The sequence below is a fragment of the Pelodiscus sinensis genome, chromosome 25 (assembly GCF_049634645.1).
Source record: "Pelodiscus sinensis isolate JC-2024 chromosome 25, ASM4963464v1, whole genome shotgun sequence".
In the NCBI taxonomy this organism is placed as follows: domain Eukaryota; kingdom Metazoa; phylum Chordata; order Testudines; family Trionychidae; genus Pelodiscus; species Pelodiscus sinensis.
In genome coordinates, this window is record NC_134735.1 from 19,442,409 (window position 1) to 19,582,867 (window position 140,459).

The 140,459-nt window shown below is 49.6% G+C and overlaps 2 protein-coding genes, 2 long non-coding RNA genes and 11 other non-coding genes across 15 annotated transcripts; 11 read left to right on the top strand and 4 right to left on the bottom strand.

The window, feature by feature from the left end:
* The first annotated feature begins 44,313 nt into the window (after positions 1-44,313).
* LOC142819873 (uncharacterized) lies at positions 44,314-45,750 on the top strand. The gene is made up of 3 exons (XR_012897554.1): positions 44,314-44,435; positions 44,697-44,819; positions 45,603-45,750. It is a non-coding gene; the product is annotated as an uncharacterized LOC142819873 (long non-coding RNA).
* Positions 45,751-47,873: 2,123 nt separating this feature from the next.
* Positions 47,874-59,327, top strand: LOC142819940 (maestro heat-like repeat-containing protein family member 2B). The gene is made up of 7 exons (XM_075908920.1): positions 47,874-48,037; positions 48,497-48,632; positions 48,802-48,897; positions 49,747-49,851; positions 55,006-55,129; positions 56,537-56,646; positions 59,053-59,327. The coding sequence occupies exons 1-7, from the start codon at positions 48,015-48,017 to the stop codon at positions 59,212-59,214; spliced, it is 756 nt and encodes a 251-aa protein (XP_075765035.1). The 5' UTR covers positions 47,874-48,014; the 3' UTR covers positions 59,215-59,327.
* Positions 59,328-60,398: 1,071 nt separating this feature from the next.
* On the top strand, positions 60,399-62,821 carry LOC142819971 (uncharacterized). The gene is made up of 3 exons (XR_012897670.1): positions 60,399-60,545; positions 62,028-62,190; positions 62,634-62,821. It is a non-coding gene; the product is annotated as an uncharacterized LOC142819971 (long non-coding RNA).
* Positions 62,822-67,262: 4,441 nt separating this feature from the next.
* LOC142819924 (protein maestro-like) lies at positions 67,263-81,702 on the top strand. Its single transcript, XM_075908837.1, has 8 exons — positions 67,263-67,354; positions 72,256-72,402; positions 73,405-73,587; positions 74,472-74,627; positions 75,660-75,794; positions 78,013-78,115; positions 79,088-79,153; positions 81,248-81,702. Exons 2-8 carry the CDS (start codon positions 72,259-72,261, stop codon positions 81,319-81,321), a joined length of 861 nt encoding a protein of 286 aa, XP_075764952.1. The 5' UTR covers positions 67,263-67,354; positions 72,256-72,258; the 3' UTR covers positions 81,322-81,702.
* Positions 81,703-121,374: 39,672 nt separating this feature from the next.
* Positions 121,375-121,448, top strand: TRNAN-GUU (transfer RNA asparagine (anticodon GUU)). The gene has a single exon. It is a non-coding gene; the product is annotated as a tRNA-Asn (tRNA).
* Positions 121,449-122,822: 1,374 nt separating this feature from the next.
* Positions 122,823-122,894, bottom strand: TRNAM-CAU (transfer RNA methionine (anticodon CAU)). Its single transcript has one exon. It is a non-coding gene; the product is annotated as a tRNA-Met (tRNA).
* A 105-nt stretch (positions 122,895-122,999) lies between these two features.
* TRNAN-GUU (transfer RNA asparagine (anticodon GUU)) lies at positions 123,000-123,073 on the top strand. Its single transcript has one exon. It is a non-coding gene; the product is annotated as a tRNA-Asn (tRNA).
* Positions 123,074-124,447: 1,374 nt separating this feature from the next.
* On the bottom strand, positions 124,448-124,519 carry TRNAM-CAU (transfer RNA methionine (anticodon CAU)). Its single transcript has one exon. It is a non-coding gene; the product is annotated as a tRNA-Met (tRNA).
* Positions 124,520-124,624: 105 nt separating this feature from the next.
* TRNAN-GUU (transfer RNA asparagine (anticodon GUU)) lies at positions 124,625-124,698 on the top strand. The gene has a single exon. It is a non-coding gene; the product is annotated as a tRNA-Asn (tRNA).
* Positions 124,699-126,081: 1,383 nt separating this feature from the next.
* Positions 126,082-126,153, bottom strand: TRNAM-CAU (transfer RNA methionine (anticodon CAU)). Its single transcript has one exon. It is a non-coding gene; the product is annotated as a tRNA-Met (tRNA).
* Positions 126,154-126,258: 105 nt separating this feature from the next.
* TRNAN-GUU (transfer RNA asparagine (anticodon GUU)) lies at positions 126,259-126,332 on the top strand. Its single transcript has one exon. It is a non-coding gene; the product is annotated as a tRNA-Asn (tRNA).
* Positions 126,333-127,693: 1,361 nt separating this feature from the next.
* Positions 127,694-127,765, bottom strand: TRNAM-CAU (transfer RNA methionine (anticodon CAU)). The gene has a single exon. It is a non-coding gene; the product is annotated as a tRNA-Met (tRNA).
* A 1,739-nt stretch (positions 127,766-129,504) lies between these two features.
* TRNAN-GUU (transfer RNA asparagine (anticodon GUU)) lies at positions 129,505-129,578 on the top strand. Its single transcript has one exon. It is a non-coding gene; the product is annotated as a tRNA-Asn (tRNA).
* Positions 129,579-131,129: 1,551 nt separating this feature from the next.
* Positions 131,130-131,203, top strand: TRNAN-GUU (transfer RNA asparagine (anticodon GUU)). The gene has a single exon. It is a non-coding gene; the product is annotated as a tRNA-Asn (tRNA).
* A 3,181-nt stretch (positions 131,204-134,384) lies between these two features.
* Positions 134,385-134,458, top strand: TRNAN-GUU (transfer RNA asparagine (anticodon GUU)). Its single transcript has one exon. It is a non-coding gene; the product is annotated as a tRNA-Asn (tRNA).
* Positions 134,459-140,459: the final 6,001 nt, after the last annotated feature.

Below are 140,459 nucleotides of genomic sequence, written 5' to 3' on the forward strand. Positions count from 1 at the left end.
TGCTTAAGGCATTTTGGGTTGCATACTGGTATATCCATTTCCAATATTCCAATCTCCAAACAGGCTTTCCTATTTCCCAGTTATTATTCTTCCAATTAGTTATCCACTGGATGGCTCCAGCCCATACAGCATAGGAGTTAGTGTAGATGGTACTGGCCCCTGCCTCACAAGCTAATTGATTGCTGCCAGCTCTGCAAGCTGAGCTGTTTCTTCTATGTTTGTGGTCAGGGGTGCAGTGGATGTGTCTGCTGAAACAGCAACAGCCTTCCCTGTCCACTTTCCTTTGAAATAGCCAGGCAGCCTGTATTTACATATAATGTTGAATTTAAAAGCAAGCCAAAAGTGTTATCAACTCAGCCTTGAAAAGAGACAGTGAAGTTTCAAAGCTTGAATTTCTAAACTAATAATTTGGTTTCTAGAAAGTTAAATGTCCTAAAAAGTTGAATGCCCAACAGAAGCACTAACCAATTTGTGCCTTGTCTGGTCGCAATTTTAAGCAAGAGGACATTATCCAAAACAAAATAAAACTAGTTCATTTGGAACCCACAAAATAGAGTTACAATATATAGAGCTCATTCCTTATGCAGTTAGCCAATTAAGTTTTAGTAGAATCCTTAATTTTCCTTTGCAGATTTAACAAAGGGATCCACAGACAAAATGTTTACATTTGATTGTTTCTTTGCCTACATGGTTTGCACAATGCTTAAGGAAGAGGCTGCAAAGAAACAAGGTGTCATTTTAAAACAAGATTTCCCTTTACATATTACAACCACCACTTAGTTCCTTCCACACTCCCATGGAGTCCACCTTTATCTTCACATTCCCTCAAATCACTTGCTTTGTCCTTTCAAAGAAAATGTTTCTCATTCCTAGTAACTTTCTAATGTTTGCTTTACTTTCCTTATTTCTTTAACTATGCCCATAGGGCTCCAAACTTTTTGCCTTCCCCTTTTTACATGCTTTTTCCTTCTTATGGTCCATCCTAATTCCTGCTAAATGACTTTTTCCAATGACACATGTTTGTTTACTATTAATTTGGTAAGGAGGGTGAGCTTGTTCACTAAGCCTCATACCTCCTGGTCTTTTTCTTAAACATATTCCTGAAGGAAGGAAAACAAAAAATAAATCTGAGAGTTGCTTTAACTCTCAGCACCCATCCTTAAGGGAATCTAGCTTTGTCTGGGTACTGAGGGACATGCATTTCTACCTTTCTATGTCTGCAGCAGAGGTATCAGCCAATTTTGAAGAACACCTTTTTACAGGTTTTTCACAGAAGACAAAAGCTGCAGCTGTTTCCCTCTCCTTTGAAGTTGAGGGTTTACATATACACAAGTAGTTAGCCAATTTGTCTTTTAGGTCTGAAATTGTATGGACAAGCAGTTAACACTTGATCAGACCAAGGGCTATGCCCGAACCTTTGCAAGATTTTGTTCAAAAGGGGTAACATCTTTTACAAATGCCAATTGTCTCAGTCTTCTCTCTGCCTTCTTAAAAGACTGCTTACATTTAAACCTTTCTAGTATACCCAACCTGCTATTGGGACTAAAATAGCAATACCAATACCTTATTTTTCTTTCTTTCTGGAGGGCTACAATTTGAACTTTCTGGTCTCAGGTAGTTTGCTAATCAAACTTAGCTATTACCTGCAAAGCTTCTTTGTGCTGCCAGCTAGGGCATTTGCACCACAAAGGAAATCACAACTGGTGTGGCTCCTGGAGCTTTCACAGCATTTTAGTCTGTTTGCAGTTTTTACTCATTCTATAGTTTACAGGAAAATGTGCAATCTTTGTTTACAACACTACTTAGCCACATTCAACGTTGCATATAGTGTAACTCTTTCTTTATGCTTACAGTTTTCCTGTTCCTTCATTAAACAACTTGGACTACAATGGTCTTAACAAACCACTTTGTTTTAAACCTACAAACAAGATTACTGGACCTTGAAAACTTCATATTATTTACACTATATATATATATATATATATATCTACACACAGATACACATACATTCTCTCTGAACCTTTCTTACACTATTTCTACATAGCTATACAACAATTACATTCCCTTTTTATTCATTGGGGTAGTTCAGTTCCAATAGAACCCCCTCCCTTTAGAGTTCTTTTAGCAGTTTCTCTAATCAAATGTTCAGATTTGAGTCAAATTTGCCTGGGTTATTTACAGACATTCCTTTGGAAAAAGGGCCCATTTTTCCTTCAGAATGACTGTAAAGAAACCACAATTTTCTATCTATACCATTTTAGCATTTGCACAACTGCTCAATTCTCTCCATTCTCTGCAGAATTTAAATTCTCTGTGTTTTTTTTTAAAAAACACTTTCTTATCTCTAAAATAAAAACTGGCCTTGTTTCAGATATTACTCTTGTAAGTATGCTTAAGGATTTAGATTTCCAGTACTTACTGCCTTTTTCTCAGTTCTACCACAAGGCTTTCAATCTTATCTGTTACCTGCCTGCTTGTCTGGGCCTGATCCTGTTTTCCATTTCTGCCTGCTTGTCTGGGCCTGATCCTGTTTTCCCTGCTAAATGGAAAGTGGCTCCTTTCCACAGACTCAGGCTTTGTCCCATTCTTTAGCTTGCAGGCAGTTCTATCCTTACAGAACTGCACCCACAAATCCTCAGGATTTCCCCAATCCTTTCCTAACATTTCTCTATCCCATTTTGGGTTGCCCCAGCCTTCCTGGGCAAACCCTTTCTCTATACCACTAAACTCCATGTCTATCATGACAGGCTTCATGTTGCTGTATGTGAACCAGTAGCACAATCCTGCCGACTACGCCAATTCTGTCAGCCGACGGTCAGGGCAGTGTGTGTGTGTATGTTTCCGAGAAAAGGTTTAACGTCCGTGTCTTTACTGCTAGGACCGGGGTCCCATCGCAGAGGGTGGCCAGCAGGCCAACAGACGCCCCGAGTTTATAGGAAGAGCTTATTACGCTTCAGATTTTAGCTGCTAGAATTTCATAATTCCTTCGCAGCGGGCAGCCTCGGGGAGACTGAGAAGCGCCCCAACTGAATTTTGCCACCTGGGTGTGACACAAATCCAAACGCCCAAGCTCTTCCTATAACTGTCCCTTTATGACCGGCTGAAGTTCTTTTAAATTGTGCTTGGTTCTGTTACAGCAACTGAAGGAGTCAGGTTAAAGCTTAAACAGTTACAGGTTTATTAAAGAAGCTTATAAATCATATGGTTACAATGGCTATTGCTCTATTTCTTAACTATTAGCAAAATATAGGTCTTAAAAATGGTTACAAAGAAGATAAAGATAGAAAAATAGAAATAATGGTACCAAGTAACAGCTTACTCTTTCTATGTGTACACTTAAGACAGAGGACCACATCCAGGTACCATTTTTACCCCCTTCTGTGCCTCTCGACTCCAGCATGTCAGGCCAGGGCCGGTCCCTCAATTCCTAGGAAAGACGAAAATACGAGGTGGGCGTCCCCATAGAACCTCGGGAGTGTCATTCTACCCTCTACCTGCTGGTCAGGTTAGGTGTTTGACCTCCCGAGGTTCTATGGGGACGCCCACCTCGTATTTTCGTCTTTCCTAGGAATTGAGGGACCGGCCCTGGCCTGACATGCTGGAGTCGAGAGGCACAGAAGGGGGTAAAAATGGTACCTGGATGTGGTCCTCTGTCTTAAGTGTACACATAGAAAGAGTAAGCTGTTACTTGGTACCATTATTTCTATTTTTCTATCTTTATCTTCTTTGTAACCATTTTTAAGACCTATATTTTGCTAATAGTTAAGAAATAGAGCAATAGCCATTGTAACCATATGATTTATAAGCTTCTTTAATAAACCTGTAACTGTTTAAGCTTTAACCTGACTCCTTCAGTTGCTGTAACAGAACCAAGCACAATTTAAAAGAACTTCAGCCGGTCATAAAGGGACAGTTATAGGAAGAGCTTGGGCGTTTGGATTTGTGTCACACCCAGGTGGCAAAATTCAGTTGGGGCGCTTCTCAGTCTCCCCGAGGCTGCCCGCTGCGAAGGAATTATGAAATTCTAGCAGCTAAAATCTGAAGCGTAATAAGCTCTTCCTATAAACTCGGGGCGTCTGTTGGCCTGCTGGCCACCCTCTGCGATGGGACCCCGGTCCTAGCAGTAAAGACACGGACGTTAAACCTTTTCTCGGAAACATACACACACACACTGCCCTGACCGTCGGCTGACAGAGGGGTAAGTGGAAGGAGGTGAGGGAGGAATGGGGTACGAGCCCCCGATGGGGAGGACTGGGCTGGCTCTGCGGACTTCTGGGGGTGGAAGCTCTCCTGCAGCCCCCCAATTGCTCCCTCTCCCCAGATGGCAGCCTGCGGCAAGTGCAGCCAGTCTGATGGCCGAGTGGTGTGATGTGCCCAGTGTGGGCACTCCGGGCACTCCAAGCCAGGACTGGTTTTCAAGCAGGGCACCCGTGAGAACTGTCTGTCCGGGGTGGGGGTCGGGTCCCTTTAAGCGCAGCCCTCGGCTAGCCTGAGACAGCAGCTCCACGCTCTAAGTCCTCCTCTGATGCCCTGCCGGCACTGCTTCCGGCCATCCTGAAGCCCTGTTCAGGGCCCACTCAATATGGACATGCTAGTTCGAATTAGCAAAACGCTAATTCGAACTAGTTTTTAGGTCTAGATGCGTTAGTTCGAATTAGCGCTGTAGTGTAGACGGACCCTCACTCCCTCACTCCCACCTAATTCTCCACTTGAGTCATTTTCTCCTGTTTTTTGTCTTGTTGCTGAAACTTTCAATTTTCTCTTTTTTTAAAAAAAAATATTGTTCTGAGTTTGCCCTGCCACTCTTTTGTGCTACTGTTCTGTCAGCTGACGTGGCTGCCATTGCATTGAGTCAGCTTAGGGTTCTCATCTTTCCTGACCAGAGGGATGGGACACCATCGCTGTGAATGGCGTCCAGTCCATCCAGTTGGGAACAATGGTGAGCGTAATTGTCAGCTCTTCCTAGTCTTGCCTGTTTACAAGAGATGCTTCATTAAATGATGCAACACAGGAGGCAGTTTGTATTGGCCCATGCGAGCTGTCCAGGCCCCACAGTGGATGCCTCAACCATCTGATGGATGGGACCCATGGTGCCCAGGGAATTATCTGGGGAAATCTAGCACAGGGCGGTCAGAGGGGGTCATGCCCCTAAGCACACACCACAGTGGTGGGAACTGGAACAACCAACAGCCTACTGTGCTCCACCATCTCCCAGCTGGGTTGCTCTACTTCACTATGGTGGTGGCCGGGAAGCAGAGTGTCCTGGCCCTAGTCTCAGTACCCAGTGGGGTGAAGCAGGAGTGGGATTTGGGGGAAGGGATAGAGAGGGCTTGGGGCTCTCAAGTTTTCCAATAAGGGCTGCTGCTAATGCAGCAGCAGCAGCCAGAGCCCAAGACCCTATAAATTGCTGCTGGAGCACCACACACTTTGGGTAGCTCGGAGGCAGGGAGCGCCACACCCCTTATGTGCATATTGGACTGCTCTGTGTAACAGAGCAGCATTCACCTCTCTTGAGTACCCCTTCTGGCTAAGCACACGTGCCTGCACTCTCTTGTCTGACTTCGGTGACACAGTCTCTGGCCGAGTCTCACTCATTGTGTGTGCTCATCAAAACCCCTTCCAGGGTACACATCTAATCGGCGCCTATCTTGGTTAGCTCTCTTATGTCCTTTCAAGTTTGTTCCCCACTCAAAGAGAGTGGTGTCCCCAGAGATACCCCACCAAAATACAGCATTTTTGCCCTTACCTCAGGGCTTTCTTTCAAAGTCCCATCACAGTCCAGCACTCGCCAATAGCTCTTCACAAGGAGCTGTCTGCAGTGCTGCCACTCTCTCAGGCATCCTGTCTCCTGGTTCTGCATACCTTGTGGCCTCCAGAGACACTGACTGATACTGGTCTTTCAGCTGCTTTTATAGGACTTTCCTGGCCGTGATTGGTTGCTTCTCCCACAGCCACTCCAGTCTGCCTGGAGGACTTTTCTATTGTCTCTCTAGGCAGGGTATGGTCGGACCATAGGGCCTCCGGGAGGGGATCCCAAGGTCAGGTCAATTGCATCACGTTCCCTTTGTCTGTAAAAATGTTTATGGATGAAGGGACCTTGAGAGGTCATCGAATCCAGGCCCCTACCCTCATGGAAAGACCAAATACTGTCTAGACCATCCCTGATAGACATTCATTTAACCTACTCTTATATATCTCCAGAGATGGGGATTCCACAACCTCCCTGGGCAATTTCTTCCAGGCTGTGTCTAGACTGCATCCTTTTTCCGTAAAAGGGATGCAAATTAGACACATCGCAATTGCAAATGAAGCGGGGATTTAAATCCCCCCTGCTTCATTTGCATAAACATGGCTGCCGCTTTTTTCTGGCTCGGAGCTTTGCCGGAAAAAGCGCCAGTCTAGACGGGGATCTTTCGGAAAATAAAGCCTTTTCCGAAAGATCCCTTATTCCTTTTTTTAAGAGGTATAACGGATCTTTTGGAAAAGGCTTTATTTTCCGAAAGATCCGCATCTAGACTGGCACTTTTTTCCGGCAAAGCTCCGAGCCGGAAAAAAGCGGCAGCCATGTTTATGCAAATGAAGTGGGGGGGATTTAAATCCCCACTTCATTTGCAATTGTGATGTGTCTAATTTGCATCCCTTTTACGGAAAAAGGATGCATTCTAGACACAGCCCTAGTGTTTGACTACCCTGATAGTTAGGAACTTTTTCCTAATGTCCAACCTAAATCTCCCTTGCTGCAGTTTAAGCCCATTGCTTAATCATTCTTGTTGCTCTTCTCTGGACCCTCTCCAGTTTCTCCACATCTTTCTTGAAATATGGTGCCCAGAACTGGACACAATACTCCAACTGAGGCCTAACCAGCGCAGAGTAGAGCGGAAGAATGACTTCTCATGTCTTGCTGACAACAAGCAGTATAAGAACCTCTATAGAGTAGTGAAGGAAAAAAGAGCCTCTTCCCAGGATTATCCCTGTCCCTGTCCCTGTCCCTACAGATAGAATCATAGAATCATGCGGAGTATAATTTGATGTATTTCTACAACAGGGAATATAAATAACAAAAGTTATGCAAACCCACACCACTAGGTGGAGGCAGATATTTTGAGGAGTTTGTGAGAAAACTTTCAAAAAAGAGAAGTAATATTGGAATTCTGCTTTAAGTCATTTGGCTCACATCTCAGTAGAGTGATCTGTACAGTGCTGGATCTTTAATTTTTTTCCATGAAAGAACCTGGTTAAAATCTTTTAAATAAATCATGTTATTTCCACTCTCCTATTTGTCTGTGCTCTAATAGGGATAGGAAAAATATAATTATTTGCTAATAATGGCTTATATTTGAATCAGAGAGTTAGTAAAATTATTTAAAAAAGAAAATCTCTCTAGAAATGCATATTGTTGTTGCATCAAATTCTGCCGTCCTTGCTCAGATCCTCCCAGGTATTGAGATTCCTGGCTCCCATTGGTTTCAATGGAAATTAGTCTAAATACCTTTGAGGATCTGGGCCTCATACCCTACTCTGACAAAACTTAGGTTGAATTAGAGTCAGTCAAACACTGAGCGGGATTAAGGTGTGCATCTTGCTGCACATTGTACAAAAGCTTCTTGCTATCAGTCTATTTTTTGCAGTACAGCTGCTCCCCGAGTTGCGAATGGTCGAGTTACGACCGTTCGCACTTACGACCAAAGCTCCCATGGAGCAGTCGTAAAGGCGGTCCCTGAGTTACGAATGTGACCCGCGCTTACAAACAGCGCGGTCACGTGTAACTCAATGGGGTCCAAGTTACAAACTGATCGAGTTACAGCCAAGTGTTTGGTCTGTAACTCGGAGAGAGGCTGTAATGTTTTTTCTGTATTCACCAGTTTTGTTTTCTTGCCTCCTTGGACATGTTGGACTTTGTACATAATGGTGAATAAATGGTATATTTATCATCCTCTCTGATTGTAATGTGTTTTGAGTGATGGCAAATTGTCAAGCCATATTCAGTACAGGCTGATCAATTGCTACTCATTAGTGAGATAAGCCTGTGAATTGTAAGCCCAGGACTTGCTAAGGGCAGGATCCCACTACTAATTGCTGCAGGACAGTGTGCGTTGCTGCAGAACTCTTAGTTGTGTATGTGCACATGACTTGTTTTTGTAAAAATCTGGCCCTGGGGCAAATAAACTAACATTCAACCAAAGATTCAGCTTTTTATCTTGTAAAATACAACCAACTGATAAGTAAAATACAACCAATTAATAAGGAAAGTTTCCTTTTGAGGATATACTATTGCACCAAGATCTGAATTAAGGTTATATGCTAACTTATGAGCTCCCTGACGTCTGCACAGTGTTTGTGATGACTTTGCCACACACATTGGTGTCCTTAATCTGTTCTGTGGTCCTGGGGTTCTTTGTCACATGCACAAACATTATTCCTATTGCTGATCCACCCATAGTGGACTGATATTGGATGCCTTGCCCTCATGTGAACAGATACAACGAACAAGCATTGTTACAGTTACCTGTACATGATGCTGTGTTTTTGAAAGGCCTGAACTTATGGAGCAGGTGTAGACAGCGAGGGATGCGTAAAACTAGCAGAGACAGGAAGTCTCTCTGTGCTGACCATGCCCTTAGCTTCTTGAGGAAGTGGCCTCCTGTGCATGTATTAAATATGGAGTACTCTTGAACTGTACTGCTGTACACTTTCTATCTAGCGCAGTTGTATAAGACCCCAGTTTGCACAATGGTATGGAACTGGGGCTTAGCCACAACAGACCCTGAATCAGGGAGAAAGTTTCCTAAATATGTAGTATTATTACACTAGTTTCATGTTGGTACCTGGTCAAAGTAGGCTTATCTTCTTGCTTAATTATCTTCTCTGTTGTGCTGTGAATAAATATTACTTAATGACAGTTAAGGACCATCTTATTCTGAGTTTGTACAGGTGGTAAGGCAATGAGATTCTGGCCTATGACTGGGACTATGAGGCAGTACCGCAATGCAAATAATCACATGCTGATCTACAGAAATATTTTTCTGCCTTGGACATCCCCACTAACTTGAGAGATCCAGATGGATCAGTTACTGAAAATGGAAGCATGTGAACTTGACAGCTTCAGTTTGAGTCTCCTTGTTTCCTGCACTGAGTGTTTTTTCTGCTCTTTACACTAAATGGTAAGCATGTCCACACAATAGTGTGATGAAGATGGATGGATGGGAGGTTTTGACTTCCTCAGTCATGGCATACTGTTGCAGGAAGGAGGTTTGCTGGGAAGAGATGGGGTGGATCTGACCACAAAAGGGAAGGACATCTTAATGCAGTGACTCACCAATCTTATTAGAAGGGCTTTAAACTAAGTTGAGTAGGGGCAGGTGACAAAAGGCAACTAGGTTCAAAAGGTATCTTTAATAGAGGACTAGTTCTTTGGGGAGAATCAGATATGGAAAATTAGAGTAGAATTACAGGAGCAACAAGAGGGAAATCCCTGGGGGGAATTTGATCAATACCTTAGATCAGTGTTTCTCAAAGTGGTCCGTGAAACCACTTTGAGAAAGTTGCTAACCGGCCGCGCCGGTGTGTTTATTTACCAGCACTGAGGCCACGGAGCCTTGCAGGTCCCTTTGACTCTGGTTAGCCAGTCATAGCAAAAGGAGCTGTGGCTGCTGCTTCCCATGGCTCCCTTTGGCTGCAAACAGCAAATCGGATCCAATGGGAGCCACGAGGCTTTGTGGCTGCGGCACCAGTAAATAAACACACCAGTGTAGCCAGTTAGCAGTTTTCTCAAAGTGGCTTCATGGACCATTTTGAGTATCACTGCTTTAGACGTCTACTCACAAATTCAAGGACTAACAGGCCTAGGCAGTCAGAATTGGGAGTACTAATAGACAAGTCATAACTGAGCTTAAGTGGCATCTCAGATACTTGATGGGATAAATCTCATAAGTGCAGTATTGGCATAGAGGGGTACATCTTGTTCAGGAAGAGCATGTAGGAATAAAAGGGAGGTGGTGTTGTATTGTACACTTGTTCTGAGTTCCAGAAAGAGGCAAGAGGCAGACCAGTTGAAAGTCTCTGGGTAAAGACGAAGTGGGGAAAACACATCCAAACCAGGAGGAGGAGGGAGATGAGGCATTTCTAGAACAAATAAAGCAAATATCCAGAACACAGGCCCTAATAGTAATGAGGGACTTTACCTACCTAGACATCAGTGGGAAAAGTAATATGGGAAAACACAAAATATCCAATAAGTTCTTGGAATGTCATGGGGACAATGCTTTGTTTCAGAAACTGAAGGAAGTAACCCAGGGCATAGGCATTTAAGAATTGATTCTGACCAACAGGGAGGAGATGGTTGTGAACCTGTAGGTAGAGGCCTATTTGGGTGAAAGTGATTATGAATAAGGCTGTGAATCATTCATGGAGGTCACAGAAATCATGAAACAAAAACCAGGACTATGTAGCACTTTAAAGACTAACAAGATGGTCTATTAGGTGATGAGCTTCCGTGGGCCAGACCCACTTCCTCAGATCAAAGAGTGGAAGAAAATTGACACAACCATATATACCAAAGGATACAATCAAAAAAATGTACACATATGAAAAGGACAAATCAAATTTCATGTGTTCATTTTTTTGATTGTATCCTTTGGTATATATGGTTGTGCCAATTTTCTTCCACTATTTGATCTGAGGAAGTGGGTCTGGCCCAAGAAAGCTCATCATCTAGTAAACCACCTTGTTAGTCTTTAAAGTTCTACATAGTCCTGGTTTTTGTTTCAGCTACACGAGACTAACACGGCTACATTTCTGTCACAGAAATCATGGATTCTGGGACTTTCTGGGACCTTTGTGATTTCCACAGTAGTTGGCGTGGTACATCTCAGGGCATCCCTGGGGCCAGATGCTGTGCTGGAGCATTGGTTGGAGAGCAGTCAGGGTATCCTGGGCAGTTCCCCCACCTGGAGTGGAAGTAGTAGTGGCACCCCAGCCTGCTCTCAGAGCAGTGGAGTCTGCTGGAGCGCTGCCTATCCCCAGCACCTAAAATTTATTTAGGGCCATTTTTAGTAAAAGTCATGGACAGGTGACAGGTCATCTTAACCATAGTTCTCTCCAGCACAGTGACAGAGTCCCTGTGTGCCTACCTGGTCATCAACAGTTTATGGAATTTGCTTTGGTCACAAGGATGTCACAATAGTGCTTGTGTAATTTCAACTGGAAGTTCTGGTTGACAGACTGAGAGGCCATCTATCTCTCAGTACTGGAGCTAGTTGGAGAAAGGATTGAGAGAAGGTGTTGAGGAAAGACTAAACCATGAATACATTTGTGAGTGAACAGGAGGTAATTGATAGAGGTAAGGGTCACTATTGTATTTTTTATATCCAACCTGTATCCACACATACACATTCAAGAGCATGGGTGCATAGAAACGTGTAATATTCTCCATTTCTATGACCAGATCATTAGCTGCTGTAAATCCAGTGAGCCTCTGCTGACTTCCCTTTTAATTGACTTGAGTTGAAGGACTGGCCTACAGCCTCTGAACCTGGAAACTTTCCTGACAATCTGTGTCACTCTTGGATGTTATGGGGAAGGTCTTCTTTCCTTTCTCCAGTTGTTTTATGTTTAATATGGGTCCTTATTTTATGGCTTCTGCATCCTTGGAGCCAAAATCTAGTGGTGCAAAGCATCAGAGATGGGAGAAATTAGAAGAGAAAACACAGAAGGACTTCTCTTCTAGCTGACTGTGTCTAGACTACAAAGTTCGATCACTTTTCTTCTGAAAGAGGCTTTTCTGACAGTTGGCCCATCTACACTGGGCCAAATGTCAGAAAAAAAGCCTCTTTCAGAACATCCCTTCTTCCTCGTAGAACGAGGTTTACAAAGATGCTGAAAAAACATGTCTGCTTTTCCAATATTTTTTTGGAAAAGCAGACGCATTCCTTGGACGTGGCAGAGCTTTTCTGGGATATCTCTGGTATCCTGGACAAACTCTGCAGTCTAGATGTACCTGCTGTCTACTTAAGATATTAAGTGGATAGCTAGCATATTAAATGGAGGATAACCAAGCGTTTCTTAGCAACACTAGTGCTCTTAATCCTACACCATTACTATTGCAACTGTATGGGCAATGTAAGTTACAGTTCTGATTCCATCTGCATCTGGGTGTTGGAATCGAAGGGTAAGGATGGGTAATCGCCTAATCTTGAGCAATCTTTCATGGGAAGGGTAAATTCTGATCAATTCCTCCTCCATGCCTTGGAATGCTGTTACAATGGAGACAGATAAATATGGCATTTCAGATTTCTTGTTAAATATTAAGTCTCCAGGAGAATTTCTGCTGAGACACACATAGGAGATAAAATCCTGATTTTATTAATACATCAACTATTTCACAGTTTCATAGAGTTTAAGGGTGGTAGGTCATTAGATCATGTACTTTAATCTTCTGTATGTCACAAACCATTACGTTTCACCTAGCAACCCTATGCTGAAACCAAAACTTGTCTTGGACTAAAAATTGTCACTCTTGAAGGGTATGTCAACACAGCAGACAGGATACTGGGCTAGATGGACCTTTGGTCTGACCCAGTACGGCCGTTCTTATGTTCTTATGTTGTGCATTGGGGGAAAATCTTTTAGGGTCTCTAGAGGCAACTGGACAAATACCTAGTCCGTGTGTCTTCTCTGCAAGTATTTAAATTACCATAAAATAAAACTGAAGCCTTTTTTTCAAAACAGAGTGCATAAAGTTTGACTTCTAAATTCATACAGTGGGGTCTTTAAAAAGTGGCTTGATTTTCAAGAGATACTGAACCCCTAGAAGTTCTTTGCACTATCCATAGGTAATTCTGGGTGCTCAGCACTTTTGGAAATGACACCCTGGCTTAGCAAAACACTTCAGCATGCACGTGTTTAACTTTAGATTTATTTGTTGGCATAGAGTTAGGCATGTGATTAAGTTGCTGAATCAGGATGTAGGCGTGTTAATATGGATTTAGGAGTTTTAGTTTAGGCACCCAGCTTTAAAAATCTTGGCTATAAATTATTCTGTGTGCTAGCAAAATGCCTAAATTAATAGTAAAGGTGGAAAAGATGATTTTATGTGGGGATCTTATTTAAAAGGAGCAGCTTTTCCTTATTATAATCCGTCCCCCCACAATAGTTCTGCAAACAGACATGGTCACCATGAGGGAAGAAAAGGATTTGCATGACTCCCAGGTCCACTTATCACCATGTCTGGTCTCCTACAGAGTCTTTACTAGATAGTGAATTAAAGACACAAGCACCGAATCCCAATATCAATGATAACCAGCAGAATCCTTTCCTTTAATTTCAGTTGTTTACAGCGAGGTTGTTTTACTCCTGGACCACATGGACGATCAAGATAAGGCCACTATTGCCCTTCAGATTGTCAAGATTGCTGAGACCAAACTGGCTGTCGTTGTGACTGTTCTGCTAGAAAAACTTCAGCAGGATGAGGTAGGGCAGTTTCATCAAATCACATCTGTTTTCCATGTTTCCACTCCAAATTCTGTTTGACTTCATGGAAGTAATTCAATACAGAACTTGGCTCAGCCCACCTTCAGTGTAATCAGTATTTACCCTTCTGTCTTCATGCAAAACTCATCATGCAAAATTCTGTTACAGGTCAGGATGATATAATAAAGAGACACTCAGAGGAGCACTGTCCTTTTGTACACACTGGAGTACATGGGCTGTATATTATAAAAGTGCACTGTAGGGGTATCTATAATCTCTTATAGCAGTATTTTGTCCTCCTTTAGCATCTTCATCCAAAAACCTCAAAGCACTTACCTACTTACTCATGAATTAGGTTTTACAGCACCTTTGGGAGAGTGATAAACTTCCCTATTTACTGATGGGCTGTGTCATGGGGAATTAAATAACTTGCTCAACACCACATAGTGAGTTAGTAGAAGAATGGTGAATAAAACCCATGTGAACTGACTCTCTGCTCTAAATCCAAGACAACACTTCTTAATTATAATGACATATGATTGGGCTATAGCTTTGAAGGGTTCTTAAATAATCCAAACCCCTTTTTCTTTTATTAATACTCGCATCCAGCAAAGTCCATTTCTCTATTAAGGGTCAACACAGAAGGCATTTTAGTTTCAAGTACCAGGAAGCCAAGACAAGCAGTTCATTTCTGACTCGCTTGAATAGTGTGGGGCTCATGTATTCATAAGTTATCAATTATGATTTTCAATTGAAAATCCTCCTTACATTTAAAAATGAATGGAAAGAGGCAGAGCCTCTCCCCACTAGAGCAGTGATAGCAGTTTGCAGCTGCATCCTTTAAAAGCACAACCACTGGAATGTGTAGCCAATCCTTGGCTTTGAACATTCCAAAGTGCTTTATGACCTTAGCAGGCAGTTCACCCCTTCAGCTGCCTGAATTCAGAGTTATAGACTCACAGGAGACAGATGTGAAAGGCTTGTTGGATCATCCAATTTCCCAGCAGTGCCTTTTTCATTTTTTGGGGCCAAACCAATTTTAAAAGCTCCTAGTGACTGGGTTTCCACCACTTTCCAATGAAGACTATGTAATAACCTGATAGATGTCTTATAGCTGGGGCATTTTTCCTGATGTTAAAGTCTAAATTTTATGTCTCTGATACTGCTCTCTGCTGTGCAATGTACGTGCTGCAGGGTAGGAAACACTGACTCCTAAGCATCCTCACTCCACAGTGCATGCTATGCAGCAAGGAGGTGGTGGCTGGCTGGAGTAGGCAGTCATGGTTGTGCTGACTCTGTGGAGGAGAGCTGACCTGATCTGAGCCGAGCCCACGGGAGTCCAGTTGTTTTCCCAGTGTGATGTGATTCGATTTATTTTAGATCCAAGAGAAACCGGGACACTCCAGGGGTACTTAACCACTTTCTTATTTATTGCAAGCTTTAAGCAGTTATTACAGTTGTTTAAGTTTTACAAGCCTTAAAAACAATTACTACACAATTTAAACCTTAAATGCCATACATTCTAAAGCAATAATATAGTGCAAAGCAATGCAAAAGCAATTAATAAAAGAGCTACTATAATACAATAAGAAAGACTAGTTCACTTACACTTCACCCGTATGCTACCTACAGTAGCAGGCAGGAGGTCAGGGTTCCTTTTCTTCCCATGCATTGGAACACCATGCACTGGCTCACCGGTGTGAAGGGCCTATTTACTTCTAGTTACATCGAGCAGTACCTGTGGGTCAATCCTGCTCATTCCCTCCCACTGATTGTTCTTACTAAGCCCATTTTATAGCAAAGCGAGACTTGGTTGTTCTAATAATATTTACCAATTGATTACGTATTGTGTAGGATATGGAACATGCCCAATACCCTATCTGGAGTACATCCTGTCACTCAGGATGTTGCTGCTATGTGCATAGTTGACAGTTGTATGGCTGCATCTGTAATTTGTGGTTATCAGAAACAGAAGTACCTGTACAAGATTGCTTGCCATGTGTTCTTGACATGGTCTCAGGTACCACGCTTCATCTGCATTGTTATGCAAAACATTCCTTCCTCTCACAGCTTCTCCCATGACCTTGCCTGCATGTTTATGTGCACCAGACTTGAGACAGGCCTGGGTTTTGCTTGTTAGAGATCCGCACGTGTTAAAGGGAGACGTGGCCATTTACTGTCAAGGCAGGCTCCCCTACACCCACCCAACCTCACCCTGATGCATGAGGTCAGATCCCATAGAGGTTGCAGGTCTCTATTTAAAAGTCAGTTCTGCTGGCCTCCCTGCACTTTTTAAAATTTTCTCCTGAATTACTTCCAAGCTGTTGATCTTTTCTGGGGAATGTGGTGCCAAAAAAGTGAAATAAGCCAGAAGCAGTCACACCTCAGATGAACAATGAGAAACTTCCTGCTTTATGACAAGATTCCTGTATGTAACAAACCCAGCCCAGATGGCTGTCTTTTTTTTTCACTGTCACTCCAGGTCACTTGTTGTTTCCCACTTTTCTCCCTCTCATTATGTCAGTTATATTGACCCCCTCTCTAGGTGCGCTAGTTTGCAGTTCTCTGAAATCAGTCTTGTTCTGCTCAGGTTTCTAATTTCTCTGTGCCCCTCTTTATTATTTCTCTGTCACAACTCATACCTACAACTCCTCCATATTTAGTATCATCTGTGAATTTCAACTTTGATGGACCCCATAAAAGAGACCTTCAAGTGTGCTACTGTCAATGTAGAGGTAACTCCTGAGCTAATTTTCCCTAAAAGCTGCAGAAGATTTACTGCAGGAGTTGGGTATTTTATAATTGTATTTACAAATTCTGCCTGGAGTGGATAAAAAAGGGCAAGATGCTAATAATAATAACAACAACAACAATAACAATAATAATAATAATAACAACAATAATAAACAAAATTAGATAAGGGGGCAGTGCAGGGCCCTTATTCTGATTAAAAAATTTGTGAATTGCTCAGCTTCTTCTGAAGTGCTGCTAGCTGGGGTGATTGTGGAGGGCATAGCAAGTTTTACACAAATGAAGACAAGGGGTTACTTGAGTGAGTATGCAGGCTGTGGAATCAGTGTGGTCTAGTGGAGAGGACTCCAGATAGTGAATCAGAAGACCTGAATTATTTTCCTGGCTATTGATCTGCTCTTTTAGCCTGGGCTAGTTGTTTCATGTTTAGATTGTAAACTCTTTTGGGCAGAAGCTTATTAGCGTAAGTGTTACTATATTGCGTTACTATATTAGCTTATAGCATTACTATATTGTCATCAAGGAAACATTTTCCCCAATTGTTCTTTTATGTTTTGTCCCCAGAAAAACAGAGTAGACATTTACTGTATCCTGGAGAAAGTATTACAGCAGGATGCCCAGGTCCTAGAGAGAAGGCTACTGAGCAAAATAATAACACTTGCCTCAAACCACATGAGAGAGACTCAGGTAAGTTAGACTAACGGAAGTATTGGAGCATAACCTTTTGTGGTCAAAGACCCACTTTACTGCTTTTGCAGATTCAGACTAACACGGCTACCCCTCTGATACTCAGGTAAGTTAGTTTTCCCTATATGCTAATGACAGGAATGAAAGCTTAAACTAATTAAAACATTTTTTGTAAACTATATACTGAAACTCCAGGATTAATGACTGCTAGGGGCCCATAGATCCCCACACCGTCCTCCAGAAATCCCAGGTCCTAAGCAGCATGTGACTAGTTTCATCTTGTTCAAGTTACACATGTGCTTAAGTGCTTTGTAAGGTCAGGATATTGTGACATATATCAGATGCAGAGAGGCCTACCGTTTCTTAACAAGCAAGTATTTTGTGAAGTCTGCTAGGGATTTCATTATTGATACTGATTTTCTGTGGAAGGTGCTCTGATACTATGGTGTTAAGCAGCAGGATGAAACCTTAAAACAGAATCTGAGCTATTTCCAAAAGAAGCAGTATTTGGATTTAGGGGATAGTTTCTTCAGGAAAATTCTCTGAATATCTTGAAGCTGCCCACCTCCTCTGAGGGAAAAATATCATGTCACTATGATAGCCAATCATCCACCACAAATAGCTAATAGCGAATAGTCTAAGCAGCTTGCAAACAACTGAAAGGCTGACAAACGATTCAATGATTATTTATGACTAATGATTCTGTTCACAGAAAGTTGGGTGGAAAACAGAAATAAAAACTTGATTCATTTGAGCAGCATTGGCTGGTATAGTTGGCTTTAATCACTTCAGTCTCTCTCTTTTTGTATTTTTTAAGGAAGCAACAAATGAACTAAAAGTGGCAGCGAGCAACACATTAGTGGCTCTGGCACGCTGCTATTTCAATGAGGTGATGTATGAGCTTCAATGTCATCTGAAACCACTGGAGCTGTCTGACGAGTTCACTTTGATTACACTGGGCAACCTATCATCAGCCTATAGTATGTCAACTTCCATCTTTTGTTTCAAAGTTATTGTCTTCCATTTAAGGACAGAGGTTCACGCTCTGTACAGCTACACAGAGTGCTATTTGGGGGGCATGAGATGAACTGCTGTGGCTGGTTCTAGTTGCTAGACCATGAGCTATCCACACCAAGGTGCAAGCTCTTATGCCCCATTTGAAGTTCTTAAAGGACAGGATTGAGGAAAATCAGGTCTAGTGGAGCTCTTCTCCATTCCATTTCTCATCCCTCCCCAGTGCTCTCTCTCCTACTCTGGGAGAGGATTGGGCATCCGGCACAGCTGCACATTGGTGGAGAATGCTCCTCCTCAGGGTAAATCCCCCACTGATTTTTTACTGCTGCCTTATCATTTGTGTACGCAGCACAAAATGACCTAGGAGCCCATAGCATCCGACCCAGCGGTGTTTCTAAATGCGATAGTAAGAAGGCAGATAACAGTCAATTGTCTGTCTTCCTTTTCTTCTGGTCCTTCTTTTCAGCACTCAAGTGCATTCCTTTTGTGGGAATGACCCTGTACGGCATGAGCTCCATGCGGATGTTAGTCGGCGAGAGCAGGCTGAGGCAAGCATTTTGTGGTGGTAAGTGCCAGCACTTATTGTAGATGTCCAAAATGGATATTTAGGGGCCTTGGTACAGAGTTAAGTGACTGATCGTTTACAAACAGGCTCTGAACTGGATTGTACCAGGGGCTGAGTCCTCATGCTCCTGTGGCACTCAGTGGAGTTGAGAGTGCTCCTTACTTTGCTGGAGGTGCTGAGCATTTGTAAGTTCAGGCACTTTATGACTTGTGGATATTTTAAAAATAAACAAAAGCTGATGCTGCCCATGTGCCAGGAAACTCCTGGGGGAGAATGTGCAGGCAACAGATTGAATTACATTTAAAAATTTCCCGTTTTCCACCTCTCCACCCATTCCTCCTCTTTAGTTTCTTAATTATCATCTCCTTTCACCCTCTTTCTCTGTCCTCTGGTCTTCTCCACTTCTCTCTTCCTTTGCTTTTTAGTTGATGCTCAAGTAAGGCCACGTCTACACTATGCAGAAGATCAATGCTGCTGCAGTTGATCACCAGGGTCCAAATAAGCAGGTCTAGTGAAGACCCACTAATTCGAACTGAGTGGGTGCTCCCGTTGGCACCGGGAGTCCTGCTTCTCATGAGGAATAACACTCCTGTCAACCTTCCACTGTGTGGACAGTCTGAAAACACGATTTAAGATACGTCAACTCCAGCTACATAATTAACATAGCTGGAGTTGCGTAGCTTAAGTCAACTTTCCCCTTTAGTGTAGATCAGGCCTAAGGGCCTAATCCTGCACCTTTGAGATAAATGGGAATTTTGCCATCAGCGTCATAGAACATGGGATTGAGCCTTAATTTTCCTTTCAAGGGCAGGGGGTGCATCTAATTTTAGGGCAAAATGCTGTCAAATCTCAGTATAGCTAATAGGAGTTAGGGGCACTGAACATCTTTCAGACAAACTGTAACCCAATAGGAAATCATACAGTTTTAGGGCTAAATAAGCAATAACTGCAGAGGACATGAATCATTCAGAAAACAGCTGGTCAAAATATTTTGGTTTTTTTATTATATGTTTCATATTTGTTTCCAATTTGATGGAATATTAAACTGAAAAATGTCAATGACAGTTTTAATCAGGATGTGTTCAGTGTTTTTGTGCAGCTAAAAAGGTGGCTGAAATTTGTTGATTTTTGAAACATGTGAATGATCTTTGTAATTTGAAATTTTGAAAAAAACAAGAGTAAACACTTTTAATTTAATTTAAACTACCTTTTCAATCAGCTCTAATTAAGAGGTAACAAGGGAGAAAAAATATGTTTTCAAATGATGGGAATTAAAAAGAGATGGAGAGAGGCAAAAGAGAAGAAAGCCTTTTGAGAAACAAGAAATGGAAAGGAGGGAAGAGAAATAATTCAAAACTGTTATTGGATTTCATCAGCTGTTCCTGAATTGGGCATGGAATTGTAATAAACTACAAGCCTGGGTGTCTTCACTGATGAAGCAACGTATCCTTATTACTATTGCATCCTTTTCATATTGCCTGTCTTTTTTCCTTCCATGCAGTTCTGGAAAAATGGTCAAGGGCAGTAAGTGTATATTTTAGTAACTGGGAAAAGTGCCCATTTCCCAGAATGGGTAAATCTCAATTCTGTGATCAAATTCTTCCCCTCTATCGTCATGTGACAAGCAAATGGACCACATGTAAAGATTTGGAGGTGAGAATTGTAGGTTTTCTAAACCTTTATGAGAAATTGTATTGTTAAATTCTCTGTGTATGGCATTCTTTGTGATGATGGAGTTCAATGGCAGGTTCTTTGGGATAGAACAGAGTATGATGTAAAACATTTAAAAAAGATTATAATGTCACAAGCTCATGGAAATTCTGTCTGTACATAGTGTACATAGATTCCAGTTTTGTCACCTGACATGCAGATGAATACAGGAGAATGGGCTAAATTCATTCCTGGCAGATGTCTATTCAGTTCCAGTAGAGTTACAGCAGGAATGAGTTGGTTTAGTGTGCATACTAATCTGGGGAAATATCCCACTTGGGAAAGTTGTGAGGTGCACTAGAATATAATTCTGAAACCAACATCATAGCTGTGTCTAGACTAGAAAAACTTGCCAGCTGTGTACACTGGCTGCTTGAATTTCCGGAAAAGCACTGACGATCTCATGTAAGATCGTCAGTGGTTTTCCGGAAAGATTATGCTGCTCCCGTTCAGGCAAAAGTCCTTTTCCGAAAGACTTTTGCGCAAAAGGGCCAGTGTAGACAGCACAGTAGTGTTTTCCCCCCAAAAAATGGCGAAAATGGCGATTGGGGCTTTTTTGCGGAAAAGCGTGTCTAGATTGGCCACGGACGCTTTTCCGCAAAAAGTGCTTTTGCGGAAAAGCATCCTGCCAATCTAGACGTGCTTTTCCGAAAATGCTTTTAACAGAAAACTTTTCCGTTAAAAGCATTTTCGGAAAATCATGCCAGTGTAGACGTAGCCCATGAGTCTTAATTCTTTACCAGGAAATATTGAGATAGGGCTGTTTCAACAGTGGAAAAGGGAAATTGCACTCATCAGACGTAGAAAAGATGGGCCCATTGCATGATATTGAATGAATTTGTAGGAACATAAATTCTGTGTCTCTTTGTAGCTCAAGCAGGCCATCATCAAAGCCCTTGGTCCCATGATGAGCCTCCTCCTGCATAAAGAAGAGTATCAAGATCAGGTGTTCGAACAGATCCCATGGCTCCTTGAGCAATATAAAGAGGATGTTAATGTTTTTCATGCCACCAAGGTGAGATACTTATTAAAATAACTATCAATGTGTGCGCATAGGTGAACTGCACTAGCTGCTACCAGTGGCGTTTCCTGGTCTACATAGTGACTTGTTAGATAATAGATAAACACACAAGTCTTGATTTTATAGACATGGTGACCCAGGTGACAAGTTTTGTAGGTAAAAGCCTCTCATGAAAAATATCTTCTGTTTCCTGGAGATGCTAAGGAGGTAAGAAACAAAACACCTGCCCCTCCCCCCCATAAGATACTCCCTCCTTGTGATTTACTGGTACATCCTATCAACTCTGTGTCTCTCTTTTAGATTATAAATAAACTCCTCAGAGCAGGGGCTGCTGTGTGTTGTCTCTGGGCAGTATTAAGTAAACGGCCAGTAGCTGAAAATTAATACTAAGAAGGCCTGAAGTGCATTGCTTTAGATTCTATAACTAGATAGATATAAAATCACTGTCTATTTCATCTACCGTTGTGTACAGGGCTGTTGTAGCTGTGTTGGTTCAAGGATATTAGAGAGACAAGGTGGGTGAGATAATATAATTAAAGATATTTTTTCACCCACCTTGTCTCTCTTATTTCATCTACCCTCAGTATCACATGACCAAGGTAACTCTTGTCTGCTGATAGTGAGAGGATGGAGTGAGGGGAGTTGGCTTCAGTAGTATGATTTAGCATGCTCAGTCTATGTGAGCTGGCTCAGTACAAGCCAAGCAGCAAATCCAGGGCCACAACCCTGCTGCCCTTCCCCCCTCCCCACTTCCCCCATGGTTTACTCCCAATCTATGTTGGCTTTCTGGTCCAGAATATGTGGTTGCTTTTGGGATTGGAATACCCATGACTTTGAGGGAATCAATGCCTCATAGACTTGACTAAAAGTATCAGAGGACTACACAAGAGCCTAAATGTAGTAAAATATGTAGATTTCATCAGAGATATCCTGAAAGCTTCAAGCAGCAAAGAAGAAAAGTGTGTAGGTACAGGAAGGAGTTAGACTGTCATCTCATTATCAATAGCCTGGAAGAGAACATAAAATCATCATTGATAAAATTGGCAGATGAAATAAAAATTGGGGAGTGGTAAATAATGGAAAGGACAACTCACTGATTCAGAGTGATATAGATCATTTGGTAAACTGGATGCTAACAATAAATGTGCATTTAAATATGGCTGAATGTAAATATATGCATCTAGGTGATACATACATGTTGAGGGATGCTTCCTGAGAAGCAGTAACTCTGAAAAATATTTTGGGAAACTTGGTGAATACTCAGCTGAACATGACCTACAAATGCGATGCTGTGGCCAAAAAAGCTGAAGTGATACTGGGATGCATACATGGGGAAATCTCAAGGAGGAATACAGTGGGAAATGCAAAGTTCATTTCCACACTAGAACTGACCAACAGATATTGGTAGATACCCCTGATACCGGCTTCCTGTGAGAAGAGTGCCTTCCACACCCTGCTTGGCTTATAGCAATTCAGCAGGATGCCATTTGGGCTGCACAGAGCCTCAGCCACTTTTCAGCAGCTCATGAACCAAATATTGCAAACGTATATGCAATATACAGCCGTGTGCATTAAGAATATTGTCATCCACAGCACCAGCTGGGGGGAACACCTCTGACATCTTAGCAAGGTATTGTAAGCCCCAATAGATGCAGGACTCACTGTGAATCCAGCCAAGTGCCATCTTAGTGAACACAGTAGGAAGGGGAAAACTATAGCTCCTTGATAAATAAGGTCTAAGGCTTGTGTGACTGCCCCACGTCCATGACAAAGAAACAGGTGCCACAATACTTCAGACACAGTGGCTGCTTAGTACCCAACTTCATCACACTGGGCACCCTATTATTGGACCTGATGAAGAACACCCAATCACGGAAAGTCCAGTAATCAGAAGACTGTGAGGAAGCCTTCCAGGCCCTGTGAAAGCAGCTGAACCAAGAGCTGGTCCTATCCCATCCAACTTCACAAAGCCTTCTATCCTTCAAATGGAGGTCTCGGAGGTAGGACCAGGAGTGGTACTATCTCAAGAAGTAGGTGGGAAGGAGCACCAGATCCTTTATCTCAGCTGCAAGCTGTTCTCCTGAGAGACCTGCCGCCCTACTATAGCAAGGGAGGCCCTGGCCATCAAGTGGGTGATCTACACCCTGGGGGTATGTCTACACTACAAAGTTAATTCGAACTAACGGATGTTAGTTCGAATTAACTTTGATAGGCGCTACACTAGTGCTCCGCTAGTTCGAACTTAATTCGAACTAGCGGCGCACTTAGTTCGAACTAGGTAAACCTCATTGTACGAGGACTAAGCCTAGTTCGAATTTACTAGTTCGAATTAAGGGGTGTGTAGCCCCTTAATTCGAACTAGTGGGAGGCTAGCCCTCTCCAGCTTTCCCTGGTGGCCACTCTGGCCAACACCAGGGAAACTCGTCTGCCCCCCTCCCGGCCTCGGACCCCTGAAAGGGGAACGGGCTGGCTACGGTGCCCGTGCCAGGTGCAAGCCTGCCAGCACCCAGCTAGCAGACCCTGCACCTGGCATGGCTCGAGCCAGCCACCCGCTGCCACCCAGCCCTCTCCCTCTTCCCAGGCTGGCGGCTCTCGGGAGCCTGCCCAGGACCGCAAGAGGCGGGCACCCGCCTGGTTTAGTGCGGACATCGTGGACCTCGTCCACGACCTCCGCACTAGGCACAGGAAAGTGGCCGTCTAGGGCACGAGAGCTGCCAGCCTGGCCACCCAGGAGCAGGTGTGCATGAAAATGAAGGTGGTCCACTGAGACCCCCGACCCTGACCCTGAGCTTACAATGGCCATACTGGGTCATACCAAAGGTCCATCTAGCCCAGTAGCCTGTCTGCCAACAGCGGCCAACCCTAGGGACCCTGGAGGGGATGGACCGAAGACAGTGACCAAGCCATTTGTCTCGTGCCATCCCTCTCCAGCCTTCCACAAACCTTGGGCAGGGACACCACTCCTACCCCCTGGCTAATAGCACTCCATGGACCCAACCTCCATCACTTGTTCCAAACCTCTGATCATTGTAGTTGCCCTCCCCTCTCCCACCCTCTCTCTTCCCCTCTCCCACCCCCTTTTCCCAGTCTCCCCGAGTTTTGTTCAATAAAGAGAGATTCTATTTTTGACCACAAGTACATCAGGAAGGGGGGCTAGGGAAGGGTAAGTGGAAGGAGGTGAGGGAGGAATGGGGTACGAGCCCCCGATGGGGAGGACTGGGCTGGCTCTGCGGGCTTCTGGGGGTGGAAGCTCTCCTGCAGCCCCCCAATTGCTCCCTCTCCCCAGATGGCAGCCTGCGGCAAGTACAGCCGGGCTGATGGCCGAGTGGTGTGATGTGCCCAGTGTGGGCACTCAGGGCTCTCCAAGCCAGGACTGCTTTGCAAGCGGGGCACCCCTGAGAACTGTCTGTCCGGGGTGGGGGTTGGGTCCCTTTAAGCACAGCCCTCAGCTTGCCTGAGGCAGCAGCTCCACGCTCTAAGTCCTCATCTGATGCCCTTCCGGCACTGCTTCCGGCCATCCTTAACCCCCGTTCAGGGTCCACTTAATGTGGACATGCTAGTTCGAATTAGCAAAACGCTAATTCGAACTAGTTTTTTAGTCTGGGATATTCTGTACTGGGGAAGCCCTTTCAACTGGTCACCAACCACGCACCCCTCAGATGGATTAATAACATGAAGGACACCAGTGCCTGAATCATGAGGTAGTACTTCCCGCTCCAACCCTATGACTTCTGTATGTTACACTGGGCCAGGGAAGGCTTATGCAAACACAGACTTCTCCCAAGTGGAAGGAGACGATGAAGAGGAAGGTCCACCAATGGACACCCTCTTAAGGGGGAGTGTTTGTGACAGAGGATACCCACCATGCATGGTTCAGCGGGAGCTAATCATGATCTGTGGGCTATGCCCCTTCATACTTGCTGGGAATGCTCCAACTGGAACCAGGAAACCAGGATATAAAAGGGAGCAGCTCAGTTCTGTCTAGGCTGACAGCTGAAGGGAGCAGAGGTGCTTTGCAGGCTTTTGTGGAGGGACTGACAGTGCCCTAGGATGCAGAAACCAGCCAGCCTGTGGTTCCAGTTGACCCCCCTCCCTTCCCCACAACCATCCAATGCCACAGATGGAGGAGAGACCACGGAGTTACTGAGATGACCTGCTGCAGAAGAATGGTGGGAAGTAATCTATGTGAACTAAGCATTATTGAGTTGAGGTATTAGACTTTGACTCTGCATGTTTTGGAAGAAACCCCATTGAGCTGCAAGACAAGGCCCTAGGCTGGGACCCTGTGGAGTAGGTAGAGCCTGGTGGAGAAGGGCTGGCCACTAGGCAACACTGGTTTGCCCCAAAGAGTAGTTGAGCACTAGGTTGAACGGTCGTACCTAGAAGGGCTTGGGTCGTTGAGCTGAAGAGCCTCATCAAAGGGCTGCTGCACTGACCCTGACTATTAGGCAATGCTGCTCTAAGAACCAGGCCTGCTATGGTGGTTGGGGAGACTAGGCCACTTGGGCTGCCTTAGTTCTTGAACTCCTCCACAACCTGATACCATCCAAACAGGGTGGACCTACCCTGTGACAGGTGACTTAATTACAGTCTATAATATCTGCATGGGGAAATATATGTAATGACCTAGCAGAGAAAGGCATGACATGATCCAGTGGCTACAAACTGAAACAGGATACATTCAGATGGGAAATAAGGTCTACCTTTTCAGTGGTGGGATATTAGCCATTCAAACCATTTTCCAAGAGTCAAGGGGATCATTTTAAAATCAAGATTGGATTTTTTTCTGAAAGTTCTGCTTTAGGAATTATTTTGGCAATTTCTAAGGCCTGTGTCATACAGAAGGCCTGACTAGTTGATGACAATCATCCCTTTTGGCCTTGGAATCTATGAATTCCATGAACCTGCTTCAGTCATTGAATATTGCTCCTTTGTATGCCCACCTTCTAACTTTCACCCTCTGTTGTAGAGTCTGAGGCAGCTCTTGGAAGTCTCTGGTGAATATAAGATCCTTCTACCTAAAGGGAAATTTCAAGCCATCTGCAGTGCTCTGCACAACCGGGTGAGGGGAACTTCTTCTTGTATCACTTGAGCTTAAGCACAGCAGATCTGAAGCATATTAACAATAAACATCTTTTGAATGCTAGTGAAGAGCTCGGAGACCTTCTTATGCCTTATTGGTTTCTGCTGGCTTAAGAATAAGCAGATAGTGGTCTCATTTTATTAGCTAAAATCCAGCTCAGTTTGTAAAGCAATTTTAGCATAAGCCAGTTATTAGAGGGAGTTAGAGTTATATAGTAAAAACTGATCCCATCCAAATGGGGAGGACCTATCCTGTGACAGGGTGACTTAATTGCAGTCTATAATATCTATGTGGGGAAACATATGTAATAATCTAGCAGAGAAAGGCATAACGTGAGCCAATAACTAGAAAATGAAGCTGGACAAATTCAGACTGGAAATAAGGCCTACATTTTTATGGTGGAATAATTAACCATTTGAACCAGTTACCAAGGATCAAGTCTTGATTCAATTAGCTCTGCTGCTAAAAACACTTTGAAAGCAGGAACTTCTGTTATCCAATGTATCGGTCATTGTTTCTGATTCTTGTTGTGCAGTCAGTACCATTTATTTTGGGTTCAGAGCCCTATTTGGAAAGGTAGGAAGTGAGTGCTTAGAAATTAATTGAGCATCTTCTTTTCAGTTGCTTGTTCTGATTAGTTTTCCTTTGATCACTTCTCTTCTTCCCACAGATCTGTTCTCCAACTCAGCAGCTCATCATGGAAAATCAAATGGAGCTGTGCTATTGTATCCTACTGCTAGGTAGGGGAAGAGACTCCAAATTACACAGTAGTTTCCTTGTAACATCCTTCTTTTGTAGATGTGGTAAGAATGAGCTTTCAGTTGTTAGTGAGGATGTGATTTCTTCCTTTGCAGCCCGTTCTTCTCCTGATGACCTCATAGCTTTTCTGCACTCGCAGCTGAAGATTAAGAATGAGACTGTTCGTGTGGCATCCCTGAATCTGCTCACAGCTATTATTGGTGCTGACTGTAAGTAACACAGGAGTAACTGTGACTGCTGCGATCATCGCCATCGTGCTGGGGGTTGAGTTGGGGACATCCAGAGCTAAAAGCATGAGCTGCTATAGGTTGATCTAAAGAACCAAGGCTTTGCAGGCATGGTAGGGCTATAACATACTCATGATCTCTGCAAATGGGGCACAGAGGATCTGTAACACAGGGGCGGATATAGGGCAGGGCGAGCGGGGTGGCCGCCCCGGGTCCCGCGCTTCAAAAAGCCCCGCGCACGCGCCGTGGTGCCACCGCGCATGCACATGACGTCACTGTGCATGCGCCGTGGCAAAGGGGGGGCCCCGCGGCATTATGCTGCCCGGAGCCCCGCAAAATGGTCATCTGCTCCTGCTGTAACACACAGAGTCATATAGTCATAGATTATTAGAACTGGAAGGGACCTTGAGAGGTCATCAAGTCCAGTCCCCTGCCCTTAAGGCAGGACCAAGCACTGTCTAGATCACCCCTGATAGGTGTCTATCCAATCTGCTCTTAAATACTCCAGTGGTGGAGATTCCACAACTTCCCTGGGCAATTTTTCACAGTGTTTAACCAACCTAACAGTTGGGACGTTTTTCCTAATGTCCAACCTAAACCTCCCTTGCTGCAATTTAAGCCCATTGTTTCTTGTCCTATCATCAGAGGCCAAAGAGAACAATTTTTCTCCCTTCTCCTTGCGACACCCTTTTAGCTGCATGCTCACCAGAGGGTTGGAAATTCACTAAAGGGACCCAGTGCTGCTCTAAGTTACTCCCATGTGGTCACACAGAAATCAACAGGGTTAATTAAGTGCTGAATGTAGCCTAAGATATTTTCAAGGTTCAAATACAAATGTAATCTTGTGGCGGATGCATGTTAATAATAATGAGATAAAAACAAAATAGTACTCCTGACTGAATAAGTATTAGACACTCTAGAATAGATTCCGAATTCTGCTATACTGGTGGTAAACACAGACTAACTTCACTGACCTCCATTTGTCTAACTCTCTTACAATATTTCCATCAGGATAGGATGATGGTGCTATTTACAGAAGTGGAAATACTTCAGACTTAGACTGGTGTAACTGAGATCAGAGCCTGGCCCTATATTTTCCCCGCTGATTCTGTATATGAATGAAGCTTGGTAGTACTCTTAAATAGGGCCCAGGACACATTCTAATGTGGAGCATGAGTGTTTGGAACAAAGATATACTATACTGCACACTTCTCCTTATCTTTCAGTGCCTGAGACAAGAGTTAGAAAGTTTCTGATTGTGAAGGCAGTGCAATCTGCTCTCAGTGATCAGAGTGCTAAGGTAAGATTGTGTGTGGAATAGTGGTATTGCTGTTAATATCTGGGAAGTATTTCACTCAGTGGAGAGTCTGGCAACGAGACACATTTTTAGGCTGAGATTATTAATAGGGTTTCAATTAATCACAGTTAACTAAAAATTAATGGGATTAAAAATTGAAATTTATTACATATTTTTGTGGTTTTTTACATTTTCAAATATATTGATTTCAATTACAACACAATGACAAGTGTGTACTATGCACTTTATATTATTTTTATAACAAACATTTGCATTGTAAAATTGACAAAAGAAATACTATTTTTCAATTCATCTCATACAAGTGATGTAGAGCAATCTCTTTAGCGTGAAAATGCAACTTACAAATGTAGATATTTTTTGTTAACTGTAACAAAACAATGTAAAACTTTAGAGTCTACAAGTCCATTCAGACCTACTTCTTGTTCAGCCAGACACTAAGACAAACAAGTTTGTTTACATTTATAGGAGAAAATGCTGCCTTTTTCCTAATTACAGTGTCACCTGAAAGTGAAAACTGGCATTTGCATGGTACTTCTGTAGCCAGTGTTGCAAGGAATTTACATAACGGATGTGTTAATCATTTGTACTTCAGCCACCATTCCAAAGAGATAAAAGCAAAAGCAAAAGGACTCTCATATCCTGTCTCATATTGCATGCAGAAGGGATAATAATAACTCGTGCATAATCTCTACCCTTGCAGGTGAAGATGGCAGCTCTCCATTTTGTCCTGAAGCTGCTCAGTTCAGGAAGTGTGGAGAATTGTGCAGCAGGGGATATGGTTGCATACGTTTTCAGAGAGTTCGATGTGTCCACCAGAAATCTGGTAAGGAGAGTTCTTAACACTTAGGACTCAGTTCTGCCATTCTGGCATGCTGATTGTTCCCCTTGACTTCAGTGGGAGCTTTGGATGCTCAAGGATGCAGCTGGACTGAAGGATTAGAGCTAGAATCTGATCAGTGATATTCGTGTAAAGCCAGGGTAATGCCCCTGACTTCAGTGGCATTATTTTGGATTTACACAAGTCTAACAGAGACCAGAATCTGATTCTGGATATTTATATCTGACAGTGCGACCTACATTCCTTAGACCTCGGGCAAGTCAGTGAAAATTCTGACAACACAATCTTTCAGTGAAATGCTCTTGTATAAGGAAGCACATCTTTTTTATAAATAGACTCTCCAAAGAACACACTGGTGCCCAATCCTGTGGCTGCTGAAGCATACATAAACTATTAGCAAAACACTGAAGTTATGCAGCCTACATCAAGATGTCTAGAACCTGGAAAAGTTTGCTGCACACTTCATACTCTGTTCTATGTGTACTAGTTCAAAATCTTTTCAATGGGTATTTCCAGCTATGGGCAGAGTCATGGACTCCAGACACAGAGTTCCATGATGGGATCCATGATATACATTAACTTTACAGTAAGTTGTTGAGGATCTTAGCTCTGCCTGGCCCTTTAGCTACGAAGTGGGAGCTTATGGCAGTACTCACCAACTGCCTCTTTTTCATGCTACCCATCTCAAAGAAAGTAGGAGGCAACTCTTTCTCATCAGGCCACATTTGCTCTTATTTAAACTGAAATCAGTAGAGCTGATCAATATTTAGTTTGGTGTAAGGAAGAACAGAATTTAGCCTATAGATAGACTCACATTCACTATGCACAGAATGATCAAGCTGCTTGGGGCATCAGAACAAACAGAATGGCTCCCTCTAGGTTCTGCATATTTATGTCCACTGGGCAGAGTCTGAGTGGCTCTCCTCAGAGATAAAAAGAAGAAATGTTCTTTTTTGAAAATTTTTCAAAAAATGAATACTGTTCAGGGAACTCTTTTATAGAATCATAGAACGATAGGGCTTGAAGAGAATTCAGGAAGTCATCGAGTCCAACCCCCTGCTAAAAGCAGAACCAATTCCAACTAAATCATCTCAGCCAGGGCTTTGTCAAGCTGGGACTGAAAAACCTCTAGGGATGGAGATCTCACCACCTCCCTCAGTAACCCATTCCGGTGCTTCACCACCCTCCTCGTGAAATCGTTTTTCCTAAGATCCACCCCCCACACACAACTTGAGACCACTGCTTCTTGTTCTGTCATCTGTCACTACTGAGAACAGCCTCTCTCCATCTTCTTTGTGTCCCCTTGTGCTGGGGTTTTCCTAAGCCTGGGTTCTGACCCACCAGTTAGGTGTTTCTGTTATTCTCTTCCCTTAAGAATCTCCATCATTCGAGGTTTTTAATGCCAGGCTTGGCAAAGCCATGGCTGGAATAATTTAGTTGGGGCTGGCCCTGCTTTGAGCAGGGGGTTGGACTATATGACCTGCTGAGGTCCCTTCCATCCTTAATCCATGATTTTATGATTTGTGCACTCCTAATGCAATGGAAAAGCTCTCATAGGTCAATATTCAGAAAGGCTTTGTAAGAAATAGACACCGCTTCTACAGCCAGTGTTTTCCCACTAGCTAGTAAATTCTATGTATCTATCTCATAGCAGGGGACAAAACTTCCCTCCCAGGATGTTCAGGAAGAAAGCACTATCCAAACTATGTGCATTCACATCCTGCAAGGCCTGGACATATCAGTCACTGGAATGACCCAAGTAAGTGACATGTTGCTACTGCTTCGTGAAATAAAGACATTCTTCCGTATATCTACTGTACCTCTCCATAAGGAAGCTTCTTGCCAGTCAGGATAATGGAGGTACAGCATGTCAAGTTCATGTCAGAGATGATGGGACCTCTGTATCATGGAGGAAGCGATTCACAGTACAGACAAAATAAAAAGGAACTTCACTGGAAGGAACCATAATGCAGTGGTCTTCTGTTAATTACCACGATTGCCTGAGTGCAACGTCTCCTTAGATTCCCCATGAATCCCTTGGAAATGTAGACTTGGTGATCCTGTATTTAAACAGTTATTGGGGCCGTGATTGTGCCTTCTGTATGTCTGAAAAGTGCAGGATGAATTTATGGTGCTGTCTAAGTAGCTTTATAATGCAGGGAAAGATGATTCATCTCCGGATGAGAACCAGATTGCTAATGCTCTCCAAACAAGGCAGTGTACTTAAAATGTAGAGAGAGGGATCACTGGGACAGGTAGAGTGAGATGATGGCGGAGGGGAGGAGAAAGTGAGATCGAGATAAGGTAACGAGATAGGGAAGGGTCAGTGATGACTAAATGGAGAAGGTGCATGACAGAAGGATTCAGCCAGTAGGAGGTGGGGGAATGAAAATAGCCAAGTGTTGAACTGTCTTGCTCTTCTGTGCAGGTGTTATGGCCAAGGCTTCTAATGTATGTGGTGCCAACTCAGTACACTGGCACTTTGAAGCCTCTCTGCAGATGCCTCCAGGAAATGGCTGAGAAAAAGATGCAAGAAGGAGGAGAAGCTGCTTGCCTGGACTACAGTGGACAAGGTTTATAACAGAAACTCTTTCATTTATTCTCACCAGCCACTATGAAATGACCAGATTCAGCCTGTTCCAATTCTCTCATCTTCAGTCAAGAGACTAAAAGGAATGCAGGATGGTCTTGGGATTAAAACATGGCAATGGGAGGGAGCTAGAAATTGGGGGTTCTGGTTCCAGATCACCACCAAAATTCTGATATAACATTGGGGAAATCACTTGCTCTCTCTCAGCTTTCCCACTTGTGAAATTGAGGACTAGTTAACGCCAGTTTCTTAGAGGTGCTATGAGGAGGAATTAACTCATGTTTGTAAAACACTTTTGAGATGCTCCGCCTGAAAACACTATGGAAATGCAAATATTATCAGCTGCATGCAACATTGGTGGGCATATTGGAAATAGCTAGGTGAACAACATCAGCGGGATTCTCCAAAGTCTGGCATAATTAATGATCTTCTATTTCTTTTCCCAGGGAAACTCCCTACACCTCAGGGATTGCTGGCACGACTCCTGGTAAGTAGACCACAGAGAACAGGTTTTCTGAGAAATGTGAAGTGGAACAGTTAAGTATAAAAATCAGTTTTCCAGCTAAATGCTTTAGGCTGAAGAATGTGTATGATTGGGTCTCTCTCCACCCTCCCCGATCAGACAGAGACACACTGTTCTACACCCTCATGCTAGTTAGAATATTTTCTTCTTTAGGAAGTCACTGCAGTAGAAGCAGCAGCTCTACAGTGTGTAGTCTCCACAGTGAGAGAATCTGAAATATTTCCTCCTTCAAGAACAAGCTGGTATCTTGCTGCAGAACTTAGCCTGTGCTTTCTCCCTCGTTGACAGGTTGTAGCCTCATCTCCTTATGAAAGAGAAGGACACGGATATTCTGTCTTGCAGCTGCTAAAAGCCTTGCACCAAAATATCCATGCAGCAGTGGGTGAGATGTGGGGAGTAAAGATTCCAGCTCTGCTGCAGCACCTTGAAGGTAAAGTGCTAGTTGGGAGTGACGTGGTCCATGGAGGATAGAAGAGAAAGCAGAAAATGCAGATTCCTATTGACATGTGTGGTGCCATGCATGTTGCAGTCCGTGGGAATAGTGTGGAATTGAAACTGGGGTTCTAGACACCTCACAAAATTTTTCTACAATTGTGAACCAGTGAGCTAACTCCAGTGTCAAACCGGGGGCCAACCACTTAGGATGGAATCAGGCCAGGAAGGTTTCAGTTGAATGACCATTTTACAGCAGTATCTTCCTGATCTTAGCTAGGTGATAATCTTACATGAGATCATCAGTGTTCTTGCGGAAATTCAAGCGGCCAGTGTAGACAGCTGGCAAGTTTTTCCTCAAGAGCAGATGATTTTGCAGAAAAACTTGCCAGTCTAGACTCAGCCTATGTTTCTTGTCAAGATTAGTTCAATTTAAAAATCCACAGTTTTTCTTTCTGTTAGGAAACTTAATCCATATATTAGCGATAGAATCCATGCCTGTCACAACAAAGCTACGTTGACCAAGTGGGTGCCCTACATATAATGTGTAATCTACGTATTGTAGGCCTGATGTCTTTCACCAATTTTACAGTCGTATGAAACTATTGACATCAGTGGGAAAAAATTTAGCGTTGGTTGTGTCTATACTACGGGGTAATGTCAATATGGTTATAGTGACAAAGCTAGGACAATATAGTCTCTGTACTATGTAACTGTGAGCCAGCAAGCTAAGTTGCACAACTTCAGTTATGTGAATAATGTATCTGAAATCGATACACTTAGATCTACTTACCAGATGCTTTCCTGTCAACTCTACCTACTGTCCTCATTCTGGTGGAATTCTGGAGTTGACAGGAGAGTACTTGGTGGTCAATATATCGCATATATACTAGAGGCAATAAATTGACCCTTTCTGGATCAATCGCTGCCTGTTGATCCAGTGGTTAGTGTAGGTATACCCTAAGTGACGCACAATCCCAATGTGTTTCTGATATATATTGGACCCTACAATTTTCAAGTGGGCTTGCTATTAAAAAAAAAAGAGCTGTATCTTCCCTGGCTGCTGTTTCTGTACAGAGTCCACAGCACTATGTTCTGCAGACATTAAAGAAGGGTAAGTTAGAGCCGGCTGTTCAGAAACAGGGCCAGATTCTTAGTCGATGTAAATCAGTATAATTCCACTGACTTCAGTAAAGCTACACAAGTTTAGGATCAAGTCAGAATCTTGTATTATGCAGGAAAAATGTGCATGCATATTTAAGTCCAGTTTTCTGATGTTCTAAATAGGAATGTAAGTAACTAGTTGACTATCTGATAAGCAAAAGCTTATCGGATACATGACTAGTTCCTTGACCAGTTGCTTCCCCCCCTCTTGCTGCATCTAGCAGCGACAGCAAGTGGGGGGAGCAGGAGCCAGTGCTGGGGAGAGCCGGCTTAAAAGCTGGTTTCCCCCAAGCACCATCTCCGCAGGAGACAGGGTAGTAGCGGGTACTGGATGCGAGCCGGAAATCAGCTTATTCCTGACTTGTGCTCCATCCCAGATGCTGCGACTCTGCTTTTTAAATGTATTAAGAACCTGCCATCTCTTAATACATTAAAAAATCAGAAGCACAGCAGGGGAGAGCTAGCGTGAGCCAGCAGTCAGGTATCCCGGCTCGCGCTTCAGCCTTTTATATGTATTAAGAGCCTGTCAGCTCTTAATACACTTTAAAGGTAGAGCCGCAGCAGGGTTAGCTGCCGGGACTGAGAGCTAACCCTGCTGCGGCTCCCCCGCTTATTGACTAATCAACTAGTCGATGGAAAATTCATCAACTAGTCAATTAGTCGATTAAACTATATTTAATGTCCCTTGTGCTAAATAGTTTGATGAGACGTCCAGTGCCCCCAGCTCCCATTGAAGTCAAAAGTAATTAGGAGCAGGGCTGTCAGGGGTTGTAGGGCTTGGGGCACTCCCCAGGGGCGAGGCTTAGGGCAGCCCACCAGCCCCAGGCCCTACCTTGCCTCTGCTTCACCTTTTCTCCAAACTCTGCCCCTGTTTTGCCCTACCCTATCCCTTCCTGCCCCTGCTCTGCCCTGCTGCTGAAGCCCCCTCTTCTGAGCTGAGGGATTACTGGGGGGTCCTGGTGCAGGATGGCAGTAGGATGGGCTCCTGCCTTCAAAATCACCAAAGCAACAGGAGTGACAATGGCTCGGCAGCCCGCTTCTTTGCCCCACAGCCCTCTCCCAGCATCGCCGTGGCCATGGGAAGCGCATTGCCTTGGAGCCGGGGCACCTTGCTTCCTACTGCCACAGATACAATGCACACAGCAGGCTGGGAGAGGGCAGTGTGGCAGGGTGGGGCAGGGCAGAGCAGGCTGCTGGGTCTCTCTTGGACCCATCCATAGGACAACTGAGGTGGCCACCATGGGCTCTCCCAAAGTAGGAGCTGGGGTGGCAACCCCAAAGTATCCTATGGAGTGTCCAGCATCTCGCTCCTCGTGGGTTGACTGACTCTGAATAAAAATGATACTTGTTCTTAGCCCAGTAGAGAACTTTGGCATCGGTCCTTTTTATCATTGAAATCCCAGGTATGTTACATTGGCATCGGTCCCTTTTAGCATTGAAATCCCAGGTATGTTACATTGGCATCGGTCCCTTTTAGCATTGAAATCCCAGGTATGTTACATTGGCATCGGTCCCTTTTAGCATTGAAAGCTCAGGTAGTTTTAAGAAGATTGACTGCAGAGGGTATATTGGGGACAGCTATTCTTGCTGTTGTAAATTACACTGTTGTTTTGCCTCCTGCTTTATAGGAAACACAGAGAATTCTCTGAACCACGAACAGTGGGAGCACATGCTGCTTCAGGTACAGGATGACTTTCAGATGTATTAGCATACATCCCCGCACCCAAATGTATCAGCTGGGAAAGAATTAATTATAAATTATTCATTATTAGCAGAGTGGGACAAATCATTTTATTTGCAATGTTTGTTTGATGAAATATGGGGGTTTTTTCAAAAACATTTTCATGGAAACTTTTTATTTTGTATTATCTTTCGACCAAAACCAAAACAACCCCAACCCAAACAGAAAATATTTAGGTTTTTTTTAAACGGATGGGGGGGGGAGGGTTTCAGTAGTTTTCCTGTTTATTTCTTTTTTTTATCCTCTTTTCAATCAGAAAATGGAAGAGGGAAAAAAGGGATGGTGATGAGGGGTAAGAAAAGGAGAAAACAAAGAACTGAAAAATGGTTTTAGTTTTTCACTTTTTGTTTGTGGCATTGAAAATCAAGAAAACAAACAAACAAACAAAAAATTCCACCTGTTTTGCGAAACAGACTTACCATTTTTCAGACTGCTCTAATTATAAATAGCTTCATAGTACCACTGGGAATGACACAGAACTTAACCTGAAAACCAGCATGCTAATGATGGTAGTGCATCACTGGGGTACTCGTAAAGGAGTCTTTCTTACTTTTTACATTCAAAAGAAAATCTATGATGTGAAAACCTAAAAAGCAGCAAAGACAAGACAAGGTTTGGTGACTTTCTCATGTATCTTTTTCTAGTTAGAGCTCTTTACAGTCTCGTGTAAATCGAGACAAGGAACATTTTTGTGGCAAGTGCTGAAAACGAAATGAAAGAACTTAGTGACAGATAAGCCTGAGAAGGTCTGGGGAAATTCTGGATTACTCACCAGAATTTTCCATTCTTCTTCAAGTGCTTGCTCCTGTCCATTCCAATACGTGTGTGCATGTTCCATGCACACAATCACTAGGGCTGTGTCTAGACTGGCAGGTTTTTCCGCAAAATCATCTGCTTTTGGGGAAAAACTTGCCAGCTGTCTACACTGGCCGCTTGAATTGCCGCAAAAGCACTGACGATCTCATGTAAGATTGTCAGGTCTTTTGCCGAAATACTGTGCTGCTCCCGTTCGGGCAAAAGTCTTTTTCCGAAAACCTTTTGCTCAAAAGGGCCAGTGTAGACAGCAGGGATTTGTTTTCCGCAAAAAAGCCCCGATCGCGAAAATGGCAATTGGGGCTTTTTTGCGGAAAAGCACGTCTAGATTTGCCACAGACACTTTTCCACAAAAAGTGCTTTTGCGGAAAAGCGTCCGTGCCAATCTAGAAGCTCTTTTCCGAAAATGCTTTTAACGGAAAACTTTTCTGTTAAAAGCATTTCCGGAAAATCATGCCAATATAGACGTAGCTTTTTTACTAGCAGTACTGTTGGATCAGATTTGGAAACTTCTGGAGTGGCGCTTTCAGGGTGAGCAATGTATGTTGATCCCTCCTGAGCTGATCAGCCGTCCAGGTCCTTCCTACCGCCAGTGATGGTCTTTGGAGAATTTGATTTCATGTTTTGCAAGGCATCTCTTGCTGTAGTTATTGTACGTTGTTCTGACTTAATTGTCATTTCAGTGTAATAATTAGCATTTTTAGTAGTCAATAGTAAATTTCCTTGGGGGGGGGGGGGTTCCTCTTTTTGTTTTCCATTCTCCCCATTCATGGGGCATGTAGCAACCCTAGGGATTTAAGCACTGTGACTCCTGAGGCTAGACTAGGTCCAGAGAGGACTTGCATGCTGCTTGCTTCACGTGCTTAGGTGGAGGCCATCTGCTAAATAAGTGCATCATTTGCAAAGGCTTTATGCCCAGAACAAAGGAAGAAAGAGACTGGCACTTGAAACTCCTGCTTATAGAGTCTGCACTTCTACCTCCAGTTCTGGAGCTGGCACCGGATCAGATCACCACAGATTTCTGGATGCTGAGCACAGTAGAAGTGGGATATTCTGTCTAGTTCGTTACCCGCCTACCCTCCCACCCACCTGTCACATCCCTCTTCAGGGACTCTTTAACAAGTAACTCTTTGTCGAGGAGGTGCAATGGCTCCTTACACTGGCGGCGATAGAGGGGGTTCCTCAGGAGTTCAGGGACAGGAGTTTCTACTCCTGATATTTCCTTATCCCCAAGGGCAACAGTGGGCTCAGGTCCATTCTGGACCTTCGAAACATCAACACATTCATAAGAAGGTTCAAGTTTCATATGGCCTCTCTGGCCACCATTATCCCCTACCTAGACCCGGGGGACTGGAATGCCACCCTCGATTTGAAGGATACGTACTTCCATATTTCAATCATCTCCGCACACAGCAAATTCCTGAGATTTGTACTCAACAGCCCTGCATTACCAATTCATTCTGCTCCCATTCAGTCTCTCCATGACCCCACCTCTATTCACAAAGTGCATAGGAGTGCAGTGGCAGCCTTCCTGAACAAAAATTGGGTACAGATCTTCCTGTACTTGGATGACTGACTCATCAATGGCCAAGTTTAGAAACAGGCTCTCGATCCTGGGGTGTTGATGTAAGCCACTTCTAGTGACCTAGGTCTCATTCTGAATGTACCTAAGTCCACACTGGTCCCTCCCGACACAAGAGACAGAGTTCTAGACTCCACGTGGGCAAGAGTCTTCCTGCCCAAATCCCAGTTTCACACCATCATAGACCTCATTGGCAGCCTCCAGTGGTTCACCACCACTGCAGAAAGGAGCTACATGAGGCTTCTTGGGCACATGGAGGCCTGCAAATTTGTCCTATAGCATGCCACGCTGTGGCTTTGCCTTTTAAAGGCCTGGTTCGTGTACAAGCCCAACAAGGATTTGTTGCATAATTTGGTCACCCTTCTCACCTTAGTTCTAATCTAGAATATCTCAACTGGTGGCTTCAACCTCAGGGGTCTGTGAGGGAGTGCCCTTTGCCAATCCCAACTCTCTTTCTCTGGTCCTGGACGCATTGGATACAGGCTGCGGGGACATACCTGGGCAGCTCAGAACTAAGGGCCTGTGGTCACAATCAGAACTACTGCTGCACATTGGTGTCAGAGGGCTCAGGGCAGTTCACCTCGCCTTCCTTCCCCAACTGCAGGGCAGGTGTGTCTCATTACTGACAGACAACACCACAGTGATGCCCTGCATAAACCAACAAGGCGGTGCTTGCTTCTCTCTTCTATGCCTGGAACCCCTTCACCTGTGGGACTTCGGTGTAGATCACCACATCTACCTGTTCGCCACTTACCGTCAGGGATGCAAAAAAACCTACAAGACCATTTCAGCTGCTCAGTCAACACCCGTGAATGGTTCCTCAGGACAGATATTGTCCTTTCTGTCTTCCAAAGTTGGTGTTATCCCTAAATGGGCCTGGTTGCCACAAGGAGCAACAATAAGTGCATCCAGTTCTGTTCCTTCCAGACCCACAGTTGTGGATCGGTAGCAGATGCAATCAAGATATCGTGGTCCAGTCACCTGGTGTACATGTCTCTGCTCTTTCCTCTAGTACACAAGGTTCTCCTCAAGATCTGGCAGGACAAGGCGGAACTCATCCTCATAGCAGCAGTGTAGCTGCAGCAGCATAGGCTCAGCAGCCTGGTGAACCAATTTGTAGACAGACCGATAATCCTTCTGCTCCATAGCCTGATTTCATCACCGAGGACCATCACCAGTTACAGCACCCTCACCTGGGGCACCTCCATTTCATGGTGCAGAAACTCCATGGTTAAACCAGCTCGAGCTACAGTGCTCAGACTCCATTAGAAAGGTTCTGTTGGGCAGGAGGCAACCCTCCCCTTGGGCAACATACCTAACAATCTGGAAGTGATTTTCAGTTTGGTCCCTCCAAAAGTACATCCCCCTACAAGAAACCTCCATCTCCCTTGTGCTTGACTACTTTTTATACCTTAACCAGTGCCAGGGACTGACACTGTCATCCATTAACGGCCACGTAGTGGTTATTTGCCTTCCATCCTGGGGCTGGGGAAAGATCTCCGTTCAGCAATGCTATGCTGGGATGTTTCCTTAAGGGTTTGGAGAGGCTGTATCCCCAGGTCAGACATCCCCATTTCACAGTGGGACCTTAACCTGGTCCTCTCTAGACTTATGGGACTGCTGTCTGAGCTCCTAGCAATCTGCCCTCTAGCTTGCCTCTCTTGGAAGGTGGTCTTTGTGGTGGCTATAACCTTGGCTAGTTAGGTCTCAGAGCTCCGGGCCTTTACCTATGAGTTTCCATACACTGTCATTTGTAAGGACAAAGTGCAGCTCTGTCCGCATCTGGTGTTCCTACCCAAGGTTGTCTCCCTCTTCCATCTAAACCAGGACATTTTCCTCTTGGTTTTCTTCCCAAAACATCATGCCAACCATGTGTCAGACAGACCCTACCCTAGCCTTCTACGCTGAATGCACAAAGCCATTTTGTAAATCACCACAGCTCTTTATTGTCATGGCTGAAGGAATGAAGGGACTTCTCATCTCATCCCAGTATATCTCATTGTGGATATTTCCTGTTATTACTTTGCCAAAATTCCAGCGCCATCAGCTCACTCCACCAGAGCACAGGCATCTTTGGCAGCGTTTCTCCTACAGATTCCCATTGAGGATATTTGCAGGGCAGCAACGTGTTCCTCTGTTTGCACCGTCATGTCACACCACAGCATCACCCAACAGGTAAGGGGTGATGTGATGTTTCAATTAATTCTGGCCCCCTCCTCCATGGGAACTGCTTGGGTGTCATCTATCAGAATAGACATGAGCAAGCCCTCGAAAAAGAAACAAACCAGTTACCTACCTTTTTGTAACTGCTGTTCGAGATGTGTGGTCATGTCCTTTCCAAATCCCACCCCTCCCCACTGTCAGAGTAGGCTGGCCTGAAGGAACTGGATGGACGGTAGGTCAGCAGGGACCTATATATGTCTCCATGAAGGCTCTCTTGTGAGGTTTCCAGTATAACCTGGCTGCTGTTCAAAATTTGGATCTCCTGCTGACTTCAATGGGAGTTGAGGGTATGACTTTGGAAACTGACAGAGGTTGCGGGGTGCATAGAATTGCCAGGATCCTCTAGAGCTGATCTCTACATTTCAGTTCATCAAAGAGTATCATGTAAAGCCTCTGCTGGCCACACTGATCATCATAATCATTGCAAAATGTCTGGATGGATAATATATAAGGCCTTCTGGACAGGCCTTACAAGCTGCGTGTCTGCATGGCCACGCACAACAAATTTTAAGCCCACACACCTCGCCTGCAGAGCCACGCAGCAGCACTCTCCTCTCACTGTCCTGCTGGATCGGAAGGTGAGTGGTGACAGAGGCAGTTTAGCAGGGCCGCATGATGGCAAGCAGGCTGCCCTGCCCCTGTTTGCTCCGGCTGGAGCCAGGGCATGGTGAGGCTTTCGCTGCTCCAGTTCCAGCTGGAGTGGACAGGCCACCACGGCCCCGTTGGTGGGGCCAGGTGGCCAGGGGTAGCTGCTTGGACGGCCGGGGCTCGAGCCGCGTGGCCAGTGGTGGCTGCCAGCAGCGGCTGTTTGGGTGGCTTTGGCCGCCCTCCTAACTTTCCAGTAATAAGCTGAGGCAGGACCGATCACCTTCATCACAAACAAGTAACATCACAAATACCTCAGTCCTCTGCTATCCCTTCAGTGGAGTTTGGATACTGCAGTGGGATCTGGCAAGCATCTTGGGTTTAATTTCCTCATGTTGCGACGTATGGGCTCTGCTGAGCTACTCAAGCTTGGCTCCTGAATTGGCTTGTACTGGATACTTTGGGCACAGAAACCCAGTTTCGTCAGTTCTGTTGGGCCCTGAGGGATTGGCTTCTCTTGGTAGGGATCAAGAGTCCCTCAGGCTCTGTTCCTTCTTTCTGGTTTGATGGCTTTACAGGTCAAATTGAAGACATAAATTACGGTAACCAGCTGCCACTCACTCCTAAGACCAAAGTGAAGTGCCTTTCAGAATAGACTATGACTGATGTCCTCACTATATTACATGCTTTGTATGAGCAACACAATAACCAATGAATACATTTAAATATCATCACTGGGCATCCAACTTAATTCATGATTGACCCAAATAAGGCAATTCATGTGTAGCAGAGCTATTTTTTATGATTTTCTGAAAATACGTGCAGCTATCACCATGTCTCTTAGTTGCACTTGCTTCACATTTTAAAGAGTCTTCACAACTACAGCTCTCTGAAAAAACCTGAATTTTTAAAATGTCAACTGCTTTGGGGGTTTTAAGAGGTTTTTTTTAAATTGTACAAATGTGCTTTTTCAAGTAGGTTAGAATGCACACTATTTTAAGTATCACCATAATGTTTTGCAAACTTTAAAAAGAACAGACATTTCTTTTCTGCACACTTTTTAAAAAGTTATGATTTGAGAGAATATGATGGTAGTCTGAAGAAAGAAAAAGACTGCATATATATATACAGTATATATATGTATGTTAATAACTGGTAGGTGCCACAGCAGCGCACAAGACAAATCTCATTCCGTTCATGGATCGGAAATCTCAGGGTGTGTCTAGACTACAGGGTTTTTTCGAAAAAAGTGGCCTTTTTTTTGAAAAACTTCCTCTGCATATAGACGGCCACTGCATTCTTTTGAAATTAAATTGAAAGAATGCAGCCATTTTTTCGACCGCGGTAAACCTCATTTTAAAAGGAATAAAGCCTTTTTTTGAAAAGAGGTGTTATTGAATGCAAATGGGGCTTTTTCAAAAAAAGGCTTTATTGAATGCAAATGGAGCTTTTTCGAAAGAGAGCATCCAGATTGCCTGGGTGCTCTCTTTCAAAAAAACGGCTCGCTTTTTTGAAATAAGTGGTTGCAGTCTAGATGTTCTCTTTCGAAAGAGGCTTGCAGTCTAGACGTAGCCTTAGAGGGAATACTACTTCTGGATGTATACTGAAAATTTATGCTTTTGAGGTCTATGAGTTGAGGCTGGTCACCAGAAGGTGAAAAGCAACTTTGTCTGGCTGTATGTAGACTGAGTAATTATTCACAATGGATGTTAATTGACTGAGAAAATTCTAATTAAGTGATTGCAAAGTCTCCAGAGGCGACTCTATCCAAGAAAACCAAACAATAGGGGATACCTGTTTACTAGTGAGATGCTTGAAACTATTTTGGGAGGTCCAGAGGTATCCTGTACCAGTTATCCTTCATCTAGGGAATAAGCTGCCAACTTGCTTGACTTAGGAGGATCACATTTGGTCTGGGTGCTTCAAGCTGGGAGAGCTATCCTTTGTGAGACAGAGGAATGTTTGGTTATCTAAGTTTAACCTTTAGGAAGTGTGTGGTGATTTTACTTTTACGTAATCTTTGTTTACATTAATTCTGCTTGCTGCTTCTCAAATTTCCATTCTTTGTGAATGAAACTCTACTTATTTTCACTGTATATGCACCTAAGAGCGGTGTGTTAAATGGATCAGTGATGCTGAGGTGAAAATAGTAAGGTGGTAAGTAGTAAACCTGTGAATTCTGGGAGTGTCCAGTGGAACAGGGGCTGGACCTTCTGGGAATATGTAGAGGGTGTGATGATTGAAACATGCCTATTGCTTATCTGCAGGACAGCAAAGCTGGGTCCGGGTGAGAAGGGTGTGCTTGCATTTCCTGTGTCTGGCAGAGTCAGGAGCTGACACCTGGCAGGCATAGAGAATGCTTCCTCATGCCAAGGGCAGGTGGTAGTGAGATACCTCACAACCCTGCATACCCGCAGAAAGTGTTATGAAGAGTCTGTAGCACTTCAGAGAAGGTGCTTGGCTCTTTGTTAATGATGGCCCATTGATCAAAGTTCACTAGACCTATCCTCTGTCTGCTATAAAATCAATGGTCAGATCTCATTCTCCAATTTGCTGTGCATCTGAGTTTGGGGACTGAGCAGAATCATAAGGCAAAGGTTAAAGAACAACCGGCAGAGGAAGTCTGGGTTGTCAATGCTCATAGTTCTCAATAGGGAAATAATCTTTCTATGACACCTGAATATTGGAATGGTTACAACAGAGAACAAGGAAGGGAAAAAACTCTCAAGCCCCAACCAAAAATTCTTTCAATAAACCAGCTCTTGTTTTACACACAGTTCCTCAGAACATCTCTGGAGCAGATAAATGACAATGCCTGGAGCAGCCAGCTAAGCTCTGAGTTGAGCCAGCAGATGGCCGGCTATGCCAGCCCCTCCAAAGAGAAGGTTTGTTCTCTGTTAAGGTTTAGTTTCTAGTTAATTGCTCTTGGAATTCTTGTTGGAGGGCTGCATGAGACTTCTCTCTGCTTCATTGGGTTTTTTGTGTATAAAATTTGTGTTTGCTTGTTCCCTGCTCTTCCCCTGCTGGCATTTGCTTGGAGCAGCTATTGGTACTGAATTGTTCCCTAACTGGGTGGCGGAAGATGATGGGATGTGTCTGCAGCAGGGGTGCTTGGTCTTGGCTCGGTTGTTTTTTCCTGTGTCAGTGTGTGTTGCTGGGTTGGTTCTATACTGACAAGCATGTGGTGTTCTTGATATCTCAATGCTGGCCTCTTTCTTTCAGTGTTTCCTCTATAAGGCACTAGGAATTTGCTTGGCAGTTTGTCAGGACCCGGTCCATATTAAATCACAGATTCAGAAGTTTCTGAAGACAACAGATTACATGGAAGCCCCTGATAGACTGGTAAGGACCCTGTCCCTCTCCCTACCTTATCATGTACCCTCTGAATGTCCCCTGGGCAACTCAGCTCTCAGTTGTCCTGGGACAGATGCCATTTTGCTTCATGTCCTCTTTGTTGCTATTTCACTCACCCTTTGCTCCCCCCTCCCATAGGTCTCAGGCCTAATTGGCACTTTACACTACTTTGGGTGAAAGGAATTGACTTGTGGGGGTCTATTGGGCACCTGGTCAGATTCACTAACCAATATTTTTCTTGAGTAACAGGGAGTCATTTCCATCCTTTCATTCTCTGCCGAGAGCCACTTGGACCTCATCTTGAACACACTTCAGGAGTTTGGGGCAGCAATGGATAAACTTACGATTTCTGGGTTTATTGGTCACCTGAAGGTAAAGGAGCCAGGGGGTTCTCTCAAACTTCCTCTCCCTCTAAACTAGAGACAGTATCTCCTGCCCCGGTAGAGTCTCATTGGTCAGCTAACACTGTCCCCCAATGGATGTGCTCTGTGTGATGCATAAAAATACAAAAAAGTGTCACAACACACTATTACTGAAAAAATGCTTAATTTCCCATTTTCATATGCCATACCAATTAAAATAAATTAATTTAAATATAAATATGTTCCTTACATTTCAATGTGCAGTATATAGAGCAGTGTAAATAGGTCATTGTGTGTATGAAATTTTAGTTTGTAACTTTGCTAATGCTTTTTAGGTAGCCTGCTCTAAAACTAGGCAAATATCGAAATGATCTGATCTGTCCTCCTCGAAAACTTCTGCGTACCTTTGGTTGAGAACCATTTATCCAGAGGATAAAACAGCATATTAGGTCTCTTGGCCACCATTGCCAGATTTGCTGTTTACTCACTGTGCAGATTTAGGCATATCATTTAGCACCTAATTCTGTGCCTATCAGTGTCAATGACAAATCTCCCATTTATGTCACTGGGGTAGGGTCAAAACTTTGGGCTCTCTGTGTCAGAATTATCCAATCAGTATGTTTGAGACACCAATACCTCTGTGCCTCACGCAGTTATGGTTTGGCTTAAATACATTTTTCAAGTACAAGCTATTATCGCTGCCAAAAGCAATTCCTCAGTCAGCAACAGATCAGAATTTCAAGGCAAAATGAATCAGAAGTAATTGTCTCTTGTGACATTTCCAATTGTCCAGGACTACCATCACGGGAAAAGAGCCAAGACCCGCAGCATGCTGATGCTGACATACAGCAAAGTGGCTATGCATGCTCCAAAAGAGCAACTTCTGTCTCGGGTGGAGGCAGACATCACAGAGAACATCCTACACCATTATAGAACCGGTTGCCAAGTAAGAGTTTTTGCATAAGTGTTGGGGATATTACTCTGAAGTTAGATCAGTGCCTCCACTGGACCTGAGTTTTCTAAGAGAGGGCTTATTTTTCTAAAAATCTCCTTTGAACAACCGTTTGTCATGTGCATCAAATCTAAAACCTTCATGGATGGAGTGTGAGCTGTAACAAATATCTTATTTGTTGCTGTTGTTTGTATTTTCTCTAGTTTTTCTGTGTTCTTCTGAAATTCTCTAGGTCACAGTTACATAGTATTTCGGATGCAGTCACACTCAGGCTGTGCAGTATAACACTCTAAGGCTATGTTTACACTGTGAACCTATTTCAGGGTATCAGAAGTATCCCGAAATAGCTATTCCGCATCTTTTGAGTGCGCCCGTTATTTTGAAATCTAACGGGCTCACTATCCCAACATCCCTGTAAACCTTGTTCCATGAGGGTTAAGGGACTTTTTGGAATAGTGCTTCATTTCAAAATTTGTTGCTGTCTAGACAATGCCAAATTTCAAAATAAGCTATTTCGAGGTAAGGGTGACCTGTCGATGCACCTTAATTTCCTTAATATGTATGAGTATCTAGCTCTACCTCTTGCTACTCAAGGGAGAATAGTGCTGGCTTGTATTTAGTTTATTTGCTATCACTGTTTCTTGGACTATCTACTTCCCTTTCCCCATATCTGTCTTCCTATTTGTCTGCCTGCTCATTATTTCTGCTCCTTAGATATATGGCTGTCCACTTGCCAGCCCTGATTCTGGTCTCAGTGCATAGTTCTAATCTCTCCACATCACTTTGCCATTCCATTCTACTCTGTCTAAGGCTATGTCTAGGCTGCAGTACTTTTCCGGGATCCCAGAGGGATCCCAGAAAAGCAATACCGCATCCACTTTTTGGAAAAGTGGATGCGTTCTTTCACCATCCCTGTAAACCTTGATTTATGAGGAAGGAAGGGATGGCTTGAAAGAGCAGGTTTTTCCAAATTTCGAAAAAGCCTTTTTTGAAAGAAAAGCAGAGACAGATTCATACTTTGCGTATCTTTTTCAGACTTTGCAGTCTAGACTTAGCCTAACTGAGACTCTCATTGTCAAAAAAAGTTGATCACAAATGAACCAAGTTGACATTTTCCAGTAGTTCACAAATACAAATATTAAGAACTATGGCCCCTGATATTGTCCACTGCAACACACCCAGACTGGGCACATTTCCTGCTTTTTTGGAAGAGTCAGTAATAGTGATATCTCTCTACTTCATATTCATTAACCAGGATATTTGTAGAATGTGCATAATGTGGCACAATAGAAATTGCTAGTAGCGGTTTTACATTTTGTTTTTCAGGTGTTGGGGATCAATGTTGCGAACAAGTTAAATTCTAAATAATCTGCCCTCGTATCTTGTGCATTTACTAGGCACAAGTTTCTTGTTTAAATTGCATAAAATTTGTTTTCCCTCCCACATCAAGCAGGAGTCATGACTACTCTGTGTAAATGGACCTGGGTTTACTTGATCAACCTGGGCCTTTTCTTTTTCTGAGATGGGTGTAGAGCTGGGGTTCTCTGTCTTCTGGGGTCTGCAGACACTTCTCCTGAGACTAGATCTAATTTCTACTCTTCTGGAATCTGATTCTCTCAGTTTCTCACCCACATCCTCTTGTTTTTCCTGGAAATATAGGACATGGACCTGAAATCAACCCTCATCCAGAATGCAACAGAGATTAGCTGTGCAGTTTTGAAGACTGGAGACTCCCAGGCATTTGAATTCTCTTACAAACTGGAGCTCCTTGATTACATGATGGTGAGTGATTAGGAACTTTGAAGCCTGAGCTACAAGGGATTTTGTTATTATGTAATGAGACTGATTGTCCGGGTAGATGTTATTCTTTCCATTGGCTGTAGCTATACTACTGCAGTGTCATGATTTACCTGCCTGGCACCCAGAATGCTGGGTCCACTGTGCTTGGCCGGGATGCTGGCATATTGTGGGCTGTAACTGGAAGGAATGGATAGTGTCTGATGAGTTGCCAGGATACAGCTTGATGACCTGTGTATAGCAGATGTCTCTACGGTCCATTTCTGAGGCAGAGAGCCACTGAAACAGCGTCTGTTTCTTACAGGTCTGGCATAAAGCCCTGTTTCAGAAGGTGAGGGGGAGGCTTCTCTGCCTTTCAAACCCACTTCCTATTTTTATGTCTCTGTTCATGCATTTCAGGACTTCATTAAAAAGGAACCATTGGATTCCCTGGTGTCTCCAGTTCGTTACGAGGCAATGTTTGCGATTGGACAGCTGTGGTAGGATATTCTATGCCATATTTCTTGGCACTGTGATGTCTTCTCATTTGTTAATTCATGAGTGTCAGGTTGGGAGCAGGCTGATGCTCACATGGTGTTTTTGTTTTGAGGGTTTGAATGCGTCATGTCTGTTTGGAGATTTGTGCTTGAAAGGCACAAGAGTGGAGGTTGTGGGGCATGCCATACTACGGAGAAGAGTTCAGGTGGGGATGGAGGTGTCTGGCTAGCTGGCAGGGGGAAGGAAGCTGGTGGATTCCTCTAAAAAGGGAATTGAAGTTTTAGCTTTACTTCTAGATGAGCAAATAATTAACAGAGGTACAAAGAGGTGCACAGCTGCAAAGTGAAGGGCTGTTTGCATTTGGGGTTCTAGATTGGGATAATCTTTATTCATTTAACCCATTTTTTACTTGGCTATGGTATTGAATCTAACACGTGACTTCTCTTTCTGTCTTCTGACAGCAAACTCAAACCATCTCTGACCCTGGAGGAAAACCGTGAGATCCTTGATCTGTGTTTTAAAAGTGTATTTCCCCTTCCTCCCTTGGAGAAGATGAAAGAGGAAGGCAAGAAACTAGAGGATACTCTGCACATAGAGGTATATGACACCAATTCCCCTCTGGCAGACTCCACTGAGATCTCTGCCCAGCAAGCACTGGGTGATAGCAGCCACACATGGCCTCCCTGCAAAGTCATGGCTAACTTCACCTCCACCTCCTGCAGAAATTATCTGGTGTTGAGCCTCGCTCCTTCTCTTCTGGTTTCAGTTGATGTATGAGTGCTCCTTAGAAGCCCTTAGTGAGCTAATGAAGATCCTGCTTGAGGAAGAACCAACCCCAGACTGGTTCCAGGAAATGTTTCATGTGAGTAGCCCATAGGACCAGGGTGATAATTGTTTCTTGTGTTATAGCAGGGATGATGCTCAAGCTTCTGTTGTGGAGGAATTTTCCGCAGCGGGTGAATTTTAGGGAGAAAGCATCAGTTTTTTCCTGAAGTAAGTGGGAATGTGTCCCATTGAAATCCATGGGAGCTGTTCCATTTTATGCCAGTGGTGGACTGAGATCTAGTTTTTCCAGTATAGTTAACACTACATGGACAGGAAAGAAAATCATCAGTGCAGTAACCAAATTCAAGAGGACCAGTGAGAACTGATCACCTCTTGTAAAAGGAATGAATTAGTATTGAGTTAAGCTCTGTGTATGGAAACTCATTCACCAAAGACTTCCTGCTCTTCAGACATAAACAGAATAGTTTGAAGAGCGGAGGGGAGGGGAGTTAGGTGCAACGTTGGTATGAAAATAAAGTTATAAAAGGAGCTGGGCTGGGGAGACTTCTCTGCTCCTCTCTGTCATTTGCCACTCAGCATGGGAGAAGCTGTCCAGGAAAGAGAACACAGCACCGGACCCCAAACTGCATGCAATGTGCTAGACAGCTGCCATCAGACAGTCTACAGAAGCCCTCACATACACAGAGCCAGACTCATCTCTCATGTAACTCCTTTGGCTTTGATGGAGTTACGTACACCAGAGGTGAATCTGGTCCCTGGGACTTGTATATACAAGGGTCTCTTTTTGGAGACATATAAATCTTTTGCTATATGGAAGTTAAATGCTTTGGAGAGGGATTTTAGTGACAATCAAACCTATTTAAAAGAAACGTTTGGGAGGGATTTTCTGGTACTAACTTTGTCCATTCTCCTGCTTTGCCAACAGCTACTAGAGACCTGGCTCAGTTCAGAGAAGGAGTGGGAGAGAGGAAGGGCCTTGCAGGCCAGTGTCTGGCTGCTAACTGCCTATCAGGAGATAGTTAATAGCACAGTGAGTATAGTTCTACTCTTCCTTGAGCTGACTTCCCCACTTAAATCAAATCTGACATTCAATGTGAATGCATGAGAAATTCTACTAGGCCTGCAGCTGGGGCCTCAAAGTGACTAAGATCCCTCTGCTTCCATAAGAGAAAGGTTTCCATAAGAGTGCTGTGACAGCACTCAGGCCAGACTGTAAGAAACAGGGCAGGCAGTTCCCCAGACGAGTGATTTTATAATTAGATTCACCAAACCAGTAAGAAAAGAGCTTCTACTCTGGTTAACAAAATACCAAACAATAGTACCCTTTAGGCATTCCAGACCTTGGTTCCCATCTAGACATCTAAGTCTAATATAATCACCAATCACAAAGGACTAGACACTTATCCTTAGGTTAATATGAATCACAGGTCTTCCCTAAATATCAGCCAATCCTTAATAACCGAATATCAGATTTGTTGTTAAAAGGAAAAAGAAGAGAGTTACAAATGGTTAAGTGATAGATATTTGTTAAAATGACTTTCACTTTTCATAGTTCAGGATCACAACCATGGTGGAATAAACGGCTGGCTTGTAAAAGTCTCTCTGGAATCATGCTAACCGGTCAACATCCAGAGTCAGTTTAGATGCAAAGGCTGTTAGTTTTTCCATGCATTTCCCAGACTATTCCAAATAATTATTTGGAAGATCTATGTCCTATGGCTTACACGTCCCCTGTTCAAAGTTTAAGCAGACTGGAGAGAGAAGATCAGTCCCATAACTTGTCTTTTATAGTTATTCTAGCCGGTTGGCAAGCCTCCTCACAGAAATTGTCGAAGCAGGATCTCTCCCTGAGAAAGAATAGGTCATGCAGATCTCCTGTCGTGCTTTGTTTTGAAGTTAATTTTCTATTTCCTATGCATACACTGGTAAATGGGTGATAGTCATTCACATAAGGTAATTAGCCGATCGTGGTCTTCCATTACAACACAGATAGTTAAGCTGAAGGCAATGTAAAAAATATTTTCTTGTTTGTCTTATATCTTTGATCTTAAGGTTAACTGAAGACAGTTGCATATCATTAAGGCAATTAAGACATGAAAAGGAATTGGAATCTACAAGCTAATTTGGTTATGTTAAACTTCTAGCAAGATATAAATACAGACAATAATACATAACATCTACCTTTCATATCTATTACCAAAATGCATGATGTTGGTGATCGCTAGTCTAGAACTTTTCTTTGGGTTCGTCTAGACTACAGGGTTTTGTCGACAGAAGTTTTGTCGACAGTATCTGTCGACAAAACTTCTGTCGACAAAGAGGGTCTGGACACATTCAGTTCTGTTGACAAAGCAAGCTGCTTTGTCAACAAAACCCTGTAGTCTAGACACAACCCTACATGCAATAACACCTTCTGTCGACAGAAATCTGTCGACAGAAGGTGTTATGCCTCGTAAAATGAGGTTTACCAGCGTCGACAAAACTGCTGAGTTCTGTCGACGTTATGTCGACAGAACTCAGCGGTAGTGTAGATGCAGGTATAGTTGTGTCGACAAAAGTCCACTTTTGTCGACAAAACTCAGTAGTCTAGACACACCCTTTGAAATAACATATAAGTGACTTGTCTTGATACAATTGCAGTGCCGCTTGTTAAGTTATTGTGGGTCACACATAGGTTGGCTGTGTCAGTGTCATAGATGCATTCTTATACTCTCAGGCTGTTAAAGTTGAATTTCTATTTCTATTTAATCAGATAAGAACATAAAACATGAATGGCCATTCTGGATCCCCCAGACAAATGGTTCATGTATCCTGTCTTCTGACAGTGGTGGGTGTTATATGCATCAGAGGGAACAAACAGAACAAGGCAATTGTTGAGTGATCTCTCCCCTGTTGTCCAGTCCCAGCCCCAGGCAGTCAGAGATATAGGGACACCCATATCATGCATCTCTGATCATCTTATATGGCTCTATCATACCCCCCTGTAAGCATCTCTTTTCTAAGATGAATGGTCCCAGTCCTTTTAACTTCTCCTTGTATGAGTTGTCCCATATCCCATATCATTTTTGTTGCTTTTCTCTGAACTTTTTCCAATTATATCCTAACTTTATTTAAGTTGGAGGACTACAATTGCTTGCAGTATTCAAGGTGTGGGTGTACCATGGATTTGAAACAGTGGCATGATAAGAACATAAGAACATAAGAACATAAGAACGGCCGTACTGGGTCAGACCAAAGGTCCATCTAACCCAGTATCCTGTCTACCGACAGTGGCCAGCACCAGGTGCCCCAGAGAGGCTGGACCGAAGACAATGTTCAAGCGATTTGTCTCCTGCCATTCCTCTCCAGCCTCTGACAAACAGAGGCCAAGGACACCATTTTATCCCCTGGCTAATAGCCTTTCATGCACCTAGCCTCCATGAAATTATCTAGCTTCTCTTTAAACTCTATTATAGTCCTAGCCTTCACAGCCTGATCTGGCAAGGAGTTCCACAGGTTGACTACACGCTGTGTGAAGAAGAACTTTCTTTTATTAGTTTTAAACCTGCTACCCATTAATTTCATTTGGTGTCCTCTAGTTCTTCTATTTAGGGAACTAATAAATAACTTTTCTTTATCAGCCCTCTCCACACCACTCATGATTTTATAGACCTCTATCATATCCCCCCCCAGTCTCCTCTTTTCTAAACTGAAAAGTCCCAGTCGCTTTAACCTCTCCTCATATGGGACCCGTTCCAAACCCCTAATCAGTTTAGTTGCCCTTTTCTGAACCCTTTCAAAGGCCAAAATATCTTTTTTGAGGTGAAGAGACCACATCTGTACACAGTATTCAAGATGTGGGCGTACCATAGTTTTATACAGGGGTAGTAAGATATTCTGGGTCCTATTTTCTATCCCTTTCTTAATAATTCCCAGCATCCTATTTGCCTTTTTGACCGCCGCTGCACACTGCGTGGAAGTTTTCAGAGAACTGTCCACGATAACTCCAAGATCCCTTTCCTGATTTGTCGTAGCCAAATTAGCCCCCATCATACTGTACGTATAGTTGGGGTTATTTTTCCCGATGTGCATTACTTTACATTTATCCACATTAAATTTCATTTGCCATTTTGTTGCCCAATCACTCAGTTTGGTGAGATCTTTTTGGAGTCCCTCACAGTCTGCTTCTGTCTTGACTATCCTAAACAGTTTTGTATCATCTGCAAACTTTACTACCTCACTGCTTACCCCTTTCTCCAGAGCATTTATGAATAAGTTGAAAAGGATTGGTCCCAGGACTGACCCTTGGGGTACACCACTAGTTACCCCTCTCCAATCTGAAAATTTACCATTTATTCCTACCCTTTGTTTCCTGTCTTTTAACCAGTTCTCAATCCAAGAAAGGACCTTCCCTCTTATCCCATGGCCATGTAATTTACACAAGAGCCTTTGGTGAGGGACCTTGTCAAAGGCTTTCTGAAAATCCAAGTATACTATAACTACTGGATCCCCCTTGTCTGCATGTTTGTTAACCCCTTCAAAGAACTCTAACAGATTAGTAAGACAGGATTTCCTTTTACAGAAACCATGTTGACTTTTGTCCAATAAATTATGCTCTTCTACATGCTTCACAATTTTATTCTTTACTATTGTTTCAACTAATTTGCCCGGTACTGAAGTTAGACTTACCGGTCTGTAATTGTCAGGATCGCCTCTAGAGCCCTTTTTAAATATTGGTGTCACGTTAGCTACCTTCCAGTCATTAGGTACGGAAGCCGATTTAAAGGATAGGTTACAAACTACAGATAATAGTTCACCAATTTCCCATTTGAGTTCTTTTAGAACCCTTGGATGAATGCCATCCGGTCCCGGAGATTTGTTAACATTAAGTTTTTCTATTTGTTCCAAAACCTCCTCTAATGACACTTCAATCCGGGACAGTTCCTCAGATTCATCACCCACAAAGGACGGTGCAGATTCAGGAATCTCCCCAACGTCCTCAGCCGTGAAGACTGAAGTAAAGAAATCATTTAGTTTCTCCGCAATGGCTTTATAGTCCTTGATTGCTCCTTTTATAGCTCAATCATCTAAGGGACCCTCAGGTTTTTTAGCAGGCTTCCTGCTTCTAATGTACTTAAAAAACATTTTGTTATTTCTTTTTGAGTTTTTGGCTAGCTGTTCCTCAAAATCTTTTTTTGCTTTTCTTATTACATTTTTACACTTGATTTGACAGTGTTTATGTTCCTTTCTATTTATCTCACTAGGATTGGACTTCCACTTCTGAAAAGATACCTTTTTGTCCCTCACTGCTTCTTTTACATGGTGGTTAAGCCACGGTGACTCTTTTTTAGGTCTCTTGCTATGTTTTTTAATTTGGGGTATACATTTAAGTTGGGCCCCTGTTATGGTGTCTTTAAAAAGTTTCCATGCAGCTTTCAGGGACTTTGCTCTAGTCACTGTGCCTTTTAATTTCTGTTTGTTTAACCTCCTCATTTTTGGTGTAATTCCCCTTTTTGAAATTAAATGCCAGGGTGCTGGACTGCTGAGGTGTTCTTCCCACCACAGGAATGTTGAATGTTATTATATTATGGTCACTATTCCCAAGCGGTCCGGTAACGGTTATATCCTGGCCCTGATCCTGCACTCCACTCAGGACTAAATCAAGAATTGCCTCTCCCCTTGTGGGTTCCTGCACCAGCTGCTCCAAGAAGCAGTCATTTAAGCCATTGAGAAATTTTATCTCCGCTTCTCTTCCTGAGGTGACATGTATCCAGTCAATATGGGGGTAATTAAAGTCCCCCATTATTATAGAGTTCTTTATTTTGGTAGCCTCTCTAATCTCCCTCAGCATTTCAATGTCAGTATCGCTGTCCTGGTCAGGTGGTTGGTAATATATCCCTATTGCTAATTTATTATTATTTATCATATTATTATTCATCCGTTTTCCTAGTGGTTCCTAACATACCATTAGCATTTTTAACTGCAGCTGCGTGTTGAACAGATGTTTTTAGAGGACTATCCACAATGACTCTGAGATTTTTCTTGAGTGCTACAGCTAATTTAGACCCCATCAATTTGCATGTACAACAAGGATTATGTTTTCCAATGTGCCGTACCCAGGTACAGTAATGGAGTTCACAATAAGGAAGGCAAATAATGTCCAGTATAGCCGGAGAACTTTCATTCTTCATTCTTTTTTAATTAGCCTCAGGAAACTTTTGATCACTTTGGATATCTGATTGGGCTATTAGCACCATATACCTGTGCTTCAATTACCTCATCGCGTCAGTGGGTGGTTGACTGTATCAACTGTATTCTCAATATACAAGGTGAGGAGACCATGAGCAGGTGTAAGTAACTCTTCACTTTCTTTCATTGTTGTAATGACCATTTTTTCCATCTGTAATTCTTTCTGTCTTGTTAGCGACACTTATATAACAGAATGATTGGGGCCTTGTAAGTACATTGCTGGAAGAGAACTGCACAAATAATAAATAATCTGCAAATATTAGAGGGTGGGCAAAATATAGCACACAGGCCAGATCTGCCCTTCTCCCCAGAATTTCTGTCTGGAGCGCTCAGCTGATTAGCAAGCATGCCAGCAGCATGTGTTCAGCTGCCCCTCTCCGACCTTGCTCCATCCTATCTGCTGCTAGTGGTGTGTGGAGGGGAGGTGAGCAGGGAGGCGTGCAGAAGTCAGGGTGACCCCTTTGCCCCTGTCATCATCTCTGCAGAGCAGAGTTTGGGGAGAGGGACACATACAATAGTGCTGCTCCAGTCTGAAGTATGGTGAGTAACGGAGTGCCTATCTAAAGAGGCAGTGCACTGCTTCTAAGATTTCTCTGGCAGCCAGCATGTCCCTCTCTCTCTCTCTCTCTCTCTCTCTCTCTCACACACACACACACACATTGTCTCACACACACTCTCTCCCCTGCCATATGCCCATATGTCCCCCCCTCTGCAGAGTGGGGTGGGGAGAGGGAGATGACAGAGCAGGACAGCTTTCCCTTAAAGAGACAGTTCATGATTTAGAAGTGAGCGAAGAGCCTGGGTTTCCTACCTAAGCTTTTGGTCAGCCCCATCTCTTTTACAATGAGAGTTCAGTAGAGGGATTCTCCTCCAAATCAGAACCTCAGAACAATCTACATGAGTTGTGCTTGACTAAGAGATTAGATTTAAATACTGAGAGCAGAGTGGCTACTGAAACCAGATATACAGAGAAAGATGCTCCACACAGAATACAGTGCCTGTTTAATCCTGTATGAATCACAATGAATCACATGCCATTACTGTTAACTTTCAGACATAGGGGCTACGTCTAGACTACATCCCTTTTTCGGAGGGATAAGGGATCTTTCGGGAAAGGCTTAATTTTCCACAAGATCAGCATCTAGACTGGCGCTTTTCTCCAGCAAAGCTCCGTGCCGAAAAAAGCTGCAGCCATTTTTATGCTAATGAAGTGGGGGAGATTTAAATCCCCACTTCATTAGCAATTGCGATACGTCTAATTTACATCCCTTTTCCGAAAAAGGGATATAGTCCACACATAGCCTGATGGTAAAATTCTAACTCCATTAAAGTCAACAAGAATTTCGTCATTGGCTTTAGTGGGGCCAAAATTTCACACACAGCTGGTAATAACATACCCCCATAGATCCGCCTGTATGATTATCTATGGATCAGAGGTTCAGTTTTATTACATGTTGCCATACTTTTTCTCCTTTTCTCTATCCTAGGTCAGTGCAGAAACCTGGGGTCAGCAGAGGAGGAGCTGAGATGTCTCCGTGAGGCACTAACAACTCCAGACCCTGAGGCTCTGTTTCAAGCATCTTGCAAAATGGCTAAGGTAACAGACACTAGGGGTGTGTCTAGACTACAGGGTTTTGTCGACAAAAGTGGACTTTTGTCGACAAAACTATACCTGCGTCCACACTGCCGCTGAGTTCTGTCAACATAACGTCGACAGAACTCAGCAGTTTTGTTGACGGTGGTAAACCTCATTTTACGAGGCATAACACCTTCTGTCGACAGAGTTCTGTCGACAGATGGTGTTATTGCCTGTAGGGTTGCGTCTAGACTACACTGCCATGTCGACAAAGCAGCTTGCTTTGTCGACAGAACTCAATGTAGTCTAGACGCTCTTTGTGGACAGAAGCCTGTAGTCTAGACGTACCCTAAGTGACTGTTCTAGTGGCTGTGCACCATTCATTTTCCCTTGTCCAGAGGACTGGAAAAGGGCAAATATAGTGCCCATCTATAAAAAGGGAAATAAGAACAACCCAGGAAACTACAGACCAGTTAGTTTAACTTCTGTGCCTGGGAAGATAATGGAGCAAGTAATTAAAGAAATCGTCTGTAAACACTTGGAAAGCGGCAAGGTGCTAGGGAACAGCCAGCCTGGATTTGTAAAGAACAAATCATGTCAAACCAATCTGATAGTTTTCTTTGATAGGATAACGAGTCTTGTGGATAAGGGAGAAGTGGTGGATATAGTATACCTAGACTTTAGTAAGGCATTTGATACAGTCTCGCATGATATTCTTATCAATAAACTAGGTATTTACAACTTAGATGGGGCTACTAAAAGGTGGGTGCATAACTGGCTGGATAACCATACTCAGAGAGTAGTTATTAATGGGTCACAATCCTGCTGGAAAGGCAAACAAGTGGGGTTCCACAGGGGTCTGTTTTGGGACCGGCTTTGTTCAATATCTTCATCAACAATTTAGATATTGGTATAGAAAGTACGCTTATTAAGTTTGCAGATGATACCAAGCTGGGAGGGGTTGCGACTAATCTGCAGGATAGGGTCATAATTCAAAATGACTTGGAGAAATGGTCTGAGGTAAATATGATGAAGTTTAAGACAAATGCCAAGTTCTCCACTTAGGAAGGAACAATCAGATTCATACATACAGAATGGGAAGCGACTGTCTGGGAAGGAGTACGGCAGAAAGGGATCTAGGGGTTATAGTGGACCACAAGTTGAATATGAGTCAGCAGTGTGATGCCGTTGCAAAGAAAGCAAACATGATTCTGGGATGCATTAACAGGGGTGTTGTGAGCAAGACATGAGAAGTCATTCTTCTGCTCTACTCTGCGCTGGTTAGGCCTCAATTGGAGTATTGTGTTCAGTTCTGAGCACCGCATTTCAAGAAAGATGTGGAGAAATTGTAGAGGGTCCAGAGAAGAGCAACGAGAATGATGAAAGGTCTAGAGAACATGACCTATGAGGGAAGGCTGAAGGAATTAGGTTTGTTTAGTTTAGAAAAGAGAAGATCGAGGGGGAACATGATAGCAGTTTTCAGATATCTAAAAGGGTGCCATAAGGAGGAGGGAGAAAACTTGTTCATCTTGGCCTATGGGGATAGAACAAGAAGCAATGGGCTTAAACTGCAGCAAGGGAGATTTAGATTGGACATTAGGAAAAAGTTCCTAATTGTCAGGGTAGTCAAACACTGGAATAAATTGCCCAGGGAGGTTGTGGAATCTCCGTCTCTGGAGATATTTAAGAGTAGGTTAAATAAATGTCTATCAGGGATGGTCTAGACAGTATTTGGTCCTGCCATGAGGGCAGGGGATTGGACTCGATGACCTCTCAAGGTCCCTTCCAGTCCTAGTATTCTATGTTTCCATGATTGTTTTATGCTTTCGTGATGTCTTTCCACACTTGGAGCGAGCTATGGGAGTGAGGCATTCATGTGTAATCAGTAACATGCTTTTCATAGGTATATGCTATGAATGCCATGTAAAAAACAGATTCCAGACAGTTGCATGAACATGCCCATGCATGTGCGTGCGCACATCCATCCATCCATCCATCCATCCATCCATCCAGGGGGAAAATATGTGAGCGGGACATCAAGCTGAGAAACCAGTCTTGTCACCTTGTGTGTTTACCTGAACCTATATTTGTGTGCATGCATCTCTTTGCATATTTTTATATTTTGTGAAAAGATGTCATGTACATCATAGAATATAAACTGGAAATTTACATCCTGTTTGTCCCATACAATGTTGTGCTAACTGTACAACCTAAGATCTAACCTGATATTATTAGTGTAGAATAGAGATGTGGTAGCTAGAAAGATTACAGAGAAAATTTTAATTGCAACTGCCTTGCCAGATATGAGCCCAATTAGCAATTTGCTGATGAATACATTATTTTCCTATACAGCTCTTAGGCCTCCTTTCTTAAAAGTACTGGAGCCGACTATCATTGCAATCTTTCCTGGTTTTGATCTGTCCACAGGTGGTTAGTAAGTACTTTCCCTCTGACCAAGCCACAGATTTTATTGAGGCCATACTGGATGGTATGCTGTCTGCTAGTCCCTCCTGTGCCACAGCAGCCGGTCTGTGGATGAAGATCATCCTGAAGGAGTGTGGAGGTGCCATGCTGGATGAGGTAAAATAGAAGCTGGAGAGGTTTTTCTGGCTAACCTGCAGGCTTTCAGGTCTTTGCCATCATTTGCAGTGAACACAAGTCTTGCTGTTTCTCCCCCTGGGATTGGAAGTTAATTCCATCTGTGTTCCTATCCTGAGTCAGGCAATGGGGGAATCAACAGCAGAAGACAGAGATAATCTAACGGTACATCTGCACTAGCTCGTTAGTTCGAGCTAGGTAGGGTAATGAGGGCAAGCGGAGTTGCAAATGAAGCCCGAGATTTAAATATCCCGGGCTTCATTTGCATGTTCCCTGGCGCCACCATTTTTAAATCCCCCTTAGTCCGAACTCTGTGCCCGCGGCTACATGCGGCATGGACTAGGTAGTTCAAATTAAAGATCCTAATTCGAACTACCGTTACTCCTCATGGAATTAGGATCTTTAATTAGAACTACCTACTCCGTGCCGCATGTAGCCGCGGGCACGGTGTTCGGATTAAGGGGGATTTTAAAATGGCAGCACCCAGGAACATGCAAATGAAGCCCAGGATATTTAAATCCTGGGCTTCATTTGCAACTCTGCTTGCCCTCATTACACTACCTAGCTCGAACTAACGAGCTAGTGTAACCGTACCCCAAGTGAAAAGGAAGATGCTTGATTATTTGTCTATCTTGTTGTCACAGTTTCCAGCCATGAAAGGCTTGGAAAAATTAGACTCCGAGTAAAATGCAAAAAGAGAATATCCGGCCCCAAGAGACAAGCTAAGTGAACTATATCTTAGGGCCTCAGATAATGAGGGGTCTCTAAAAATACCCCAAAATTGCTAGTTTTTACTTGCCTCTTTGCCTATGTATAGATAGATAGATAGATAGATAGATAGATAGATAACTTTATTATTTCTATTTTCATTTTCCTTTCTGTTAGAATAATACATGGTTTTTTTTGGAAATGCAATGAGGCCTCTTTAACTTGACATAGCTTCGGGCCTCAGCATGTCTTAACCCGGTGTTGCAGCCAGGTATGGGCAGAGATATGTATAATTTTTGTGGGTTAAATCTATGCAGCCATGTCTAAATACTTGTTTTTTGAAGGGAGGATTTTCTACAAGAACAGCAAATTGCTGAACGACTAAATAAACGTTTTGGTTCTGCAGAATGAATGGAGAGAATGGAAAAGGGACATTTTTTCTGGTTTTATTCTGTCCAGGTGCCAGATATCCTGAGTAGAATATATCTTCATATGCCTACCATCAAGCAGGGTAGCTTGAGGCAGTTCCTGGTGGAGTCAGTGTCCATTCTAGCTCACCATCACCTAGAGGCAGTGATCTTCAGCCTCCTCATCAAACGTCTGCCGATGGACAGGTATATACTGCTCCTTACAGTGTTCATTTTGGTAACCATGGATCCCACGGCTTCACTGGAAGATGTAAGGCTTCATTTAAGCCACAGACAGTTTGAGATAATTCCTAAAGGTTAATAGCTTGGGTCTTTCTGCAGAAAGGTCCAAGACCATGTCAAGGTGGGTGCAGGGAGAAATTAAGTGTCATTCTGTTTCCATTAATTAATAGTTGCTTTGGCATCCTAAAGACTTCCCTTTACTGGCATCACTGGAGTGGATTTTTGCTTCTCCAGACCCCTGAACTAACATCACCCTGGAAATTGCCAGTGACTGTTCGTTTTCTGGTAGCATGAAAGCTTCAAATCCAAATTCCTGGCTGATTAGCAAGGATAGGGTACCAGGCTTTTGGTATCAGCAAGGGTATGGCTGCTGGAATGGAGTTGTCATTCTTGGTACTTAAAGACAGGGCGGTAAGCATATCTATCATTTCATTCAAACATCCCTAGCTGAATTATCAGTCATCAGTGCTGGAATCTAAGAACATAAGAACGGCTGTAGTGGGTCAGACCAAATGTCCATCTAGCCCAGGATCCTGTCTTCAGACAGTGGCCAATGCCAGGTGCCCCATAGGGAGTGAACAGAACATGCCCATTCTGGCAAATAGAGGCCAGGGAATGCCATTTGTGAAGAGGTCATGGGCTAGCCACAAATATTTGTTCTCGTAGTTGTACATCCAGTTAGTAGGAAGATCATGATTCCATATCTACTGAGAAGTAGGAAAACAGGAACTGTGATTAGAGCTCTGTGTCCTTTCCTTCTGAAGTCTAGCATTAATGGTTATGGTGCAGTAAGACTAGGGTTGTGTCTATACAGCACCCTAAACTTGAAATAAGATGCACAATTTGCACTCCGCAAATTGCGTATCATATTTTGCATAGCCTATTTTGAAATGTGGCGCTTCTACACAGCACCAAATGTCGAAATAATGCGCTATTTCAAGCCATCCCTTATCCCTCATGCAACAAAGTTTCTTGGGATGGCAAAATAGTGTGCCCATTATTTTGAAAAATATTTCAAAATAACGGGCTGCTTGTGTAAATGTGGGGTAGCTATTTCGGGATACCTCCAGGATCCCAAAATAGTCATGCACTGTAGAAATGTAACCTGAAATGTAACTTAACTTAGTTCTGTAACTAGAAACTCAATATGTAAAACATGAGGACCATATAAGGAGGACAGCACTCTGAACTTGCTCATCATAGGCAGGGCTTGACAAATAATACAATCTACTCACCCATGGCGTGTAGATTGTAACCTGGAAGAGCCGGGTTCGGGCGACCTGTGCATGCGCAGAACGATCTGTGCATGCACAGTTCGCCGGACAGCGCGGTTGGTGAGCCCTGATCATAGTCAAGGAGAAAATGTGTTCTTTACTTGAATATGATGCATATAGTCAGAGCCACAAAAGTCTCCAGGGGTCACATATAACTTATGTTAAATTGCAGTGACACCACTGAGCTGTGGAGATCTCTGGGGACAGATCCCTTGCTCGCCCCTCAAGTCCTGAAGGTCCTAATAGAAAAAATAAAGACTCCAACAAGCCAAGAAGGAAGGATGACCTCAGAGACAAAAACTGACCTGCATTTAGCAGCTGCTGAACCTCTCACAGTAAGTTAGACGACAGACATGTATTTCTCTGCCTTGTGACAAACATGCTGATGGAAAGCTAGATGAGTGGTATAATATTGTCATATGGGCACTTCTTTTCTGAAGTCCTGTTTCCTGGATTCCAGCTGTGCTTTCTGTGGAACAACAGATGGCAGATTTAGAGTATGTGGCTGATTCACTTAATACTATCTGGCAATTAGAAAGTCTTTGAATCAGATTTCTTACAGTGCTTTGCAGATGTTTTGTACAACTCACAACATGCCTTGATAGGTCGTACACATTTTTACAGATATGGGACGCTAAGGCACACATGGAGTGAATTGCTCTCGGTCATTCATCAAGTTAGTGACAGGAGTGAGAATTTAGTCCAGCAGGTATCAGAAGGGGAGAGAGTGTGATAGTGTTAGGAAGAGACCTCTTCTTTTACCATGCTCTCCTTTCAGGCAACATGTGCCATCTTTGAAGTGGTGTCAGCATTGCAGCTGAGCAAAACTGTGCAGGAGCTGTTCCCGGAGTTGTTTACTGTTCTCCTGCAGCAGATCAGCCAAACCCTAAGACAAAAGATGCCTTTGCCCAGGATGAGCAGCCGAAGGAGGTTATTCAGAAAAGGACAACAACTATGTGAGGGCAACCCTTGCAGGTAATTAGAAGAAAGGGAGCAAAACAAAGAGAATCCCAGTCCATTTGGGTGACACTCCCCAGGAGTTCTCAGGGTTATGAGGCACCTTACCATCACCTGCTTTTAATATGAGAAAGTCTTGTTTGTGCTTGCTATAGGTCAGTTCCCTGAAACCACCAAGCTCTGGCAACACAAACACTACTATCTAGGCCTCCTCAGGCCTCAGTCTCTTTGTCCTCTCTTTCTGACTACAGCTTAGAGAATCTCTATCAACGGATTCTCCTCTAAGAGAAGTCTCCCTGCGATGTACGTGCATCTCCGCACCAATCAGCGTTCCCCCATCTCTTAGTTTAAAAACTGCTCTACGGCCTTTTAATGTTTAGTGCCAGTAGTCTGGTTCCACCCTGGTTTAGGTGGAGCCCATCCTTCCTGTATAGGCTCCCCCTCTCCCAAAAGTGTCCCCAGTTCCTGATAAATCCAAACCCCTCTTCCCTACACCATCGTCTCATCCATGCATTGAGACTCTGAAGCTTTGCCTGCCTACCTGGTCCTGCGCGTGGAACTGGAAGCATTTCCAAGAATGCCACCATAGAGGTCCTGGATTTCAGTCTCTTTCCTAGCAACCTAAATTTGGCCTCCAGGACATCTCTCCTACCCTTCCCTATGTCATTGATACCTACATGTACCACGACCACCGGCTCCTCCCCAGCACTAGACATAAGTCTATCTAGATACCTCGAGAGATCTGCAACCTTTGCACCAGGCAGTCAAGTGACCATACAGTTCTCCTGGTCATCACAAACCCAACTATCTATGTTTCTAACGATCGAATCACCCACTACTAACACCTGCCTCTTCCTAACATCTGGCATTCCCTCCCCCTCAGAGGTATCGTTGGTGCGAGAGGATACCGCAACATCCTCGGGAAGGAGGGTCCCAACTACGGGATGGTTTCCCTCTGCTCCCATTGAATTCTCTGTTCCCTTGAGACTTTCATCCTCCTTAAGAGCACTGGGACTCTCAGACTGGAGGTGGGACAGTACTACAGTGTCCTGGAAAGTCTCATCAACATAGCTCTCTACCTCTGTTAGCTCCTCCAGTTCAGCCACCCTGGCCTCCAAAGCCCGAACTCGGTCTCTGAGGGCCAGGAGCTCCTTGCAACAGGTGCACACATACGCCACTCGCCCACAGGGCAGGTAATCATACATGTTACACTCGACGTAATAAACAGGATAGCCCCCACTCTGCTGCTGGGCTTCTGTCTCCATTTTTTTATGAATAAATTTAAGTAAAAACTGGGCTTATTAAATCTCTGGAATATAGATTATTATAAAAGTTAGGTTTAAAGAAGATCAGAAGTCACTAGTGCCCTCTAAACTCCCACTCCAAAGTCCCTCTCCAAGCTCCCTGTTCGCGGACTCACAGGCTTATATAGCTCTGGTAGCCCCTCCCCCGACTGAGGCTCAGCCAATTAACATAGGCTTCTAGATTTCAAACCTTTTAGAAGCTCCTTCAAACAAACAAACAAACAAACAAACAAACAAACAGACAAACACCAAACTAAACCAAACAGAGAAACACAAGCTCAGCACACAATAAATACCCCCCCCCCCCACACACACACACAAACACACTCCCTTTTCATCCATCTCACACACAACAGTCTTGAGCCCCCACTCAGTAGCTTGGGAAATTCACACACCTCTGGACGCCTCTGAGAGGCAATGCTTCCCCACTTGCAAGCACAGAGTCTGAGTGTAGAAAAGAAACTTTTAATGAAAGAGAGAGAGAGAGAGGTCACATGGCATTAGCTTGGGAAAATACCACAGCCAGAGTTCATAACCAACCCACGAGTAACCATCCCAGCTCAAATGGATTGAGCAATGTCCTTTGCCCCTCAGGCTCACTAGTCCAACAATGTAAGGGTCCCATTCACCTACCCAAACTTTCTCCATACCCCACTTCAAACGCCCCACTTACAGCTCTGTCAGTACAGTCCCAGACACATCACCCTGATGACTCCACCCATTGAGCCTGAGGCCATGCCACCTTCGTGCTGCTCTTGTGGTCTGCTGCTCCACCAGCCGCTCTGCTGGCTGCCTGCCACTGCTCCTCTCCAGCTGCCCTGCTGGCCACCCTCTGGTCTCTCCCACCAGCCCCTCTGCTGGCCGCAATGGGTCTGGCTCCAGGCCAAACCAGTGACTTCAGCTCTTAGTGATTTCAACTCTTTAGCTACCACCTAGGCTGGCAAAAAGATTCCAGCTTCCACTGGAATAACAAAAAGACTCCTAATGGAGTCTGCTTTAGGTCTACCCTTAGAAGGCGGGGGGGGGGGGGGGGGGGAAGGAGAGAGACAGGTTGAACCAGCCTTACAGCTGACACCTGGCAGGCATGAAGCAGGCTGGCTCAAGCCCTTTGTCCCCAACTCAGTTCACTCAGCTCTGGAAGGGGGAGGCTTGTTTATCTGAGACCCCTGATGATGACCCACCAATGATGGTGTCTCTCCTGCAAGCACTGGTGTCATATTTTACAGTTCCTACATTTAGGGGTAGCATGGTTTGTGACCCCACAACAGCCAAATTAGTTACAATACATCACATTCCATTCTGACAACCAGTCCTCCATGAGCCCTGGCTGAATTGGATTTATATAACCACACCCCAGATTCCTTCCCCATCCCAGCATGAAGCAGTTAATTATCAGACAGGCCTGTATTTACATATCAACAGTTAATTATCTTACAGGGCTAAACAATTTGAGTGAGCATGCCCACCCCCAAAATGTGGTGTAGTCTCTCCTTTTCGCTGGCTGATTGCAAGCAGTAGTTCAGCCCCTGCTTACACTTATACTTTAGAACTCAGCTCTGGAAAACATACAACACTTAGATGTATTTATAGGGAAAACAAGAACTGGTATATTATCAAAGAACAGAGATGTCAGTGATAATGAGTTAGAATACAGGCAAAAAATGGTTAGAGCCCTGCGCGAATACAAACATCTACTCCTGGACATGGAGATCTGCAGATAGACATTGGGTTCTGCACATCCACAGGGCTCTGCTCCCAAGAGCCATTGTGACCAACAGAGAGGCGCATGGCCCTGTCATGCCTGGGAACCAGTGTCCTGCACCAGCAGCTCCTCCCATCCGCACTGCTGTGTGGTGTCAGTTGAAGGGCACACATTGCTCTGTGTCTCGCAGGTCCACCTGCTGCTCTTTTAAGGGTAGCCAAAACTACATCAGGGTTATTTTCAGGCCCCACTTTGCAGAACGCTACCTTCTGTGGCTGGTTTCCATTTCCTGTCATAAAACTCTCCAAACTTCGGAGGAGTCGTTGCCCGTGTTGAGACTTTCTTGTCTGTACATACCGATGTGTAGACTATGTGCAGTGTTTTAATCCGCCTGTCCATGCATAGCACCGTTACATTATATCTCAGCTTTCTAGTCCCTCCTCCAGATGGAGGGAAAGTGTTTCCATTCAGAGAACTCCCTTTGAAAGGCTCTCCTAGCATTTGTCTCTTTTGCTCTCTGTTTCCCTCAAACACTCCTCTGTGTGTCCCTTTAGGCAGATTCCTTATTAATGGGATAATAGGTTTGTTGATTCTATAGCCCCACTCTAGCCAGGCAATCAGGTACATTTCTATCCAATTAGGCTTTCTCTGGGGAAGCTAATTAGTACTAGTAGTTACCAGAGTGCTGACCCCAAGTACAAGCTCTCAGCACCCTGTCACATCTCGCTGGACATAGGGCCCCAAAATATCCATTAGTGATCACTAATCTCTCTGTGTCCCAGCTTTTGGGGTCTGATTGTGAATTTTTTCCATATTACTGTACTGTGCTAGTGCCCATACGCCTTGCAGATAGGAGAAAGTGACTGCAAAATGTTGTCCATAGCAACACTAGTAATATGAGATGTATGAGACTGAAATACCTCCTGGAATTAAGTCCTTCCAAAAACAGTGGTCCCCAGGACACTGTCAATGGATGAACTGTCAATGAACAACAGCCCTGACAAGTAACTGGGGTTTCCTGACTGCTTAGGCTGTGCCTTTCTATTGGTTACTACAGTTCTGTGCCTCTTTTCCCCCAGGCTTTCTATTGAAGCATTAGAGGCTGTGCTTCTCAAGGCTGTGAATGAGAAGCTGATAAGAACACTCTGGAAGCAGAGAACTTGGATGCTTCTTGAAAATCCGCAGACTCACCACGAGGGGGTGTGTTTGCTGGTGAGGTAAGAGATCTAGGAGACAGCATTTCATCCTCAGGGATCGGCAACAAATAGAGTGACTGACAGGGAACTTTCAGGTATAGCTTTGTGCGGGGTGTCCTGGGTGAGAAACACAGAGCTTCCATGCGTAGGTTTTAGGTTGTATGGTCATAGCAGCTAAGCTTTTGAAGTGCACAGTCTGCCCCATAAGTGGTTCCTTTTGTCTTCCAGTGTTCTGCAAAGATCTGGACTAATAACATTGGAGATCATACAGAGCCTCCTCCCCTGGGTAAATTCCCCATCAGAAAATCAGCGAGTCACCAGCACAGCTTTCTTTGCTCAGGTATGAGCAGTTCCACCATTAGGCTGTTATCTGTTGTTTACCTTTCTCTGAGGAGTTGTACAGTTCACTTCATAGGAATTCATTTTAGATAGTAGAATGTGTCCTTTGTAAGGAAATCTCGCAAGGAACTTCATTACACCTTTCTTAATCATTTTCTCTTTGTTATTTTTGGGGTCTATACTAGCCTGGCCTAGCTGCCTATTCTAGTTGCTGGTTAAGAGAGAGTGAGAAAGATATAGATAGGCTACGTCTACATTGGCAAGATTTTGCGCAAATAAGGTATGTCTAACCTACAGCACTAATTCAATTTAACTTAATTCGAATTAGTTAATTCGAAATAAGCTAATTCAAATGAGTGCATCTAGACCTAAAAACTAATTCGAATTAGCATTTTGCTAATTCGAAATAGCATGTCCACATTGAGTGGACCCTGAACCGAAGTCAAGGCTGGCCAGAACCAGTGCCATCAGGGCATCAGGTTAGGACTTAAGGTGTGGAGCTGCTTCCTCAGGCTAGCCGAGGGCTGTGCTTAAAAGGACCCGACCCCCACCCTGGACAGACAGTTCTCAGGATTCCCCGCTTGCTTGTCTAACTCGATGGGGACAGCAAAGCAGTCCTGTCTTGGAGTGCCCTGAATGCCCACACTCGGCACATTACAGCACTCGACCATCAGCCCGGCTGCACTTGCCGCAGGCTGCCATCTGGGGGAGGTCAATCAGGGGGCTGTCAGGATCCAGGAGGCCCTACAGGAAAGCTTCCACCCCGAGGAGCCCGCAGAGCCACCCCAGTCCTCCCCATCGGGGGCTCGTGCCCCATTCCTCCCTCACCTCCTTCCACTTACCCTTCCCGAGCCCCCTCTTCCTGATGTAAAAAATAAAGGACACGTGTTCAAAAATAGAAACTCTCTTTATTTAACAAAACTGGGGGTGGGGGGGGGTGAGTTAACCTCTGGGGGACTGGGAAAAGGAGGTGGGAGAGGGGAAGAAAGAGGGTGGGAGAGGGGAGGTGGAAACCTGGGAGGAGGGAGCTGGAAGGGGGAAGCCAGGGGAAGAAGGAGGAGGGGAAGTATAAACCTATGGTACGCCATATCTTCAGAACTGTGTACAGATGTGGTCTTCTCACCTCAAAAAAGATATGGCCTTGGAAAGGGTTCAGAAAAGGGCAAGTACAATGATTAGGGGTTTGGAACAGGTCCCATATGAAGAGAGGCTAAAGAGACTGGGACTTTTCAGCTTAGAAAAGAGGAGACTGAGGGGGGATATGATAGAGGTCTATAAAATCATGAGTGGTGTGGAGAGGGTGCATAAAGAAAAGTTCTTCATTAGTTCCCATAATATAAGGACTAGAGGACACCAAATGAAATGAATGGACATCAGGTTTAAAACTAATAAAAGAAAGTTCTTCTTCACACAAAGTTCTTCTTATAGTCAACCTGTGGAACTCCTTGCCACTGGAGGATGTGAAGCCTAGAACTATAACAGAGTTTAAAGAGAAGTTAGATAAATTCATGGAGGTTGGGTCCGTGGAGTGCTATTAGCCAGGGGGTAGGAATGGTGTCCCTGGCCTCTGTTTGTGGAAGGCTGAAGATGGATGGCACGAGACAAATCGCTTGGTCATTGTCTTCGGTCCATCCCCTCTGGGGTACCTGGTGTTGGCCGCTGTCGGCAGACAGGCTACTGGACTAGATGGACCTTTGGTCTGACCCAGTACGGCCATTCTTATGTTCTTATGTTCTAAGCGCAGGGCTCAGGGTCGGGGGTCTCACTGGAACAACTTGATTTTCATGCAAACCTGCTCCTGGATTTGGATGTGGCCTTTGGTGGCCAGGCTGGCAGCTATCCTGCCCTAGACGGCTGCATTCCTGTGCCTAGTGTGGAGGTCGTGGACGCTGGAGGCCTCCCCCCCCAAACCTCGATAATGTCCACGATCTCCGCACTAGACCACGCGGGCGCCTGCCTCTTGTGGCCCTGGGCAGGCTCCTAGGAGCCGCCAACCTGGTCCTGGGAAGAGGCGGAGGGCTGGGTGGCAGCGGGTGGCTGGCTCATGCCATGCCAGGTGCAGGGTCTGCTGGCTGGGTGCTGGCAGGCTTGCCACTGGCACAGGCACTGTAGCCAAACCGTGCCCCTTTAAGGGCTCTGGGGCTGGGAGAGGGGCAGAAAAGTTTCCCTGGTTTGGCCCAGAGTGGCCATCAGGGCAACCTGATTAGGGTTAGCCTCCAACTAGTTCGAATTAAGTGGCTACACAGCCCTTAATTTGAACTACTTAATTCGAACGAGGCGTTACTCCTCGTAGAATGAGGTTTACCTAGTTCAAATTAAGCGCTCCGCTAGTTCGATTTAAATTCGAACTAGCAGTTTGTATGTATAGCCGCTATTAAAGTTAATTCGAACTAACGGCTGTTAGTTCGAATTAACTTTGTAGTGTAGACATACCCATACTTTTAACGCGAGAGTTTTTGCGTTAGAATATTTGCGCAAGAGAGCGTCTACACTGGCATGTGCTGTTGCGCTAAGAGGCGCTTTTGTGCAAAATCATCCGTGCCAGTGTAGACGCTCTCTTGCGCAAGAAAGCCATTGGGCTTTCTTGCACAAGAAATTAATGTGGCCTGTCTACACTGGCCTCTTGCGCAAGAACAGTTGCACAGGAGGGCTTTTTCCTGAGCGGGAGCATCATAGTTTTTGCGCAAGAAGCACTGATTTTAGACATTAGAATGTCAGTGTTCTTGCGCAAGAACTCCCCGCCAGTGTAGACAGGCAGCTGCTTTTGCGCAAAATCATGCCAATGTAGATGTAGCCATAGAATTTGAGTTACTAGACCTTTTCTGACAATTCCTAGGGCTAATACTAACCAACAGCTCCTGATTTTGGTCTAGCTCAGCAAATCTTCTAAATGAATCTAGTGTCCTAATACTATAAAATAAGCAACATACAAATACATTAACATCTATCTTAGATTCTCATTAATGTAGAATAATAGATTCATAGAACATTCGAACTGGAAGGGATCTTGAGAGGTCTTCGAGTCCCATCCCCAGCCATCACGGCAGGACCAAGCACAGTCTAGATCATCCCTGACAGGTGTTTGTCTAACCTGCTCTTAAATATTTCTAGTGATGCAGATTCCACAACCTCCTGAGGCAATTTATTGCAGGGTTTAACCACCCTGACAGGCAGGACGTTTTTCCTGCTGTCCAACCTAAACCTCCCTTGATGTAATTTAAGCTCATTGCTTCTTATCCTATCCTTAGAGGCCAAGGAGAACAATTTTTCTCCATCTTCCTTAAAACATCCTTTTAGAAACTTGTATTATCTGAGTACTTCAAAATGATAATGTAGTATCTGAGTGCCTCAAAACTCTTTAAAAGTATGTATCCCTACAATACCCCTGTGAGGCAGGGAAACACTATTAGTCCCATTTTGCAAAGAGGAAACTGATGCACAGAAGGCCTAAGTGACTTGCCCAACATCATCTAGGAAGTCTTTGAGGGTGCAGGAAATTGAACTGGAACCTCCTAAGTCCTAGGCTGCTAACTACTGGAGCATCCTCCCTCTCCACAGCCTTGCTATAACGTCTGTGTCATATTTCACATTTACGCTAAGTCGCTATTTTAGAGGCTCATCTGGTGGTTCTAGGAATCTGTTTGTGCCCCAAAATCTTTCTACACCCCACCTAGGAAAGGAGTCACAAACGTGGGTTTTCAAGGTCTGCCTAGAGAGGCCTCATGAAAGCTGCCAATCAGAGCCCAGCTGGCTCAGATATATGGAGCTACAGGGCTTTATTAGGTCAGTTTCTTTCAGGAAGTGGAGGGCCAAGAAAGGATGCTATTCTCTGGCCAAACCAATTCACAGGGGTTTATTTCAGGCAGCATTTTCTGAAGCTGAATTTGCAGAGAGAGAGTCCTTACGAGCCTTAAACATATAATTTGAGGGAGAAACTGAAAGTGGCCCCATAGGAAGAACCCAAGGAAAAAGTAGCAATGAACTGAAATGAAGCAATGACTCGCTGCTATTTCTAGGTTGGAACCAAGAGTAGTGGGCAGGCCCAGGTTCCCCAGTGGCATAAACCCGATGAAGGGGTGTGTCTAGACTACATGCCTCCTTCGACGGAGGCATGTAGATTAGCCACATCGGAAGAGGGAAATGAAGCTGCGATTAAAATAATCGCGGCTTCATTTAAATTTAAATGGCTGCCCCGATCTGCCGATCAGCTGTTTGTCGGCAGATCGGGGGAGTCTGGACGCGATGCCCCGACAAAGAAGCCTTTCTTCATCGACACAGGTAAGCCTGGTTTCACGAGGCTTACCTGTGTCGATGAAGAAAGGCTTCTTTGTCGGGGCATCGCGTCCAGACTCCCCCGATCTGCCGACAAACAGCTGATCGGCAGATCGGGGCAGCCATTTAAATTTAAATGAAGCCGCGATTATTTTAATCGCGGCTTCATTTCCCTCTTCCGATCTGGCTAATCTACATGCCTCCGTCGAAGGAGGCATGTAGTCTAGACACACCCAAGGGGACAGGGCTTATGGAGAGGTTGAACAAAGAACAGAATATAAAGGGTCCAGAGTTGGGGCTGAAGACCCTAGTGAGGGCAACAGGACCTAAAAGGCATTTGTTTGGACTTTGGGACTTGGCCAGAGGGCTGAGCCATGGAAGACTCACTAAGATCGACTGGCAGGATGCACCTGGGCGAGAAAAGGACTGTGGTATCAAATGCAGTCACTGAGAGGCTCTCAAGGGATGAGCAATCACCCATTATAGTGCCTAAAAGGAAAAATCCATGTTTTTAACACAGTACTCATTCGTATAGAATAATAAATTACAGTGTATTACGTGTCTCCTCAAATTATATTCGCTATCTTAATGAACATATTAGAGCTAATGGACATGTTGATTTTCTTTCAGCTAATGACTGATCCCATACTCAGGGAGAAGAGGTTGCTTAAGTCTGTCTTACACATCTTAGAAGAAAGGTTAGAGGACAATAACTGGATTGTCCGTCGAATGGCTGTAAGAGGCCTGGGAAATGTAGTCTATGGGGCACCTGAGAAGGTAAGATAGAATACTGAATACAATGCAGCATAACTAGAGAAACTAAAGGAAACAATTGCTCAGGATTTACAGAGGCCATGCACAATGCACTAGGCCAACTTCTGCTCTCTCATACCCCTGGAACCTCTTTGCAGTCAATACACAGCAGGTTGGTTCCCTTGGTAAGCTGGGCATAAGGAAACAATATGTACTTAATATGATCATATGTAAATGTATACTCCTAGGAATGAAGAGTGTAGGCCATACTTCCAAGATGAGAGAGATTCTATTCCAGGAAACAGAGACACTAAAAAACTCAAATCATGATAGATAATCAGCTGAACGTAAGCGCCCAGTACAAAGCTGTGACCAAAAGAGCTGAGGTGATCCTCGGAGGCATAGACAGAGGGATTCTGAATAAGAATAAAGAAGTTATTTTACCTCTGCTTATGGCACTGGTGTGAGAACTGCTAGAATACTATGTCAGGATCATGCCTGCAATTCAAGAAGGATGCTGATAAATTGGAGAAGAGTCACAAGAATTTTCAAAGGACTAGAAAATGTGCCTTTAGATTCAATGGGGGGGGGGGGGGGGGAGGAATGAAGCTAAACTAATTCAGACTGCTAGTAAGGCATACATTTTAATGGTAATTTTAATCATTGGAACCATTTACCAAGGGTTGTGGTGGGTTCTCTATCAGTAGCAACTTTAAAAACAAGATGGGCTGTTTTTCTAAAAGAGGTGCTCTAGTCAAACAGACATTATTTTGGGGAGGTTCTGTGTTGTGAAGGAGGTCACAATGGTCCCTTTTGGCCTTCAAATCTAAGTAATTAGAAATCTAATAGGATTACATAGGTGTAATATGGCACAGAGTTTGGCTTATTGTAGCTAGTACCTGATGTAAAATATAGCTATAGGTCACTAGGGGGCAGATGAAATTCCCACTGCTTCATAATTGCTAAAAAAACATATTAGAAATGTGGTTAGTGGAAAGTGTTTTTTAATGTCATATGTCTGAACAGGTGAAAAAGTACAAGAAGTTTCTTCTGGAGACACTGATCAGGACTTTAGAAGAGACTTTCAGTTTTGAAATCATTGTCGAATGCATGAAGGCACTGGCCAAAGTCCTGAAGGAGCTGAAAGGGAAGGACATAGGTTCTTCCTTCAGAGACCTCACCATAGAGATCCGGAAGTACTTCGATAATGTACGTGAACAGAAGCCTTCAACCCCAGTTCAGCTGACATTGATGAGGCTCCATTTACAATGCATGATGTGTCCTCACTGGGCATTGTTCATGTCAGAATGAAGTGATTTTAGGCCTTAGGGAAGAGATGTGTTTTATGGCGGAGCAGAGAATTAAGAAAATGAGGATGCCATCCCTGCTCCTTCAGTCTCACCCTTCTGTTCATCTTTATTTCCAATGAGAATGGCAAAGGAAGTATGAATACTAGATTAGGTAGCTGCATAACAAGGAAAATGGGCATACAGGGTGTAATAGACTGTTTTGGGCCTGCTCCATACGATTTTTATGTCACCTGGTTGAAATTATTCCATTTTGCAGAGAAGTTTGAGATTTCAAATTTTGGTTTTGTTCCTATTTGGGGGACACACCCCCCAGCCCAAATTTCAAATCTCTTTGTGAAACAGTAATACTATTCTCAACCCAGCTCTACTGGGAGCCTTGCCTGAGGGCAGTCTACTGGCAGACTATGCTGGAGACAGGGAACCTGGAAACACTGGGAATTAGAGGTGCCAGGGTGCACATTTCCTGGCTCCTTGTCAGCCTGCCAGACAGGCTGTTCTGAAGGTGAGGGCCAGGAAGCCCAAGATCTCAGTTAGCCTGCTAGATGGGTCACCAAGAAGCTGACCAAGTACCCCTACTTGGCTTCTGGAAGAATTTTGTCAAAATTGAACTGTCTTCAAAGTATTTTGAAGAATCAACACATTTGGCCCAAACGTGATTAATTCCAGTTCTTCTAAACTTCTGTAGTTGGAATCACTCTACTCTAATGTAGAAGAGACAGCTGTGCTAGATACATGATGTGGTTATCTCTTCGTTACCAACCTGTGTGGCTTTCTTGGCTATAGAAGGACAACACTCTTCGTGCATTGGCCTTTGTCCTGTTTGGTATCCTGGCCGGCTCTGCAAAGAGAAAATGGAAGGACTATTTTGCCAAGCAGGTTAGACAGAGCTGGGTCTCGCTTCTGCTGCACCTGCAAGATCCAAGCCCTGAAGTTTCAATGGTAAGAATGACAGTGACTTAAATACTAAGCAAAAAGAATCTTCCTCCTGTTGCCAGGGGAGCTCTGCTATTCCTTCCTGCAGTGGAGACCTAAATTCTTCCCTCAGTTCATTGCCCTCCTTTTGAGTCAATCCCAGACAGGCTGGTCCTTAGCAGCCAGGGTTATCTCACTGGAGTTCAGGATAGGTCATGGGTCTGATCCCAAGAGTTCATTCCTGCCTATCTCTGCACCCCACGTTCCTGCCTCCCCACAACAGAGGAAAGATCACAGCTATGCCTAGTGAAGCAGCTTTCATAGCTACATCTGTTCTGAAAAAACATTGCTGCTATCTCCAGTTTTCAGTATTATAAAATCATAGAACCATAGGTTTGGAGGAGACCTCAGGAGGTCACTGAGTCCAACCTCCTGCCCAAAACAGGACCAGCCACAACTAAACAATCCCAGCCAGGGCTTTGTCAAGCTAGGACTTGAAAACTCTAGATTTAGAGGTTCCGTTGCCTCCCTAGGTAACCCATTCCAGTGCTTCACCACCTTCCTAGTAAAATAGTTTTTCCGAATATCCAACCTAGACCTCCCCCACTGTAACTTGAGACCATTGCTCCTCATTCAGTCATCTAGTACCACTGAGAACAGCCTCTCTCCATCCTCTTTGAAATCCCCCTTCAGGTAGTTAAAGCCTTCTATCAAAGCTCCCCTCACTCTTCTCTTCTGAAGACTAAATAATCCCAAATCCCTCAGCCTCTCCTTGTAAATCATGTGTTCCAGCCTCCTAATCATTTTTGTTGCCCTCCGTTGGACTTTCTCCAATGTATCAACATGTTTTAAGTAATGGGGTGCCCAGAATTGGATGCAATACTCCAGAAGTAGAATCCCTTTCCCCCTATTAAAGTCATGCTGGCATATTTTCTGTCTATTACTTCAGGGGAATCCCTTTTATTCTTGGGGTAGATGAGCAGTCAAGGACATGAGTTCCATTTGAATGAGCACAATACGTGTTATGGAACAATTCAATGGTGCAACCCTCTTTTTCAGGAGTGCAGAGCTACATTTCATCTCTGTGCCCCATTTTTGGGACTGAAGAGGCTCCAAACTATACTTAATGAGCATCTTAGTTGCAGAACCGAGCTGAACCCTGAGGAGCTCCAGATGGATATCTGCAGACACCTTGTGAGTGACCTATAGAATTATATGAGATTATTGACAGCATAGGCTTGTGATGTAGAAGCAGGGGGAATGTGTGATGGGCAATGTAAGTATCTATGGGTATGTCTACGCTACAAAGTTAGTTTGAACTAACGGACGTTAGTTCGAACTAACTTTCATAGGCGCTACACTAGCGCTCCGTTAGTTTGAATTTAATTCGAACTAGCGGAGCGCTTAGTTCGAACTAGGTAATCCTCATTCCACGAGGATTAAGCCTAGTTCAAATTTACTAGTTCGAATTAAGGGGTGTGTAGCCTCTTAATGCGAACTAGTGGGAGGCTAGCCCTCCCCAGGTTTCCCTGGTGGCCACTCCGGCCAACACCAGGGAAACTCTATGCCCCCCTCCCGGCCCCGGACCCCTTAAAGGGGCACGGGATGGCTACGGTGCCCGTGCCAGGTGCAAGCCTGCCAGCACCCAGCCAGCAGACCCTGCACCTGGTGCGGATCGAGCCACCCACCCGATGCCCCCCAGCCCTCCCCCTCTTCCCGGGACCAGGCTGGCGGTTCCTGGGAGCTTGCCCGGGACCGCAAAAGGCGGGCTCCCTCCTGGGCTAGTGCGGACATCGTGGACCTCGTCCACGATCTCCACACTAGGCACAGGAAGGTGGCCGGCTAGGGCAGGAGAGCTGCCAGCCTGGCCACCCAGGAGCAGGAGTGCATGAAAATCAAGGTGGTCCACTGAGACCCCACGACCCTGAGCCCTGAGCATACAATGGCCATCCTGGGTCAGACCAAAGGTTCATCTATCCCGTAGCCTGTCTGCCGACAGCGGCCAACCCTAGGGACCCTGGAGGGGATGGACCGAAGACAGTGACCAAGCCATTTGTCTCGTGCCATCCCTCTCCAGCCTTCCACAAACTTTGGGCAGGGACACCTCTCCTACCCCCTGGCTAATACCACTCCATGGACCCAACCTCCATGGCTTGATCTCACTTCCCTTTAAACTCTGTTCTAGTTGTAGCCTTCACAGCCTCCTGCAGCAAGGAGTTCCACAGGTTGACTCTGTGCTTTGTGAAGAACAACTTTCTGTTACTAGTTTGAAGCCTGTTACCCATTCCTTTCCTTTGGTGTCCTCTAGTCCTTCTTTATGGGAACTAATGAAGAACTTTTCTGTATGCACCCTCTCCACCCAACTCCTGGTTTTAGAGACCTCTATCCTGTCCCCCCTCCGTCTCCTCTTTTCTAAGCTGAACAGTCCCAGTCTCTTTAGCCTCTCTTCATATGAGACCTGTTCCCAACCCCTGATCATTTTAGTTGCCCTCCCCTCTGCCACCCTCTCTCTTCCCCTCTCCCACCCCCTTTTCCCAGTCTCCCCCAGTTTTGTTCAATAAAGACAGATTCCATTTTTGAACACAATTGTCCTTTATTTTGTACATCAAGAAGAGGGGCTAGGGAAGGGTAAGGGGAAGGAGTTGAGGGAGGAATGGGGTACGCGCCCCCGATGGGGAGGACTGGGCTGGCTCTGCGGGCTTTTGGGGTGGAAGCTCTCCTGCAGCCCCCCAATTGCCCCATCTCCCCAGATGGCAGGCTGCGGCAAGTGCAGCCGGTCTGATGGCCAAGTGCTGTGATGTGCCCAGTGTGGGTACTCCGGGCACTCCAAGCCAAGACTGCTTTGCAAGCGGGGCACCCCTGAGAACTGTCTGTCCGGGGTGGGGGTTGGGACCCTTTAAGCACAGCCCTCGGCTAGCCTGAGACAGCATCTCCACGCTCTAAGTCCTCCTCTGATGCCCTGCCGGCACTGCTTCCGGCCATCCTTAAGCCCGGTTCAGGGTCCACTTAATGTGGACGTGCTAGTTCGAATTAGTAAAATGCTAATTCGAACTAGTTTTTTAGTCTAGATCCGTTAGTTTGAATTAGCTTAGTTCGAATTAAGTAATTCGAACTAAGTTAGTTCGAATTAACGTTGTAGTGTAGACGTACCCTATTAGAGTGGGATACAGGACTGAGGGTGAGAGGAATGTAAATCTGCCCTAGATTCCCACTTTCCCCACTTCTACACAGCCTCCTGTCCTTTCTTCTATTTACTTGTTTAAATTAAAAAAAAAAGTCTGAGTGAGTCCAATAACTGACAGCAGTGGCAAGAGGAACACAGACTGTTTACTTGTGGTTTGTAAAGGCATGTGTTGGCAGTCAAAGGGCATTTCTAGCCAGAGAGAGCTCATGTGTCCCTGATTTTCTCTAGGCCAAAGAGAAGGCTGAGCTACTGGAGAACTTTTACAAAACCACCATCAGATACTTCCGCAGCAGCTGGGAAGAGATCCGGGCAGCTGCAGCCAAGTTAGCTGGTGAGAGAAAGTGTGCCATGTCCCTTTTGGTATTCCCTTTGAGGTAGACAGAAAAAGTCCCTGTGTGCAGCACTGAGCTACTATTAATCTCTCCGTGCTGTGACTTCTCATGCATAAATGGAGATGTTAATGTTCTCCTACTTCTCCAGTGTGGTGTTAGGAGGAATTTGTAATTTGCAATTGAATGCTTTGAGATGGCGCAGTCATTTAGTAGCAGAGGCTGGCACACTGTCACGTAGGGTATGTTTATTCTCCGATCAAACTAGTGTGCTAAAAATAGAGTAGCTGTGGCAGGAGTAGCAGGAGGGGTTAACTATTCCAAGGATGATCCCATCCAAACCCAAAAGTCTGTTCTCAAGGTGGCTAGCTCCTCCGACTGCTTCTGTCATCTGACCTGCACTCTATTTTTAGTAGTCAGAGTTAGTGTGGACTCAAACTATAGACCTAAGCTCAGTGTTGTTCACTGTTCCTTACTGGTGCTTCATCACTGGGAGGTAGGCAGGCCACCGCCACACAGTGCCTGCTGTTGCAGGTTCCTGATTGCCTTGCCCAGGAAGCACTAGATTCCTCCCCTTTGGCCCTGTGCCATCCTTTCCTTAGCACACCCATGCAAGCCAGGCAAGCATTGTGGCCTAATTAATTTATCCATGTGAGATCCTTGCTTAGTACGCACTTATTTCTGGCCCCAGCCCTTTGTTCACACCACTAGATTAATACACTATCCTAGTATATCTCCAATAACTGACAGCAGTGGCAAGAGGAACATAGATTGTTTAAAGCAAATGAGGTTTTATGTAAACATTCTTAATTTTTTTCTCTTATTCTCTTCAGTGTGGACGCTAAACTTTTCTAGTATTTTCTTGCCTACAACTCACCGTAGACCCACAATAGAAGCCAAAGGGCCAATGTTATCACCTTGCACTTAACAAGAGAAGGTTTTTTATTGATGTTTATTTTACACTGCTTATTTAGGCATCATCCTGGAACATACGGACACCAAGAATATGAAATGGCTGGACATGGAACATCTGTTGACCTGTAAGTAACAAATACAGGTGAAATCCCATTCATTAGTGAGTTATAAAGAAATTTAGCTGACAAGCAAGCAGTAACTGATACCACAGGTGTGAAGTGCATCAGCCACACATCAAAGGACAGATTCAGCTTTAGTCTGCTCTGAAAGAGGTACGTCTACACTACAGCGTTAATTCAAGTTAACTTAATTCGAAATAGTTAATTTGAAATAAGCTAATTCGAATTATGCATCTATACACAAAACCTATTTCAAAATAGCATTTTGTTATTTTGAAATAGCGCGTCCACACTGAGTGGACCCTGAACCGAAGTTCAGGCTGGCCGGAACCAGTGCTGGCAGGGCATCAGGTTAGGACATAGTGTGTGGGGCTGCTGCCTCAGGCTAACTGAGCTCCGTGCTTCACGGGACCCTACCCCCACCCCGAACAGACAGTTCTCAGGGTTCCCCGCTCGCTTGTCTACCCCGATGAGGGACAGCAAAGCAGTCCTGTCTTGGAGTGCCCTGAGTGCCTGCACTCGGGACACCACAGCACTCGGCCAGATGGAGCCAGAGCTGCCCCTGGGCACACCGGTGCGTCTCGTAGGGTTGTTGCCATCAGCCCAGCTGCACTTGCTGCAGGCTACCGTCCGGGGAGTCCATCGGGGGGCTGTCAGGATCCAGGAGGCCCTGCAGGAGAGTGTCCACCCCGAGGAGCCCTCAGAGCCACCCCGGTCCTCCCCACCGGGGGCTCGTGCCCCATTCCTCCCTCACGTCCATCTACTTACTCCTCCCTAGCCTCCCTTCCTGATGTCAAATAAAAGACATGTATGTTCAAAAATAGAAACTGGGTTTATTGAACAACAGGGTGAACCTCTGGGGAGACTGGGAAAAGGAGGTGGGAGAGAGGAATAGAGTGGGTGGGAGAGGGGAGGGTGAAACCTGGGAGGAGGAAGTTGGAAGGGAGAAGCAAAGGGAAGAAAGGAGAAGGGAAGATCAGGGCCCAAGGTTGGGGGTCTCACCGCACCAACTTGATTGTCTGCAAACCTGCTCCTGGGTTCGCATGTGGCCTTTGGTGGCCAGGCTGGCAGCTATCCTGCCATTGGCGGCCGTGTTCCTCTGTCTAGTGCGGAGATCATGGATGCTGGGGCATCCCTCCCAAACCTGAATAAGGTCCATGATCTCCACCCTGGACCAGGAAGGCACCCGCCTTCTCCAGCCCCTGTCAGGCTCCTGGGTGCTGGCAGACTGCTCCTGAGGAGCAGTGGAGGGTTGGCTGCCAGTGCCTTGCTGGCTCACGTTTTGTGGCTACTGGCTCAGGGGCCCCGGTGGCCACTGCTGGCTCTTGGCTGGTAGGCTTGGATCTGGCACGGGCCAGGGTCTATCCCTTTAATGGCTCTGGGGCCAGGGGGAGAGGAGAGTAAGTTTTCCTGGTTGTGCCCAGAGTGGCCACCAGGGCTCCCTGGGAAGGGCTGGAGGCCCCCTATTTTGAATTAATTGTCTACACAGCACTTAATTTGAAATAGCTATTTCAAATTTGGTGTTACTCCTCGTAGAATGAGGTTTACCAAATTTGAATTAAGCGCTCTGCTATTTCGAATTAATTTCGAAATAGCGGTTTGCATGTATAGATGCTATTAAAGTTAATTCAAAATAACAGCTGTTATTTTGAATTAACTTTGCGGTGTAGACGTACCTGGAGGAAACTGCAGCCAGTGTGATATAAGTCAGTGCATCTCCTGGCTATCCTGGTAATGCCTCTTCCCAACCTGTGTGATCCACTCTTTGGGCTCCATCGGCTCCCTGGGAGCCACTTTTTGCTACCCCAAACTCCACACCATCAGATTTATTTCTGTCAGGAGATGTAAACTAACTTAAAAGCAGAAGCTATTGAGTCAATGGAGCACCTTCCAATTGGATGAGTTTCTGGTAGGGTCAGGGTCTCCCCTCTCCCCCCTCCTCCATCTCAGTTTGGAGCTTGGAAGGATCCCAATGGAGGAACCTAAAGCTTTGTTTGTACAGAGAGCTTCTGTAGCTTGGTACTCACTGGTACTAAATCTCCAGCTACTGCAGGCATAGGTGACTATATGAAAAGTGAGTCATATTCTCTGTAATTCCAGCTCTCCAGGTCCTACAGAATGACCCAAGTCCCATTGTCCAGCTGGTGGCAACTCAGGTCCTAAGAGACATCTGACCTGGATGAGTGCTCGGGGAATGAAGCACAGACAAATAGAACAAAGAGCTCCTGCTACCTTGTCACATCCATTGCTTCACTGGGGATTGCTGGAGGACAATGTGCTCTGTCTGTGCCAGCTTCTGTTTCCAGCTTGCACCTCATATACTTGGGTGGGAAGCGAGACATGGGTGGTATGCGGCCAGCTACAGTGACTGAACGCTATATCTGCTAGCTCTCCATGGGGTAAGGGAGTAGTATAAGGGCCCTACCATCAATCAAACATTAGCCCCGCCCCCTGAATCCGGAAGTCCCCACCCCCCCGACTCCCCGGAAGTCCCTTCTCCCTTGTCACCGGCAGTCCCGCCCCTGGAGGGTAGTACATCCGGGTCGAGAGGGACAGGTGACCGGAAGTTAAAAAGGATGTCATGTGACCCCCATTAGGCCCGTCCCCTGCCACCGGAAGTCCCGCCCTTGGGGGTAATACATCCGGGGTCAAGAGGGGCAGGTGACCGGAAGTAAGGGGTGTCATGTGACCCCTCTAAGGACTTGCCCCGCCTCCCTCTACCAATCAGGAAGGGCTTTCCCCGTAGGATCGCCCCGCGAACCGCTTTGACCAATGGAGGGGCAATTCCGGGACCGGATGACCCGCCCAGAAGTGGGTCATGTGACCCCTCTAAGAACTCGCCCCACCTCCCTCCACCAATCAGGAGGGGTTTTTTCCCTGTAGGACCGCCTCGTGAACTGCTTTGACCAATCGGGGGGCAGTTCCGGGACCGGATGACCCGCCCAGCAGTGGGTTGTGTGACCCCTCTAAGAACTCACCCTGCCTCCCTCTACCAATCAGGAGGGTTTTTTTCCCTGTAGGACCACCCCACAAATCGCTTTCACCATTCGGGGGGTGCTGTTCTGGGACCCGTTGACCAGACCGGAAGCTGGTCGTGTGACCCCTCTAAGAGCTTCCCGTGACACCCTCTGTCAATCAGAGCATAGCACTTCCCCATAAGTTCTAGCGCCACACTAAAGAGGCCATCTTGTTCCAAGAGCGCGTGTTTCAGAGAGCGTGCAAACGCTGAGCGGAAACATGGACTCCTTCACCACCCCCACCAGGAGTTTGGAGTTTGTTTTGGTGACGAGGGCCTTCCACCACATGAGAAGAAAGCGCCACATCAGCAACAGTTCCGAGGACAAGGGAGAGGCGAAAAGGGGCCCTTTGCCCCCTCTGCTATTGGATACACCAGATTCATCCTTGGCGTTCTCGTCAATGCTTTGTATCAGTGTTGAGCAAAAACAAGGTGGGCCCGGTTCGTCTTCCTCGTCCGATGCAATGCTGTCCCGGGTCTGACGGTCAGCTAGAAAGGCATCATCAAGCTGTCAAAAGATTGCCAGAAAGAAATAATGTAAGACGCTCTGGTCATTTTTTTTTTAAAGTTTTCAAAATCCCGGTTTCCTAACCCCATGATGCCCCAACTTCGATCTTTCATTTACCTATTTGGCTTCTTTTCCATGCGTCTTGTCCGACTCCTGGGAGCCATGGGCACCTTCTTCCTCCAGGCCATCTAGCTTGTCTGGCTGCATCGTGAGCGGTTGGGTTTCGGCGTCAGATATTGGTGTATCCATCAGCGGCTGGGCCAAAGGGCTCCCTTCAACTTCTCCTTCCTCCTCGGAACTGTCGCTGATGTAGCGCTTTCTTCTCGGCACCAAAACAAAGTTGGTGAAAGAAGCCATGTTTCCGCTCAGCGTTTGCACGCTCTCTGAAACACGCGCTCTTGGAACAAGATGGCCTTTTTTGTGTGGTGCTAGAACTTACGGGGAAGTTCTATGCTCTGATTGGCAAAGGGTGTCACGGGAAGCTCTTAGAGGGGTCACACGACCCGCCTCCGGTCTGGTCAACGGGTCCCGGAACTGCACTCTCCGGATTGGTCAAAGCAATTCGTGGGGCGGTCCTACAGGGAAAAAACCCTCCTGATTGGTAGAGGGAGGCGGGGCGAGTTCTTAGAGGGGTCACACAACCCACTGCTGGGCGGGTCATCCGGTCCCAAAACTGCCCCCCAATTGGTCAAAGGAGTTCGCGGGGCGGTCCTACAGGGAAAAACCCCCTCCTGATTGGTGGAGGGAGGCGGGGCAAGTTCTTAGAGGGGTCACACGACCCACATCTGGGCGAGTCATCGGATCCCAGAACTGCCACCCCGATTGGTCAAAGCGGTTCGCGGGGCGGTCCTACAGGGGAAAAACCTTTCCTGATTGGTTGAGGGAGGCGGGGCGAGTCCTTAGAGGGGTCACATGACACTCCTTACTTCCGGTCACCTGCCCCTCTTGACCCCGGATGTGTTACCCCCAAGGGCGGGACTTCCGGTGACAGGGGACGGGCCTAACGGGGGTCACATGACACCCGGTCAGCTGTCCCTCTTGACCCGGATGTACTACCATCCAGTGGCCGGACTTCCGGTGACAGGGGAGAAGGGAATTCTGGCGGTCAGGGGGCGGGACTTCCGGGGTCAGGGGGCAGGGCTAACATTTGATTGATGGTAGGGCCCTTGTACTACTTAGGGGATTACACATGCCGGGGGAATTCAATAAGGGTGTCTTTAATTGGCATTTAAGCATCTAACTGTGGATTTTGGTGATTTCCTTTAGATATCCAGGGCCTTTAACTGTGCTTGTATTGTCCAGTCCCATAAGTTGCTGAGTGTCCCCAAACTCCCTCTGATGTTATTGGGAGTTCAGAACACTCTGCCCTTCAAAGAAGGTACTCAGCAGATATCATTCGTCCTCCAAATTTAGAGGCTATGATCCTCCACCTCATAGAAAAAGTTTCCTGAATAGTTAGGTTTCTAGTCTCTCTCAGCACTTTACTCTTGCCCTCCTGGGTTCTGGGCCTATGAGGAGTCACCAGACAACAGTTAGCAAAGGAGGGTAAAAGGCTGAGGGGGTCTGGGATATCATTGTCTGTGGTTCTCAATGGGGAGAGAATCTTCCTGTGATGGCTGAATATGGGAAGGGGATCAGTGTTTTCCCCTGTTGAATTGACACTTTCTGATAATTCCCTATATTAGGTAATAGGAGTTCCCCTAATCTTGTGGTGTTTCCTGTTTTGGACATTGTTTTCCATTCCATATCCAGCAGCTTAATCCCAACCCATGTTATTATATTTATTAAGGGGCATTGTACAAATGCTGATGACTCGGTAAGTTTATTTCTCAGGTGCTGGCCATGCTGTGTCTCACAAACAGTCACCTGTAAATAACCCTCCCCTGTAAATAATATAGTGTTTGTATTTACTGTGCACATGTTTCCAATTAAACTCTTTGAAGTATCTGTTTCAATTACTCAGGGGCCTGATTTCTTCTTTCAGAGTATGTCTACACTACAGCATTATTTCAAAATATCTTATTTCGAAATAGCGCGTCTACACACAAAACGCATTTTGAAATAGCGTTTTGCTATTTCGAAATAGCGCGTCCACACTGAGTGGACGGTGAATCGCATTTAAGGCCGGACAGAACCAGGTCCGGCAGGGCATCAGGTCAGGAGTTACTTTGTGTGGCTGCTGCCTGAGGCCTGTGCTTAAAGGCACCCCCCTGGACAGCCAGTTCTCAGGTTTCCCTGCTTGCTTGCCTACCTCCATGAGGGACAGGAAACCATTTTGTCTCTGTGTGCTCTGGTTGCCTTCACTCGGGACATCACAGCACTCTGCAACCTGAAGCCAGAGCTGCCCCTGGGCACTCTGGTGCTTTTCGTGGACGCGTTGCTGCGGACCTGTCTGAACCTTCTGCAGGCTGCCATCTGAGAGGTCCATCAGGGGGCTGTCAGTATCCAGGAGGCCCTGCGGGAGAGCTTCCATCCTGAGGAGCCCTCAGAGCCTCTCTGGTCTGCCCCACTGGGGGCTTGTGCCTCATTCCTCCCTCACGTCCTTCCACTTACCTCTCCCTCAGCCCCCTTCCTGATGTCAAATAAAATACACGTATTTTCATGAACACAAACTATCTTTATTTAACAAAACCCCGGGGGAGAGGGGGGAGAATGAAACTCTGGTGAGACTGGGGAAAGGAGGCGGGAGAGGGGAGAAGAGAGGGGGGAGAGGGAAGGGGGAAAACTTGGGGGGAGGAAGCAAGGGGAAGAAAGGGGAGGGGAAGGTCAAGGCTCAGGGTTGGGGGGCTCTCCAGACCAACTTGATTTTCATGCAAACTTGCTCCTGGGTTCACATGTGGCCTTTAGTGCCACGCTGGCAGCTATCCTGCCATTGATGGCCGCATTCCTCTCTCTAGTGCAGAGATCATGGACATTGGGGGCAATCCCCCCAAACCTGAATAAGGTCCATGATCTCCACCCTGGACCAGGAAGGCGCCCGCCTTCTCCAGCCCCTGTCAGGCTCCTGGGAGCTGGCAGACTGCTCCTGGCGAGTGGTGGAGGGCTGGCTGCCAGTCTTTGCTGGCTCATGTTTGGGGGCCACTGGGTCAGGGGTAGTGACTGCTGGCTCTGGCCTGGCAGGCTTGGAACTGGCACAGACACTGTGGCCAGAGTCAACCCCTAAAGGCTCCGGGGAGGGAGGAAGGAGAGGAGTGATCTTGGTTGAGGCTGGAGTGGCCACCAGGGCACCCTGGGAAGTGTCAAAGTCAGACAGGACTCACAGATTTGGCAGACTGCTCTGTTTATTTCAGCAAAGCTTTGCTAAAATGCATTCAGAAAATGTGAGTACCATACAAGGTTCAAACCCCTTGATTTTATACAGTCAAAAGGCCAAGTTAACAAGATCAAAGGGTGTGGCAAAACTTCACATTATTAGTGTGGTTAAGTATCTTCATTTCAATATCAAGCACACAGCAATCTCCTGGCTATATCTCCCTGATTATCTAGAATTGCTTTCTGTCTAACACCTAATGTTTCTCTTCCTGTTAAACTCAGGCCCAAATTGGCTAGCACCTTGATCTGCATACCTACAATCAACATTAACATACTTTTCTTCTTCCTCTTAAAAGACAAACAGAATTCCTTCAACTTATTCAATTATTACAGTACAATTCATCTTTCTCTTACAGCATAATTCTTTCTACTTTCACAATCCCTCCTTTTGGTCAAGCCTCGCCTATGACCAACAATTACTGGGTTCCTTGCATTAACCGTTCTTTGTCTTTTTGTTCATTAGTGATATTTAAAATCATCAGATTAGCCCTCTGATGAGGGGACATGTCTGTGACATGTCTTGCACAGTTTTGGATACAACAGGAGATTAACTGAAAACATACAAAAATTATTAAGATTCCAAATAGGATAGTCAGGGCTTCCTGAAACAACCAGTTTCCTATGCCAGAGAAATTGGACAAGTTACTTAGCCATTTTCACAGGGAACTTGGCTCTTCGTTGGAAAGGTATGCAATCTTTTTTAAGTAGCTAGCGCGAACTATTATATCATTGGTGTTGTCTGGTATATATACACAACATTCTTTGCCAATGAGAGCACAGGTCCCTCCTTTTGCTGCCAGCACTATATCCAATGCCTGACGGTTTTGGAGGACCACTTGTCTGATCGCTCCTGTTTCTTTGGCCAGGGCCCTTAAACTTTTTCCAGTTTCATTTTCCATGATTTTAACTACTGTTTGTAACCTCAGAAGCCTTTTTGCATGATGTATTACTCCCCCAAGTGGGTCAAAGGAACCACCAATAGCCTCTTCCCTAGTTAAAGGGCTTATGTGATTCACCATTGGGCATCCGACAAGTCCCTTCTTTTTCGCCTAAAATTACGGAGGCGTTCTCATGGGAAGGACTCTAACACTCGGAATTGTGGGAAGAGTTGGGCGGGATAACAGATACCTGACCAGTTAACTGGTAATGTGGTATAGGCCTTTGTTCCACAGACCCAATGATGCCCTATCAAAGCCGGGAAGGGTCGGCTGCACCCCTTTGCCATATAGGTGTCTACAAAGGAGGAGTAATATCCCCCGAAGGGCACACGGTGATTCTCCTTACGGGGAGTGGTGTTATGTGCATGGCATTAAAGATTGTACTGATGTTACAATATGCTGGAGACAACTGCTCCTCCCCAGATTCAGCCCCGTCCCATTACACACCAAACACCAGTGACCTTTTTTCTCCTCCACACTTATCCGTTTAGATACATTTATTCCCACAATTATTCCCACTGCTTCCCAAGTGTCATTACTGTTCCATGTCTTGTTAAACGGGTGAGGCCTGGGGAATTAAGTGGGATTGCCAAGACAGGAACCAGCTTGTGAGTGGGATGGAATGTGGCTGCAGACCCAGCAATTAGAGATATTAAGGGTCTGAGCGATCCATACTTGCTGGTGGATAAAAGAATTGTCATTGTCATTGTGGATTCCCCAGATCTTAAGACACCAGTGGCCGAGGAACAGGACCCACCAGAGGCACATGTTGGAGGCAAGACCCTTTTGGTTCTGACAACCTCCACTGAGGGAACCGCAGTTACGGTTTTATGTCCACCAGGCAGCAGGCGCTAGGCTCACTACTGCTTCTTCTTGGGCCTTGCTTTTGGTCCTCATCTGCTTCAGGCAATCCTTACGCGAACGTAGGTTGTAAGGTATTGCAGGCTGTTCCTCTACGTCTTCTTCTGGAGTCAAAATTGACTCTGCATGGTCCTGAGGTGATGATTGGTCCGCTGGGGATGGTGCCTTCTTACACTGCGAAGCCTGTATCCATGCTGCGATGCCGGATAACTTAACAGCCGTCTGGGCAGTGAGCAGCACCTGATGCAGGTCCTTCCACCGGGGTTCCATGGCGTGTTTTCGTTGGTGGTGTCGTACGTAGACCCAATCACCTGTCTCGAGAGTGTGGCAGGCATCCGAGGTGGGTTCCGTCGGCCAGGCGGCTCGAACCTGTAAATGGAAATGACTTACAGCTTGCATTAGTCCCTTGCAGTACTGAAGGAGTGTACTGTGAGTCAAGTTCAAGTCTGAGACTGGAGTAATGGAAGCCATTGTTCACATAAACAATTTCAAAAGGACTTAATTTATGTCTTTGGGATGGTAGGGACAGTGCAGCAGGTGTGTGACATGTAACACACGATCCAGGTGCTGAACAAGTTGTTCAGTAAAACGTGTACCCCGGTCACTGGACAGAGTGGCAGGAGTTTCTTTGGCAGGCATAATATGATTTAACAAACATTTGGCAACAGACAGCGAATCAGCTTTGCGACAAGGAAAGACTTCAATCCAACCCGAAAATAAGCATACCATAACCAAACTAAATTCATATAGTTGACACACAGGCATTTGTACAAAATCAAGCTGCCAATGCAAGAACAGTGCTTGGGGCAGGCCCCAGAACCCTTGAGCTACCTTTACAGGTTTGCCAACATTGTAGCTTTGGCAAGTGGTACAGGCGGCACAGTGGTGAGCTGCAAAAGAGCTGAAATGGGGGGCCCACCATTCTGCCTTAGTTACAGCAGAGATCATACCCTCCTTTCCGACATGCGAAACGCCGTGTAGCAAGGCGGCCAGAGCTGGGTAGAGCGAAAAGGGGGCCACAAAGGCACCAATAAGGGGGCGCCAAAGGGAATCAGGGTGTAGAGAGCAACCCTGGGCGACCCAGGAGTCTTTTTCTGTTTCTGAGGCAGAGTCTTGGAGCAGGGTGACTTTCGAAAGGGACTGCGGTGGTACAGAAACAGAAAGGGAACCGAGAAACGCACCTGGGGAAGGTTCTATGGCAGCATTACCCTTAGCAACATCAGTATCTGCTGTGGAGTGACCAGGGCACTTAACAATAGCTAATGCAGATGGGAGTGCATACAGGAGAGCAGCAATGTAGGGGCCATTCTTGATAGGGGTACCAGCAGAGGTAAGGAAACCCCGAGCTTGCCAGAGGGTGCCAAAGTCATGTACAACCCCAAAAGCGTATCGAGAATCAGTATAAATGGTGGCGGAGCGTCCCTCAGCCAGAAAGCAAGCGCGGGTTAGGGCAACTAGTTCAGCGACTTGTGCTGAGGTGACAGAAGGTAAAGGCGCAGCTTCTAGGGTTTCAGAGAGTGATACCACAGCATATCCTGCGAGGAGACGACCTTGGCTATCTCTAAAGCAGGAACCGTCAGTGAATAACACAAGGTCGGAGTTAGAGAGAGGGACATCAGAAAGGTCGGGGCATGAGACGGTGACAGCAGAGACACTTGCAAGGCAGTCGTGGGGTTCACCGTCATTAGACAGAGGAAGGAGAGTGGCAGGGTTCAACTGAGAACAGCACTTTATGGTGATATGCGAAGCCGAAAGCAGTAAAAGTGAGGCGGGCGGAGGAAAGGTGAGCTGTATTACATTGTAGCAGGAGAGTATCTATAGAGTGAGGGACCATGAGAGAAACAGGAGAGCGGAGGACAAGGGACTCAGACATTTCAATTAGGCGTGCCGCGGCAGCCACAGCACGCAGACAGGGGGGTAGACCTTGGGCAACAGGATCCAAGGTGGCAGAGAAATAAGCTACTGGACGATTTTTGCCACCATGCTCCTGAGTAAGAACCCCAAGTGCACAACCAGATTGCTCGTGGCAGAAAAGGGTAAAGGCTTACAGTAGTCAGGTAACCCTAAGGTGGGGGGGGGGGGGGCAGTGAGAAGCACTAAAGAGTCAGTTTCTGAGGCAGATAATGAAGGGGAACAGAGGAGTAGATCATTTACACATTGGACCAATGTGGACCCAGAGGGGAAGACCAGGTCAACAAGGTCTTTGGCTAATGCTTGGGAAAAGTAAGACGGGCTTTCTGTGTACCCCTTGGGAAGCATACTGCTGCTCCTTGTAAGAAAAGGCAAAAAGATACTGGGACTTAGGGTGAACCGGGACAGAAAAGAAAGCAGAACACAGATCAACATCAGTAAAATGAGTTGCATCTGGCAGGATAGAAGCCAGATTAGTTGCTGGGTTAGGGATTACAGGAAAGGTGGGTACAACAATGCAGTTAATAGCTTGAAGATCCTGAACAAACCGCCATGATTTACCATCAGCTTTTCGAACTGGGAGGAGGATAGGGGTGTTACAGGGGCTGGAACAGGGGACAATAATGCCTTGTTCCCACAGGGTGGATATGACCGGAGCTGAAACCTTTAAATCCCAAAAACCCGGTGCCACGACCCCTTCTCTGACCTTATCCCCATTCTTGGTACCCTCCCCATTCCCAGTACTGTCTGCCCTGCCCTGAATAATGCTGTATTTGCAGAGCTATCAACTTTTGTGAGGACTGCTTCTCTTTCTTTTTAGAGTGCAGTGGCAATGCTCTGCCACTGCTTGCAATTTGTCCATGGTCTTGGCCTCCCATCCAACACTTATTTGCTTTAACATACTGCTAATAGCAGATAAGAGGCTATTAACAAACGCATGCGCCAGGGCGCCCTGTCCATTTTTACCTGGTTGCTGTATCCCAAAAAACCCCCAAAAAACCAACCAACCAAACAAAAAAAACCATCAGTCAGTCTGTGTGATAGTTGCCCGGGTTTTTTTCTTTGTTGCTGTTTACGGGGTTATGAGTAGTTTACACAGTTGCAGGAGGTCTGCTTCAGAGGGTTCATAGGCATTGCACACTAGCAAAATTCCTCTGCAAATTTGGTAGGGTTTTCCTGGGGCTTTGGAAAACCTTTTAAAATCGAGTGGAGCTCCGTGTGGGTCCAGGGTTTATAGCTTCAAGTGGGACCGGTCTGAGTCTTCTTGGAGGACGGGGTAAAGGGAAGCACTCGGTCTGGTGGTGGGAGAGGAGGTTTCCAATAAAGCTTTTTCTTATCATTAGAATTTTTAAGGGAGGCGAGCTTCGATTCAGTTCATTTAAGATTTACCTCGTCCCACCACTGCATGAAGCAATCTACCTCTCCTCTAGCCAATTTAGTTTTGGGAAGGCCAAGTTTGTCTTTTAAGACGTCCACTTGGTCTTTGTTCCAAGATCCTAACAGTGGCCACTGAGTTTTGGGATCCCCCCAGAGTTAATCTAGATCATTTTTCCAGAAATTTACAGGAGTCCGGACCCTTTCTAAAATATATAAACTGAGCCAGGGTCCCTTTAGGGAACTATCCCTGCTTAGACGTCTAGTTACCCATACAGGAGGACTTCATACACCAATCACACAAGGAGGAAATTCGGGTTCGTCAGAGCGGTGCCCAGTGCAACACACAAAAGAAGCCCACGGGCTACTGCCTCAATCGCCCTTGCGTTCACTCCAAGGATTTTATCCAAGGTGCGGTGCGGCTGCGATTGTGCAGATTCCAGTCACGCAGACCGCGGGGACAGGAGCCCCTTGGTCGGCCAGTCCCCGGGCAGGGATGGCTCCCAGACTCACTCACACCACAGGGAAGACGGATAGACACAGAGACAAGACAGTCCTCAGTCCGGACAAAATAATTACCTGACCAGAGTCCTGATGTTAGATCCCGGGATCCCTACCAGAACAGAGCAGGAACCAACAGGTTCGATGGCGTAGACTTCGCTGTGGTTGTGCACCTTTCCGTTCTGGCGGAGGACCACTCGGGCTAAATGCCCAGGTGCCGGCTGCCACGGTCATCCTACAAGACAGTCAGGGATCACACAGCCTCAGCGAAGACGGTTGCCATCTCGGTAGAACCTCCAAATTGTCAAAGTCAGACAGGACTCACAGATTTGGCAGACTGCTCTGTTTATTTCAGCAAAGCTTTGCTAAAATGCATTCAGAAAATGTGAGTACCATACAAGGTTCAAACCCCTTGATTTTATACAGTCAAAAGGCCAAGTTAACAAGATCAAAGGGTGTGGCAAAACTTCACATTATTAGTGTGGTTAAGTATCTTCATTTCAATATCAAGCACACAGCAATCTCCTGGCTATATCTCCCTGATTATCTAGAATTGCTTTCTGTCTAACACCTAATGTTTCTCTTCCTGTTAAACTCAGGCCCAAATTGGCTAGCACCTTGATCTGCATACCTACAATCAACATTAACATACGTTTTTTTCTTCCTCTTAAAAGACAAACAGAATTCCTTCAACTTATTCAATTATTACAGCACAATTCATCTTTCTCTTACAGTATAATTCTTTCTACTTTCACAGGGGGTTCAACAAAAAATGGGTAAAATGGTGAAATATTTTTGAAATCTAATATCACTAGATAAAAATAACTTTTCATCTAAAACATGGGGGGAAATGACCAAAATGAACATTTCCAGCAACCATTTTCATATTGATCAGTCATTTATATATAGATTGCTTTTTAAAAAGTTGTAGCAGCATCATTTTGACCAGCTCTGGCATTAACACAAGTTCCCTGGCATTGCAAGCAGAGTTCATATTAATATATTCAGTCTCTTTCCTCAGATTCCACAACCATTGGATTTGACAGGGCCAGCACTCAGGTAAGTGAAAGCGTGAAAGTTATTAGTTTATTGACCATACCATAGTGCCAGGACGAAAGAAACTGAACTGTGCAGTTAAGCCAGCATTTTGTAGCTAACAGATTTACCAGAAAATGTGAAGGCTGTCCTTCTTATTGCTATGTTTCCACTGTCTTCAAGAAGTATGATTTACAGAAGTGACTGAGCAAGTTAGTAATAATTCTCCTACCTCTCATAGATGTTTTTAAAATCTCAGTCTCAATTTTAATAACTAATTTCCTCCCAGAGATACTACTTTCTCATTTGTTGTTACTGCCGCTCTGCCATATCTATTGGTCAAACTGGTCAGTCTCTATGACAAAGAATAAATGAACACAAATCAAACATCAGAAATGGTAACACATATAAACCTATAGGGAAACTTTTTAACCTGCTTGGGTGCTCATTCTTGGATGTAAAAGTAATCATTCTTCTACAAAGGAATTTCACCAGCCAATTACAGAGAGAGTGTGCGGAACTGATCTTCATTTGTAAATTTGACACTGTTTCCCTGGGTTTGACATTGACATTAACTGGATGTGGCATTATAAAGCCAGTCTCCACTGCCTTTAACCCTGCATTTTTACATCAAAAGCTAAGTATATGACACTTCCAGCCCATTTGTTTAGCCTCGTTAGCACTGGTCCTACAATTGACAGGTACCTTTCTTTCCTTTCTTTTTCTGTTATCATTTCTGGGTTTTTGTTATTCCTTTACAGCTCATCTGATGAAGTGGGTTTTGCCCACGAAAGTTCATGCTACTGTGTATATATTTTTGTTAGTCTCTAAGGTGCCTCAGGACTACTTGTTGTTTTACAAGTTCTTTAGTGACTCAGCCATTTTGATTAAACATTAATTTTGTCCCTCTTGTTTATAAATTGCCTCGGCGGGTTGTGGAATCTCCATCACTGGACATGTTTATGAGCAGGCTAGACAGACACCTGTCAGGGATGATCTAGACAGTCCTTGGTCCTGCCGTGAGGGCAAGGGACTTGACCTGATGATCTCTTGATGTGCTAGTGTTCTATGATTCTATTATTCTATTTATTAAAGGATCTATTGCATTTTCCTCCCAATAAACTTATAAAAGCTCTTATTTCCCCTAACTTCTTTGCCTGTATCACCCACACCTGGTCATTACTGCCCTCTGTCTCCCTCTAGAGGTCATTAGACCACCTGTGACGATGCTCAGGTTACTCAGAGTTCTAAGGCATCTCGTTAATGCCTGCTATTACCATGAGGAATCTTCTCTCTGCCTGCTAGGGGTCAGCTGGCTGATCCTATCAGCCACAGGCAACCCATGTGGGCTCCAGTGTTTCTCAGAGAGGCAAGTGCCAGGCAAACTCCAAACCTGAGTACTCTGAGTGGGGCCCCTGTGACATTCAGCATCTTAACCACTTACAGAATTACCAGATCCCAAAGGCCCAGTACCCAGCAGCTTATAGTTACACCTGAGAACACAGCTCAGCATTGTACACAGCACTTAGTTCACGGGAAAAGCACCTGTGAGCTTATTTATCAAAGGAGAGAGATTCAATGGCAGCCGACAGAAATGCTGGAAAAAAGGGTTACATGTCCATCAAAACCAGCCAAAGTCCTTCTCACTGCATTTTAACCAAGATAGAAACTACACCCACTGGCACTTTGTCCCCTTCCCCTGGTAAAGGACCTTAGAGCATCTTTCTGCATTCCTAGATATCTCAGTCGAGTACTTCATTCTTCACCTGTAAAGCAGCCACCCCACCCCCGCTTTTAACATCATTCTCATAATTATCCCCCTGCCTTCTCTCCATGCACAGGTGACTCACTATGCGAATAGAGTACTACTGTAAGACACACGATGGTCAGCAAGGGAAAGAAGCATCTCCCACCTCCTTGCCTTGAGCTACAAGGTCTAAAGAACACAACTTCCAATAGACACATACCTCCTTCCGTATTCTCTGCACAGACATTTAGAGAAGATTATGAGGACCGGTGTGACACACACTTTCATGTGACACTGTTTGGTGAACTAGAAGGTAAACACCAGTCCCATGGGACCCCCGTAACTTTTATACCCCCGTGCCCTCTGCAGACGGCTGCAAGAGCCCATGGGTTACACCACCCTCCTGGTTAATAAATCTACTTTCCACTAGCTGAGGCTACACAAACTCCCAGTTTTAGATCCAGAAGTTCTATAGACAATCCCGACTGCAGGCAATTTCCTGAGGGATTGCACCCACGTTTTAGCCTTTGCCCATATAGCTCTTCTGCAGCCTTCACAGACTCATTTACACACTAACGTATGTGCCCTTTTTCCACAGGGCTCACAGCCCAGCGGAGACACAGCGGTGACCTGCACAACAGTAGGTCCTTGCACAGACCAGACAGCAGGTCTTTCGCCAGCTGGGGAAACAGATGACTTGCATCCTTATGGCACTGGTGAGCTCACCTGGCAAGTACGAACCCCTTTGAGGAGGGACCTAGGTCACACAGCTTAGGTTGGAGTTAAAGCTTCCCCAAAGTGCAGAGGCATTTGCATTTGACATTCTGGTTTGGACCCATCCTAGAGATGCTGTTTTAATCTATGTAGGTTCTTATCCCACCCACCCCATGACAGTACCCGTGGATTTTCCAGTAGCGCATTAAGCAAGACGACTAATGTCTGTCCCGTGGGGTTCATTCTCTCATCTGGCTGGGGAAATGGATTTTCTGCCCCCAAAAACATTCAGAGCTTATCCAAGAATTTCACCCAGAAATCAGGACACGCGACCTACAATTTTGAATATTTTCCATGAGACAAAATGAAGAAAAGAATGTGGGGGGTGAAATGAAAACTTTTATTTTGATTAAACAAGAGGGCTTTGCACCCTGCTCGCTACACTAACCAAGCTCCATCACTGTGGGTAGGCAGCCCCAGCTCTCCCGCTGGGCCACTGGAGGCTTATGTCAAGGCTGACCCGGCTCTTTTCCTCCATCCACCAGGGCGTTGGCCTGGGCCAAGGCTACCTGGCTCTCTCCCTCTGGCTGCGAGGGATGAGGGTGTATGACTTCCAGATCACCCCACGTGATGTGGGAGGGAATGTGGCTCTGCCCCTCCTTCCCCCAGGAGGGTGCACAGGTCCCAGGCCCCTCCCCTGTGAAGGGGGAGGGCATGTGGATCCTGGCCCACCCCCACAAGGGGAAGGCCTCTGGTTCCCTTCTGGGAGGATACATGGCTCCTGGAGGCTCCAGGAATGGGGAGGGGAAAGGTTACATGGCTCCGGCCCGCCAGAGCACTAGGGAGGGCAGGAGGAGGTAGGGCAGCTGAGGGCAGAGGAGGGGCTGTGGGATACAGTGTCATCACATCACTCTGTCATCCCATAGGAAATTTTTTTTATATAGAGAGAGAGATTAAACTGTTTCCTTTTGATTTAGACCTTTTTTGGAGGGGAGGGGGGGGGGGAGATTTTAATATAAAAGGAAGGACCTTTCCAAACAAAAATGTATTTGGAAGTGAAAAAAATTAAAACTTTTCTTTCCCAAAATATTGAAATAGAATTTTTCCCACGTTTTCTCATATTTTTTCTAATTTTTAAACAAAACTTCATCAACATTAAAACACGTGGAGTTAATCAGGAATACTGTTCTGGAAGGACTCCCCATGTGAAGAAGCTATAAGAGCAGAAGCTGGTCAAATGTTTTTGCAATAATACACATACTGAGAATAAAACCATTCCCCCCGTAACGTGTTTTATTCACATGAATATTCTCAATGCATTCAGTAGGGCTGCTTGTGAGAGCATGATCAGAATACCACCTGCAACCAGGTAGATGTAGAGATGACTGAGGAAGTGATTTTTGGATTCAGTGGCCAAATCAAAAAATCTGGGGAAAAATATGAGTTTAGCTCATGACCAAAACGGATTTTGTTGTTTTTTCTTGTGAAATATTTGGGTTGAATACATAGCTCATGTATTTGTGACTTCACGCATGAATGTCAGTTCAAATGAAAAGGCCAACATGAAATATTTTGATACTTCCCTCAAAAGAATCTGTGGGATGTATTTTGAAATATATGTAGGCACTTCCATTCAGGTTATCTCTGGTTCTAACATGTGATCTAGTCTGATGTTCTGCATGGCACAGGCCAGAGAACGGCCACAGAATAATTCCTACAACAGTGCTTAAAAAAACATTCAGTTTTGGCCTACCCCTCTGATGTTGCCATGACTATGAAATGAGCTAGGGTTTTTGTTAACAACCCTATATTCCCTCTGGATTTCAGGTAGTTCTCTTGAGTTGCTGTGAATGTTAATTTCTATGATGTTTCTCTCTCACACCTTTTTCAGATTTTGGCCTCTAACATGGATTCTCTGAGAACACTAGCCCAGGGCTCCACTGTTGCAAACTCTTTGGATTTGTTTTCCTTTTTGTGTATCTGATTTTTTTTTCTTTTGGGAACATATTCCAGCCCTGAGTGACAGATCTGCTTCAGAAGAGTAAGCAATCTGTTCCCAAGCCTCCACTAATTCAGATCATTCAACCACTAGCTATGCCTTTTTTGGAGCAAATGGTACATGAAGAACACAGATTTCAAGTAGATCAGAATTTCCATCTTTCCTGTTTAACATTCTATCAAACTGTTAATGCGGTGGGGGCTGGAGAGTGTCTACACTGGCATGTGCTTTTGCACAAGAGATGTGCTTTTGCACAAGAGCATCCATGCCAGTGTAAATGTTCTCTCTGAGCAAGAAAGCTCTGATGGCCATTTTAGCCTTTGGGCTTTCTTGCGCAAGAAATTCATGTTGCCTGATTCCACTGGCCTCTTGCGCAAGAACAGTTGCACAAAAGGGCTTATTCCTGAGCGGGAGCATCATAGCTCTTGCGCAAGAAGCCCCGATTTCTCACATTAGAACGTCAGTGTTCTTGCGCAAGAACTCCCCGGCAGTGTAGACAGGCAGCATGTTTTTGCGCAATGCCAATGTAGACACAGCTCTTGAGCTCAGCTCAGGCTGTAGAGCTCCCTTCTTCTTATCGCATGCTGTACGTGGTCCAAGTGCCAGGACATGGGACAGTGACCACACCCATTAGCTGTGTGGGTTACACTTGCAGATCTAAGGAGGAGAAGCTCTAGATAAAAGCCATCAGACCGGCTGACCTGGCAGTAACAGAGGCCCTGGGGTCTGGCAATTTAAAGGGGCAGGGCTTCCAGTCACCACTGCTTTTGCGGCAGTAGCCATGGCTAGAGCCCCAGCCCCTTTAATTCCCTGACAGAGCCCCGCACGGCGCCGTAGAGCCCTGGGCAATGTGCCTCAGATGGTGCCCGAGGCGCCGCAATCTGGGAGATGCTGAAGGCCGTTTTCCTCATCTCTGCCATCTATTGCTATGACTGATGGCCAGACGCTGCAGCCCTTCCTGCTAAGGGTGGCTTGCAACCCTCACTACTAACGCAGTCCCCTTGGAATCAGTGGGGCTTCTTGGAAGAAGATGCTGTGAAATGGGTGCATTCACCTCCTGCTGTGCGAGGCCTGTCCGTCACTAAACAGGGAGTATGAGGCACATAAGCAGTGAAGGCCCACAGCGCGTGAAGGGACACATCTTGTGAAGGCCCACAGCGTGTGCAAGCATACACTGTGTGAAGGCAGACAGCCTGTGAAAGTACACAGCGTGGGAAGGCAGACAGCCTGTGAAAGTACACAGCGTGGGAAGGCAGACAGCCTGTGAAAGTACACAGCGTGGGAAGGCAGACAGCATGTGAAAGTACACAGCGTGGGAAGGCAGACAGCCTGTGAAAGTACACAGCGTGGGAAGGCAGACAGCCTGTGAAAGTACACAGCGTGGGAAGGCAGACAGCATGTGAAAGTACACAGCGTGGGAAGGCAGACAGCCTGTGAAGGTACACAGCGTGGGAAGGCAGACAGCCTGTGAAAGTACACAGCGTGGGAAGGCAGACAGCCTGTGAAAGCACACAGCGTGGGAAGGCAGACAGCCTGTGAAGGTACACAGCGTGGGAAGGCAGACAGCCTGTGAAAGCACACAGCGTGGGAAGGCAGACAGCCTGTGAAAGTACACAGCGTGGGAAGGCAGACAGCCTGTGAAAGTACACAGCGTGGGAAGGCAGACAGCCTGTGAAAGCACACAGCGTGGGAAGGCAGACAGCCTGTGAAAGCACACAGCGTGTGAAGGCAGACAGCCTGTGAAAGTACACAGCGTGGGAAGGCAGACAGCCTGTGAAAGCACACAGCGTGGGAAGGCAGACAGCCTGTGAAAGCACACAGCGTGTGAAGGCAGACAGCCTGTGAAAGTACACAGCGTGGGAAGGCAGACAGCCTGTGAAAGTACACAGCGTGGGAAGGCAGACAGCCTGTGAAAGTACACAGCGTGGGAAGGCAGACAGCATGTGAAAGTACACAGCGTGGGAAGGCAGACAGCCTGTGAAGGTACACAGCGTGGGAAGGCAGACAGCCTGTGAAAGTACACAGCGTGGGAAGGCAGACAGCCTGTGAAAGTACACAGCGTGGGAAGGCAGACAGCCTGTGAAAGCACACAGCGTGGGAAGGCAGACAGCCTGTGAAAGTACACAGCGTGGGAAGGCAGACAGCCTGTGAAAGTACACAGCGTGGGAAGGCAGACAGCCTGTGAAAGTACACAGCGTGGGAAGGCAGACAGCCTGTGAAAGTACACAGCGTGGGAAGGCAGACAGCCTGTGAAAGCACACAGCATGTGAAGGCAGACAGCCTGTGAAAGTACACAGCGTGGGAAGGCAGACAGCCTGTGAAGGTACACAGCGTGGGAAGGCAGACAGCCTGTGAAAGTACACAGCGTGGGAAGGCAGACAGCCTGTGAAAGTACACAGCGTGGGAAGGCAGACAGCCTGTGAAAGTACACAGCGTGGGAAGGCAGACAGCCTGTGAAAGTACACAGCGTGGGAAGGCAGACAGCCTGTGAAAGCACACAGCGTGGGAAGGCAGACAGCCTGTGAAAGCACACAGCGTGGGAAGGCAGACAGCCTGTGAAAGCACACAGCGTGGGAAGGCAGACAGCCTGTGAAAGCACACAGCGTGGGAAGGCAGACAGCCTGTGAAAGTACACAGCGTGGGAAGGCAGACAGCCTGTGAAAGTACACAGCGTGGGAAGGCAGACAGCCTGTGAAAGTACACAGCGTGGGAAGGCAGACAGCCTGTGAAAGCACACAGCATGTGAAGGCAGACAGCCTGTGAAAGTACACAGCGTGGGAAGGCAGACAGCCTGTGAAGGTACACAGCGTGGGAAGGCAGACAGCCTGTGAAAGTACACAGCGTGGGAAGGCAGACAGCCTGTGAAAGTACACAGCGTGGGAAGGCAGACAGCCTGTGAAGGTACACAGCGTGGGAAGGCAGACAGCCTGTGAAAGTACACAGCGTGGGAAGGCAGACAGCCTGTGAAAGCACACAGCGTGGGAAGGCAGACAGCCTGTGAAAGCACACAGCGTGGGAAGGCAGACAGCCTGTGAAAGCACACAGCGTGGGAAGGCAGACAGCCTGTGAAAGCACACAGCGTGGGAAGGCAGACAGCCTGTGAAAGCACACAGCGTGGGAAGGCAGACAGCCTGTGAAAGCACACAGCGTGGGAAGGCAGACAGCCTGTGAAAGCACACAGCGTGGGAAGGCAGACAGCCTGTGAAAGTACACAGCGTGGGAAGGCAGACAGCCTGTGAAAGCACACAGCGTGGGAAGGCAGACAGCCTGTGAAAGCACACAGCGTGGGAAGGCAGACAGCCTGTGAAAGTACACAGCGTGGGAAGGCAGACAGCCTGTGAAAGCACACAGCGTGGGAAGGCAGACAGCCTGTGAAAGCACACAGCGTGGGAAGGCAGACAGCCTGTGAAAGTACCCAGCGTGGGAAGGCAGACAGCCTGTGAAAGTACCCAGCGTGGGAAGGCAGACAGCCTGTGAAAGTACACAGCGTGGGAAGGCAGACAGCCTGTGAAAGTACACAGCGTGGGAAGGCAGACAGCCTGTGAAAGTACACAGCGTGGGAAGGCAGACAGCCTGTGAAAGTACACAGCGTGGGAAGGCAGACAGCCTGTGAAGGTACACAGCGTGGGAAGGCAGACAGCCTGTGAAAGTACACAGCGTGGGAAGGCAGACAGCCTGTGAAAGTACACAGCGTGGGAAGGCAGACATTTCATCTCTTCCCCCAGTACACAGTAGCTTGCCAGCCTGCACTTTCATTTCCCTTTGTGTCTATTGCAGAGTGGATGATTTGGCCACTTGACTCCTCTGAAGGAGGGGCTATCCTCAGGCCAATACCCGCGTGAGGCACCACGTTGCAAGCTGCCACGTGCTGTTTGATGCTGCAGAAATGTCTCCACGAGTTGCAATGCAGCCATTTTGACTCTTCTTTTGCCCTTTGCATAATCATAGCCAGGGCCCGTTCATGGATGAGGCAGTTCTGCTGCGTAGGGTGCATGTGAACCACCCCAAATGGTCACGAGAGACGAGGGTAGTAAAAAGCTCATTTAATGTATAACCCATTTCAAGGGGTTCTTTGGATTAGGGATGTGAAAGGTTAACCAGTTAACCAGTAAGCAACCAGTTAACCAGGGGCCATGGGCAGGGGAGCTACTGCAGTCCCATGGGACCTGCCACAGACAGGGGCTTCTCCAGCCATCTCCTGCCACAGACAGGGGATCAGTGTCCTGCGATCCCAGGGACACTGACCAGCCCCAGTCCCTGTGTCCCATCCTCACTCCAGGGAATTGGCTCAGCCCATGGTGTATAGACACCCTGTCTAACTAGCCACAGATTCCGGCTTTCTCACACCCTCCCTGCCCCTGAGTGTCTTTGTTCCACAGATGCCCTCGTGGGCCAAGGGAAACTGCAAGATGTCTTTGTAAGTGCCCCCCAAAACTCCCCAGCTCTGTGCCTTGCCTCACCCCACACCAATGCACCATGCACCCCCTCACTGCATAGGAATACCCCCTGCTGTCTGGGATCAGGACTGTCTGGTGTGTGGCTCTGTGTGTTTGTGTGCTGGTTTTGACTCACACACATAGTGACTCTCTTCCCTCCCTACCCCAGGAGCCCAACCCCCGCGCTGAGGGACTCACCTATGCCGAACTGGACCCCCCAGCGCTGCAGACTAAGCGGGGGGCCCTGTCCCCAAACCCATCCTGTATGCCGCAGTCAGCACCTGTCCTCTGCCCCCATAGAGGAAGTCACTAGATCAATGGGGCGGGGAGGATGGTCCCCAGAGAGTGATGCAGTGACACCCCCCAGAGAACAGGCTCAGCTTATGGTCTCTCCTGAATCCCTTCCCCCGCCCGCATCTGGTACTGCCCCACCCAGTCATGCCTCACCCTCAGTCCCATGGGTACATGCGCTGGTCTCAGATTCCCTCCCCTCTCCCTGTGGGCCCCCCCCTGGTCTCAGACCCACCCCCATGGGCCCACCCCCTGGTCTCAGACCCACCCCCATGGGCCCACCCCCTGGTCTCAGACCTACCCCAATGGGCCCACCCCCTGGTCTCAGACCCATCCCCATGGGCCCACCCCCTGGTCTCAGACCCACCCCCATGGGCCCACCCCCTGGTCTCAGACCCACCCCCATGGGCCCACCCCCTGGTCTCAGACCCATCCCCTTGGGCCCACCCCCTGGTCTCAGACCCATCCCCTTGGGCCCACCCCCTGGTCTCAGACCCACCCTCATGGGCCCACCCCCTGGACTCAGACCCACCCCCATGGGCCCACCCTCTGGTCTCAGACCTACCCCAATGGGCCCACCCCCTGGTCTCAGACCCACCCCCATGGGCCCACCCCCTGGTCTCAGACCCACCCCCATGGGCCCACCCCCTGGTCTCAGACCCACCCCCATGGGCGCACCCCCTGGTCTCAGACCCACCCCCATGGGCCCACCCCCTGGTCTCAGACCCACCCCCATGGGCCCACCCCCTGGTCTCAGACCCACCCCCATGGGCGCACCCCCTGGTCTCAGACCCACCCCCATGGGCCCACCCCCTGGTCTCAGACCCACCCCAATGGGCCCACCCCCTGGTCTCAGACCCACCCCCATGGGCCCACCCCCTGGTCTCAGACCTACCCCAATGGGCCCACCCCCTGGTCTCAGACCCACCCCAATGGGCGCACCCCCTGGTCTCAGACCCACCCCAATGAGCCCACCCCCTGGTCTCAGACCCACCCTCATGGGCCCACCCCCTGGTCTCAGACCCACCCCCATGGGCCCACCCCCTGGTCTCAGACCCATCCCCATGGGCCCACCCCCTGGTCTCAGACCCACCCCCATGAGCCCATCCCCTGGTCTCAGACCCATCCCCATGGGCCCACCCCCTGGTCTCAGATCCGCCCCATTGAAACATGCCCTGGTCTCAGATCCCCCCTGTCCACTCCTGTCTATCTGCAATACTCACTGAGGAAGGCGATGGTGAGAGCAGATGCCATAATGGGCCAGTGAGGGGCACCAGCCACACCCCTTTTCCCAGCTCCACCCAGCCTCAAATAAGGAGTTCCACTGCATCCACCACCCCTTGTTTCTCATCTGCAGGCAAAATCTCATGTGGTCACAGTTACCAGAGGTCTCTGCAAAACCGAGGAAACCCTGAAATCATCAGCCTGGCCAAATGTCCAGCAGCCCCAGCTTGTCCATGTCTCTGTGGGGAGGGAGGAGGGAGGTCGTCTTCTTTGGGGAGGGTACACTAGGCTGGGAGCCGGGTTGTCATAATCAGCAGTGCTGACCAGTGTCTGGTGACTAAGGGGTTAACCCTGTAGCTAGCCAAGTATCAGGTGGTAAGTCAATAACAATGCAGGTAGAAAATTCAAACTGAAAAACAGGGGTTTTCTCTCTCTCTTCTGTGTTTGAGAGGTAGAGTAGTCTCCTCCAAGACTGAGGGAAATGGGAGAACGGGAAGCGACTGTCTAGGAAGGAGTACGGCAGAAAGGGATCTAGGGGTTATAGTGGACCACAAGCTGAATATGAGTCAGCAGTGTGATGCTGTTGCAAAGAAAGCAAACGTGATTCTGAGATGCATTAACAGGTGTGTTGTGAGCAAGACATGAGAAGTCATTCTTCTGCTCTACTCTGCGCTGGTTAGGCCTCAGTTGGAGTATTGTGTCCTGTTCTGGGCACCGCATTTCAAGAAAGATGTGAAGAAATTGGAGAGGGTCCAGAGAAGAGCAACAAGACTCATTAAAGGTCTAGAGAACAGGACCTATGAAGGAAGGCTGAAAGAATTGGGTTTGTTTAGTTTAGAAAAGAGAAGATTGAGAGGAGACATGATAGTCGTTTTCAGGTATCTGAAAGTGTGTCATAAGGGGGAGGGAGAAAACTTGTTCATCTTGGCCTCTGGGGATAGAACAAGAAGCAATGGGCTTAAACTGCAGCAAGGGAGGTTTAGGTTGGACATTAGGAAAAAGTTCCTAACTGTCAGGGTTGTCAAACACTGGAATAAATTGCCCAGGGAGGTTATGGAATCCCCATCTCTGGAGATATTTAAGAGTAGGTTAGATAAATGTCTATCAGGGATGGTCTAGACAGTATTTGGTCCTGCCAAGGGGGCAGGGGACAGGACTCGATGACCTCTCGGGGTCCCTTCCAGCCCTAGTATTCTATGATTCTATGATTCTCTCTCCAAGAACGGATTTCTTAGAATGTGTAAGTAGGGAAAAGTTTAGCTAGTCCGTCAGGATTTGTTGTTTTCCTTGTTTGGGGATTTGGAAATAATGTCTAAGCTGTTAATTGTGTTTTTCTTTTTTCTTTGTAACCAAGTTTTAGCCTATGAGGTTTCCCTGAGTATGTTTATCAATTAGGTGGCTCTTTCCATCTAACCACTTTACTGTGCTTGCTACTGTAGTTTTATTTTGATAATAAAGAATTGTTGTATCTTGTAATTAACCGGGATTGGTTGATTGTTGTGTCCTTAGGACTCAGTGCCTACTTACAAGGGCAGAGTTCATTGTTGTCTGTGAATCTCCTGTTTTCCCAACTCCAAGTAAAACAGAGCTTGGGGCATGGGGAGAGTTTTACCTTAGGTAGGAGGTTTCCCAAGTGATCTCTTCCCTGGTTTTCTTGGATTTACTTGGGTGATGGCAGCGGATTCCCCAAAATCTGGGTATTAGGATTTTTTTAGGGGGAGGTGTTGTACCAGAGCCTGCAGAGGCAAGATTCTGGAGTGCTTTTGAGGGACCCACTTCTGCATTCATCATGCCAGAGTTGGGGACAGCCTTGACACAGATGTGTACAGGATCTGAAATTCAGTCTTTGACTGACCATTTAAAGGAAGGTGTCATAAGGCATGTGCATGAGGGGGCAGAGTTAAGGGTGTTTGGGAAACAGTAAGTGGCATTTCTTGGTTCCGGAGAGTTTGACTTTTCAAAGCCTACTGCTTAGCCTGCAATCCTGCCCATGTGCAACATGAGCCCTGGCACCATGAGAAGAACAGGTGTGATGGGGAGAAAAGCAGGTGTGATGGGTTTGCTGCTCTTTCCTGCATAGCTGAGTGGGGATGGCAACTTTGCAGCTTTACACTCTTGCGCAATGCCGTTATTCCTGAAAATAATCGGCGTAACAGCATCGCGCAAGAGGGTTTTTCTTGCACAAAAAGGGGCCGTGCAGACAGCTCCTTCTGGCGCAAGAGCCTCTTCTGCAAAAATGGTGGCTCATTAGGTGATATTCCACGCTTAGCCTCATTTGCATATTTCTCAGGCAAGAAGCGGCGAGTGCAGACATAGCCTGACTCAGCCAGCCGCGAGTGCAACAGGGCCTCATTTATCCCATCAAATGCAGAGGGGCCAGATCAGAGCAGCACAAATCCAGATTCTCTGGGGAATGGGGCAGTGCAAGGCTGCAGCGCCACCTAGCGGCCACAGGAGGAATTGCCGGCCCTTGTCCCTGTGTGTGCTGGTTGGGAGGTTCCCATGGAAAGCAGCACAGTAGAAGGTTGGAAATAAAGGGCTCTAGTGCCCCCCAGGAGTGTGTGGCCCCAAGGACCATACGAGAAGGGGCTGTCGCCCTGAAGCGGGTTCCCCCAGGGCCAACGGGCCAAGTGTGGATGTGACCTGTGGGCCCATGAGAAGGGGAATGATGTTGGTCTCCAAGGGAGGGGAACACCTGGCCTGGGGCAAGTCCCTTCAGCTGAGCCTGCCCAGAGATGCTCTCAGCATCCGTATCGTTCTGCAGATGGCGGGGGGGGGGGGGGAGAGGGGGAGGGAAGGGGCTGTCTGTGTGTTGCTGGGGGAGGCTTATGAGCCTGGCTCCCCACAGCAGGTCTAAGGGCTGCCCAGGCCCAACCAGGATCTGCAAACAGAAAGGGCTTGGTTCTTAGCTGTTACATGGGAGTTCTAGTTCCCAACCTCCTCCTCTAACCCTTAGTCCCCACTCCCCTCCCAGAGCTGGGACCAGGGCCAAATGTGCCTGACTACTAGCTTACTCCTGCCAGGTAGCCAGCAGCTGCACAAACACAGCTTATGTCCCTCTCTAGGGGCCTAGCCACACACCCACTGGCAGCTCAGTGGGCAAGGTTTATGTGGCACATGCGAAAGTCCCTGAGTCTCTCCTGGTTGGTGACCCATTGGGTTGAATGGAATTTCTCTTGCTCCCATTTTCTTTTGAACCTGGCTGATTTAATTCACAGGCTGACTAAAGACCCTTAGAACCAAGCACTACAGTGTAAAGCCGCCAACACCGCTCAGCTATGGTGCAAGGGGCAGTGAACCCAGGTGTTCCCCTTCATGCCCATTCCTCGCATGGTGCCAGGGCCTGTGTTGCACGTGGGCAGGTTTGCAAGCTGAGCAGGAGGCTTTAAAGAATCAAAGCCTCCAAAGCCAGGAAATGCCACTTACTGTTCCCTAAACACCCTTAACTCTGTCCCTTCACTAACAGGCCTCACAACAGCTTCCTTTAATTGCATGATCACTTCCTGATTTTATTTACATGAGTCACCAACCACTTGGATCTAGAAACAAAGAAAGGGGGAGGGGAATCGTCATGGAAATAATGGTCAGTCAATGATTGAATTTCAGAACCTGTGGTCTCCTGGCTCCCCACAGACAGAGGAGACTTCCCTTTCTCCCCACAGGGATACGGACAAGCTGGAGCTGCAGGACACTGAGCCAGGCTGATCATTTCCTCGGTTTTGCAAAGACCTCTAATTAACTGTGATTGCACGAGATGTCGCCTGCCGATAAGAGGCAAGGGATACCAGAAGAGATGAAATATTATTGACTTCCTGTAGCTGCAACCACCAGCTGAGTACCTTATTTGAGGAGGGGTGGAGCTGCGCATTAGGGGATCGGTGGTACCCTTCACTGTCCCATTATGGGATCTGCTCTCACCATCCTTTTCCTCGGTGAGTATTGCAGAGAGCCAGGGGCATGCGCCTGTGGGGAGATCTGAGACCAGGGCATGTGCCCATTGGAGGGAAACTGAGGCATGTGTCCAATGGGGAGGGTATGGGTCTGAGCGGCTGGATGCGGCAGAACCAGCTGCAGGAGGGTTATGGGGAGACCATAAGCCGAGCCTATTCTCCCATGACAACATGCTTTACTTAAGAACCTTGGGTGAGGGACCTTGTCAGAGGCTTTCTGGAAATCTAAATGCACTATCTCCACTGGATCCCCCTTGACCACATGATAGTTGACTCCCTCAAAGAACTCTCGCTATTAGTAAGGCATGATTTCCCTTTACAGACACCATGTTGACTTTCCCCAACAAATTATGTTCATCCATATGTCTGACAATTTTATAATTGTCACAGACTGGCCTGACCGCATCCAAGCACACCGAGGTGGGGCAGAGTCCCTGGTCCCATGGTGCAGTGGGGGGAAACTGAGGCACGGAACAAGGCAGGGTCACCCAAAAGGTGCAGAGTGAGCCAAGGGTGAACCCCACATTAACATGCCCATCCCAGGACCCCACTCCTCTACCCTCTCCTCTGCTCCCAGTGGACATGCCTAACGTACACATTGCGGCTGCAGTGCGGGCATTTTGCCCAAGAACAACTGTTCTTGTGCAAAAACTTGTGGCGCGTTTACACTGCACGTGAATTCTTGTGCAAGTAAATTTGCAGTAAAGCATCAGAAAAGAGGGCTTCTTGCACAGGAGTTATTCCTCTCCCCACGAGGAATAAGCCCCTTTTGTGCAAGAGCTGTTGTGCAAGAAGGCAGCGTGGACGGGCACCAGGGGCTTCTTGAGCAAGACACTTTTATGGCTAAAATGGTCATCAGAGCTTTCTTGCACGAGAAAGCGTTCACAGTGCCATGGACACTCTTGTGCAAAAGCACATGGCAGGGTGGAGGTGCTCTTGCACGAGACCTTTTGCGCAAGAACTCCGGTGTGAAACAGTTCTTGTGCAAGAAGCCTGCAGCGTAGGGCAGGGAGCAGCCTATGGGGCTACTGGAGCTGCTGGCTGCAGGATGCCCAGTCAGGGAGTGGGGGGGACCCCTAGGAATGGCTCCAACTTCCCAGAGGGGTGGCCAGAGGCAGGACATTTGCCTGGCAGGGTGAGGTGGGGGGGCAGTGACCTCACAGGGGCTTTGGGCAGCCCTCAGCAGATCAGGCAAAGGGCAGGTGGGGAGGTGGTGACCTCACAGAGGAGCCCACATCTCAGGCTGAGAAAAGGGGGGGGCGGGCCCAGGGGACTTTGGAGACCCCCGGTTGCTTTAGCTCTGGTGCGTCTCCTGCTCACAGTTGCTTTGTCCTCTGTGAGTTCCACATCCGGACAGCGTTTTGCAGAAGGTAAGAGCCCCCAGGGGTTTGGATCCCGCCCGGGGCCGGCTGGGTTCCAGGCAGGCCCAGCCCTCGGTCAAGGGCCAGAAGGTGATTCCTCACCTGGGCTGTGTCCTTAGCGCCACTGGGGCTTTCTCCTGGTTGGTTTCCCTTTTCCTCCATCCCGCCCACATTTCTGCTCTGTTCTTGCCTCTTCTGTGACCTTCCCCTGCTGCCCCCCCAGCTTGTGACCCAACAGACTAGCTGAAGGAGGGGGGGTGGTTTGCAGGAGCCGTGGGGCAGGGGATGCAGCCCCCATTGTGGGGACTGGGGAGGTGGGGCTGGACCAGGTCTATGCCGGTGTCTTTGGGGAGAAGGCTCCACCCCCCCCCCCACACACCTTAGACTCTCCCCTGATTGGCCGAGCAGGGGCTGTTGATGGGCAGGAGACTCAGGTCCTTGCAGTGCCTGTGCAAGACCGAGCCGATAAGCAAGGGGCCATTTGGGGGCTGGGGGCAGTCGCTCTGGGGAGCTGGAACCCCTGGATTTCGCTCTGCAGGCTGCGCCCCAAGCTCCCCTTTGCTCCCCTCATTTGCAGCATGGCCAAACACATCAGGCTGTGGTTCTGGAAAGCCCTGAAGATGGCCCCAGGGCCGGTGGGAAGCAGCTCCTCCGTCCCCGCGGGCGGGGAAGCTGAATCCCACCAGCTCGGGGCGACTCGCCCACCGGCCAGGCCCCTCCGGACCTGGCTCCAGAGGCGGCTGGGAAGGCGGGACCCAGCCCAGCGGGGCAGCCGGGTAGGGTGGCTCTGGGGCCTCCTCTGTGGAGAGAAACACCTGCCCCAGGAGCCCAGCCCCCATTACCACCAGGGGGCATCGCCCTGCCCGGCCCCCGGGGACCTGCCAGTCTCCGGGAGCCCCCAGCCTCTCCGCACCAGCCCCTGCAGCTGTGGGTCCAGCTCAGTGAGCAGCAGCGCCTGGGCCTCCAGCTGCAGCCGGGCCACCTCCTGCAGCCGCTCAGACCCAGGTGAGGGGCCGTGAACATGCTGGGCCCAGGGGCTCACCCAGTACACGGGGGGGCAGCCCCAGTGTCTGCCCCGCAGCCAGGGCAATGGATGGGGGCGGGAGCTGCTGCTTGGCTCTCTTGTTCCTGGCGGGGGCTCTGCTGAGGGCGTTGGCAGATGTGAGGGTGGAAGGGGGATGGGTCCCTGCGAGGGGCGTGTGGGGCCCAAGCTGCCCTGGGTCCCTGACATGGGGGCGCGTGACCCCTGCTGGCCGCTGGAGTCACCCTGGTCCCTTCCCTCCCGCACAGAGCCCCCCTGCGCCTCGGCGGAGCTCTGCCAGGAGCGGATGGACTCCCGGGTGGAGGAAGGGGCCATCTATGATATTGAAGAGCAGCTCCACACCCGGGACACGGTAGGAACCTTCTCCACACGGGGGGGACCCGAGATTGTCCGGCCCCTTCCCAGCACGTCCCCCCCTCCGGGAGGGGCTTGTCCCTGGGGATCCCCCTGGGGCCCCTTCTCCTGCATGACCTGGGCCCCCCAAGCTGAGGTCTCTTGTCATGCACCAGCTGGGCCCCCACAAGCCTGAGGAAGCAGTTGGGGGGGGAGTGTGGGTGCTTGGACAACCGGCAGCTCCCACCTCCACTCCTGGGAGGCCTGAGCCCTGCAGCTGTCCGTGGGGGGCAGGCAGGCCCCAGGCTCACAGACTCTCTCTGGGGTGCAGAGCCCAGCCGCCCTGCAGCGGTTCCTCCTGGCCGTCCCCCCCGCCTGCCTCGCCGCCCTCCAAAGGGGCGAGGACACCCTGGCGCCGCGCTGCTGCAAGGACACCATGATGGCCAGGATCGTGGTGAGCGAGTCGCGGCGGCCGGGAGGAGGGGAGGGGATACGTGGGGTGGACAGGGATCTGCCTGGGCCATGGCGGCGCGTGGGGGTGCTGGAAATGAGATGGGTGGGGCCAGGAGTGCTGGAGGGGGAGGGGGAGGTGGACATGGGGAGGGTGGGCGGGGATGCTGGAGGAGGGAGGGACACAGAAATGGGGCAGGTCTGGGGTGCTGGACAGGGAGGGGGATTCGGAACAGGGAGGGGTCTCCCCGGGCCATGGGGGGGGGAGCTGGAAGGTTAGCAGAGCGGGCTGCTGAGGATGCGCCTGGGGAGCAGGGATGAGGAGGTTCAGAGGCTGGTCACCAGGGCAGTGAGGGGCAGGAGACGGCCTGGGGACAAGGATTGAGCTGGTCCCGGTTTGGGAGGGGGGTGCTGGGAGGGGCCCTGTGCCGGGCAGGGGGGCTACAGGCCAGCGGGAGGCAGTGGGGTTGGATCCTGCTGGGTGGGGGCGCTGGCCGTGTGAGCGTCTCTTGGGGGCCCCAGCCTCACACGCCCCTTTGTCTCCTTGGGTCTCACAGGAGATCATGGAGGACTCCCCCACCCCACTGGTCTTGGCCGACTGCCTCAACGCCGCCTGCAGCCTCAGGTACCGACCCCCCCCCGCCGACTCCCCCCCAGAGCAGATCCCCTGACCAGGGAGTGGGAAAGTCTCTGTCTCCTGGGCTATGTCTAGACTGCAAGCCTCTTTCGAAAGAGAGCACCCAGTGAGTCTGGATGCTCTCTTTCGAAGAAGCCCTAGTTCCATTCAAGAACGCCTTCGTTCGAAAGAAGCACTTTGCAAAGAAGGCGTTCTTCCTCGTGAAATGAGGTTTACCGCCGTGGAAAGAAAAGCCGCGTTCTTTCGATTTAATTTCGAAAGAACGCGACTGCAGTCTAGACGCAGGTGATGTTTTTTCGGAAAAAGGCTACTTTTCCCGAAAAACCCCCTGAGTCTGGACACAGCCCTGCTGCTGAATGAACAGTCTCTGCCCCTCTCTCCTGCCAGCACCTTGCAGCCTCCCCTACAGGCCCAGCTCCTGAGCCCCCTGCTGAGGGCGGCCGTGGGACAGACTGTGTCTGGGGACTGGCAGCAGGAGCCCATCCACACACAGGTACGTCCCTCCGGGCCCTGCTCCCGGGCTGGGCTGGAGCTCCAGAGAGGAGTGGGGGCAGGGGGGCAAGCCTCCTCGCCGAGTCCCCAGACACCGCCAGGCTGCAGCTGATCATGGAGGTGAGCCCCGTGGGGGGGACGGGGCCATTGTCCCTGCTTCCTCGGGGGGCCGAGAGAGGAGCTGTGTCAGTGGCTGGGGGGGGGGGGGGCACAGTCTGAGAGGAGCCCCAGGCTCTGCCCAGAACCGGCGCCTCCCTACGGGTCCTGACCTGCCTCTTTCCCCCCCAGCACCTGAGCCCGTGGCTGGAGTCCCGCCTGCCCCAGGAGCGAGCCAGGGCCCTTGGCAGCACCACGGCCCTGCTGGGAGTCGCCACCACCCTCCCGGGGTTTGAGGTAAGTGACCTCGGAGCCGGGGGGTCTGGGGCTGCAGGGCGCGGGGCTGGGAGCGTCCCCGGGAGGCAGAGCTGGGAATGGGCCGGGAATGGGCCGCGTTCTCCTTTCCCCGGGGAGGGGCGACCCTGGGCCTTTCCGGGGGGCACCTGGGCCCCAGACTGGGGAGTGGCCGTCAGTGGATCCCCTTGTTCCACCCCCGGAGTGACCCTTCAGTCGGGGCCATTGCTCAGGGTTGTCTCCTCGCAAGGCCGGCCCCGCCCCGCCCCGCCCCGCCCCGCCCCGGGAGGTGTCTCTGTCCGTCCCCGAGCTCAGAACCGCCTCGGCGGCCGTTAGCATGGGACGTGCAGCCCCAGGATGCTGAGGGACCCCCCCTCTTCTCTCCCCTCAGAACTCCGCCGACTGGCCGAGGATGGGTCACCACGTGGGTCCCCCTCCCCCCAACCCTCCCAATTGTATAGAATGTATTTAAATTCGGATTAAATAACGTTTCAAAAACCATTTGGATCAGGCTTTGTCAATAATTTTTAATGGGGGGGGGGCATTTTGGCAAGTGGTCAAGGGCCACATTTCTACCGAGGAGTTTGGGGTCTGGGACGGGGCGGTTGGGTGCAGAAGAGAGCTGAGGGGAGGAGCCTGGGTGCGCACCGTCCATTGCATCATCACGCGGCGCCATTGTGCTAGTGCTGGAGCTTGGGTGACTGGTTTAATTTGAATGTTTACACAGATTAGGTGTTTTAACTTTAGGAAACTTCATTTTCAATAAGGTCAAATGTTAATTTCTGTCTACCACAAAGGGTTTCAAAGTTTTCTTTCTTAAAGGCAGGGATGAGGAACCTTTTTTGTCTCCAGGGCCACTGACCCCCAGAAAAACCAGTTGGGGACCACACACGAGAAAAGCAAAATACAAAAACCCTTCTTCCAAAACCCACAAGCCTCACTGAGGTGAGGGGAAGGGACAGGGAGGACTGAGGTTCGGGGATCCCTCATTTTTGGCCCCCCCTCAGATTGAGAGGGACCCGCAAATGCCACTCTCCCTGGAACCCAGGAGAGTTAATCTGTGCTGGGGCTGGAGTGCCAGGGGAGTGAGATGTCTCAGTCGGGGCCACATTCGTGAGGCTTGGGGGGGTTGGAGGCGCCAGGGACGCATTCAGATAGAGCAGGGGAGCCGGCAGGGACCCTGAGAGGAGAAGTGGGAGTGAGAGCCCAGCCGGGGAGACACAAGGAAACCAGAGTCAGTCTAGTATCTCTCAGGCAGCTGGGGTAGACACCCCCCACCCCAAACCCTAGCCTCCTGTTGGATCCTCCTCCCACAGTTAACTGCCTCTGAGTCTGCACCCAAACTCCCATCGCTGCCCTGAACCTGTCCCAGAGCCTGCAACCCGCAGCCTCTCCCGCGCCCCACTCCCCAGCCATCCTGCACCGTAACCCCAGCCTCAGGCCAGCGAACCTGAGTGAGGGTGGGGGAGCCCAAGCAGCAGAGGGAGGGGGGAGTGGAATGAGTGGGGGCGTGGCCTCAGAACAGGGGCAGGGGTAGGTGCGGGGAAGGGGGCGGGGCAATGGTAGTGGCCTCTAATGCCCACACCCCTCCCTTCGGCATCGCTTATGTCCCATGTCCGCCCCCTCCTGAGCCCACAGCCGGTGCCAAGGCCTCGTGCCCAGGGCGGGGTCGCCCCTGTGAGCTGCCAGCCATACTGGGGAGAGGCGAGAGGGTCTGGGCTGCTGTGTCCGTTGCTGGCTCCTGTCAGGCCTTTGCACCAAGTCCTGGTGCAGCCTGAGCAAACCTGGGTCCTTCCCTGCTCCTCCAACACCACCTGGGCAAAGGGAGGAGAGTCCCCAACAGCCTCTGTCACTTCGGCCTCCTGTCGGGGGAACATGCCCCCTGCAGCATGATCCCCTGTAGATCTAGCCCTCTGGGCACTCACCCAAGGTCTCTACACGGCAGCTGCTCTGTGCCTAGTGCTGGCACTGCAGAGCCATTTGCCACTTTGCACCCGACTGTCACCAGGTCCTTTCCATTTGCAGGGCCGGCCACATCTCCTGCCCGCTAGGCCATTGGCTGCACCCTCGTCTCGCTCCTCCTGGTGTCTGTATCCGTCATCACCTTGGTGCTGGAGAGATGGGGCCTGCCCCAGCCTGCCGGGCTGCAAGGGACTCCTGTTGGGAGCAGCTGCATGGGAAGCAGAGGCCCAAGAATGGGAGAACCCTATTGACCTGCTGTGAGCAGGAGACGGGGGTGGGGAGGGGGCTGGGGAGGTACCTGTACTCAGCTCTGAATGGGGGCTGGGGAGACACAGACACTGCTGATGATTGCTGCACTGTGGGCCCCTGGGTTACAGTCTATGCCCAGGCAGCTCCTCCAGTCACTGCCTGTCACATTACTGGATCTTGAGGGGAGCAGCCAGATCACTGCTGCACCCATAGGTGGGGGTGTTGGCCCCAGAAAATGGTAGAAAAGGGGGCCATGTGGGGTGCTGAATAGAAGCTTATTATCTGATAGTCCTATGTAAGCTATTTATGTGGTTGTATAACGTCTGTGTGTGTAGTTAGGAATCTGTAGTCTGTGTGGATCCTGAATATTTCTCTGCATGTGGTTGAGCATTGGGCAGAGCCCGGCCTGTGGACATGCTAATTAGCGAGGCCCTGTGGGACAATGGCACTGAATGGGCCAAGGACACACCTAAAGCATGAGGGCGGACACCTAAGAGCGGCCAGCAGAGAGAGGCTGAGGACCAGGTGATCTCCTGCAGCCAAGAAGAGGCCAGGAAGGAGGGATAAATAGGCCATGTGGTCGATGCCATCTTGGTTCTCAGCTCAGCACTTCATCCCAGAGGCAGCATTGCAGGGATCGAAGAGCCCGAGAGACCTGTGAACCCATCCTGACCCTAGGATGTGCAACAAGAACTCTTAAACCAGCAGCTGTAACATCTCTGCTAGAGGCTGCATCGAGAACTGGGAGATTCGGTGCATGTAACATACTATTCCTTTAACAACCTTACTCTCATGCTTTTCTTTATTGTAATAATAAACCTTTAGGTGTTAGATGCTAAAGGATTGGCTCAGCATGATTTGTGGGTAAGATCCAGAGGGTAAATTGACCAGGGATCTGTGGCTGGTTTCTTGGGACCAGACAGAACTTGTTCGGGGTAGGTGGGATTGGGTGCTAGGACCCCCACCGGTGTATGAGGCCCGGGGCCATCGGGGGCATGGATATTGCTGGGGTGCCGGAGGGGTTTTGCTCGTGAGGCTTCAGGCAGGCAGCTGAAGCGCTCTGTGGGACTGGTTTGTGGCCTGTGTGGAGAGGTCACCAGTCTGGGGGCTGTAAGGAGCCCCGGATTTGAGCAATTCGCCTTGAGCAGACGCCCTCAGCTGTGCCCAGACACGGCCCGGTCCGTCACACTGCCCCTCAGCCTGCAGGCCTCTCCTCGCTCTCAGCCAGGCCAAGGGCTGAGCCCTGCTGTGGCCTGCCCCAGCCAGCCAGCCAGCCCAGCTCCTCCTCCTGCACAAACAGTCCCGCCTGCTCCTTTAGCAAAGCAGAGCGGGCTGGTTGTGGAACTTCTGGGAGACTGAGGTTCAAGTCCCAGGTCTGCTGCAGAGCCCTTGGCCCTGCCACTCCCCTGAGTGGGCCTCAGCCCCCGTGTGTGAAACGGGGACACTGATTCTAACTCGTCTAAGGGGAGCATTTTCAAAGCCCTAAGGGAGTTGGCAGCACAAGTGTGTGACTGTGCTTTGTGCCCACTCCTTGGTGCTCCTAAATCCCCCAGGTGCTTAGCTTGGGAGCTTTTCCGGGCAGGGGCTGCGGCTAGGGTTGCCAGGTGTCCCGTTTGAACCGGACAGTCCAGTATTTGAGCTTTCTGTCCAGGAGATAAATTGAGAAAATATCTCAATTTTCTAAATAAGATGTACTCTAGGTTGTGATGCAATGGCAAGTATGTCTGGTATTTTTATTGACCATCTGGCAACCCTGGCTGCGGCTGCCTCTCACTACTCTGGTGTGGACAAAGCACTGCAGTCATCCGGGGACCCCGCCCCCAGAGACGCTCTCCCTCTGGGGCAGGGTCCTTTAATGCTTTTCACACTGACATAGGCTACGGGACAGCCCCTTGGACACGGGCATGAGTGTCCCCGCGGGGCGGTATCCCCCGGACGCTGCGCAATGCAGAGAAGAGGGGTGAGTCCTGGGGGATTGGTGGGACAAGAGACGTTCCGTTATTTTAACCCCACCCGCTATAAAGCAGCAAAACCCTGGGTCCAGGTACTCAAAAGTGCAGGGCTCTGCTTCTGCGGGATTAGCCGCCCCTTCTCGGCTGGGAACACGCAGGCGAAGCATCAAAGGGCTCCCACCCCACTGAGATGGTGACTGCATGTCTCGGGAAGGGAAGAATCCAGCCATGGGGGGGGGGAAGGGATCCCCTCTGGCACTGACAGAGAGGCCCAGAGACATGCAGAAGGAAAGTTCGGGAGGGAGGGGGCAGAGATACCAGGTAGGGAGTAGGACGGAGGTGCAGCTAACTCTGGTACTCGTGACACCCAGACCCCATCTCTCCCCACCTCCTTGGACCCAGGCAGCACCTGCTCCTTTTTGTCTCCTCTCCCATTGACTGCCGCCCTCCTCACCACCAGGTCTCCCAAAGGTTCCTCTCCCCAAATGTTTCCCACTCCCCTCCCACTGTTCCTCGCTCCCAAATCCCTGGGGTCCTGTCAAACAAACGTCTCTTCCTCCCTCCTGTGGCTGGCACCTCCATGTCCTGTAGACTGGCCCCCCTCCCTTTACTCCATCCTTCACCAACCCTTCCAGCTCCTTGAGTTCCATTTCTTCCAGCCTCCACCCCAACTCCCTCCATCTGCATCTCCACCCCAGCCCTGCCTCCCAGCCCCGCCTCTTAGCCCCCGGCCCCAAACCTTCCCTTCCCTGGTTCTTCCCTCCCCAAACTGCCTGTTCTGGTTATTTCTAGGCCAGGGGTGAAGCAGTAGCCATTCTGCTGGGCACTCTGCAAACACAGAACAAGGACAGTCCCAGCCCCACGCGTCTGGCCCTTGAAGAACAAACCCAGAGGCAGAGGGACCTGGACAGACGGGATGGTGAGGGGCAATTTCCCTCAGCAGCTTGGGCCGTCCTGGCAGAATGGTGTCTCAGTCTCCCAGGAGATCACGGTAGTGGGAACCAACTGTCCATGTTGTGCTAGACAAGGGCGATAGGAAGCCGCTCTGGGGTGCCCCACTAAGCCTGGCGGGCTGGGGGCGGGGCTTTGGGTGCTGTCAGCACGCTGGGCTGCGCAGCCACAGTGTACTCCAGGGATCTGGTGGCCAAGTAGTGTAGTGGCTGCACTCCCAGTCCCCTGCCCTGAGCCTCCAAACACCCCCCCCCCCCCACCTACCCCTGACTCCTGCACCACAATCCCTGCACTACGCCCCCCCTCACTCCTGGACTCCCTGCCCTGAGCTCCCCACACCCATACACTCCCCAGCCCCCTGTCCTGAGCTCCACCATACCCCTTCCCTGAGCTCCCCATCCTCCCACACTCCCCACCCCCTACCCTGAGCTCCCCCACATCCTCACACTCCTCATCCCCCGCCCTGAGCTCCCCATACTCCCACATTCCCCATCCCACTGTTCACCAGGTCCTGATGAAATGCATCCCAGGATACTCAAGGAGCTGATAGAGGAGCTATCTGAGCCTTTAGCTATGATTTTTGAAAAATCATGGCAGACAGGGGAGATTCCAGAAGACTGGAAAAGGGCAAATATTGTGCCCATCTATAAAAAGGGGAATAAGAACAACCCAGGAAACTACAGACCGGTCAGTTTAACGTCTGTCCCAGGGAAGATAATGGAGCAGGTAATTAAGGAAATCATATGCAAACACTTGGAAGGTAATAAAGTGATAGGGAATAGCCAGCATGGGTTTGTGAAGAACAAGTCATGCCAAACTAATCTGATAGCTTTCTTTGATAGGATAACGAGCCTTGTGGATAAGGGAGAAGCGGTGGATGTCATATACCTAGACTTTAGTAAGGCATTTGATACGGTCTCGCATGATATTCTTATTGATAAACTAGGCAAATATAACTTAGATAGGGCCACGATAAGGTGGGTGCATAATTGGCTGGATAACCGTAGTCAGAGAGTTGTTGTTAACGGTTCTAAATCCTGCTGGAAAGGGATAACAAGTGGAGTTCCTCAAGGGTCTGTTTTGGGACCCGTACTGTTCAATATCTTCATCAATGATGTAGATATTGGGATAGAGAGTACGCTTATTAAGTTTGCAGATGATACCAAACTGGGTGGGGTTGCAACTTCTTTGGAGGAGAGGGACATAATTCAAAATGACCTTAGCAAGTTAGTGAAATGGTCAGAGGAAAACAGGATGAGGTTTAATAAAGAGAAATGCAAAGTGCTCCACTTAGGAAGGAACAATCAGTTCCATACATACAAGATGGGATGCGACTGTCTAGGAAGGAGCATGGTGGAAAGAGATCTAGGGGTCACAGTGGACCACAAGTTGAATATGAGTCAACAGTGTGATGCTGTTGCAAAAAAAGCAAATATGATTCTAGGTTGTATCAACAGGTGTGTTGTAAGCAAAACTCGTGAAGTTGTGGTACCGCCCCAGGGTCAGGAGCATGTCAGGTCTCTTCAGACATGCATGTGCCTATTGGGCCACGGCCCCTGGGTGTCACGCAGCTGGAGCGTGGCATGGCATGTGCTTGCACGTGCACAGGTGTCTGTGTGATCCGTGGGAGGCATGGCCCACGTGCGCGGTCCCTGGTCTCCCTCCCGCCTCCTCCCCCGAACTACTTAATTGGAACTACTTCCCCGGTACGGTCTCCCTGGATGACCCTGCCGACTCCAGTGCTGGAACTCCTTGTGGTGGCCCCTCCGGTGTGCCCAGGTCAGGGCCCTCCAGTCCCGGCTCGCTGCCTCCCGGGCTGGCACGGACCGCCCCGCCCCCCAAGAGTCGGTCGAGGGCAGGGAAGTAGGGGCAGGTGGCACCCCTGCTGCGGCGCCGCCCCTGGTGGCCATGGCGTACGCCTGCCGCAGCTGTTTTACTTTCAGGTGCTCCCACGGCAGAAGATGCAAAAGGCCCTGGAAGGAAAGCCCTCCTGCTTTTTTACCTCGGGAGGATGTGGGCTACCAACCGAAGCTCTGAGCCAAGGACTGAAGGACCCGTCCAAGCCGTGGCCGTACTCCCGAGACTTGACCGAAGCCAGCTCTCTCTTCCATGACTGCTGCAAGCCTCAACCGAGAACGTGGCGAGTGCTCCCACAATTCCCTCTCCCCCTTTCCATTGAGGATTCTGAAGGACCGTCAGCTGGTGATTTTTGGCTCTGACTGTAAGGGATGAATTGAGCCGGGAACGTAGCTGGTCCTCTTGGGCTGGGCAGAAGCTTTTGATGGGATGAGATGGGTTTTGGTCAGCCGGCGTGTGCCTAAAGAGCGTGGGTGGTGGCGATGCGGGAGAAGCGGCGCGTCGGAGGGAATTGCTCGCGTGTCCTGTTGTTGAGCAGTATGGCGAAGGCAGAAGTTCTCTTTGTGAGGGGTTTGGCGTGCCTGGGAGTAGTAGAGCAAGGCCAGTGTTGATGCTGTGGCAGCTCTTTGTCTAGGCGTTTTGTCTAGGCCTGAATGAAGGCTCTGGGTAGCGTGGTCCAGAAGTGCTTTGTTCCACGAGCGTCTGGAGAGCCTCCCTGGCGCGCTCCCTGAGCGGGTCCCGGCGGCCCTTGTGGGTGGGAAAAGGGCAGGAGGAAGCCCTGTTGCCTGAGGACAGAAGAGGAGGCCTCCGTGCCTCCCACACAGGAAGCGGGGGGCTGCCGAGGGATTCCCCGCAGGCGGAATCCTGGCCTGGCCTTTAGCTACTTGCAGCCTGGAGTGAAGGCGCGGAGTCAAAAGAGGCCGGCCCACACGTAGCAGAGGATGGTTTCGATCCATCGACCTCTGGGTTATGGGGCCAGCACGCTTCCGCTGCGCCACTCTGCTCCCTTTAGGCTAGACTGCCCGCAATCCACTCTAGCACCTGGGCTGCACTGGCACGGCCAGGCAGAGGAGCAGGCTGCTAGGCAGCGTTTTGGAAACCCCTTTGAGGGCTCTGTGGCGCAATGGGTCAGCGCGTTCGGCTGTTAACCGAAAGGATGGTGGTTCGAGCCCACCCAGGGACGTGGCAACGCTCGGCCTCCTGGCGCTTGCTAGCGGGCTCCCTTTTGCCACCTCCAAGCCATCCCTCTCGGCCTCGGTGAGGTCACCTTGTGGCCTGCAAGGTTCAGGGGCCGTGCCGTGCCACAGGAGCCCGTCTCCCAGCAACCGCGCCGGGGCCTCGGCCTCAGGGCTTAAGCCCCGAGCCCAAGCGCGAAAGCTCCAGCCGGGCAGGTGTCGCTCCCCTCCCGCCTCTACGCCAGCTGAGAGGGAGAAACGCACGAGCCGTGCGGGTTCTTAGCCGCCTCCCTCCTGCGGGCCTGTTTGCTGCGCAGACCTCTGGGCCTGTCTCATGCCTCCCCTGGGAAGCGTGGCCGCGCGAACTGAGCCCCAGTCGCAGCTCCTGAGGTTTCCTGTGCAGCCTTGGACTTGCATGGCTGCCATGGTTTCTCTTTGGAAGGGACTCGGTCCCGCTTGGACAGGCGACTCGCCCGTGTGACTCTAAACGCCATCTTGTGGCTGTCTTTTTCCCCCACAGCCAGAACACCAGGATTCGCCTCCCACGGCAGAAGATGCAAAAGGCCCTGGAAGGAAAGCCCTCCTGCTTTTTTACCTCGGGAGGATGTGGGCTACTAACCGAAGCTCTGAGCCAAGGACTGAAGGACCCGTCCAAGCCGTGGCCGTACTCCCAAGACTTGACCGAAGCCAGCTCTCTCTTCCATGACTGCTGCAAGCCTCAACCGAGACCGTGGCGAGTGCTCCCACAATTCCCTCTCCCCCTTTCCATTGAGGATTCTGAAGGACCGTCAGCTGGTGATTTTTGGCTCTGACTGTAAGGGATGAATTGAGCCGGGAACGTAGCTGGTCCTCTTGGGCTGGGCAGAAGCTTTTGATGGGATGAGATGGGTTTTGGTCAGCCGGCGTGTGCCTAAAGAGCGTGGGTGGTGGCGATGCGGGAGAAGCGGCGCGTCGGAGGGAATTGCTCGCGTGTCCTGTTGTTGAGCAGTATGGCGAAGGCAGAAGTTCTCTTTGTGAGGGGTTTGGCGTGCCTGGGAGTAGTAGAGCAAGGCCAGTGTTGATGCTGTGGCAGCTCTTTGTCTAGGCGTTTTGTCTAGGCCTGAATGAAGGCTCTGGGTAGCGTGGTCCAGAAGTGCTTTGTTCCACGAGCGTCTGGAGAGCCTCCCTGGCGCGCTCCCTGAGCGGGTCCCGGCGGCCCTTGTGGGTGGGAAAAGGGCAGGAGGAAGCCCTGTTGCCTGAGGACAGAAGAGGAGGCCTCCGTGCCTCCCACACAGGAAGCGGGGGGCTGCCGAGAGCTTCCCCGCAGGCGGCATCCTGGCCTGGCCTTTAGCTACTTGCAGCCTGGAGTGAAGGCGCGGAGTCAAAAGAGGCCGGCCCACACGTAGCAGAGGATGGTTTCGATCCATCGACCTCTGGGTTATGGGCCCAGCACACTTCCGCTGCACCACTCTGCTCCCTTTGGACTAGATTGCCCGCAATCCACTCTAGCACCTGGGCTGCACTGGCACGGCCAGGCAGAGGAGCAGGCTGCTAGGCAGCGTTTCGGAAAGCCCTTCGAGGTCTCTGTGGCGCAATGGGTCAGCGCGTTCGGCTGTTAACCGAAAGGATGGTGGTTCGAGCCCACCCGGGGACGCGGCTACGCTCGGCCTCCTGGCGCTTGCTAGCGGGCTCCCTTTTGCCACCTCCAAGCCATCCCTCTCGGCCTCGGTGAGGTCACCTTGTGGCCGGCAAGGTTCAGGGGCCGTGCCGTGCCACGGGAGCCCGTCTCCCAGCAACCGCGCCGGGGCCTCGGCCTCAGGGCTTAAGCCCCGAGCCCAAGCGCGAAAGCTCCAGCCGGGCAGGTGTCGTTCCCCTCCCGCCTCTACGCCAGCTGAGAGGGAGAAACGCACGAGCCGCGCGGGTTCTTAGCCGCCTCCCTCCTGCGGGCCTGTTTGCTGCGCAGACCTCTGGGCCTGTCTCATGCCTCCCCTGGGAAGCGTGGCCGCGCGAACTGAGCCCCAGTCGCAGCTCCTGAGGTTTCCTGTGCAGCCTTGGACTTGCATGGCTGCCATGGTTTCTCTTTGGAAGGGACTCGGTCCCGCTTGGACAGGCGACTCGCCCGTGTGACTCCAAACGCCATCTTGTGGCTGTCTTTTTCCCCCACAGCCAGAACACCAGGATTCGCCTCCCACGGCAGAAGATGCAAAAGGCCCTGGAAGGAAAGCCCTCCTGCTTTTTTACCTCGGGAGGATGTGGGCTACCAACCGAAGCTCTGAGCCAAGGACTGAAGGACCCGTCCAAGCCGTGGCCGTACTCCCGAGACATGACCGAAGCCAGCTCTCTCTTCCATGACTGCTGCAAGCCTCAACCGAGAACGTGGCGAGTGCTCTCACAATTCCCTCTCCCCCTTTCCATTGAGGATTCTGAAGGACCGTCAGCTGGTGATTTTTGGCTCTGACTGTAAGGGATGAATTGAGCCGGGAACGTAGCTGGTCCTCTTGGGCTGGGCAGAAGCTTTTGATGGGATGAGATGGGTTTTGGTCAGCCGGCGTGTGCCTAAAGAGCGTGGGTGGTGGCGATGCGGGAGAAGCGGCGCGTCGGAGGGAATTGCTCGCGTGTCCTGTTGTTGAGCAGTATGGCGAAGGCAGAAGTTCTCTTTGTGAGGGGTTTGGCGTGCCTGGGAGTAGTAGAGCAAGGCCAGTGTTGATGCTGTGGCAGCTCTTTGTCTAGGCGTTTTGTCTAGGCCTGAATGAAGGCTCTGGGTAGCGTGGTCCAGAAGTGCTTTGTTCCACGAGCGTCTGGAGAGCCTCCCTGGCGCGCTCCCTGAGCGGGTCCCGGCGGCCCTTGTGGGTGGGAAAAGGGCAGGAGGAAGCCCTGTTGCCTGAGGACAGAAGAGGAGGCCTCCGTGCCTCCCACACAGGAAGCGGGGGGCTGCCGAGAGCTTCCCCGCAGGCGGCATCCTGGCCTGGCCTTTAGCTACTTGCAGCCTGGAGTGAAGGCGCGGAGTCAAAAGAGGCCGGCCCACACGTAGCAGAGGATGGTTTCGATCCATCGACCTCTGGGTTATGGGCCCAGCACGCTTCCGCTGCGCCACTCTGCTCCCTTGGGGCTAGACTGCCCGCAATCCACTCTAGCACCTGGGCTGCACTGGCACGGCCAGGCAGAGGAGCAGGCTGCTAGGCAGCGTTTCGGAGACCCCTTCGAGGTCTCTGTGGCGCAATGGGTCAGCGCGTTCGGCTGTTAACCGAAAGGATGGTGGTTCGAGCCCACCCGGGGACGCGGCTACGCTCGGCCTCCTGGCGCTTGCTAGCGGGCTCCCTTTTGCCACCTCCAAGCCATCCCTCTCGGCCTCGGTGAGGTCACCTTGTGGCCGGCAAGGTTCAGGGGCCGTGCCGTGCCACAGGAGCCCGTCTCCCAGCAACCGCGCCGGGGCCTCGGCCTCGGGGCTTAAGCCCCGAGCCCAAGCGCGAAAGCTCCAGCCGGGCAGGTGTCGTTCCCCTCCCGCCTCTACGCCAGCTGAGAGGGAGAAACGCACGAGCCGCGCGGGTTCTTAGCCGCCTCCCTCCTGCGGGCCTGTTTGCTGCGCAGACCTCTGGGCCTGTCTCATGCCTCCCCTGGGAAGCGTGGCCGCGCGAACTGAGCCCCAGTCGCAGCTCCTGAGGTTTCCTGTGCAGCCTTGGACTTGCATGGCTGCCATGGTTTCTCTTTGGAAGGGACTCGGTCCCGCTTGGACAGGCGACTCGCCCGTGTGACTCCAAACGCCATCTTGTGGCTGTCTTTTTCCCCCACAGCCAGAACACCAGGATTCGCCTCCCACGGCAGAAGATGCAAAAGGCCCTGGAAGGAAAGCCCTCCTGCTTTTTTACCTCGGGAGGATGTGGGCTACCAACCGAAGCTCTGAGCCAAGGACTGAAGGACCCGTCCAAGCCGTGGCCGTACTCCCGAGACATGACCGAAGCCAGCTCTCTCTTCCATGACTGCTGCAAGCCTCAACCGAGAACGTGGCGAGTGCTCTCACAATTCCCTCTCCCCCTTTCCATTGAGGATTCTGAAGGACCGTCAGCTGGTGATTTTTGGCTCTGACTGTAAGGGATGAATTGAGCCGGGAACGTAGCTGGTCCTCTTGGGCTGGGCAGAAGCTTTTGATGGGATGAGATGGGTTTTGGTCAGCCGGCGTGTGCCTAAAGAGCGTGGGTGGTGGCGATGCGGGAGAAGCGGCGCGTCGGAGGGAATTGCTCGCGTGTCCTGTTGTTGAGCAGTATGGCGAAGGCAGAAGTTCTCTTTGTGAGGGGTTTGGCGTGCCTGGGAGTAGTAGAGCAAGGCCAGTGTTGATGCTGTGGCAGCTCTTTGTCTAGGCGTTTTGTCTAGGCCTGAATGAAGGCTCTGGGTAGCGTGGTCCAGAAGTGCTTTGTTCCACGAGCGTCTGGAGAGCCTCCCTGGCGCGCTCCCTGAGCGGGTCCCGGCGGCCCTTGTGGGTGGGAAAAGGGCAGGAGGAAGCCCTGTTGCCTGAGGACAGAAGAGGAGGCCTCCGTGCCTCCCACACAGGAAGCGGGGGGCTGCCGAGAGCTTCCCCGCAGGCGGCATCCTGGCCTGGCCTTTAGCTACTTGCAGCCTGGAGTGAAGGCGCGGAGTCAAAAGAGGCCGGCCCACACGTAGCAGAGGATGGTTTCGATCCATCGACCTCTGGGTTATGGGCCCAGCACGCTTCCGCTGCGCCACTCTGCTCCCTTGGGACTAGACTGCCCGCAATCCACTCTAGCACCTGGGCTGCACTGGCACGGCCAGGCAGAGGAGCAGGCTGCTAGGCAGCGTTTCGGAAAGCCCTTCGAGGTCTCTGTGGCGCAATGGGTCAGCGCGTTCGGCTGTTAACCGAAAGGATGGTGGTTCGAGCCCACCCGGGGACGCGGCTACGCTCGGCCTCCTGGCGCTTGCTAGCGGGCTCCCTTTTGCCACCTCCAAGCCATCCCTCTCGGCCTCGGTGAGGTCACCTTGTGGCCGGCAAGGTTCAGGGGCCGTGCCGTGCCACAGGAGCCCGTCTCCCAGCAACCGCGCCGGGGCCTCGGCCTCGGGGCTTAAGCCCCGAGCCCAAGCGCGAAAGCTCCAGCCGGGCAGGTGTCGTTCCCCTCCCGCCTCTACGCCAGCTGAGAGGGAGAAACGCACGAGCCGCGCGGGTTCTTAGCCGCCTCCCTCCTGCGGGCCTGTTTGCTGCGCAGACCTCTGGGCCTGTCTCATGCCTCCCCTGGGAAGCGTGGCCGCGCGAACTGAGCCCCAGTCGCAGCTCCTGAGGTTTCCTGTGCAGCCTTGGACTTGCATGGCTGCCATGGTTTCTCTTTGGAAGGGACTCGGTCCCGCTTGGACAGGCGACTCGCCCGTGTGACTCCAAACGCCATCTTGTGGCTGTCTTTTTCCCCCACAGCCAGAACACCAGGATTCGCCTCCCACGGCAGAAGATGCAAAAGGCCCTGGAAGGAAAGCCCTCCTGCTTTTTTACCTCGGGAGGATGTGGGCTACCAACCGAAGCTCTGAGCCAAGGACTGAAGGACCCGTCCAAGCCGTGGCCGTACTCCCGAGACTTGACCGAAGCCAGCTCTCTCTTCCATGACTGCTGCAAGCCTCAACCGAGACCGTGGCGAGTGCTGCCCGTGCTCCCACAATTCCCTCTCCCCCTTTCCATTGAGGATTCTGAAGGACCGTCAGCTGGTGATTTTTGGCTCTGACTGTAAGGGATGAATTGAGCCGGGAACGTAGCTGGTCCTCTTGGGCTGGGCAGAAGCTTTTGATGGGATGAGATGGGTTTTGGTCAGCCGGCGTGTGCCTAAAGAGCGTGGGTGGTGGCGATGCGGGAGAAGCGGCGCGTCGGAGGGAATTGCTCGCGTGTCCTGTTGTTGAGCAGTATGGCGAAGGCAGAAGTTCTCTTTGTGAGGGGTTTGGCGTGCCTGGGAGTAGTAGAGCAAGGCCAGTGTTGATGCTGTGGCAGCTCTTTGTCTAGGCGTTTTGTCTAGGCCTGAATGAAGGCTCTGGGTAGCGTGGTCCAGAAGTGCTTTGTTCCACGAGCGTCTGGAGAGCCTCCCTGGCGCGCTCCCTGAGCGGGTCCCGGCGGCCCTTGTGGGTGGGAAAAGGGCAGGAGGAAGCCCTGTTGCCTGAGGACAGAAGAGGAGGCCTCCGTGCCTCCCACACAGGAAGCGGGGGGCTGCCGAGAGCTTCCCCGCAGGCGGCATCCTGGCCTGGCCTTTAGCTACTTGCAGCCTGGAGTGAAGGCGCGGAGTCAAAAGAGGCCGGCCCACACGTAGCAGAGGATGGTTTCGATCCATCGACCTCTGGGTTATGGGCCCAGCACGCTTCCGCTGCGCCACTCTGCTCCCTTTGGGCTAGACTGCCCGCAATCCACTCTAGCACCTGGGCTGCACTGGCACGGCCAGGCAGAGGAGCAGGCTGCTAGGCAGCGTTTCGGAAAGCCCTTCGAGGTCTCTGTGGCGCAATGGGTCAGCGCGTTCGGCTGTTAACCGAAAGGATGGTGGTTCGAGCCCACCCGGGGACGCGGCTACGCTCGGCCTCCTGGCGCTTGCTAGCGGGCTCCCTTTTGCCACCTCCAAGCCATCCCTCTCGGCCTCGGTGAGGTCACCTTGTGGCCGGCAAGGTTCAGGGGCCGTGCCGTGCCACAGGAGCCCGTCTCCCAGCAACCGCGCCGGGGCCTCGGCCTCGGGGCTTAAGCCCCGAGCCCAAGCGCGAAAGCTCCAGCCGGGCAGGTGTCGTTCCCCTCCCGCCTCTACGCCAGCTGAGAGGGAGAAACGCACGAGCCGCGCGGGTTCTTAGCCGCCTCCCTCCTGCGGGCCTGTTTGCTGCGCAGACCTCTGGGCCTGTCTCATGCCTCCCCTGGGAAGCGTGGCCGCGCGAACTGAGCCCCAGTCGCAGCTCCTGAGGTTTCCTGTGCAGCCTTGGACTTGCATGGCTGCCATGGTTTCTCTTTGGAAGGGACTCGGTCCCGCTTGGACAGGCGACTCGCCCGTGTGACTCCAAACGCCATCTTGTGGCTGTCTTTTTCCCCCACAGCCAGAACACCAGGATTCGCCTCCCACGGCAGAAGATGCAAAAGGCCCTGGAAGGAAAGCCCTCCTGCTTTTTTACCTCGGGAGGATGTGGGCTACCAACCGAAGCTCTGAGCCAAGGACTGAAGGACCCGTCCAAGCCGTGGCCGTACTCCCGAGACTTGACCGAAGCCAGCTCTCTCTTCCATGACTGCTGCAAGCCTCAACCGAGACCGTGGCGAGTGCTCCCACAATTCCCTCTCCCCCTTTCCATTGAGGATTCTGAAGGACCGTCAGCTGGTGATTTTTGGCTCTGACTGTAAGGGATGAATTGAGCCGGGAACGTAGCTGGTCCTCTTGGGCTGGGCAGAAGCTTTTGATGGGATGAGATGGGTTTTGGTCAGCCGGCGTGTGCCTAAAGAGCGTGGGTGGTGGCGATGCGGGAGAAGCGGCGCGTCGGAGGGAATTGCTCGCGTGTCCTGTTGTTGAGCAGTATGGCGAAGGCAGAAGTTCTCTTTGTGAGGGGTTTGGCGTGCCTGGGAGTAGTAGAGCAAGGCCAGTGTTGATGCTGTGGCAGCTCTTTGTCTAGGCCTGAATGAAGGCTCTGGGTAGCGTGGTCCAGAAGTGCTTTGTTCCACGAGCGTCTGGAGAGCCTCCCTGGCGCGCTCCCTGAGCGGGTCCCGGCGGCCCTTGTGGGTGGGAAAAGGGCAGGAGGAAGCCCTGTTGCCTGAGGACAGAAGAGGAGGCCTCCGTGCCTCCCACACAGGAAGCGGGGGGCTGCCGAGAGCTTCCCCGCAGGCGGCATCCTGGCCTGGCCTTTAGCTACTTGCAGCCTGGAGTGAAGGCGCGGAGTCAAAAGAGGCCGGCCCACACGTAGCAGAGGATGGTTTCGATCCATCGACCTCTGGGTTATGGGCCCAGCACGCTTCCGCTGCGCCACTCTGCTCCCTTTGCGTTAGACTGCCCGCAATCCACTCTAGCACCTGGGCTGCACTGGCACGGCCAGGCAGAGGAGCAGGCTGCTAGGCAGCGTTTCGGAAACCCCTTCGAGGTCTCTGTGGCGCAATGGGTCAGCGCGTTCGGCTGTTAACCAAAAGGATGGTGGTTCGAGCCCACCCAGGGACGTGGCTACGCTCGGCCTCCTGGCGCTTGCTAGCGGGCTCCCTTTTGCCACCTCCAAGCCATCCCTCTCGGCCTCGGTGAGGTCACCTTGTGGCCGGCAAGGTTCAGGGGCCGTGCCGTGCCACAGGAGCCCGTCTCCCAGCAACCGCGCCGGGGCCTCGGCCTCGGGGCTTAAGCCCCGAGCCCAAGCGCGAAAGCTCCAGCCGGGCAGGTGTCGTTCCCCTCCCGCCTCTACGCCAGCTGAGAGGGAGAAACGCACGAGCCGCGCGGGTTCTTAGCCGCCTCCCTCCTGCGGGCCTGTTTGCTGCGCAGACCTCTGGGCCTGTCTCATGCCTCCCCTGGGAAGCGTGGCCGCGCGAACTGAGCCCCAGTCGCAGCTCCTGAGGTTTCCTGTGCAGCCTTGGACTTGCATGGCTGCCATGGTTTCTCTTTGGAAGGGACTCGGTCCCGCTTGGACAGGCGACTCGCCCGTGTGACTCCAAACGCCATCTTGTGGCTGTCTTTTTCCCCCACAGCCAGAACACCAGGATTCGCCTCCCACGGCAGAAGATGCAAAAGGCCCTGGAAGGAAAGCCCTCCTGCTTTTTTACCTCGGGAGGATGTGGGCTACCAACCGAAGCTCTGAGCCAAGGACTGAAGGACCCGTCCAAGCCGTGGCCGTACTCCCGAGACTTGACCGAAGCCAGCTCTCTCTTCCATGACTGCTGCAAGCCTCAACCGAGACCGTGGCGAGTGCTGCCCGTGCTCCCACAATTCCCTTTCCCCCTTTCCATTGAGGATTCTGAAGGACCGTCAGCTGGTGATTTTTGGCTCTGACTGTAAGGGATGAATTGAGCCGGGAACGTAGCTGGTCCTCTTGGGCTGGGCAGAAGCTTTTGATGGGATGAGATGGGTTTTGGTCAGCCGGCGTGTGCCTAAAGAGCGTGGGTGGTGGCGATGCGGGAGAAGCGGCGCGTCGGAGGGAATTGCTCGCGTGTCCTGTTGTTGAGCAGTATGGCGAAGGCAGAAGTTCTCTTTGTGAGGGGTTTGGCGTGCCTGGGAGTAGTAGAGCAAGGCCAGTGTTGATGCTGTGGCAGCTCTTTGTCTAGGCGTTTTGTCTAGGCCTGAATGAAGGCTCTGGGTAGCGTGGTCCAGAAGTGCTTTGTTCCACGAGCGTCTGGAGAGCCTCCCTGGCGCGCTCCCTGAGCGGGTCCCGGCGGCCCTTGTGGGTGGGAAAAGGGCAGGAGGAAGCCCTGTTGCCTGAGGACAGAAGAGGAGGCCTCCGTGCCTCCCACACAGGAAGCGGGGGGCTGCCGAGAGCTTCCCCGCAGGCGGCATCCTGGCCTGGCCTTTAGCTACTTGCAGCCTGGAGTGAAGGCGCGGAGTCAAAAGAGGCCGGCCCACACGTAGCAGAGGATGGTTTCGATCCATCGACCTCTGGGTTATGGGCCCAGCACGCTTCCGCTGCGCCACTCTGCTCCCTTGGGACTAGACTGCCCGCAATCCACTCTAGCACCTGGGCTGCACTGGCACGGCCAGGCAGAGGAGCAGGCTGCTAGGCAGCGTTTCGGAAAGCCCTTCGAGGTCTCTGTGGCGCAATGGGTCAGCGCGTTCGGCTGTTAACCGAAAGGATGGTGGTTCGAGCCCACCCGGGGACGCGGCTACGCTCGGCCTCCTGGCGCTTGCTAGCGGGCTCCCTTTTGCCACCTCCAAGCCATCCCTCTCGGCCTCGGTGAGGTCACCTTGTGGCCGGCAAGGTTCAGGGGCCGTGCCGTGCCACAGGAGCCCGTCTCCCAGCAACCGCGCCGGGGCCTCGGCCTCGGGGCTTAAGCCCCGAGCCCAAGCGCGAAAGCTCCAGCCGGGCAGGTGTCGTTCCCCTCCCGCCTCTACGCCAGCTGAGAGGGAGAAACGCACGAGCCGCGCGGGTTCTTAGCCGCCTCCCTCCTGCGGGCCTGTTTGCTGCGCAGACCTCTGGGCCTGTCTCATGCCTCCCCTGGGAAGCGTGGCCGCGCGAACTGAGCCCCAGTCGCAGCTCCTGAGGTTTCCTGTGCAGCCTTGGACTTGCATGGCTGCCATGGTTTCTCTTTGGAAGGGACTCGGTCCCGCTTGGACAGGCGACTCGCCCGTGTGACTCCAAACGCCATCTTGTGGCTGTCTTTTTCCCCCACAGCCAGAACACCAGGATTCGCCTCCCACGGCAGAAGATGCAAAAGGCCCTGGAAGGAAAGCCCTCCTGCTTTTTTACCTCGGGAGGATGTGGGCTACCAACCGAAGCTCTGAGCCAAGGACTGAAGGACCCGTCCAAGCCGTGGCCGTACTCCCGAGACTTGACCGAAGCCAGCTCTCTCTTCCATGACTGCTGCAAGCCTCAACCGAGACCGTGGCGAGTGCTCCCACAATTCCCTCTCCCCCTTTCCATTGAGGATTCTGAAGGACCGTCAGCTGGTGATTTTTGGCTCTGACTGTAAGGGATGAATTGAGCCGGGAACGTAGCTGGTCCTCTTGGGCTGGGCAGAAGCTTTTGATGGGATGAGATGGGTTTTGGTCAGCCGGCGTGTGCCTAAAGAGCGTGGGTGGTGGCGATGCGGGAGAAGCGGCGCGTCGGAGGGAATTGCTCGCGTGTCCTGTTGTTGAGCAGTATGGCGAAGGCAGAAGTTCTCTTTGTGAGGGGTTTGGCGTGCCTGGGAGTAGTAGAGCAAGGCCAGTGTTGATGCTGTGGCAGCTCTTTGTCTAGGCGTTTTGTCTAGGCCTGAATGAAGGCTCTGGGTAGCGTGGTCCAGAAGTGCTTTGTTCCACGAGCGTCTGGAGAGCCTCCCTGGCGCGCTCCCTGAGCGGGTCCCGGCGGCCCTTGTGGGTGGGAAAAGGGCAGGAGGAAGCCCTGTTGCCTGAGGACAGAAGAGGAGGCCTCCGTGCCTCCCACACAGGAAGCGGGGGGCTGCCGAGAGCTTCCCCGCAGGCGGCATCCTGGCCTGGCCTTTAGCTACTTGCAGCCTGGAGTGAAGGCGCGGAGTCAAAAGAGGCCGGCCCACACGTAGCAGAGGATGGTTTCGATCCATCGACCTCTGGGTTATGGGCCCAGCACGCTTCCGCTGCGCCACTCTGCTCCCTTGGGACTAGACTGCCCGCAATCCACTCTAGCACCTGGGCTGCACTGGCACGGCCAGGCAGAGGAGCAGGCTGCTAGGCAGCGTTTCGGAAAGCCCTTCGAGGTCTCTGTGGCGCAATGGGTCAGCGCGTTCGGCTGTTAACCGAAAGGATGGTGGTTCGAGCCCACCCGGGGACGCGGCTACGCTCGGCCTCCTGGCGCTTGCTAGCGGGCTCCCTTTTGCCACCTCCAAGCCATCCCTCTCGGCCTCGGTGAGGTCACCTTGTGGCCGGCAAGGTTCAGGGGCCGTGCCGTGCCACAGGAGCCCGTCTCCCAGCAACCGCGCCGGGGCCTCGGCCTCGGGGCTTAAGCCCCGAGCCCAAGCGCGAAAGCTCCAGCCGGGCAGGTGTCGTTCCCCTCCCGCCTCTACGCCAGCTGAGAGGGAGAAACGCACGAGCCGCGCGGGTTCTTAGCCGCCTCCCTCCTGCGGGCCTGTTTGCTGCGCAGACCTCTGGGCCTGTCTCATGCCTCCCCTGGGAAGCGTGGCCGCGCGAACTGAGCCCCAGTCGCAGCTCCTGAGGTTTCCTGTGCAGCCTTGGACTTGCATGGCTGCCATGGTTTCTCTTTGGAAGGGACTCGGTCCCGCTTGGACAGGCGACTCGCCCGTGTGACTCCAAACGCCATCTTGTGGCTGTCTTTTTCCCCCACAGCCAGAACACCAGGATTCGCCTCCCACGGCAGAAGGTGCAAAAGGCCCTGGAAGGAAAGCCCTCCTGCTTTTTTACCTCGGGAGGATGTGGGCTACCAACCGAAGCTCTGAGCCAAGGACTGAAGGACCCGTCCAAGCCGTGGCCGTACTCCCGAGACTTGACCGAAGCCAGCTCTCTCTTCCATGACTGCTGCAAGCCTCAACCGAGACCGTGGCGAGTGCTGCCCGTGCTCCCACAATTCCCTCTCCCCCTTTCCATTGAGGATTCTGAAGGACCGTCAGCTGGTGATTTTTGGCTCTGACTGTAAGGGATGAATTGAGCCGGGAACGTAGCTGGTCCTCTTGGGCTGGGCAGAAGCTTTTGATGGGATGAGATGGGTTTTGGTCAGCCGGCGTGTGCCTAAAGAGCGTGGGTGGTGGCGATGCGGGAGAAGCGGCACGTCGGAGGGAATTGCTCGCGTGTCCTGTTGTTGAGCAGTATGGCGAAGGCAGAAGTTCTCTTTGTGAGGGGTTTGGCGTGCCTGGGAGTAGTAGAGCAAGGCCAGTGTTGATGCTGTGGCAGCTCTTTGTCTAGGCCTGAATGAAGGCTCTGGGTAGCGTGGTCCAGAAGTGCTTTGTTCCACGAGCGTCTGGAGAGCCTCCCTGGCGCGCTCCCTGAGCGGGTCCCGGCGGCCCTTGTGGGTGGGAAAAGGGCAGGAGGAAGCCCTGTTGCCTGAGGACAGAAGAGGAGGCCTCCGTGCCTCCCACACAGGAAGCGTGGGGCTGCCGAGAGCTTCCCCGCAGGCGGCATCCTGGCCTGGCCTTTAGCTACTTGCAGCCTGGAGTGAAGGCGCGGAGTCAAAAGAGGCCGGCCCACACGTAGCAGAGGATGGTTTCGATCCATCGACCTCTGGGTTATGGGCCCAGCACGCTTCCGCTGCGCCACTCTGCTCCCTTTGAGCTAGACTGCCCGCAATCCACTCTAGCACCTGGGCTGCACTGGCACGGCCAGGCAGAGGAGCAGGCTGCTGGGCAGAGTTTCGGAAAGCCCTTCGAGGACTCTGTGGCGCAATGGGTCAGCGCGTTTGGCTGTTAACCGAAAGGATGGTGGTTCGAGCCCACCCGGGGACGCGGCTACGCTCGGCCTCCTGGCGCTTGCTAGCGGGCTCCCTTTTGCCACCTCCAAGCCATCCCTCTCGGCCTCGGTGAGGTCACCTTGTGGCCGGCAAGGTTCAGGGGCCGTGCCGTGCCACAGGAGCCCGTCTCCCAGCAACCGCGCCGGGGCCTCGGCCTCGGGGCTTAAGCCCCGAGCCCAAGCGCGAAAGCTCCAGCCGGGCAGGTGTCGTTCCCCTCCCGCCTCTACGCCAGCTGAGAGGGAGAAACGCACGAGCCGCGCGGGTTCTTAGCCGCCTCCCTCCTGCGGGCCTGTTTGCTGCGCAGACCTCTGGGCCTGTCTCATGCCTCCCCTGGGAAGCGTGGCCGCGCGAACTGAGCCCCAGTCGCAGCTCCTGAGGTTTCCTGTGCAGCCTTGGACTTGCATGGCTGCCATGGTTTCTCTTTGGAAGGGACTCGGTCCCGCTTGGAAAGGCGACTCGCCCGTGTGACTCCAAACGCCATCTTGTGGCTGTCTTTTTCCCCCACAGCCAGAACACCAGGATTCGCCTCCCACGGCAGAAGATGCAAAAGGCCCTGGAAGGAAAGCCCTCCTGCTTTTTTACCTCGGGAGGATGTGGGCTACCAACCGAAGCTCTGAGCCAAGGACTGAAGGACCCGTCCAAGCCGTGGCCGTACTCCCGAGACTTGACCGAAGCCAGCTCTCTCTTCCATGACTGCTGCAAGCCTCAACCGAGACCGTGGCGAGTGCTGCCCGTGCTCCCACAATTCCCTCTCCCCCTTTCCATTGAGGATTCTGAAGGACCGTCAGCTGGTGATTTTTGGCTCTGACTGTAAGGGATGAATTGAGCCGGGAACGTAGCTGGTCCTCTTGGGCTGGGCAGAAGCTTTTGATGGGATGAGATGGGTTTTGGTCAGCCGGCGTGTGCCTAAAGAGCGTGGGTGGTGGCGATGCGGGAGAAGCGGCGCGTCGGAGGGAATTGCTCGCGTGTCCTGTTGTTGAGCAGTATGGCGAAGGCAGAAGTTCTCTTTGTGAGGGGTTTGGCGTGCCTGGGAGTAGTAGAGCAAGGCCAGTGTTGATGCTGTGGCAGCTCTTTGTCTAGGCGTTTTGTCTAGGCCTGAATGAAGGCTCTGGGTAGCGTGGTCCAGAAGTGCTTTGTTCCACGAGCGTCTGGAGAGCCTCCCTGGCGCGCTCCCTGAGCGGGTCCCGGCGGCCCTTGTGGGTGGGAAAAGGGCAGGAGGAAGCCCTGTTGCCTGAGGACAGAAGAGGAGGCCTCCGTGCCTCCCACACAGGAAGCGTGGGGCTGCCGAGAGCTTCCCCGCAGGCGGCATCCTGGCCTGGCCTTTAGCTACTTGCAGCCTGGAGTGAAGGCGCGGAGTCAAAAGAGGCCGGCCCACACGTAGCAGAGGATGGTTTCGATCCATCGACCTCTGGGTTATGGGCCCAGCACGCTTCCGCTGCGCCACTCTGCTCCCTTTGAGCTAGACTGCCCGCAATCCACTCTAGCACCTGGGCTGCACTGGCACGGCCAGGCAGAGGAGCAGGCTGCTAGGCAGCGTTTCGGAAACCCCTTCGAGGTCTCTGTGGCGCAATGGGTCAGCGCGTTCGGCTGTTAACCGAAAGGATGGTGGTTCGAGCCCACCCGGGGACGCGGCTACGCTCGGCCTCCTGGCGCTTGCTAGCGGGCTCCCTTTTGCCACCTCCAAGCCATCCCTCTCGGCCTCGGTGAGGTCACCTTGTGGCCGGCAAGGTTCAGGGGCCGTGCCGTGCCACAGGAGCCCGTCTCCCAGCAACCGCGCCGGGGCCTCGGCCTCGGGGCTTAAGCCCCGAGCCCAAGCGCGAAAGCTCCAGCCGGGCAGGTGTCGTTCCCCTCCCGCCTCTACGCCAGCTGAGAGGGAGAAACGCAGGAGCCGCGCGGGTTCTTAGCCGCCTCCCTCCTGCGGGCCTGTTTGCTGCGCAGACCTCTGGGCCTGTCTCATGCCTCCCCTGGGAAGCGTGGCCGCGCGAACTGAGCCCCAGTCGCAGCTCCTGAGGTTTCCTGTGCAGCCTTGGACTTGCATGGCTGCCATGGTTTCTCTTTGGAAGGGACTCGGTCCCGCTTGGACAGGCGACTCGCCCGTGTGACTCCAAACGCCATCTTGTGGCTGTCTTTTTCCACAGCCAGAACACCAGGATTCGCCTGCTCCTGGGTGGCCTGTGTCCCTTTCGGGCCATGGCGGCCGCTATGCGCCCGTAGACGGCCACGTTCCTCCTCCTAGTACAGAGATCATGGACGCTGGGGGCCTGCCCCCAAACCTCAATGAGGTCCATGACCTCCACACTAGACCAGGAGGGTGCGCGCCATCTACGGCCCCTGGCTGGCCCCTGGGTGCTGGGGGACTGGGCGGGGGGACGGCTCGCTGGCACTGGCTGCCTGGCTCATCCTGCAGCCCCTGGTTCGGGGCAGAGACTGCTGGCAGGGCTGGCTCTGGCAAGTGCCGTCTGGCCAGAGTCTACCCCTTTAAGGGCCCCAGGGCTGGGGAGAGGAGAGGAGTTTTCCTGCTTTGGCCCAGAGCAGCCACCAGGGGAACCTGGGGAGGGCTGGCCTCCAGCTACTTCGAATTAAGTGGCTACACAGCCCTTAATTCCAACTACTGAATTCGAATTTGGCGTTACTCCTGGTAGAATGAGGTTTACCTAGTTCGAATTAAGTCCAAACTAGCGGTTTGTATGTGTAGCACCTATGAAAGTTACTTCCAACTAACGGCTGTTAGTTCGAATTAACTTTGTAGTGTAGACATACCCATAGTTCCTATACAACTAGCAGCTAATGGGTAGTCTCCAGTAGTTTAAATCTTGGGGCATTTGGAAAAGGAGGGGGAGCTACATGTGTGCGGGGTGTATTGTTGCCCTCTGCTGGATGGACTGTAAATGCTTTATGTATGTATCATATGCCCTATAGTGCTAACAGTTAATGGAGATTCTCCTCTAGCTCACACCTGGCATTTTCTAAAGTAATATATGTGTGTGTATGTGCGAGAAAGAGCAAGAGCCTGGGGGCTCCCTCATGTCTCCTCCCCATCCTGATCTGCTTGGCTTAAGTGCAGGAAAGAAGAAGTAGTGAGCTTTGTGTATTTGACATCAGGTGGAAGCAGGGGAATGGAGGAGTAGTGGGAACAAGAGCACTTGGCTTCTTTTCCTGCAGACCGAGAGGGGTGGGGACTGGCTTGAGCTATATAAATCAGATGCCGCTCCATGCCTCAGTTTCCCCCTTCATACAATGCCGATGACACAGAGAATGTTTGTAAAGTGCCTTGTTGTTAGCCCATGGGGCAGAGGGGGAAACTCGGTCTCAGAAGCAGACTGGGGGGAGGTAAAAGCCTACCTAGGCAGCGCTGGTTCCACTACGTCACGCTGCCAGACCGGTCTGAGTGGGTCCCTCTCTTGGCTGCTCCTCCCCCCAGGAGGAGTGGGTTCCTCTCCATCGGCTGCAGGAACCAGCATTTCAAGGTCTTTGCCAATGGGCAGCCGTTCTGCAATTCAGCTCTGCCGCGGCTTCCAGCAGATCGATACACTGGAGATCGATGGTGCCGTGGTCGGGTCCTGTGCCCAGTTGTGAGCCCGACCGGTGCCGCTGCCCAGACGGAGATGAGTGGCACACACACGACACCCCCCTACGGCCGCCCTCGCAGACCAAATAAACCTCTCCCTTTCGCAGAACGACTCTGCTCCTGCGTGGTTCTGGGGCTACTTGTGTGTGTGTCCTAGACCCCCTTTCTGCTCAGCGCAGATAGAGACTCCTCTGCAGGTAGAGCTGAGTGCGACGCCTGCACTGGGATGGCGTATTGGGATAATGTACTGACAGCTCCTCTGCGCCACCCCTCCTCTTCCTGCCGCTGCAACATCAAATTAACCTTCCTGGTCTGCCCCGTCCTCCCTCCGGTACCAGGAGACCCCACGCATGATGGGAGGGGCTGCAAACTGGGGAGCAGGCTACTGCAGGGCTGAGGGCAGCAAACCAGCCCCCAGAGCCCTGCAGGGCCTGGCCACGGGGAAGGGGAACTGATGTGAGCAGCATTTAGAGCTGGGGGGGGCTGTGGGGAGGAGGACAACGGAGCCACGAGCAGGACAGGGGGTGAGCCAGCACCAGTGAGTCTCAGGGGGTATGTCTACACTACACCGCTGGTTCGAACTAAAATCAGGCTCCATGCTCAGCTGTGAGTCCGAGTCCCATAGACAAAAGCGCCCCAGGGCAGTGGTGGATTCTCCACATGTCAATGGGTCTAGTGCAGGCCAGAGGCCTTGCTGGGATGCGCTAGGGCAAAGCCCAGGGCTGGGGCCGGACGGGAGCCCGTGAGAGGCAGCGGGGCGAGTGGGAGGCTCTAACTCTTGCTCCTGGCCAGGAAGTCCAGTGCTGGGTGACACCAAGGCCACGTCTGCACTGCAGGCATTTTGCTCAAGAACAGCTGTTCTTGTGCAAAAACTTGTGGCGCGTCTACACTGCACGTGAATTCTTGTGCAAGTAAATTTGCAGTAAAGCATCAGAAAAGAGGGCTTCTTGCACAGGAGTTATTCCTCTCCCCACGAGGAATAAGCCCCTTTTGTGCAAGAGCTGTTGTGCAAGAAGGCAGCGTGGACGGGCACCAGGGGCTTCTTGAGCAAGACACTTTTATGGCTAAAATGGTCATCAGAGCTTTCTTGCACGAGAAAGCGTTCACAGTGCCATGGACACTCTTGTGCAAAAGCACATGGCAGTGTGGAGGTGCTCTTGCACGAGACCTTTTGCGCAAGAACTCCGGTGTGAAACAGTTCTTGTGCAAGAAGCCTGCAGTGTAGGGCAGGGAGCAGCCTATGGGGCTACTGGAGCTGCTGGCTGCAGGATGCCCAGTCAGGGAGTGGGGGGGACCCCTAGGAATGGCTCCAACTTCCCAGAGGGGTGGCCAGAGGCAGGACATTTGCCTGGCAGGGTGAGGTGGGGAGGGCAGTGACCTCACAGGGGCTTTGGGCAGCCCTCAGCAGATCAGGCAAAGGGCAGGTGGGGAGGTGGTGACCTCACAGAGGAACCCACATCTCAGGCTGAGAAAAGGGGGGGGCGGGCCCAGGGGACTTTGGAGACCCCCGGTTGCTTTAGCTCTGGTGCGTCTCCTGCTCACAGTTGCTTTGTCCTCTGTGAGTTCCACATCCGGACAGCGTTTTGCAGAAGGTAAGAGCCCCCAGGGGTTTGGATCCCGCCCGGGGCCGGCTGGGGCTGTTGATGGGCAGGAGACTCAGGTCCTTGCAGTGCCTGTGCAAGACTGAGCCGATAAGCAAGGGGCCATTTGGGGGCTGGGGGCAGTCGCTCTGGGGAGCTGGAACCCCTGGATTTCGCTCTGCAGGCTGCGCCCCAAGCTCCCCTTTGCTCCCCTCATTTGCAGCATGGCCAAACACATCAGGCTGTGGTTCCGGAAAGCCCTGAAGATGGCCCCAGGGCCGGTGGGAAGCAGCTCCTCTGTCCCCGCAGGCGGGGAAGCTGAATCCCACCAGCTCGGGGCGACTCGCCCACCGGCCAGACCCCTCCGGACCTGGCTCCAGAGGCGGCTGGGAAGGCGGGACCCAGCCCAGCGGGGCAGCCGGGTAGGGTGGCTCTGGGGCCTCCTCTGTGGAGAGAAACACCTGCCCCAGGAGCCCAGCCCCCATTACCACCAGGGGGCATCGCCCTGCCCGGCCCCCGGGGACCTGCCAGTCTCCGGGAGCCCCCAGCCTCTCCGCACCAGCCCCTGCAGCTGTGGGTCCAGCTCAGTGAGCAGCAGCGCCTGGGCCTCCAGCTGCAGCCGGGCCACCTCCTGCAGCCGCTCAGACCCAGGTGAGGGGCCGTGATCATGCTGGGCCCAGGGGCTCACCCAGTACACGGGGGGGCAGCCCCAGTGTCTGCCCCGCAGCCAGGGCAATGGATGGGGGCGGGAGCTGCTGCTTGGCTCTCTTGTTCCTGGCGGGGGCTCTGCTGAGGGCGTTGGCAGATGTGAGGGTGGAAGGGGGATGGGTCCCTGCGAGGGGCGTGTGGGGCCCAAGCTGCCCTGGGTCCCTGACATGGGGGCGCGTGACCCCTGCTGGCCGCTGGAGTCACCCTGGTCCCTTCCCTCCCGCACAGAGCCCCCCTGCGCCTCGGCGGAGCTCTGCCAGGAGCGGATGGACTCCCGGGTGGAGGAAGGGGCCATCTATGATATTGAAGAGCAGCTCCACACCCGGGACACGGTAGGAACCTTCTCCACACGGGGGGGGACCCGAGATTGTCCGGCCCCTTCCCAGCACGTCCCCCCCTCCGGGAGGGGCTTGTCCCTGGGGATCCCCTGGGGCCCCTTCTCCTGCATGACCTGGGCCCCCCAAGCTGAGGTCTCTTGTCATGCACCAGCTGGGCCCCCACAAGCCTGAGGAAGCAGTTGGGGGGGGAGTGTGGGTGCTTGGACAACCGGCAGCTCCCACCTCCACTCCTGGGAGGCCTGAGCCCTGCAGCTGTCCGTGGGGGGCAGGCAGGCCCCAGGCTCACAGACTCTCTCTGGGGTGCAGAGCCCAGCCGCCCTGCAGCGGTTCCTCCTGGCCGTCCCCCCCGCCTGCCTCGCCGCCCTCCAAAGGGGCGAGGACACCCTGGCGCCGCGCTGCTGCAAGGACACCATGATGGCCAGGATCGTGGTGAGCGAGTCGCGGCGGCCGGGAGGAGGGGAGGGGATACGTGGGGTGGACAGGGGTCTGCCTGGGCCATGGCGGCGGGTGGGGGTGCTGGAAATGGGATGGGTGGGGCCAGGAGTGCTGGAGGGGGAGGGGGAGGTGGACATGGGGAGGGTGGGTGGGGATGCTGGAGGAGGAAGGGACACAGAAATGGGGCGGGTCTGGGGTGCTGGACAGGGAGGGGGATTCGGAACAGGGAGGGGTCTCCCCGGGCCATGGGGGGGGAGCTGGAAGGTTAGCAGAGCGGGCTGCTGAGGATGCGCCTGGGGAGCAGGGAGGAGGAGGTTCAGAGGCTGGTCACCAGGGCAGTGAGGGGCAGGAGACGGCCTGGGGACAAGGATTGAGCTGGTCCCGGTTTGGGAGGGGGGTGCTGGGAGGGGCCCTGTGCCGGGCAGGGGGGCTACAGGCCAGCGGGAGGCAGTGGGGTTGGATCCTGCTGGGTGGGGGCGCTGGCCGTGTGAGCGTCTCTTGGGGGCCCCAGCCTCACACGCCCCTTTGTCTCCTTGGGTCTCACAGGAGATCATGGAGGACTCCCCCCCCCCACTGGTCTTGGCCTCAACGCCGCCTGCAGCCTCAGGTACCGACCCCCCCCCCCCCCCGCCGACTCCCCCCCAGAGCAGATCCCCTGACCAGGGAGTGGGAAAGTCTCTGTCTCCTGGGCTATGTCTAGACTGCAAGCCTCTTTCGAAAGAGAGCACCCAGTGAGTCTGGATGCTCTCTTTCGAAGAAGCCCTAGTTCCATTCAAGAACGCCTTCGTTCGAAAGAAGCACTTTCCAAAGAAGGCGTTCTTCCTCGTGAAATGAGGTTTACCGCCGTGGAAAGAAAAGCCGCGTTCTTTCGATTTAATTTCGAAAGAACGCGACTGCAGTCTAGACGCAGGTGATGTTTTTTCGGAAAAAGGCTACTTTTCCCGAAAAAACCCCTCAGTCTGGACACAGCCCTGCTGCTGAATGAACAGTCTCTGCCCCTC

Bases quoted from the DNA above. Each gene is read 5' to 3' on its own strand.
- LOC142819940 (XM_075908920.1), top strand. From the start codon at position 48,015: ATGTTTGCGATTGGACAGCTGTG. The intron at 48,038-48,496 runs GTAGGATATTCT...GTCTTCTGACAG, and splicing joins TTTGCGATTGGACAGCTGTG to CAAACTCAAACCATCTCTGA. The intron at 48,898-49,746 runs GTGAGTAGCCCA...CTTTGCCAACAG, and splicing joins GGTTCCAGGAAATGTTTCAT to CTACTAGAGACCTGGCTCAG.
- LOC142819924 (XM_075908837.1), top strand. From the start codon at position 72,259: ATGACTGATCCCATACTCAGGGAGAAGAGGTTGCTTAAGTCTGTCTTA. The intron at 72,403-73,404 runs GTAAGATAGAAT...ATGTCTGAACAG, and splicing joins TCTATGGGGCACCTGAGAAG to GTGAAAAAGTACAAGAAGTT. The intron at 78,116-79,087 runs GTGAGAGAAAGT...CTGCTTATTTAG, and splicing joins AGCTGCAGCCAAGTTAGCTG to GCATCATCCTGGAACATACG.